We start from the raw sequence: 127,524 nt of genomic DNA on the forward strand, positions 1-127,524 counted from the left end.
TCGGCCAAGTGAACTTGCTTAACAATAAAAAGTTCTTATTCTTACTTATTCTCATCAATGCCTAAAATATCCTCATCGCGCTCTGAAGAGTCCCCTTGCACCATTTAAAGCTGCAACATGAGCAAACCTTTAGCATTGGGTTTTAAAGAAGGATCATCCTCCACAAGAGGAATGGCTGATGTGAAGAAGGGCAGAGACCTCCCCAGCTCATTACACAAGGACGAGCAACGTGCAGCACCGATACAAGAGCCACGCTACAACAGCAGCAACCGAGGCAACCAACTTGTCCTCTCTCTCCCTTTCCATCCCACACCAGGCTCCCCAGGCACATGCACACTCCTCCTCGCAGGGCCACATGCTGTCAGTAGGTGGACAGGACAGTCACCTCCTGCAGGTCCTCTGCCAAGGCAGCACCAAAAACTCAGCTCAGCTGTGCCAAAAACCTGGGATCTCCGTGCTTAACACGCGCAAGCATTGCTCCGAAACAGCCAGAACAAAGCTGAACTCAGAGACTGCAAACTGCAACAGGAGAGATGAATGCTGGAATTAGTGTTCGCATGCAGGCTCAATACATGGTGTACCCACTAGATGGGGCAAAAAGCTACTTTCTGTTTAAAAAAAGGTCTCCAGGCCTTCCTTTCACTGCTGGGCTTCACCAGCCCCTCTAAGCAGGGAGGACAGCCAGAAGGTGTCTGGATGCTGAGCTGCTTTTGTCACCTGCAGGTCCCTGGGAGAGGGGACCTCTAATGAGGCTGACGTGCAGGGGCTCCTCAGCACCTCCACAACACTGCAGAGGAAGGAGGGACACCATCCCTTGAAGAAATGTGTGCCCAGGACCCAAACTGCCCAGCCTGCTGCAGGTGCCATGGACTCCCTGCAAAGCCCAGCCCCACAGCAGCTGGATGCAGCTAGAGGGAACAAGGGGACCTTAACTCTGCCCCTGCCAAACCCTTTCCTTCTGCACAAGTGTTAGCGAACCAGGCTTTGGTGAGGCCAAAAACACAGGATCCCAACCCAAAATCCATTAAAAATTAGTAAGAATTATGGGAAAGCTGCTACTGATCTCCAATAGGGCAACCAGGAAAAAAACTCAAGGTCCCTTGCACACTAGGAGGGTCATTTCCAAAAGCTTTCCTGGAAAACACCCAGAGGATGAAGCTCAGGTATAATGCAGGTACCAGCTTTGCAAGCTGAAATACCAGTTACAGCTACGCTATTTCCAAGCCACCCAGGCCAGCAGCTTGAGCAGCAACCAAAAACCAGGACTTTACAGGCAAGCACTTCCCAAATCTCTCTTCCTAGCAATTCCTGCAACAAACAGAGGGGACGCTGGACTCCAGTCTGTATGTAACAAAATGACACCAGTATTTGCTGTAATCACACACCACAAATGAGCTTGCCGATCACCAAGTCTCCCCTCCAACAGAAATGCCATCACCCCACACCCAGAATTGCCATCTGATGAATGGAATTTCCCCTCCTTGGAAAGCTTCTGTTCTTTCTGCTTTAATAAGACCAGGTTACAAGAAATAAAACTTGACAAAGTTCTAAGGAGGGGGCGAGAACAAAACAAAGCAAAACAAACCTGGGTTTGAGTTACTACATTCTTCCACCCCAAAGCCAGGAAGATCTGATTCACCAAAACAGCTGCTGTGTCCCTGTAGCTGCTTTTATACGGTAGCCCAGGTGTCTGCTGGGAGCCTGATGGCTCATCACTTGTTAACAGCAAACACTTGTGCAGAGCCTGGCACAGAAGTTAACTTCTGGCTTCCTTCAGCTTGCTTTGTGCTTTCGCCCTGTCCTGCAGGGACTCAGGATTTCCAAGAGATTTCTTGAAAATGACCCATTTGCACAAAAAAGTCTGATTCAGCCCCAAAATGGAAAGAGGTGACTTGCTGTAATCCTGTAATTGCTACTGAAATGCAGCTGCTCCTGGTCAGAAGTGTGCTAACCTTCTTATGGGGATAAGTTTAAGGCAGAAAATAAGACATCTTCAGCCCAGACTCAGTGGGACAGCAAGCAGGCCGAATGCTAACCCCTAAACTGAATCAGAGCACATAGGAATGAATGAAGCCAGTTAATTCAGTATGTCTTGCTGTGGATCAGACTAGCTCGGCTTTATTATTTCTATGCTGAAAGCTCTCGTGTACCTCCGAGGATGGCCATTCATCACTAACCAGCCCCAATCCTTTCTCCACTACCGCTGCCAAAGCCCCGCGCAGCGCTCCGAGAGGCAGCGTTTGGCTCAGGATCCCATTCCAGCTAAGGACACTACTGCGGCCCATTTAAAGATCTCACGTCATGTCTGAAAACCTCATCTTCCATCACACGCTTGGCCTGCGGATACTGCACCTTGATTCATTTTTTCCCCTCCTTGTTTTGTAATAAATAATTGCCAGGTTTTCAAAGAGAGGGATAAATGGAAACAAGGCATTTGAGGTCTGCATTAAAATCAAGTGCTCTCATCTCTCTTTACCTGACCTGCTGCAAACTTCCTCGGCCCTGCTCCAAATCAATAGCACGGTGCACAGTAAATAGCATCAAGCAGTCCTACTTGGTATGGAAAAAACAGAAAGAAAGTCCATACTCACATGCCCGAGGGGACCTTTTGCTAAACAGGTAACGGCATCTCACCATGGAGACATAAATTCCAGCAGAGCAACTCTCAGCCTCCTGAAGACATGACTGGAAAATATTTCTGTACGATATTCGGTGGTAGAAGTCCCTTTCAGCACAGCTAAGTCAGGGAAGCTGATCATAACTCATATGTCTGCCTTCCTTATGGTGTCAAACGCAGAGCTGAGGGAGGAAGACGGGCATCTGCCTGTATACGTTATGAGGATGCCTCATCTTGTGCCCCATCTGCTGCACCACTATGTGTTTCGGTTTGTTGGGTTTCTCTGATTTGTCAAAAAAGCACTCAAATATTGTGCAGAACGCAGTGAAATCATTCAGAAATAAAGGAGAATTTCCATACATGCCATACCAAATCCCCCTTTTGAAATACCTCTATGGGTATATTGGTGGGTCTGAGGCTTTAACCTCTGGCAAAGAGCTTAGGAACAGCTAGACCAGGAAAAAAGAGAGCTAGTCCCACTGTAACTGAGTAGCTCTGACCTTCTTATTCATCCCAGTGAGAAACAGTTTGCTGGACTGGCTGTAGTTTTGGGGCTTTCACTACTACGTTATTTTTCTTTAAAGCAAAAATGAGAAAAATGTGCTGGAATGCAGCTGCAGACAGAAAACCTCATCACTTCCATCTCTTGCCTGGAAAATATTGAGGTGTGCGATCACACTTCAGACTTAATAGTTCTGGGACCGGACCCTGATTTGCCCAATATTGTTTGCAGGCTGGTTTAAACTCCATGGAGCGTGAAAGGACAGGCGGGACCTTGCCCTCCTGGGAGGAATCTGTCCTTACGTGGACCTCTCTTTCATAAGAAAGACCAAATGTCACTGTCTCAGGGCAACTCCTCTTCTTGGGGCCTCAGCCATATGGTATGCAGGCTGGCCAGAATTATCTCACGCTATATTCGGTGTCTGAAAATAGGGCTCCTGCCTCAAGAAAATAAAAAAAATCAAAAATTGAATGGGGAATTATTCAAGTATTCCAGCAACTCTGAGGAAGAAGAAAATCAAGGAAAGGCAAACAAAAGCTGTACACCATTCTTAAAGTTCAGCAGACCGAGGTTTTGGGGGACAGTCTGGAGGGATGTGAGGCTCTCCCCGAGCCTTTTGAGCACGCAGCTCTGCGAGCAGAGAGCAAATACAGTATTAGCAGCTAACACAAGAGGGAAGTGCAGCACCAAAATCCAGCCCATTGCAGGGAAAGAGCACCAGGCTTTCTTCAGCCTTGGCTCAAAGGTTTGTGATCACACCCTGGTGTAAAAGAGATGGGTCTTTTCATGGTAGCGCCTTTTCCTCCCTCCCCTTGCAAAGATGCCTGGACCCAAGAAAAACCTCATTTACTTTACATGGCTTCAAGGAGGCCATCTTAGTGAGCAGTGCTGCAGGCTCAGGCTGCGTGCAAGACGTGTTGGTAGCCGGAGTCTCCAACTACTTAAGCAAATACTTTCATTTAAGCCCACAGTTAAATTCAACTGGGACATGTGTTGTTTTTTTTTTTAAGTTATATTTTTGATTATCCGTGTATTTCCTTGTCTATATTCAACCATTTAAGCTACCACTTCCTGACAGAAAGCCTCCTTCTCTACTTCTCCAGTTCTGCAGGAGCCCAGCAATCCCCAGAAGCCCCCTCCTGAGCAGATGGAAGCCTCTTGTGCTTCCTTACCAGGTTTTCCCTGCCAACCGCCTCCCTCGGCCACGACCTGAAGGGGCCATTGCTCCTGAGTTTGCTGGGCCTGAAAGCTCCTGCGCAGCTGCATCGATGGCTCTCACACACGATATTCACCAGCCTCTGAGCTCCTTCCTGCCCTGGGCTCCTCTCCTGGCCACCGAGCCCTACAGCAATCACACCTCCAGCTTCTCCTCTTTCTGGTTTCTGAGCTGGCCAACGCTTCCTTGCGGCTCTACTATTAGGCAGCTGCTTGGAGCTCACTTGGGATTACTCTGGGGTCGCTCACAGCCCAGCCTAACAGCCAGGATCCCTGCAGGGCCAGGGACCGTTTACACACACCGAGTGGAAGAGGGATCCAGTTCAGGAGTAGGAAGCTCAAAGCATTCATCTCGACTTCGTGTTCTTTAAAATGAAATGTATACAGTGTGGAAATGTTCCCCGGAGTCAAACAGAATGAGAAACAGATGGGAAATTATTTGCAAACAGGAACTCTTTTCTTTCCTTGTTTGCCTGCTTTGTTTTGTTTACCCCTCAAAATCCTAACCAGAAACACCAGGAGGATGATACGGCTGCAAGCTACTTCTACTAGCAGGGCTGGATAAACAAAACTACAAAGCACTGACAAAGCAACGCATTGATTTTTATGTGATGTGTTGAGTACGGCATCGAGTCTTACCTTGGGCCCCCGTCCAGCAGAGGCTGATGCACGGACTTGATTTCACTGCTGGGAGTGCAGAGGGGCTACACTGAGCAGGAAAGACAAAAAAATAAATGTGTGCACTCCCAGAACTGTGGCCTTACCCAGTAAATCTTAGTTACTCTTTTTGCAGATGACAAGAGCAAGGTTTATGCTAAGTGTCATTAATAGAGATGAGAGTTTTGGCCGAAAGGACGGAGCGTATTTAATTTGCTGCATTGCTCAGTCAGATAAAGACAGTAGCAGCTGAAATCAAAGCATCATGTAAATTTATGCTCTAAGTAGGAATGTAACATTTTAGTAAGTGATTGCAAGGAGCTACACATGGAGCCGCACACGGTGGAATTTAATTTACAGAGCCTCTATCTTTTAGCCATTCGCATAATGAAGATTTAAATATGAAATAAATTGCAAACACTTGCAGCTGAAGCAGGAGGTTGGATTATGTTCGCTCATATTGAAATTACGTCTTTAAGGAGGATCATGCCACAGAAATACATCTACGGTGGATGTACACGTACATGTAAAATAATCCTCTTCTCTAACACAAAGGTGTGCATTATTAACGTGCTGTCTTCCAGACAAAATTCTTATCAAAAACATTAAAAATTGGTCTCTTGTGTTCCTAGGTATGTTTGATGACTACATTACAAAGATTTCTTCAATTTTTGCTTATTCCTCCCATTCCTGCTTTATTGCTCTTTTATTATTTCTGTTTCAACGAACCTCACGAAACCTGCTTAACTGTTTTCACTTTTGCTGGTAAGCACTTTCCCTCTGTTCTCCACTGAAAGGCTGCTGCAGCATCCAAAAAGATGAAAGCTAAGAGCCACAAATAACTGAAGGAAAATGAGAAAAGGAAGCAAAGCAATCCTTGGAATCACTCGGCTGCTTTTAGGTTGTTACTGTCCCTGCGACAAACCAAATCACCAAACTTTCTATCTTTTCAAGTAATTCCACAGAAGACTTAGGAAGATTTCAAGCGACGATAAGCCCCCCTTCCTCTCCTTATCGATATTAAATCAAAGAAATATGTTTTTCCTTGAAATAATCTGACAAGAGCCCCTTTAGTGACACAGGAATGCAGCTAGACAAATCACAACAAAAGTGCTAATTGCAACAGAAGGACGAGTCAAAAAGAAAGGCCTTTGCAGGAACGCTGCAGACTTTGTGCAACCTCCAGCACATCAGCATATTTTACTGTGTGTGGGAGTTGGGGAAATCCCAGCAGCTTTCTATTGTGTCTCGTTATTTCTTGGCTTATACCCAAGCAAATAAATAATCATAGTAATAAACTAGATTCATACAAGTGTAGCAGAAACAGACATGAAATCCAACAGATAAGATAGCCAATGCTCAAGATGTTTCTTGCACATGGGCCAGACGCTCAGAGCCCATTAATCTTTCGTTTGCTCAACTGTTCCCCACTAACAGAGAGCGGGATTACACAGAGCAAACCACAACGGGAACCAGCTAACCATGCTGCTCCAGCCCAGTCTCGGAGGATTTGATAACAGTATGCTAATTTCCTGGTGGCTTTAGTTCCCTTTGAAAATCCCACCTATGTCGGTGAAGAGCTTCTGCAAAGCGCCGTTCACAGCACGCGGTACATCACTTCCCCAGTTAGTTGCACTGCTGCCACGAGTATGTCTGCAAGGAGAAATGAAAAGGAAGCCTTGCTGCTTGCAATTATTTGCTGTACCTATGAAGAACCCGGTGCTGCAGAGGTTAGGGGAGCGTGAACTCCATCCTTGCAAAGCCTCAGCCACTCCCTGCTCCTGCATGGGTGGTTTGTTCAGTTTTTAATGACCCACGAAAGTCCATTCTGCTTACACTGCCAAAGGAAGCTGATGTGGTCCCTGCAGGCAAATTCTGCTGTCCTGTACTCGGAGTGTCCTCACTCCATGGGGCCACCAAACCAGAAGAACGGGGCTCCAGAGGAGAAGACCTGGCACAATAAATCATTTCCTACGCACCTCCAGCAAGAAAGCCAGGGGTCGTCCTCACACAGAATCCCCCGTTGCCTTCTAACCAGAAGTAGCTCAAAGCATTTTCAAATACGTGTTGTTTTATCTTCCTTTTACACTGAGAACAGGGCTTGAGAGTAAGGCAGGCCGCACTAGGTGTCATCCCTGCCCTCTGCTCTCCGAGTGAAATATTGCAAGGACACTTCGCCTCTTGGCTCGTGCCTCACGATCCAGCTCGACTCCACAACTCCATGCACAAATGAAAGGCTTATGATGAAATACAAGCGGGTTTTATTTGTAACGAGGAAAATACACTCCAGGCTTGAAGAAAATCTAAGCCAGAGAAGCAAATTCTCCGGTCCCTCCGGCCAGCTGGGGTCCCGCAGGACTCAGCCCCAGCTGCTCCCTGCCGAAGCCAGCGGGGCTCGGAGCGAGGGGCTGCAGCCCCTGGGCGATAACCACGGGGTTTGGGTTCAGGGGTTGATCCCACAGCCCAAACCTCACGGCGGAGGGCTGAGGTTAGGTAGATGCGGTGAAGGGTGAGCGTTTGTCCTCCTGGACAAAACACAGAATCCTGTTCTCCCACAAACCAGCTGCTCTTTCTGTTTTTCAATACTCTGGAGGGACTCGAATGTTGCGGCGATGAGAGGAGAGGAGGCTCACTAAGTACCTAGGCAGATGGATGCTGAGCGAAGGAAGGAAACCATCCCTGCGGGACAGAGCCACGGCTAAATGCTCATTCCAGCCCAATGACCGGAGCCCAAACAGGTAAAAGAGCTGGACAGAGGAGTTTTAGGCTTTAAGATTAAGCTGCTCTCAGGAATGCTGTTCTTCCACTTTCCTGATGCTCTGCAGTTGTTCCAAACGTGCTGGGATGGGTGCTGAGCACAAAGCCCGAGAAGTCACAAAACTGCCAGGGAGCACTTAGGAACTGCAGAGGAGATGGGCTGAAGGTTGCTGAAGTCGCCTTGGTCTTCGCTCTGTAAAAAACCTGACTAACAATTCCGACACAATTTTCATGCAGTTTCAAATCAAGTGTACAGCAGCTGTTCATTTTTCTGCGATAAATCACCGTTTCTTGACATTTGGAAACTCAGGAGGCCCCAAAAAAAAGAGGGGAAAAAGTGCTTAGGGTAGATTCTTTTTATTTTTAATTATTTAACGCTTTCAGATGCTCGGCCCCAGAGGTGTGTCGACACCACAAATGGTGCAAGGACGGCCTGGCCAAAGCGAGATCCAGGGGAGGCTGCCGGCTGTCGCCCTCCTCCCCCAGCTGCAGATGGGCCCGAAGCTGCCATGCGGGGGACCTGGGTATGTAAAGTGACTTAGGCATGCAAATAATGGCAAGATCAGGCTAGAAGTCTAGGAAACGGCGATCTTGCAATTATTTGCAGCTCTCGCTCGGTGTTTGCCTTACTTCTTTTCTCTTTCTCTTCTCCAGGGCAGGGTGGGAGAAGGGGCAGGCTTGTCCCTGCTGCTTCTCCAGGGACGCTGGCCCCAAAAGAGCCCTACATCCTGGCCCCAGGGCACCAGTTCCATTCCTCCGGTAAGAATCCGGCTGCCCTGTCTTCAGCAAGGACTTTCTGAAAGCGTCTGACCCCTTTTTTTAAGGGAGGGAAGTTGTAAAGGAGGAAAGCAAAGCCTCGGCTCCGTTTCCTGCTGTTGTGCTGTTTATTTCAGAGTATTTCCATTGTCAGAGAGCAAACCCTTCGCATGCCAATGCGAGGAGGTAGCATCAGGCTGGAAAGGCGGCTAAATTTGGCTCAAATTCCTTCGGAGCCTGACCTCTTCCCATTGAAGTGTACGGCACGGCTCCCGCTCGCTGTCCAGCGGGGCAGTTTTGCACCCCCCCTCCGATCACTTCTGCATTGTCTTTTTTCCACCCTTGAAGGAAGTGATACAAATAATGCCCTAAGAATGCCTTCTCCTGTAGGTAAAGGGATAATATTTGAGTTTCACTGAGGAAATGAATAAAAGAAGAGCAGAGAGAGCCCCCAGCAGCCTGTCGCTGCAGGGACTTGCACACACGCCCGGCTCGGGGCACCCGGAAGCTGTTGCCTTGAAGCTGGGAAAATGATTAACAGCACCCAGTTAAGCGCCCGGACTAATCGCTAGGTTCAGGCCAGCAGAGGGAAGGCCACGTGAAAAAATGAGAAAGGTCTCATGTGAAAACCTGACAGTATTTTAAAATAAACCGCACATCGCAGTTTTCTTATATACACGCTATTTTCATGCCTTGCAATTTTTTCACTGAAATTCTTCTTTGGGGTGACTGAAACACAATTTTCCAGGTGTTCCTCTTTTTCAATCTGCTTTCCACTTTTCTTTTCTTTCCTTTTTTTTTTTTTTTTTATTTCATCACTAAGACAGCTTTCATTTTCAGCTTTCAATCAAAAAAAAAAAAAAAAGTGGGAGGCAGCATTATCTCCCCGAACGCATTCTAATGCAAAAAAGCTCAGCCAGATCCAACGCAGAGGCACTCACTAAAGTCACAAAGATGAGAGGTGGTTCTCAGCAGGCCCCAAAAGGACATTTCCAGCACGTACGCAGCAACTTTAAGTGGTGGACTAACTACAGATGCACTCAGCTAGCCTAGGTGTGCAACCATCCTATTTCTTTTCCTTGTCGTGTGTTGTAGCATTGCTGATGCTTCCAGTGGGGTTACTTGTGGCAATTCGTCTTCAGGCCCAACCAACAGAATTTCAATACTATAACTTGTAGAAAGTGATTTTTTTTAATTGATTATACGAATCTGTAGCAGCTAAAGGAAAGGGATTTGCATCTGGGCAAAGTCCCTGGAAGCTACTTCCATAACAAATTACATTTTTATTGTTATTTCCTGACTGAGTAATACAGGCAGAGCAAGAAAACATGCACAAGTGGAGCACATGGAGTTAAGTAAAACACAACCATCCTCAAAACACAACCATCCTCACAGATTTCTGTCGGCTGCAAATTCCTGTGTATTGATCTGTATTGATCGGATCCTCCCGGGAATTGCCTGGAGGCCTGGGGGGAGGCAGGAGGGTTGGGCCGGTGGCTCTCTGGGCTTCTCCTCTTCCCCTTTCACAGATCCAGAACCAGAAGTACCTCCCTCGGTGGTGCACCTCCATGGCTGGGGCTGGGCCCGTCCGTGCCTAACGCTTCTGGTGGTGTTTTAGCGTGAATATTGGTTGTTACAAATAATCCTTAACTCCCTGCCTTCAGTAAAATGCAAAGGATTGGGTGCCTGATCCTGATTTCACGGCTGCAAAACGTCTAGCACGGCTGAAATCCATGACTGCACGCTCCTTGCTTTCACCCACTGACTTTAACGAAGCTCTTGGCGATTAATAGCGGGGGCAAAGGAAAGAACGAGTGTCTCAGCAACATCAGGGGAATTCACAGCGACCTCTGCCCTCATTGCACCTCTGGGGAAGGCAGCAGAAAGAAGTGCCGGGCACGGATCCGCAGCAGCACGGGAGGGGAACAAGCCTGGAGCTGCGAGGGAACGTTCCTGCCTCCGACACAACAAAATGGGAGCGGGCTGTTTGTTTTCCCTGATGCTAATAATCGCGGTGCTAGGCTTGTCATCGCCAGCATTGCTTCCTTCCCCAACATAAACTACTGTGTTTCAAAAAGGGGCCTCTTGATTGTTTTTATTTACGTGCAGGGATGGGATTTCAAGCTGTTCTCTACTGCCCTGCGAGCTGGGCCCGCTCTGGGGAGATGAGTGGGGAGATCTGCTTGTCTGTCCAAAGGAGGGGATGGCAGGGGGCTGCGTACTGCGGAGGAGGCAGGAGGGGATGGCAGGAGACAGACAAAGGAGAGGCGAGTGAAGGAGGATGTCTCTTGCCTGGAGAGCACGCGTGTAAACCCCTGGGTTTACACCCAAGCACGTCAACCCGAGATCTGAACTGAAATGCAACCAGGGAGGCAGCAGCAGCGTCTGTCCCACCCAGCCCGGAGGAACACGCAGCTTTTGTGTGGGAGGGCAGCGGGGAGAGGAGCAGAGCTGTGTCCCGGCGGGCTTTAACCGGGGAAGGGCAGTCCCTGCCCTGCAACTGGAAAGCTTTCAGGCCATATATTCCGCGTGGTGGCCTGGAGAGGGCCGGGGAGGATGCAGAAAGGCAGGACGGAGGTGGAAAATCTGGAGCGCAACTCTTTCGCCTCTAAGTAGGTGTAGTTTAACCACCAGCGCTCCCATTTCAAAGCCGTGTCGAGCTGCACACTGAGCCCCTGGAGCCCCAGTGCTGTGCAGGGCACCCGACCTCCCCTCCGCTGCCTGCTCTGCGCGGTTAGGGCAATCCTGTGCGAGCTTAAAAAAAATGAAAATAAAAATAAACCACCAAAACAAACAAAAATAACGCCTTGTGCGCGTCCTCCTTGCTCTTTCAACACCAGTCTGCCTCTCCCCTCCCCGCTCCAGCAGCGGCCTCGCCGGCCGCGCACCCTGCCCCTCTCCCAGCGCATCCCCGGAGCGCGGAGGGGGAGCGGGGGCTGCGCCGCGCCCCCCTTAAAGCCCCCTTTTGGGGCTCTCCTCCAGCAGCCGGCTCCAGCCCGGGGCCGGGGCCGCGCCCGCCCGCCCCGGAGGCGGCTTTAAGAGCGGGGGCGGCGGCGGCGTGGGGGGGGGGGGGTGTTCTCGGGGCCTCCTGCGGAGCCTCCGAGCGGCCGCGGGGGCTTGCGCGGCTTTTGCGCGGGGCGCGCACGGGCGGCGGCGGAGGCGGCGGCGGGGCTCGGGGGCGCGGAGAGGAGCGGTGGGGAGCGGAAAGGAGCGGAGGGGAAAGGAGAGGAGCGGAGGGGAGCGGAGGAGGGCTCAGCCCCTCGGCCCTGCCCCGGCCGCGGCCCCCGGCGGGGCGCTGCGGGTGTGCATGGCCCTGCGCGGGTGGCGATGGCTGCGTGATGGCCCAGCGCGGGCAGCCCGCCCCGCACGCCATGGCTGCCAAAGAGGAGCTGTACAGCAAAGTCATCCCCCGGCGGAACCGGCAGCACCGCGCGGGGACCATCAAACATGGCTCGTCGCTGGAGATCCTGCTCTCCATGGGCTTCCCCAAAGCCCGGGCGTAAGTGGCCGCTCGGTCTCTTTCCTCCCCCCCCCCCCCCGCCCCCCGCCTCCCGTTTCGGTTTGGGGTCGTTAAGGATGCGCGGCCGCGGACGGGGATGCGCGGCTGGAAGGGGGCCGGGGGCAGCCGGGGATGCGCTCCCGGAGCCGCCCCGGGGACGCGGAGCACGGGGAGGTGGCGGGGTCCCGGGGGGCGGCAGGTGCCCCCTCCCCCCCCCACCCCCGGCGAAGCCCGGGGTCGCCAAAAAGGCGATTTTCCGGGCACCCCCCCCCTCGCTAAGCTGCAATCAAAGCCCGTCGTCCCTGCGCTCGGTGCTATCGCCGGGGCGAAACTCGGTCACCCGGGAGATCCTCCTGAATCCCCGCACAAGTTGATCTTCCCGAAAGAAAGGGGAACAGAAGGGAATTTCAGGAGCGCAAAGCATTAGGTTTGGTCTTGTCCAGCTGAGAAATGCCCCGGTGTGATCGCCCTGCGTGTGCTTATGCTGGAAATTAATTAGGCAGCAACCTACGGGTAACTTCCTAATGGTTCAGTTTGGAGCATGGGGACTCCTGAAGTGGGACCGTGGGCTTTAGGATGCAAATGCAGCCGGCCGGGATTTGGAGGTTTCCTGGTCTAAGTTTCCCTTTTGTTGTTGATGCCAGTCAGAACTCGGTGGCTTTTCAGCCTCGCTGCCGTGTTTTTCCACAACTACAGGGATACACACATGCAGTTCTTAGGGAGAAATGTCAGACTGCCACTGGCACATCCAGAAAATCCCCTGTGTGTTTCCCCTTGTCCTACTTACGCTCCTTAAGTCTGTCGGTGATCTGTAGTTACGTACAGAAATCAACATTTAGCTTTTATACACGATGCCTGCAAAAGAAGACGGTAAGAGCCTGGTGACTTCATGCTCTGCGCTTGTTTGGAGAAACGGGTGTGCACCTTTCAGAGTAGCTAGAGGGGAAGAGCAGCCTGGTGCTATGAATGAAACTCGCCGTCACCCGTACAACAGTGCCATCGAGGCTGACCGTCAGCCCCGGGCTCGCCTCACCGTTGGCTGAGGAACAATGTCTGTGGTTCATATTCTTGTCTGAGAAAACTAACGTGTGACAAAAAATGAAACCAAAGCCTCAGTGTACAAGATAGGGAAGGTTAAAGGCAGAAAGCCAGACAGAGAGGGGCAAAATATCCCAAGTGCAAAGAATGCTTGTTGCAAACGTATCCCGCCAGCTGGGTAAAGCTGTCTCGGTGCTGAGTTCAGGATGCTGCGATGTGACCCCCTTCGACAAGTCCTCTGCTGGCCCGGCCTGAAGTAGCTCTCAGCGCCCTATTCCAGCCTGCTAGAAATCCTACAAACAATTTATCAATAAAATTCAGATAAGTAGCAAAACAGCAAAAGCCCAGACAAGGATGTTCCACCACGGGAACGCCGTGGAACAGTGTGCGGGCTCAGAAGCAGGAGCTTCGGGACTGCACGGCACTGGGATGTTCCCTGCTGGTCTCTGCTGCCCAGAAGCTGTTCAACTCGCGGCACACTGCGAGTGAAGCAGCTCACTGAGCTGCCAAGGAGGCAAAGCACCCTGTCTCCCAAGAGATAAGTGCAACGCAGCCTCAGCAGAAAGCCCCTTCGAGTCCGCACCCCAAGCTCTCCCAGCCCCGTTTCCACCCCGCATTGCCAAGGGGAGGCCGGGAGCCGGGCGAAGCCGGGAGCGCAGATCTGCGCCTGTAGGTCCTGCGTATAAATAGAAGGCAGGCTGATGCTTGGAGTGGTGGCCATCTGCTGGGATGGCTTACGCAAACAAAGCCCCGAGTTGTCAGACGAGTCTGTCAGGGATGTCACTAAATGCCATCGCTGCTGGCACCACCGGGGACTCGGGCAGGGGACGGAGGGGCTGCTGAAGTTGGGGGGGGCTGCTGAATTTGGGGCGGGCTGCTGATGTTGGGGGGCTACTGAATTTGAGGGGTGTACTGAAGTTGGGGGGCTGCTGAAGCTGGGGGGATTGCTGATGTTGGGGGGCTGCTGAAGCTGGATAAGAGATGCAGGAGCTCGCAGGAGCGCTGCTTACAAACAGTGCCCATGGGAGTATCCCGTGGGACTCTGGGGGACACTATTGGGACAGCACGGGGACACTCACGGGTACCCACATCACCTAACTTCCAGCTTCTGATCCAGCTCAGGCAACTCCACTCCTAGCAGCAGACAGGTCAGCGTTTGTTGCAGCAGAACAGTTAGCATGAGATAATTCTTCTCCGTGCTTTTAGCAGCAGCAAGAGCTCAGAAGGCCGGCCTGGCTCCGAGCTGGCGCTGCTGACAGGAGCTGAGGATTCTTGTGTTCATTTCATTTTCTCAGTTCTGTGTTTCTTCAGGCAAGTGACTTCTACCCTGTGCATGCTAAAATAATCAGAGGTGAAAGACTCAATGTGATTTCCAAGTATTACTGGCTGGTTAATACAGACTAGCTCGGCTAAGGGTGGAAAATGGTACGAGCCAGGTGGAAAGCAAGAGAGGATGTCACATATGTTTAGGCTTTGGGTATCGGGTGCTAAACTGCTGTGGATCTCTTGCTGAAATTAGGATGTTATTAAATAAGCCTTTATTTGTCCACCCTGCAGAGTTCAGCCGGGCTCTGATGCGGGGCTGTGCGAGCTACCTGTGGATGCTTTTCTCTGCGGATGGCAACTGCTCAAACCACTGCGCTGTGTGTCAGTGTTTTGGACTATTACTGCAGAGAGCTATTTGTTGGGGCTCTTAGTGTCAGCACAGGCTCATTATTTTTTTATTTTGTAATTAGCCCATTATATTACGTACCGTCTAGTCACAAAGGAGGAGACAGTCCCGATCCCAAATAGTTTCTGATTTAAGCCAGGAAGGAAGGCAAAGGTGATGTTATGATTGCCGTTTTGCAATTCGGGTGCTGAGACAAGCATTTTACCAAGGTCACACAAAACTCTAACCAGATCCCCACTGTCTCAAGACCCTAAACACAACAACGATCTAGGAATCTCTAGGAAGAGATTCACACAACCGTTATTTCCCAGTTGACCCAAAATGCTGTCCCCATCTTACTATGGATTTACTGTCAGTGGTTGCACCCACAGATCTAGTCGGACTGCCAGCATGTCTCATTTTTGTGTGATAATTCCTTTACACGTGTTGATAGCCTTACTGAGAGCAAGTGCAAGGGAAGCACGCTATGGTTTACAGGCCATTGAAACCACAGGGGAACATTTAAAACTATTATGCCTGTACACATACTTATATATTATGCATAGATTTTTTTTTATTTCTGTATAATGCTGAATATGAGAAAATTTAGTGATGGACTGCCATTTTTTTTGATGGAGAAAGGCCTTTGACCAAACTTACAGTATTGGAAGTAAGAGAGGGGTAAGCAGCTGAAATCCTCTGGCCTGCATGGTGCAGAAGTCAGGGTGGCTCCAGAAGCTGTGAGTTCAGGGATACACAAACTAAAAGTTTCATGTTGGAATTGAAGCTTGTCCAAAACATCCTCAAAAACAGAAAGTTGCAAATTTAATACAAGTAGAAATCCCACTTTCTGTGTTTTAATGCTGGGTGTGCATATGTGCATGAATATATAAATACACAAAACTTTAAATGTTGCTCGTGTTTCTTCATTCAACTCTGAATTTGAGCCACAGCCCCCATGGTGATGTTTCAGCAGAGATCCAGCCCTAGAAATATGAAGATAAGTGTCTGGCTCATGACGTTACTCAAAATAGGTAAATCACCATCCCCAAGCAGAACACTTAAATTACAGGCATCGTGTTTTTGCTTGCCATGCTCTGTGTGATAAGCTAAGAGATAAGCGCTGTTTGTGCCCCTTTGTGGCAAAGCTTTCCCAAACTGAACCGCTGTTCCTTCCCGTCATCTCGGCCTGAAAAAATGGAGCCGTCTTCTGCAGCCAGGCCCGTGGTGCTGGCTCGGTGTGCAGTGCTGGTGCTAGACGTAATTGCAAACACTGCTCCCCCCCTAAAACAGGGACAGGCAGGAATATCGTGCAGTTAGCCATGAATCAGCTTTACCGCTTCCCCTGTGCGGCACGTTTCTTTCTTCCTCCCTCCCACAAGAGATCACCTGGGTTTAACTCAGCACCATGGGCGTGAAGAGGAGTCAGTGCACAAAGCTGGACCGCTTTTTTCCCTGGCCACGACCAGAGCCAAGCCGGTTTGATTTTGTTTCTCAGTAACTACGAGAATTTAGTAGTATGATAGTTTCATTAATTTCAAAGAAAAGAAGTTCGGATCCAGTTTACAAACAGAAAAATCTTCTCTTGTGTTTTGAAAACGTTTTCTAGGCTGCTAAAACATGTTTTGCCTAGTAACAGACTTAGCAACATAGCAGTATTTCAGCACAGAGAGGCTGTGAAATCTCTCCTTCCTCTAGGGTTTGAGCTGTATTTGGGAAAATACAGCACACACAGAAAAAGTGCTGCAGATAATCTTTGGATTTTGAAGTGGTTTCTGTTCCTTCACGACCTTGCCTTCAGGGTATTAGCTTTCTGCACATACTCTTGGCCGAAATTCACCGCACTACAAAGGACCAGCCCAAAACGTAGGCATCACGTAAGTCCCACTTAAGCCCAAGCTTGAGAAGCATTTTCATGATTCACAGTGACTTGTGTTGGCCTGGGGTACGGAGGGAAACTCCGTTTCAGTTGAAGAAGTTGATGGACACAAATGTTTCTAGGAGCAACTGCTCTGAAGGCTGTGTTGAACACGTGTTTCCAAGTTTGATAACTGCACTGGAGGAAATCTTCAGCTACTGAATAGCAAACCTGGGTGCTGTTGCCCCAAGGGCTTAGGCAGAAGCTTCCCCTAAGGCTCTTTGTGCTCATCATTCAGGACAGTGGGTCTGGGGCTTGGACGGAGCCTCTAGACCATGCAGTAGAAAACCAAATAAAAAAAAAATCTGTTTCCAGCGCTGCCTGTCAGCCACCAGACCAACGGGCACGTTTCAGCAGCAGCTTCATAGGAAGCACTTGCGGCCCGTTTCCACCCCATAGAGTGGAGGAGGAAGAGCAAGCACCCTTTGGCAGATGACTCGGACGATCCCTGCCTTCCCTGCTGCCACCCTGCCTTCCCAGGCACTTGTTTAATCTTTGCGAGATGCCGGGAGGCACGCGGCCCTGCCCACGCTGGGCTTTAACGGAAGAGACTGCACGGTGACTTGAGCAACAGTTTGAGCAATTAGCTGGCCTCGTTCGTCTCTCGCAATTGCTGGGTTCAGCACTGAGGCCTCTCACCGATTCCGTACATCTGTGCTGGAGGGGGTCCAACAGGTCTGCACTGCACCGTGGAGCAGGGATGTGAATTGAGTTAGCAGCTGCCAGGAAGGTGCACTCGAGAAGGGCTTCAGCAGCCGTCCATTCGGGACCGCGTCCCACGGCTGCTCTGCACATGGATTTGTTTTCCATTGGCTTTATTGCACGTTTCTGCTGCAGGACTGAGAGCTCATTACTGCAGCGCTCAGCCGTTGGCCGTTGTGTTCGGTGGGGGGAGATCTCTATCAGGTTGTTCCTTTCTTTAAAGATCTGAAGTGATAAAACAGAGAGGACTCCTCACTTCCACTGTTTGAATGGAGCTGAGGCACGGAGCAGCCAACATATATATATATATATGTATATGTCAAACCTGCACTTGGGCTGGCACTTGCCCCTCGGTCTGTAGAGTTTCAATCTGTTAGCTTAACCACAAGGCTTAGATATCTGGTCTAAGAATAACATCTATTTCCATTACATTGTATAAAGCTCTCAAATGGAGAGAGACCTTCCCTTACCAGGGGCTGAAGAAGTCATTTCTCTGATCAGATCATGGTCTAAAATTATACCTACGGCAGCAGTGCCCCAAACTGCCCCAGTGATCTGCGATTCGGTACATATAACTGCCGTTAATCGTGTCTGAGAGTCGGCAAAGTGGAACAACTAAGGACTGATAGCAACAAAGAAAATGTTCCTGCCACAAGCATCGAGGGGGCTGTGTAAGAACAGAGCATCCCTTAATGCCCGCAGTGGAGCCTGGGTCAGCGTCACTGCGATACTCGGAGCTAGCTGCCCAGAAAGCAAGCTTGCACGTGTTCAGGAGAAAAACCGAGAACTTTACAGTGCCTTCACCCACTGTGCTTCATTGGGATTTCATATTTAAATGTCTAAGTAGCAACACTATATGCAGTGAGTTCCTGGTTCAGTGGCAAGTCAGGCAGAGGACAGCCATCCCATTGGAGCTGTGTGATTTAGGGCTATCCAGCTTCAGCACATGCTGCAAGAGTTGTTAGAAACTTTCCTGGTCCCCAAGTACATGGTTCATTTGGGTATTAGAATGACATGGTGACAGCAAAACATTTGCATGTTCTTCTGGCTCAGTGATGATTTTCTTGTCTCGGAGCAAAGGGCCTAGGCTTGGTCCTTCCCCCTGCCCGAGGAAGGAGGGCGGCTGCAGAAAGGGCAGCCCAGATCCCCCGCATCACCGGCAGCTCACTTAGTCACCTCCAGTTCACAGAATCAAAACCCCATCGTGTCAACAGCTCGATCCTTCGTTTGCAATTGCCCTCCAAGCTACGTGTCGGTTATCGAGCGATGCAGCGATAGCAGGGTTACCTTTTCCTTTTCTGTCCCTTTCCCTGTCTCACCGCACAGACCCAATGCTACTGTCAGGAGGAGATTCTTGAGACAAAGGCTCACCAGAGCAACTCACGAGTTCAGGTACCCAGCATGGACTATTTGAATGGAGCCTTGTTTGCATAAAATACTGATTATTCACCCCCCTTGGAGGCTTGGTGACGGTGGCAGCACGTTGGCCTGTTTCTGCAGTGCTTCCTTATAAAGCCATCTGGAAGTTTACCCTTGGATTACTTCTGCCACTTTGCTGTGCGAGAGCCCATGCTCAAAGGGTGCTGACAGCCCCTGGGACCTACTGAATAAATACACGGACAGAAGCCGGGGGGAATTCCACGTTTTGAAAGATCTTGAGCAGAAGTTTCAAAAAAAAAAAAAATGGTGCTTTTAAATGTCAAGCTGCTAGCCCTGCTGGCTCCTGATGAGCCTTGGTTTTCAAGTCACCTTTGAGAGTGAATCTTGGGCTCCCAACTTTTGCACACACTTGAAAATATTGCCCTAGGTTTTAAGCGGTGCTCATAGAGGATGCACAGCATGTGCTGTGCAATTGCAGAAAGAATAGAGACATCCGTGTGTGTGTCTGTACTGCACCCGTCTAATTATCCTCAACAAGCAGAGTCATCAAAAGAGCTGTAGTGTAGCAGCTGACAGCGTTTTGGATTCCATCACCAGGACTCACTGCAGGCTTTGTGCATTACAATGGGGTGCACCAGGGCGCTTGTGTCTTACTCACCCACTGGATAAACAGACCCAAAAGAATAGGCCCTGGCTCTGCTGTGCATTGCTCTGTCCCCACCGTCTCCTATTCTGCTCGGGCGTGCACAAAGGCTGAAGCTAGAGAGGGCAAAGTGGAGGGGAAAAACCAACAGCGAGAGATAATGGGATGGGCAGAGGGAAGTGCTGGAGCCACCGCAACAAAAGAGCTGACAAGCTACACAAATGTATTTTAGCCATTTTGTACCTCTTGTCTTGGTTCCCAAGACACGCGTGCTGCCCTATCAAATGCTCTCTTCCGATATTTCAACTGAAGCTTTGACAAGTCCCGGCTGCAAAAGGCACCCTTTAAGGCACAACTCCTGATCTGCAGGCACGATACCCCGACCTCGCACACCCAGACAGCAGGAGCCATGGCTCCTCTGTTCCCCGGGAAGCTCCAGCCTTCCCCTTTTTCCAACAATTCCCAAATGAATCAAGATGAGGAGGGACAGCAGAGCTGCATGTGTAGACATGACAATATCTGGCAGGTGTCAGGACCTGAGCGGTTTCTGTCACCCACCACGCAGCGGTGTAAAATTTAAACAGAAAGCAAGCAATAATAAACTGGGAGCTGCTGTGAGTGGCAGGAGACGTGTCTGAGGTGTTTGCTTTCCCCAGACAACCAGATTCAACTCCTCGGGACTGAAGTTTGCTGACTGCCAGCACGAATACCTTGCAGGCCAGTCTCTGTCAATGGGAGATTAGCATGAAAACGCTCCAAAAGGTTGTGCGCTGAGCAAGCAGCGGCCTGGATAAACGTTGGGATATCTGTCTGCTGTGCTAGAACTGCACTGGCATACCCAAAGATATGTCACGCCGATGAACACCCTGGCCTTTCATACTCTGGCACTGGAAGAGGTTTTAACCGTATTTTACTCACACCCGTCACCCCAGGGCGATTATCAAACGCAAGGTAAACGCCACTTCTTGCACTTTCGTGCACTGTTAGCCCAGCACTGCGCCTCCTGATAGTGCCCAATTAATCATCCGCGGTTGGTGACTGTGAAATAATTGCTGGTGTAGAGGTGAGTGTGTTTCGGAGAGATTTTTCATCTTGGGCTCGTAAAAATGGCTGTTTTCTTTCTCTTCTCCCAAACGGAACACAGGGAGCTCTTACACCACTGAAACCTCATTAACAGCCTGATTCAGCAAAGCGCTCGAGCATGGGCTTCTCCTGAACGGCTGACATCAAGATGTGTGATACTTTTCTACTGAGTATGAAGGGGATGCATTAAATGGCATTGGAAATACCAAGAATGTATAGCATGGTATAGGTTTTTCTTTCTTTGTTTGTTTCTAAGCTGTTCCTCTTTTTATTGAGAGTGGCTGAATCAAAACACAAATTTTAAACGCAACATTTTTGTTGACGTGAAACACCAGTATCGTTTTTTCCTTCTATGGCACCAGTGAATAGAAGCCTGACTTCTATGCACCACAATCCTACTGAGCTTGGGGCCGTACACACAGAAAAGGAAAACACGGTCCCTGCTCCGAGAGCTGGCAACCTCACCAGCAGCAGTGAGCACGGGGAGAGGCCACGTGAGGAAGCAGACAGCATCGTCTCCCGCCGCCAGGCTCTGGTCTCAGCATCGCCTCCAAAATCTCTTACTCCCAGTCATTACCCAGAGGTACGGTGAGTTAGATTGATGGGTGAAATCCGCAGCACTGTTATGAACTGCTACTCCGAAGCCAGCATCCTTCCCATTTTACAGACAGCAAGATGTAAAATGAGACAGCACATCAATCGCCTGATGCCAGGGAAGGCACCTTAATTAACATTTGCCATCTACTCAAGACAAAGGGTGCTCCACAATCACAGACTGTAAATGGTGTCGATGATGTCCTGCTCCCTTGTTCTACTATTATATTGAATTTATTCTTCGCAATCAATATTTCTTTTGGAGACCGGCTGCCAGCTCTTAGCAAGTGTCAAATCACAATATATTACCCCCGGATACGCTGCAGGCAGTTCTCCCAGGCGCAGTTCAAAGAAATCTCAAGCTAAACAAGAATTGGATCTGGTTCGTATTTACACTAGTCAACGGCCAACGGAAGCGAGCCTTGGAATAAATGTAAATTACAGCTGCACCTTATGAGACACATTTATATTCTCTTCACAGCCTCTTCACCCCCTCCCACAGAGTGTCTGTGTCATAAATGCACTCACGTCCTAAAGGGCAAAGCCTTCCGGTAGCGTAAATCAGCCCGGCACCATCAGCTTTGCTGGAGCGATGCTAATACACACCAGCTGAGGATCTCGCCCAGAAACTACCCGACTTTCATTTCTGCAAGAGCTCCCTTTAGAGAAATAGTTTCTTTACACCACTCAGGTAACGCAAAGAGCCTGGGTGTAAATAGGGATCAGTGCCAAAGCCTCTGGGAGAAAAATATAAACCTCGGTTGTTGTTTTTTAATATTTGCTGCTCACAGCACATTTATTTGTTGGGGCTACGGAGGGAATATGAGTCAGGGTGAGTGGCAGAGCCCCGAGTCCTGAGTGCTGCCTGCAGTGGGCAAGTGGCTCGAGCTGTGCTGGCACAGGGCAGCCGATGCTGTTTCCTTCCAGAGTTATGGTGATTTCAGGTTCACTGCTCCATGAGCATCTACCACCTACATAAAGTCTAAAAAGTAAAGTCCTTCCTTCTCAGTGTTAGCCTAGATGTGTGCAAGAAGCCTCCTGTGGGGGACCGGCTGCACGACTGGGGCCTCGTACACCAACCTGAGAGCAGCAGCAGGGGGGATTTTAAGTCTGACTTTGATTCGATAACAATAGTGCAATTTTAGAAAAGAAAAATCACACAGTATTTCTGTTCTTCTCCCAAACGTACAATGTTCTGCTTGCCAACGGGAAGGTCAGCATTTATAACAATTCTCCATTTCATCATCCGGCTTCCCAAACAGGTTCATCAGATGCCACCTGTGGGAGAGGAATTAACTTCCTAGGAAGCCCCTGACTTTGAGGTCGCTGTATCTATCTGACTTCCACCTCTTCCTGCCCCAAAACTGCCGATGCTTGTCTGGATCAAAGTGGAAAACGGTGTGTCAGAGGCGCGTGGCCTGAGTGGGATCTTCTCTGATTCCCCCATCTGACAGCCGTCGCTCACACAACTTTTAACCCCTCTGAAAGCGCATCACAAGGAGAGAAACTCCTGCCAGCACATCATTGCCTCTGATTTTAGCCCAGGCTTTGTGTTAGTGACTCGAGCACCTGGGAAATGTGTCTCGGCAGGCTTCTTGTGTGAGTCAGCCGAACCGCGGGCACCGGGCAGCCTGCTGCGATCCTTTCATCTTCTCCTAGGAAACTCCTGCGACCAGCTGCTGATTTCCTCGCCTGTGCTTGGTGTTCAGATAGGCCCATCTGCTGCACGGTGAACTTGAAAAGGGCACAGCCAAGGCTGCCCAGCTAAAATGTGCGGAGGGGCAGGAAAAAAAGGAATAGTTTTTTGTTAGGATGACACAGAAACGCATTGCAAGAGCCCGAGGCACAGGCTGGTCCATCCGTTTCAGTCCGTCCTGAGTGGGGTTATGCAGGTATGGGGAGGGACGAGGGGAGAATATCTCACTGCGTGCAACTCAAGTCATGCACCTAACGCCCTTTCTTACTTCTGTGAGAGTGGAGGCAGTGGAGAGGAGGCATGCACCAAGGTCTGTTCACCATCCTTCCTCTAAAGGTCAGAGGAAAACCTCATCAGGCCTCAGGAAGCAGATGACTGAGTTCCTTGCCCAGCTTCAGGGCAGGTGCCTTCAGGTGCCATTGCTGGAGGAATATAGCAACTCCCTGTCTCACAGGATTTGGGGGATAGAAACATAAAAGATTAGGAATATAAAGGTGAGAGCTGCAACAGTGATAGGGCACGGGGGTTGTGTATGGACCATACAAAGGGCATGATTCCCCACGACTCACCAAAACCCCAAAATAACCAACACATTACTTAGCAGCGCATGGGAGAAAGTTGTACTTAGCTCTCTAAAAACCAAGTCCTTTTCAGAGGTCCAAAATGGATTACCTGAAGTCAGCAATCACATGGGAAAGTCTTGGCTAACTGATGCTCAGGGTCTCTGCAAATTAAACACCCCGGCAGACATGAAAGCATTACCAGGTATTTGCCTGAGGACACAAAGGGAGTCATTTGCGCTGCTGGGTTTAGATCTCGGTAATTTGGATTTGCCATCAGGACATAAATAACACACAAATGTACTCTTATGTGGCAATTAGATACTGTTCCAGGCATCTAGCTCAACTCTCCACCTGCAAAATATTATTTCAATTTTGCTGCAGCATATCCACCAGTCCTACAGGACCTTTGATGTGACTTTCATTTGAGTAATAGACATGACATTTTGTGATTTCCTAGGTTGAGTGGAAGTAATGGTGAGGAAGGAATCCTTTTACCATGCCGCTTTATCTTTCTCTTACTTGTAACACATTAGTTTCGAGTGTCAGGAACATGCAGTCAGTTTATTTGTGGAGTATCTTTCTAATCACAAAAGCATTTGAAGCAGTTGAACAATTTAGTTGACATTATGCAAATGGGATTGAGTGTTGTGATTAGATAATTGTCCCTTTGCTTCGAGGTATGCGTCAAAGCAGACACAAGTTTTCGCTTGGAACGAAGACTCCTGAAAGCTACATCTTTTTCACTCGTTTTTTATTAGCGGTGCTCTGGGTGAAAATAATCAGCAAATCCCAGCAGCATCCCTTCAACACCCTGCCAGGTCTGGGCAGATTTGTTTCCACGGCTGGAGGGGAGTTTAAGGTTTGCCTGGTGTACCAACACCCCTGAGCTTCTCAGAGTTCAAGTGGAGCTTCGCAGCAGCACACGGCAGAGGGAATTGCAGCCTCTGAAGGAGCACGGTTCCACAGGCTCCCCCTCCGGGCCCCACGTTCAAGGAGCAAACTGGCACGAATTTAGGTGCCAAGCTGGCAGAGGATGGAAACGTGTTGCCTAAGTTCAAACGCACGAATAGTTCCGTTGGCTTTAATGGATATCACTCAGGTGCCTAAATGCACGGCTAGCTTGCGGGCTTTGAAACTACTTTGTTTTGTTTTTAAATACCGCGGCGCAGGGTGGAGCTTTGCTGCTCGTCCTTTGCTGCTGCTGTTACCGTGAGCTCACTGCCACCCCACGTTAGAGCGGCTCCGTTTGGCTATCTGGATTAGTGTCTCTCTAATTTCATTTCCTCTTGGTTTTTGATCAAGAAGGTTTCTTCTCTTCTGTGTGTGCATCCTGTTTGTTCTGAAACGTGCAATTCCATTATTTGGCTCTAATTATTGCTGTACCCCTTTTCCATGCCACTGCTCATGTCCCTAATCCAGCACTTGTAAGGGAACAGGGTCTCAAGTAACCCATGGGATGCCGTAATTTTGATTTGCTTCTGTTCCTAGGGAATGGGTTTATGTTTTAGCTGGCTCTGGAGGTCCATGAGCATGCCCTGGAGGCAGTTTTGGGACATGAGCACAGCAAATAGGAAAGGTGCCGGTGGCACTTAGGGGCTTGCAGGTCTTGCTGAAGCCAACGAGAGGTGGACAAATCTGAAAACCCTACAAGGTGGTGCCCAGCTTATAAAAGCTGCCGCCGGTACTTCAGCTTTTTTTTTAATCCAGAGTGACATTATGTCCACGTGTAGTTGGCCGTACTGCCGCGCTGGGTAGGAGTGAGGGCACAGCTCCAAGTCCCCATTACGCTTGAAATGTAAAGCCACCATCTGAACTCGGGCTGAGCAGCCTGTCCGACCACAGCCCTGGCACTCAGGGGCAGGTCAAAAATAGCTTGGAGTCAGGTCCTGAGCACAGCCCTGCTCCAGTCCCCATCTGAAAGCCGGGACCAAACTGGGATGGGCTCAACCTTCGCTTTCCGTTCGTCCTCAGCAATTCTCTCGGCACTGTCTCAGCACCTGCCGTGTGCTGCCCTGCATCTGCCAGCCTGCCAGCTTCTGCTCTACGTCTGAAATTGCTCCGCTCGTACCTGCGGTGTCCCACGGTATTCATGTGGCACAGAAATAGGAAGAAAAAGAGGCTTTCTATTCTACCTTATTCAGGTTAACCTTTCTTTTTCAATACTAGTGCTTAAGATCTTCTAACCACACCGAGACAAGGGGATCTAACGTTTAAAGATGTAGATTGCATTGTAGGAAATGAGAGGCAATAATCAAAGGAAGTTCTTCATTCTCATTATCAGCTCTCACCGTCTCCTTTCTCACAGTGGAGTACTTCTGTGTACCCAGCACAGCCCCTCTCGATTCAATTCATTAGACTGAAGCCTGCCTGCTCTCATCATTGCAGCCCCTGCACTGCCACCATCACCTCTCCCAAGGCAGCGTGGATTTTGCCTTGACTTTTAAACAAGTCATTTTCCAAGCGAGCCAAAGCCACGGCTCCTGTCCCTCAGAAATCAATCGCTGTAAAAGCTTTCCTTTGTCCTGCCGCAGTCAGAGCATACTGACTCAAAGAGGAATCATTCCCATGGATTCAGGAGGCTTTGAATGGGAATGTAAGCATTGACTTCCCTTCCTTGCCTGTGTGCCGGTGATATCCAAGCCATCTATAAACCAGCTTCAGCCAGGGAACGTGCTCAGCCTGGCCAGCGAGACTGGTGTAGCTGCACCAGGTCAGGGCACCAGGCTGAGACAAGAAGGTGTAAATGTTCACAATTAGTGATCATGAATCTTCCGTGTTGATGGCTGAATGGGCTCTATTAGGACATGTGGAGAAGGACACTTAGGTTTCCGTTCAGGAAAGCCCTAAGCAGGTGTTTACATCCCATTGCTCCCAGTGAATGGGGTGGACGGAGGTACAGACGTGTTCTGCTCTCTCCATGGCTGTGCAGGCTGAGCACTGTGCCTGTCAGAGAAGTATTTCCCCCACTTTGCGTGTGTTCAAAATGGCTGCATAAAGCAAATGAGAGTAGAAATGCAACCCTCCGGGTTTCAGAAAGCAGCGTGCTTTACAGATTCTGGTTGAACTTTTCAGAAAGCACCAAAGGAACAAGCGGGTTTGACTCGGGGAAGGTTTCTGAGTCACTCTGAGCATCCACCTCTGTGCCATTTTCCCCCCACCGTGCTTTCAGTACCAGCTGACATTTCTGCAGAAGTTAGTTTCTGCGAGCAGACGTGGGGAGAGCAGTGCCCATCCTGACCTCCTGTCCAGCTGCAGCACATACATGTCCTTGCTTCCCCGCTGCAAAGGTCGCTCAGCGTTAGTGCAAGTGTGCAGCAAGCCTTTCCTCCCCAGCCCGCTAATGCTTTCCAGGCATGCTCCACCAGCAGCTTGTCCCGGGGCTATTTGTGTGTGTGTTTTCCTTCTCAGCGTCTCCGCTTTGCAGAACCTCGTATTCCCATGACGTGCTAGCTCACAGCAGGGTAGCACTGAACGCGTCCCCACAAAGCAGAATCCATCCTCCCTTGCATCCCTTCCTGCTCCCAAAGCGTGTGGGACCGAGCGAGCCGCCCTGCGCACACGTGCTCCGGGCAGGAAGCAGAGGGCAGAAATCTGGAGCTGTAAATCTGCCACCAGCAGCCATTTCTGGCTCTGGCTCCACTTACAGAAACAGGCTCTGGCGACAGGTGATTTCGCTGTACCACCTTAGGTGAAAGGAAATGTTGGAATATGGGATTTTTTGCGTCCTCCTCTCCTCTCCTATGTATGACGCGTTCGAAGGTGAGAAAAAATAATTTCCCTCCCCCAAACCCTGCAAGTTTTAAAACTGCTATCACTTTTTATAAGTCACAGAATCATAGAATGGTTTGGGTTGGAAGTCATATTCTTTGGGTTTCTCGCCAAGGCCAAGGCAACCCCTTCTTTTGCCCCTGTTTCTATAACTTTTACAAGCCATACCAGGAGCACGCAGTAGGAAATAACGGAGGCCCCGTCCTCCAGCCAAACACCGGTACTGGTACTGCTCGACCTCCCCTTCTGCCATGGGGACTTTGTCGTGACACAGCGCCGTGGCACTCTGTTCCCTGTGCCAGGGGTATTTCTGAAGCTGGGAAGAGAAGGAAAGGGCTTCTTCCATTCCTGCAACTATCTCATTCACCCAAAGCATGTCAAGCCAACTGCATAACTATTCAAGTGCAATTAATCTACAATGCTGAAGATCCCCCAGATTACTTAGGACTGGTAGCTGTAAAAATACACAGCAAGAAATACTCCTATGTACACATTCCTCTGCTATATATGTATGGACAGGCATATGCACACATTTATACGCACATACACAAGCACGCACTCCTACAATGTATACAATGAACTATACAGGATACGTACAGTTGACATGAGGCAGCAATTTGTGGCCAGTGTGTGGTTCTCTCTTTTTCTCTTTTTTCTTTATAACGCAAACCAAAGCATCAGAAGCAGCAGCAGAAGCCAGGAGAGCTCGCTGGTTCGGAAGAGAACCCGGGGCCTGACTTGGCGAACACCACTCAAATGGGGGCGGGTTCACTACCCACCCCAAGCAGGCAGCGAGCTACTGCAGAGGTCCTGCGGTGCCAACAGGCGAGTCAGGCCACAAGCAAGGGCTGGGATGACCCACACAGACCTGTCCTACAGCATGCTTCTGGCTAGGTATGTCTTCCTGACCACAAGCATGGGGACGTGATGCCCGATTAGTAAATCCTGCGTTTATGCAACGTCTTACATTACCGCCTCGCCAATGCATTGCAGATTGTGGCGGGGGTAACAGCGGGGTACTGCCAAGCGGTGTGTGGGGCTGCTTAAAGAGGACACCCAGCAAACCCCCGCAGACCCCCATGGAGAAGAACAGTGCTTTGGGGAAAGCGCTGCCTATGCATTGTCTTGCGAGGCCTGTTTCTGTGGTTTCATCTACAAGATGCACACCACTGCATGGCTGAACATATACAGGATGTGAGCCAGTGGGTTCAGGAAATGAATGGGCTCAATGCTGATCACTTTGCGCAGTGATAAATGAGCGGCCCCAGTCCCCCGCTGCCCTACCGCCGTTATCGCGCGGAGCTCAGCGATCGGTCCTGGCCTGCCACGATACGAGAGGTGCCAGAAGTCATTCCTCCATGCCGTAAGGAATAACGGTCCGCCCTTCCTTTAATGTGCGCACATAAATAAAAGTATAAGGCTCGCACAGCCCATTAGATGAAAGGTTCATCTAGCTTAATGTGCCACTAAGGCGTTCTTCCTCTTCTTCTCCTAGCCTATGCCAATCAGTCACCTGGAGATTTAATAAGCCAAACTTTGCATTTGGCCCCAAATGCTTCAAGGCCGCCACTAAGCCAGTCCTAATTTATATTTCATTTTCTTAAAGCATTTATACTTTAGCCTCCACAACACTGAGTGACTTCCAGCACTAAGTAATGCATTATCCTGAAAGTACTTGAGTTTGTTCGATTTTTTTAAGCACAGAAGACCTTGACTCTCCTAAGCTCAGGTCTGGGTTCCCTGAATAACCACCTAAATCTACTCCAGAGGGTGCCCAAGGTTCCTAAGGTTCAGTTTTAGGCAGCTCAGTTGAGCACATCTAGTTTTGCACATCTGCTCTCCCCGAAAGATACCCAAGCCCTTCATTCATCAGCCACTAGGGCTGGTAGCATTGATAGATTGGGGAAAAAAGCGTAGACAAAGCAAACCCTTAGCTCTTTTAAATGTGTTTGGCAAAACTTCAGCTCTTAGTCTTAGTGTAGGTTTTGACAGCACAGAAGGACTGGGCACTGGGTCAGATACATTTCAATCCTGGCCTTCAGTGGGTGTTAATAATTCCATAGCTCTTGTGCTTGCCGTAACTCCATCAAGTGCTGCACTAAGGCCACCAGCGTGTTATGGAGAGGTTTCAAAGACAGCACTGTGAAGCCACATTAAAATCAATGGGAGCACACTTGTAGCCTGTAATCAAATCATAGCTAATACGGCATAGACGACTCTGATCTTATTGATTTTTGAAGGAAATGGAGAGAACCTGAGGATGGAAGTTATTGCAAGAGTTCAGACAAATAGAGGTTGGGGGCTATTACTGAGCTGCATTCTCTCTTACTGGGAAGCCAAAAAGCATCCAGTAGAAGTGGGAAATCCCCCTCCTCCCTTCTAGATTAAAAAAAAAAAAAAAAAGCATAAAGTTTCAGCATTACAATCTTGTTTCTGGCCTGCTGCTTGGGGTTCCCCTACTCCCCAGCCTGCAGTGATGGCTATTTAATACTTTAATGGTAGATTATTCAGAGCTCAGCACAGGTTGGAAACCCAGAAATTTGCCAGGAAGAATAGGAGCAAGCCGTTATCAGGCAAATTACTCGTGTGTTTTTTCTCTGAGCAGCTCTGGGATGAACAGAATTATAAACCAGTTTACAAAATCATGTAAGAGTGTGAAACAAGCAAATCTTGGTGCCTAATTCCTTTGATTTGCAGTTGAGCTTATTGAATACGAGTTAATTGAACTTGGAGAGAAACCACAAAGGAATAGGTGGAAGCAAAATCTGCCCCTTTTTCTTTGTGCAGTTTATCCAGCAGAAAGTACCCCCCTGCGAGCTTACATTCGCACAACTGGAAGGACCTCAGAATTTGTCCTGCAGTCAACATAACCTACATTTTGAACAAGAGCCAAATTGTGAAATCACTGGGATCACTGCCATTAATTTCCTTAGACCTGAATACAGAGGTCATGGCCTCTACGTCTTAGAAGTGACCAAGTCTAATAAACAGCTGGGCCATCTTTCGGTAGCAGAAGAAGGTGCCATTGTATCTGCTCCATGGGTGGGAAAGCTCCTTATTTCTATTTGGTGGCTCTTTTGTCCATTCGTTCGTCCCAGGTGCAATATAGCAGGGCTTGCTGCAAAAGCTGTGGCTCTCCCCCGAGCAGCTGCAGACCCTCGGCCGGGTGCCCAGGTGAGCGTGGCAATGGCCCTAAAATCACGCTGTGACCTCCAGTGACTTCATATCAGCTGCACTTTTCTTCAGAACCTCGCTTTAACTGCCAGAGGGCTTTCCTTGGGTATTGTTTGCAAGGAAAAGGAGATCCTGGGCAAAACATTCAGGAAGGACCAAAAGGGTCAGGGACAGTCGCAGGGCTGCCGGGGTAAGGACTCTTCCCAGAGGAGTTTGGGCGGAAGCTCTTTGACCATGAAGACCAAAATCTGCGTGCACTGTATGAATGAACCTTTATTCTGCAACCAAATGGACACCAGATGCTGGGATTAAAACGGAAACTTTTCCCTGTGGTCCTGGGAAGGCAGAAGAAGATCTGAACGTGGGCCACTTCAAAGCTCAGCAGTGTTTGAAAGCTCCTTCGCTGTGATCTCTGGCAGTTCTCCTCCTCGCCGGTGCAGCGGTTGTAGTTGACGGGAGGTTCAGCTGCTGATGGCATGGGAAAAGCTTCGCACAAACAGGTCACTTTTCGGTTTTGGAGCTAAGCCGAAAGTCACGTGAATGACCAAGTATCAGAGAGTTTTATAACCACCACCTCCCCCTGCCGCAATCACACATCCTGCACGCCTTGGATTTTTGTGCTGAGAGGGGACAAACCTCTATATTTGCCCTATAAAGTCCCTCCACCTATAGCTTAGACACCGAGTCTTCTATGGAGCAACCTCGGAGCACGTTGTATGGCTGCACGGCGGGGTGTGGGGGCCACCTATGTGTGCCGAGGGGGATGTCCTGGGTACCAGCTGCTCCCCGGGCACAGGATTTGACGTCCCCGAGCCCCCAGCTGATACCTGACCCTAGGAGTGCTGCAAGCTCCTCTTCAAGCTCTGCTTTCATTCCCCGCAGCAACTGGAGCCCTGACTGATTTACCTGCCTGGGGCTTGGCGGGCAGCTGCCCACTCCAACACACAGCCAAGGGCTGCACAAGGTTGTGTGGGGGGGAGACGGGGAAATAACCAAAACGATAGTGCTACCGCAGCAATTGCGCAGCTTTGGGAAAGAGGAACTTCGTAAAACGAGGGCTGAGACCTGTGCAATATGTCTGACCCTCTCCCTCTTCGATGGTAGGAGGTCCCAAGGACCACGTTTCCTCCACTCTCTGTCTTCTCTGATTAAACCGTGCACATCTCAGGGCAGGGATTGCATCTTGTCCTTTGACCAAACAGCTCCAGGCCCGGGGATGTTGGAGCATCTCCGTGTATTGTAGCATGCCTGAGGAGCCTGGCTGTGAAAGCTCTGGGGGATGGCACCCTGAGTTCAGCTCTTAAGCTAACAGTATATGAAAAGGGAGAACGTATAGTAAACAACCCTGTGCTACTGCCATTTATTCAACAGGGTTTTTGAGATGTAGGTGGTTTGATTTTTTTTTTTTTTCCTACTCAAACCCTAGTTTCTCGTCTTTTGGGTAGTGCCATGTTATAGTGAGAATCGATGGTTTGTTCTCGTGGAAATAGATGGAGCACTCGAAGAAACAACACCCTATTAGTTATGAGCAGATTTAACACCCCTGCAAAGCTACCATCTGCCACCAAGGAAGGGAAATTAAAGCAAGATGCCTGAGATTCAGACGGCTGCCAGGGCTTGACAACCTCCTTTGCTTTCTCTTTCCCACTGAACAGAGATTCGTTCTAGGTAAGCGTTAGCAGAACAGAAAACCAAAAAGAAGTGTAGGTATCGGGCCATTAAAAGAGCATTTCTACAACTTCTTGAACAAGAGTAACTCTTGGGCTTGTTTGGGGCTTTGTGTTTATCATTGGTAATTGGCAGCCCCGGGGCTATAACTGGCTTTTCAGTACCATGTATTTAGACGGGGGGAAACTGTGCTTTACTGATCAGGATTTTCCTTCTGCTAACAAAATGGTCGCACCGCACGCTGCCTGCTCTCCGCGGAGCCTTTCAGGGTTCAGACGAGCGCAGAGCCAGCGGCGCAGCTCACCTCGCCCCATCGGCAGCCAGGAAGTGGTTCTCGCAGTATTTCCTAGACAACTGCAAGGCAGCACGCGGCAAGGCAAGGCTCGCTGAAGGTCACACAGGGTCCACACCGAAGGCTTGGTGGGGAGTTATGTTCTGCTGGGGACACCCACAATATATCCAAATATTATCCCAGCCTGCAGACGAGAGCAGCACCTATTCTATAGTGGTCTAATCTAAGCACGGGGGTAGAAAAAGGGAGCATGAAGCAGACAGTATTACACTAGCCAGATGGATTCACTGCTGGCAGAAGACAGAAGGGACGCTTGGGTCTCTGTAACGTCAGGAAAAGGGATTGGTGCAAGCAGGGACAGTGTCTGGATAGAGAAGGAAGGAGTTTTATAGGACTGGAGGAACCTCGCATGAATTTATAAACAGCTGTACATTTAGATTGCGATTCTTTCCTGTATTTCCTCAGAGGGTTGCCAGGATCCAGCCATAGCCGGAGGTGGAAGGCCACACGTGTGGCACTGCACGGGGATGTCCCCTGTGCTGTGACAGCTCTGCGGGGCCTCGCTGCACTGGGACGCAGCATCCTACCGTGTGGGCACCGAGCTCTTGCAGAGGCTGGGGGAATCGGTGCCAGAAGTACAAGCACCAGCCCTTTAGTCTTCTCCCCTTTCTGGGGGTGTGCTGTTCCCAGCAAGCCAAATGGACGAAAATGACCAGCCAAACTTGTTGGGTTTGGTTTTTTTGGGATCCTTTTCTCTAATCTAAAGCAGTCAAAGAGGTGTGGGGAAAAAGCCAGCAAGCCCGAACTTGGTCTCATCAGCTCAGCACAGTGAGAGGCCTTTGCAAGGGGAAAAAGACTGGGAACCCGTAAAGTCATTCAGGATTATGCTCACCATGATAAGACACAAATTAATCCCCATAAACATACTGCTTTGCTAACATGCTTAACATGTGAAATTCAGAACTTCCTGGAAGGAGCTGGACCAAGCTGATCACTATCCAGGTGTGGTTCTTTACGAAAAATGATCGACAGTTCCAGAGACACGAACTATTTACCACTGTTATTAAAATTCATAACATGACTCAGTCGGATGTTTTCATCCCTAATGAGCTCAGATAATGTTTTCATCTCTAATGAGCTTAGATAATTCCAACATGAAATGTTACTGCAGATGCTTCTTTTTTTTTTATTTCCTTCATAAATGATGTCCCGACCGTTCTACCACTGACATTCCTGCTTACATTTTTGCCCTCCACGTCCCCGAACATATTATTATCTACAAAAAGACAATTCTTGCATCAAAAAGTTTTAAAGACAAAATGCAGAAATTTCAGGCAACAATAGGAGCAGAAGAAAGACGAGAAAGATTTTTTTCTTCTAATGTTCAGTGAGCGGGACAGGAGAATTAGCTTGTTCCTTGTTCTTTCCCTGGATCTGTCTTGTTCTAAGTTTAGCTACTAAACCTGTTCGTGCCGTGGTTTTCTCTCTGCTAACAGTGACTACCTGAGACTACACTGTTGAATTTAATTGGCTGCAAGCTGTAAAGCACTCTGAAATTCTTAGAGAACAGGGGGCACGGGGTAATATTTACCTTTAAATTACGGAAAATTCGACTACGTTCCTAAGTGAGACACTGTCTCTTTAAGTCATTAAATATGTAACTGGAATACAGACACAAATAAATTATTTAAAGTTATTTCTAGTTGTGTGTGGGAGGTGGGTGGGAGTTGAAGTTGCTACTTGGTGGTTAGAGCAGCCTTTAGCCTTTACATTTCTCCCCGCATTTGCACAAGCATTTTTTATTTTTTTTAACTCCCCTGGCTGATACAGACTAACGAGCTGGCTTTGAGCAAACTTTTTGGGGGGTTGTGAGATTTTTGCCTAATTTGAAAGTTTTCTCTGGCCCATCGATGCACCTTGAAGATGTCAGTTTGCAGCCACACACCTCATGCTTCGCATGGCTTTGCAGACTCCTGGCTTCTGTACTTTTTATTTAAGGATTAAAATACATCGTTTCCATGGGGTCCTAATGGCTTTTTGCATAAAACTTCATCTGCCTATAGCCAAAACTCAAAAACAGCTCCTAACCCTGAATTACAACCCTGTAAATGTCCGTTAATGAACCCAAAATTCAATTCCAATTTCCCTCCCCATCTGTCACCCATCCAGACACAGCGGTACCCAGCTACAAACCTTCCTGCTGCAGGAGGCAGAGCAAATTACCTAAACCTCGATAACCAAGTTTGCCCTTTTGCCACTGTTCTCTACCTTCTATTTCCTCAGATAAAAGCTGTTGGTTAGACAAAACTCTTAGCAGGCAATTTTGCCATTTCAACAGCAACAGAAAAAGTTTAGCCCCGGATTTCGTATGAATATGGTTTCATTTCAGAGAGGGTCAAGCAAACAGCAGTGCTAGAAAATGAAAAGCAACAATTCCCTGAAAAAAACTGATCAGAAAGGTTCATACAGGATCAAAAAATGCAATTGCAGTTGGCGTAGATCTGCTTTGAGAAGAAACTACAGCCTCACGCACTGCGGACAGTTACACACCCTGACATTTTGAGAGCTGAATATATCATTCCTGTAATCGGCTCTAAATTTGTGCTTGCTTCTGAGTTGCCTCCCTCAAGCTTAGTGTGAGCCCAGCATACATTTTCTGTCTCTCCCCGCAGGTATAATCTGTTAGTCCCCCATACAGCACGACCACAATCAGATTTTGTTGACTGGACGTAAAAAAATGCTCACCATTTTAAAAACCATTTCTCAAGTCAATAGAAATCTATTGCAGTTTTCAAAATGCCAGTCTTTCCAAGGACATCCAGCTTACACTCAGCAGATCTAAATGAAGCTGCTTGATCAATCCTCACAGACCTTTATGTACCACTGAAAAAGGGAAGAAAATTCTGCTTCCTTCCAACTAGTTTTTACGATATTTGCATTAATAATGCATATTCTGGTAGAACCGAAAAGCCCCTTTCTGCTACCGAGGTCACAAGTTAGGAAGCACTGCTCATAAATATATTGATGCCCCCACAAAAAGCTCCACCTAAGCAATGGAGAGGTAACACCGTGTGAGTACAGACAAAATGCAAGGAAAGATGGGGACTGTAGCACAGGGAGAAGTGCCCAGCTCAGCACCCCATACAGAGGTGGGCTTTGCAAGGCAAATTGGAGCGCAGGACCCCACCTCATCTACCCACAGAGCTTCCTAGGACAGGATTAGTCCTGGTAACGTGCCATATTTAATCTCACACATTGAGGTCCCTTTAAAATCCCATCTCAGGTGCTCCAGCATGCACAGGAAGAAAAAGTCATGGAAGACTTTGTTCTGCTGAAGGACGTAGAGCAGAGAGCTAGGAAATTCAGCATGGATGAACAGAAGGAATAAAACCTTGGTTGGCTGAGTGACGAATATGATCTCATGCCCTTGCCAGAGCATCATGACTAGCAAAAGTGGCCGTATGTAGGACTCCAGGAGCCCGGTGCTGTTACAGGATAGTGGCCAGGCTCCCTTGATGTGGCTGCCAAGCTCTGTGCTCTGTCTCTGAGGACCCTGGCTCCCATCCCTGCTTTCAATCCCTGCAAAAACGTCCTCCCCTGAGCAGCCAGAAGGGAATGCAATTAAGGTTGCCTCGTGCGGTTCATAAAGGCTAATGCATGAAAATGAGCAAAGACAAATTACAGCAGAATATTAGGAAGAACATTTCTAATTGGAAGGTTGGCTGGCCTCGTTCCTTGAGCCTTTGAGTATGGAGCTGAAGAAAGCAAAGGAGAGTATATTGCTGGGAACAGTTCTGTGCTGTCTGGGAGATGGGCAGGGTGAGTAATATGGAAACTCCTTTTCGACAAGATAATGCACTTCTTCAGTCTTTCTCAGGAAATCCAGGCACAGCTTCTGGCACTTTATTCAGGAACCTGTGTCCCTGAGAACTGAAAACCTTTTTTTTTTTGGTAGTTTTTGCAAAGCCATTTTCCCTCTCCTCACTGGCATGTCTCCGTAGCACAGTTTAGGATGCTAGCAGAGGCTTTATTGATTCAGGAGAAAGAAATATCTCCTGTCCTGAAACTCTCAGTCACTGCTGGAACTGGGCTCCGATCCTTGTTAATGTATTTGGCTCTTCTTTTTGGTTTGTTTTCAGTTTGGCTGTGACTTCATCTTGAATTACAAAAATACCACATGCACACACTGAAAAAAAAAACAAAACCACCACTACTGTTCTCAATGTTTCCTGCCATGAAGAGCCAGATACTCTGCCTGCTCTGGCCTTCTTTCCAACCAGACCTTGTGGGCTTGTGTAGTGCCTGTAGTTTAGCTCCATGAGGGAACGTGGGAAGCCATCACCTTGAGGCTGCCTCCAGTCTTGTCACTGCTTAGGATCACCCTGACTTCTTGTTCGAGGAGGGCACAAGGTGACTCTGATCTTGGGTAGGCCCCAGACAGGTCACTTTTCCCCCCTCTGCCTGTTTTCCAATCCATTAAATGGGGATATCCCATTAATAACCCAGCCACTCTAAGAAAAACCAGCAGGCTTTTTTGTGACAGTGTAACTGGGAATTAGCATATTTGCCACAAATGAATCAGCGATTAAAACTGTTTCAGGGTTCATTCATTCCTAAACGGAGAATGTGAGGTGAACATGCATTTGCATGCACACTTTTATTCTGTACCTCATCTCTGCCAAGACAGCTGGGGGGGCAGGGGACAGAAGGACAAATAGCAGTGTTATGCTGGAGTGTGAGTACCTCTCACACGCTCACGTACCGGGAAAAAAAATCATAAGCTGGCGGTTAAATAAGCCTTTGTGTAATTTTCATCTCTGATTTTCCACTATGAGTCACCACGATTTACATGTTATCTAACACCCAGAGCCCCGAGCTGATGTTCCTTTCTGTTCTGGGTTGTGCTGGGGGGGAGAGAGCAGCTCCTGGGGCTTACAGACCCTGCCTGCAAGAGGTGCTCCCATGCAGAAGGAGTTAATGGCTCGCCACAATAACTGTCATCAGACAATTGGGTTATAAAGAGCAGCAGTTACCAAAATACATTTTAGCCTGCAGCATGCGGGAACAATGCAGCTATTGTATTGTAACCACAGAACTTGGCACATGATAAGCTTGAAAGGGAATCATGTTTTGTTTATTACGGAAGTGATGGAATCCACTGAAAGGTTATTGTTTGACTCCTTCTGAAGCAAATCCCATCCCCTTTGTGAAGGGTGTTTGCAATCTCGGGGTCAGAGGCAGAAGGAGGTTTTCAGTGCTGTTACCTTTGGTCCACCAGAGGTAGCCTGGAGGATACCATAATTAACCTGCATTCGGATGACCCTTCAGAAACCCCCTACCAGACCATAATTTCCATAAAGGCAAGGAAAGAGCTGAAATCTTAAGGAAGTTATTCAGAAGAGCAGCTCAGAATTTTCTATGTTAATCAGAAAGCCCACTCCCTAAAAATAAATCCTGATTGGAAAGCAGAATATTTTCAGCAGTTTTCAACGACAACATGTTTTGTTTGCAAACATGTAGTTCGCAGACCAAAAAAAAAAAGAAAAAAAAAAAAAAAAAAGGAAGAGTTGATTTTCAGGCTACATAAATGTTCAGTCCGTATGGAAATGGACAAGGTGTGAGGCTGTCACTGATGTGGCTTTTACCCAGAATTTTGTGTTCTGGTCTTAAACGTCACCCATCACTTATCTGCAGCTCCCCAGTGCATTACACCGTCAATGCCAGCTCTAATTTTGTACATCCCTTCAGCCACGAGCGATGTATGGGGCTGCCTGGGTCCCCAGCTGAGGGGCTGGCGCAGGAGGCAAAAGGTTTGCAGCAATCTCAAGGAGGAGCTTTTTGTGCACCAGGTAACTGAAGGGTGACAGGCACTGGGCAGGGTGGTGTAAAGGGGAAAAAGTGGTTCAGAGTCACCTGGCACAGTAATTCAGATGCTCTTTTTGGCTCAAGAAAGGTGCAAGGGTACGGGCAGAAGAAAACAACTGCTGTGTGCCTGCTTTTATACTGGTTTTAGGTACTCACTGCTCACCACGGAATGGGAAAAATAACAGTCTGCATCGGCCTTTTATCTAATTTAACCATTCCCAAGTATCACACAGATCAGGTGCCAAATTCATCAATAAAACACAAAAAAAATCTGCAGTGGATTAGAATGCTCACCGTGAAGGTTTTCCCAGCAAGTACAGACTTTCACCTTTTCTGTATGAATAATGTCTGAATTCACTCAAGCCACCTTGGTTTGGGAGAAGAGAGCAGGAACATGCTGGAGGTTTTAATACAGAGAGCAGACCTTTGAATGGTGGTGGATTATCCAAAAATGCTTTTGCCAGGCTCCCTGTTAATGGATGTACAGGACGGAGGGATGCAGATAATTAGCCACATCCCCACCATAAATTACTATACACTTCTCGTTCCTGTGGGGAACGGCCACAGAGCTTGTGGGATGGAAGAACTGGAGTTTCTGACCCTTCTGCACTCCATCTCACAACTACTCCAACAGAGCACTGCAGAATTTAGGGCTTAAGACTAATGACAGAAGATCACGAGATTGGCTTAAAGGCAGCCAGATTTAAAAAACATAACATTAACTTGAAAATAACTTTTTTTCTTCATGGTCTCTAAGGTTTTAGGATACACTTTGGTTATTTTCTTAAGCTTTTCTCCCCAGCCAGGAAGCTGATTGATGCTGTTTATTCTAATGAAACTCATTGATTCTGAAATAATCACTTGATATTAGGAGCTGTGCCATTAAAAAAAAATGAAATAAAATTACAGGAGTGAGGAACTCCAGTATTAGGAATATGAAAGGGCTTTTAAATTTTTTCAAAGGTTATTATGCCCTCAACACTTCGCTGATTTTTTAAAGTGCATAATTTCATTTGAGTCACTTCCCCTATAAATTACACGCTTAAAAACCTGCTGATGTTGCCTCCAATATCAAGAAAAACATCTCACTTTAGACTTTTTTTTCCACCCCCTACCGTATCTCTGTTTTATCTCAATAGATAATTTCAGGCAAAGAGGGTGTTTTTCCCTTAGGAGCAGCACAGATGAACTCAGTTACAATTAGGTACCACATACAATTCAGAGCTGCCTTAAGTCTTCGGTCCTTCTAGTTGTTTTTCAACATACGGCTTATTTTTCTGTGTTTGTAATTAACTTTGGAACTGGAATTACTCATTTTAAGCCAGGTTTAGCAGGGAGCAGTGTCATCTCATCCTGCGAGAGTCAGACCAATTTGTGCAGAGGTCCCAAAGGCATTGGGAAGCCTCTGGGAATTTCTTCTGTGGGCCTCAGCGGGTTTGGGAAGAAATCTGTGGGACCCTAAAGAATAGCAGAGGCAGCCAGAGACCTCACTACCTCCACTTGGGGCACGGGGTGAAACCGGCCCCCATCACCCTGCAGAAGTGAGACAAACCCAGCAGTCGATCCAGCCACCCAAGCCCCCTCACAACTTTAATAGCCATATTTCTCCCCAGATTTTGCTTGGCATTCCTCCTCCGCAATGACGAAGCTTCTCCATTAGAGAACAAACCACTTCTACCTCCTCCCCACCCACCGTCCATCGGGGTACCACAAAGCTCCCTGATCTCAGGACGTGGATGATGTGCAGCGGGAATTCACGAGATCTCACCCGAATTGCTGAATTACCAAACAACAGAGGTTCTGTACTCATGCAAACACCCCCGAGACAAAAATAGGGAAAACTCAAAGAGAAGTATAAATGTGTTTATAGCCAGAATAGTCTCCACAAAGAATACTTTGTGCAGTTTTACTATTGTTGTTTGTTTTTTTTTTTTCCCAGAAGCGTCAGCAGTCCCTTAGGCGTATAATTTATAAGACGCTAAAATCTAAATTATGCATCAAAAATAGGGAGAGATGCAACTGGAGGGTAATAATGCATTTCAAAAATAACTTCAGTTGCGTCGTTCAGAGCAGCAGCCTATAGCCAGGAAGGAGTGCCCAGTCAGCAAAGGCAGCAGAGGATTAATAATTGCTCTTCCCTACATAAAATAACTGGTAGAGATTTGGGGGTTTAAATTTGGCAGCAGCCGGCCTATATCCTGGAATCCCGGATCTATTTGGAGGACTTATCTGAGGGGGCGATCCAGAAATACCCTAAACAAAACAGAAAACTGAGCCTTGCTCTCGGGGCAGCTGGCTTTGCAGTGCTGACGCTCCCATCGCACATGCCCGGATATCCGAGAGGACACTGCAGATCTGAACTGTCTGAAATTATTTTTCAGACTGAAAAGAAAGAAACCTTCTGTTACAGACACGCTGCTCCAATACAGCCCAGGGCAGACGTTTGTGGAAATACAAATCCTGAAGCCATTGCTTTGAATTCTCAAGGCACTGCGCTAGCACCAGCCCTCTTAGTTCTCCTTAAGCTGTTCTGCACACGTTAGGGCAGGTCTCTATCTTCCTGCTAACCTTCACTGAAATGTAGGGATGGGTGATCTTTTACTAATAATTTCTCCCAGGCTGCTTAGAAGGGGATTTAGGCGAGGATAAAGAAACTGTGAGTCACACATAAAAGACGCTTCCACGGTTTAAGTTAGAAGAACTTCCCCCTCAGCTCTTTTGCTAGCGTAGGTACCATACTATGACTAGCTTGTCTCTCACAGCTGATTTTTTTCTTTCTCTGTGTACTAGCTGGAAAGTGTTGTACTGTTATTTTTGTGACGGTGCTGCTGAAAGATCCCCAGATACCGTCACATCGACATCACGCAGTACAGGGGTTTGTAGGGCCGTGGGGAACCTACAGGCTGGGTGTACAGGAGAAAGGACAGAGCTCTCCGACCAGAGGCACAGGAAAATAGAGGAGAGGAGCATCGTCATGTAACCTCAGATGTCAGTTGGTGGCCCGTGTCTGGACCAGCAGTCTCAATTTTTTTTCCAGGTAATGGGGAGAAACAGGTACTTGTGGAGCATTACTCACCTGACCTATTTGAAGTGCCTGCCCTCACCGAAGGTAAACACCCCCTACATGTGCCTCTGCTGAGCGCAAAGGCAAGGCTAGACGCAGGTGCCTACACTGTGAATTACGACGTTTAAGAGGAAGGGTGCCACCTTACAAGATTCATTCACTTCACTGAAACCACCCACAGAGTGAGCAATTGGTGCCAAGGCTGTGGGTTTGCTGGAGCAAAGCCCCTCAAACTTTACTTGAAGCTAAAGCTCATCCTCATGCATCTATCTCACGAGCCTTTTAACCATCCACATTTCCTGCCACAAAGAAACAGATTCAAGTGGAAATCTATAGGAGAGAGGGAGAAATCTAGGCATAAACCAACTGAGAACCACCCAGAACCGCATGATACACATTCTCCTTCCGTGTTGTTTCCCTGTTTCCCACCAGCTGCCAGCACTCGAAACGTAAGGCAGGTCCTGCTCCAGCCCAGCTCCCGGGGTTGCTGCCAGGGGAACAGAGGAGCAATTCCTCTCCAGCTCCCTTCTCGCTGCACTGGAAGAGTGCAAGTGTGAAACACTTACGTGGGAAGTGACAAAGCCATGTTCACAGGTGGCCATCTTATGCTCTCTTGCTAGACTGGACAAAAATATTCTTTGGAAGTGTTAAAACCAGAACAATAGCAGTAGGGAAGGCAATAGGCCTGAGCTCGTGCACCACCCCTTGTTCCTTTCCCCACAAAGCTGCAGGGCAGATGACTCTGGACATGCAATTCCTTGCCTCGTGGGCTTTAGTTTCGTGTGAGGGCTGTGTTGTGAATGCAGGCCGTGGCTTTCTCACAAACATTTATCTTCGCTGGTATCAGGGCTCCAGTTGGGTGTCAGGGTCAGAGTGAGCCGGTAACAGATTTTTCCCTTCCTCTTTTCAGGGAGTTTATCGTTCTCCTGGGACGAAGTTTACTGCTCCCAGGGAAGGCAGTTACGTTGCAATACTCCTAGAGTGTGGGATGGTAAAAGGGAAGCGATACGACAATAATCACTGATTAAAAAGGAAGAATGAAAAGAATAAGAGCAAGTGGCAGGACTGCTAAATGCTGATCAATGCTTTAAGACAGCCTTTGATTTTTTTTAATTAATTATACATTCCCTCATACTTTGTACTGCTGTTGATTTAATTGGACTCCTTATTTTTAGACAACTACAGCAAGAAGATAGGGTACGGCTTTGAGAAGCTCAGCTCCAGCCTAATTCAGCCTCATTCAATTCCACTGGGAGCAAAATCAGGCTACTGCTGAGCTCTTCTGAAAGCCTGGTGCTCTTGCTGCAGTTTAGCACACCGAATGTTTATCTGCCTTACAGGATGGAATAATTTCCATGCACAGGAATCCAGGCAGAGCTGGGCTCAGCACCCACAGATATCCCCAAACCTTCACATAGGAAAGAGTAAGTGTTGAGCAGTAGGAAAAGGTATTGAGGTCTGTCTCCTCCCAGCAGAATTTGCCCCGATACTCGCTTCAGCCTCACTGCACGGAGTTTATTTGCACTCTGTACAGAAGCACGTCTGCCAACGTGCTTTGCTGAGATAAAGCACCAAGAGTTAACCTACAGAAGGGGCAAAGAGGGGGGCACTGAGAAATGTCTGTTTTCAGCTGCAGCATGAAATCATCCATTGCCGCAGGTGAAAGGGACGCAAGGGACTGGAGAACACTCCTGCAAGCACGCAATAATTCAGATTTCATCGAGCCTCCTTATCTGTGCTTCCCCAGGTGCTTTGTGAAATTGTGGAGAGAGGCGGAGGTTAGCAGGAGCGGGCCTGTTCAGAGAATGGGGAAGGACTGAGGCCAGGGGGTTGTTACCTCCTGTGCCTGTACGCACACGAACCAGCAGCTGCCAGCACTGGGAGCACGGGATCTTGCAGACCTGTGGCTGGGAGGCCATTATGCTGAAATATTTGGTGATTTTCTCTAAGCCTCAGTTCCCGTAGTCATGGGATCCCCCCGACACGTATGTCTTGTCAAAATACACGTTCTGCTCTTTCAGCTTCCCCCAGGATAATCATTTCCACAAAGCTTTCCCAGTATATCTGCAATTGCAGCCATATAAAAGTGCTTATGTTGGTACAGTTTATCCACTTTCAGATCTGAACTCCTGTACAGTCCTTGGGTTCTGCCTACTCTGATGAATCTTCAGCGGAAAAATGCGTAGAGCATGCCTTAGCTGCCTTTGAACCTGCTCTGTCTGTGAACAACCAGCTCCAGGAATGCCAAAACTCACAGAGCTGCATTTTGTGCACCTCTGTCTGATGGCTGACGCTTTTCTTAGGACCGCAGCATTTCTTCAGGCTTGCTTCTGCAAGGATCCTCTGATGTCTGGTAACAAGTAAGCTCACCTTAGTCTCATCGAGCTAATGCATTCCTGAGGTTTCTTATGGCTGTCTGTTCTGTATCTATTCTGTATTTTCTCTTTTTGCCTTAACCTCAGGCTCTCCAGGCCTGGCTCCTGGCTGGTGATGGCAAGCCTGCGGCTGGCTTGGGCTGCACACGTTAGGGCAGCGGCTCCCTGACTGTGTCTGCATTCAGAAGGCAATGCTGGGTGGGGATGAAAGCTGGGCTGCAGGTTTCTGTTCTGTGAAGTGCACTGGGATGAGTTTGCCTCTTGGAAGAATGGGATTCAGGACTCCAGAAGGGCTCTCCCACCTCTTACGGCGCACTTACACACACCATTGACCATACACGGCTGGGTGTCAGCCTCTGAAATTTACAGCAAGTCATTATTCTTAGCTAGGATCTAGTATTCTCCTTTCCTGCCTACTTTTTACAAAGCAGCTCTTCAATATTTATCAAGAAGGAAGCTTCCGTAATCGCAGAAGCCTGCATAGCAAAGTAGTCTTTAAAAACCAAGGGGACTTTACAACCAGTCCTTTTCCACCCTTAGCACCTGCCACTCATTTAATTTATAGCTCTTCTTCATTCCATCTCCCAAGAGCCCACTCTGATAGGGTGGAGAGAGGGGGGCTTGCAAGCGAGGCTGTCGTTTTGCAGTGCCAGCGCTGCAGGATGCTCCTCCCAGGCACTGCCTGTGATGCAGCACATTTGGTAGCGCTGCTGTTAGGGACAGCTGCTGGATAGCAGGAGCAGAAGCGGAGCAGTGCCGTGCAGCACGGCACAGATTGCCTCGTCAGCCTGATGGAAGGAAAGACCGAAATCCTACTGCCATTCCTGCTGCATTTATGAAAAAAAAAAAGCACTTCTGAGTATGCTTTCAAGATATCAGACAGGCATGCAAACTAGAGAAGTTGGGGATCAGTTGTAGAAGATTTGCATCGTGAATAATTTTAGAAATACACCCCCACATCGGTTCGTGTACTCCAGTGCGGGGGAGAGCTACGCTATGGAAATGAGATGATGCCAGGGTGTGTGTGTGTCTGCCTGTTTTACAATACCTGCCTGAAAAGATCAATCTGGATAACAAGGTCTTCAAGGCAAGCATCCAAGACTTGGCCTCCTACACAGCCCTGGCACTCGGATGAGGTGTGCCTCCACTTGGGAGATGCTTCTGGTAAAGTGCTAAGGCGAGGTGCGAGCCGTCCTTGGTGACTGGCAAAGGAAAAATGATGAGAAAAAACACTTCATTCTCAGACAACCCATCTCATCTGAAAATCTCAATGGTCAAAACTCTTTACTAAAGGGAAGCGCTGAATCTCCCAGCATTTAGGTACTTGAGCAATCCCAAAACATCAGCAGTCATATTGCCAGAGAATATGGACAGGGGAGGCAGAGGCCAGGCTGGGTTGTGTCTCTGATCCTCACGTGCACAGGTATACAGCACAAGCTTTGCTCAGAAACAGCAGTGAGGATTTTGCCTTATTTTTTCCCAGTCCATTGCTCCCAGTACCTTAGGTGTCAGAATTAAAATGATCATGGAATTAAGATGACAGTGTTGGGACTCGCTTCACCGTGATTCTCGATGTGCACCAACAGGAGCTGAGCACCCTCAAGGTCAGCACTGCGAGGCTGGCAGGCATCCAGCAGTGCTTGGCCCCCGCGAATTCCCACTCTGAGCCTCAGGTGGCTCAGAAGGGACTGAAATGATGGGGGTAGGACGTGCTCAGCTGGTGCTTTACGATCTGTTGCTGTGCCCTGCTGAGGTCTCTGAGCCCCGTTGTGCCAGGCACTGGAGAGTGCTGCAGCTGCAGAGAGCATTTTCAATGTCAAACAGCCACCTCGAAGCACAGAAAGGCGCAGTTACTCTGCAAACATGAGAGCTGAGCGCTAGAGTAACCAGTGCACCACGATACCTGCTGGATTTGGGAGCCCTTAATTGAAGGCTATGAACTGGGTCAAGGAGAGCCCCACGGTGCGAAGACAGAGCGGGGCCGTGCGGATGACGTGCTGTGCTGCGGGCTGCGGCAGACTTTTGGTCAGGTCTGGTTTTTTGCTTTTTTGGGGGTGGTGGTGGTGTTCAGTACGGTACTGCTCCAGCAAATACACAACCAGTTGTTACCTGCTAGCATCAAATCCCCAGGGCTTCAGGGAACTGAAAAAAGTTACTTTTATCTTGGCAAACGCTAAAATCCTTAGAAATTCTGCTGGAAGAAAGAGCGGACCCAGAGCCTTGGTTTGCAATGACCTTCCAGCACATGTTTTGCAGGAGTGCAGCTGGCATATGCTCGTGCCTCCCTGAAGTGTCTAAGTACATGCTCGAAGTTAAATATACGCATAATCACTCTTTGGTGGAGGGATGATTACTAAATGCAGGTACCAAGGTCTTCGTATTTTTCTTTTGCAATTCACTTATTTATTCTGTGAGAATATGATCAGGTACAGGAATAAAGACTGTACGGGGAGGACCGACAGGCTGTATAAAATCAGAAAAGTATGCAGGGAAATATTCTGAGTGTGTGATAAAGTTTTCTCATTACGTTCTCAGCTCCTTCTTTATCTCAATGTTTCTAAGTTTATCACAATTCTCCATTTCCTGTTCCCTTTTAGACATCAAACCTATATATTTTAATGTGGCTTTTTTTTACCCTTCCATAGCTAATAGTTAAACCTTTCAGACACTCCTCTGTACAAATTCCAGATAATTTATCTGGACACGACGGGGACATTTTTAATACATAATCTGCTATAATAGTCCTGCCGGGAGTTTATAACTTCTCATTGTAACTAATTTTATAACGGCAAAATAATTATACTGGTCATTTTTATAGCTTCTGCCACCTGAAGTTGGTAAAGTGGGATAAGGCAGACGTTAACATAGCAATACCTCATTCCGATTCAGATACCCCACCTTACTTTGGTGTGCGGGACTCTCAGAAGCATCCACATTTGCCTAAATTTGCTCCTCTGACAACAAGTTGAATAGGCAAACCAAAACCTCCATCACGGCGCTAGGTACAGTTTCACTTGACTGCAGTTTTCCTACTCTCCCGATCTGCAAGACTACTTCAGAGAGTTCACTAAATCCAGCAGAGACTCGCTCTGGTTGAGGACTACATGTTTTGAGACCAACTACAGTTACCCAATTTGAAATTCAGACCAGAGCTTGCTAACTTTTTTTTTCTAATGGAAACTTTGACATTAGCCTTAGTTACTGCTTTAACCGCACACTTCAAAATCTCTGAGGCCAGAGACTGAGACCTCTGTGTGATGTCTCACCCAAGGATGGAGCCTCGAGCACCATGGTGCTCCCAGCACCATCTGGGGGCTGTTTCAGCCCTGAGTCAGTGGCAAGTGTGCCTCATTCTCTGCTCCATTACCCCTCTTTTCCCCCACGTCCCACAGCACTTCAGGCTTCTTGCCCGGGTTTCCCACCCCAACAGTGGCCTAACTTGGACCTACCTAGGGGGCAAGAAACAGCACGCAAGGAAGACCTATTTGAAACGTTGTGAAACAGTTGTGTTATTGAAAACAACAGAGGAATTTAAAAAAATTCCTGAACAGAGCCGTCTAGAGCAGGAGGCTATTTTGAGCGTCTCTTTTTGCCTTTAACCCAACTATCTCAGCACCCCACCCTTCTTCCTTCCACCTTCCTTAATTTCTTAGACTTCCTTCTCGTTGCTTTGCGTGAGGCTATTTTAGGTGTGGGATTCTGGTTAGCTTCTCGCTGGGCATCTACTTCTCGTTTTCTGTCCCTGGGGTTTGCCTTCTCAGCAAAGCTGCGGGTCCATTAGTGCACACAACAGGTAGGATCCCCCCGGTAGACAGACATTGCCCACGAAGAAGAGAAGATAACTGCTTGAGGAGATAGGAAGGTGTCAGAGTGAACATACCTAGGCTCTTCCAAACGCAAAGACTGCACAGGTAAGCTCGCTGAGTCCAGCTGTCAGACATGGGTGCCTTCACTCTTCCATCTCGGGCAGACAGATGTGCAGACTGACCTCGAAATGTCATTGCTTTGATATTAACCGCTGCCTTTCCTTTCAGTAGAAAATTATCCCACCTCACACAGTGATCATCGTTAGGGGTTTATTACATACAGTCCCGTGAAGCCTTACCGTGGAGCCCACAGAGAGATTTAAGTGTGATATATTCTCTTCGGCCTACCAAGGTGGAAAAGGACTGAAACAGTGAATGGATGTGGCTATGCAGGCCCCAACCTGATGCTCCACTGTCTTTGAACAAAAACTGGGGTGCTTGTTGCTTGCACATACGTGGCTGGTACGCTACCAGTCTCTGTTTTGTCAAGGTAGCACGTTCAGGAGAGCGTTCAGGCTCCCCCTCTGAGGATGTGCATGACACACAGACCTGGACTCCGATCTAGAAAGAAATTTGCACCTCAAGCTTCATCCCAAGATCCAAACCGAGTAGCTGAGAGCTTTCTTATCAGTCTTTAGCCATGCCATGCTGGTGTTGGCCTGTGTTATCCCCACCCATCTGCTCTCTGTTGGGCTGGGAAGACTTCCCCTTAGCTCTGGGCTTTGCTCTGGCCCTGCAGAGGACGAGTCAGCTCTCCGCTGGCTGACACCACAAGGCTCCCACCTACTCCTGGGAGCAGCACGTCAAAACCTCCTCGCATCGTACTGAGTATTAGTCCCAGAAAGTGAAGGCTCGGTGGCCTGCAGGGCTGGAGTTCCTGGTACAGCCCAGTGTCACCGACTTCACAGAACAGCAGCTTGCTGGCAAATTGTGCAACTGCACCGCCCCCAAACTTCCTGTTTTGAAACCCCAAGAAGCTGGAAAATGTTAACACCGGCACTTTAAAGTGCTAGTTGTGGCATTTTTTTTTTCTTCTTCCTAAAGATCGATGTGATACTAAAAAAAAAAAAAAAAAAAAAATTACATACAGAGGAGTCGAGCGGGGCTGCATTAAGGAACTGGGGGCAGAAGAGCAAGCACATGTCTCTGCAGGGAGCTCTGGGCAGAGCAGAGCATCCCCAACAAAACCATGCCCTCTTCCACGACCTGCTGCATGATATTAGGCAGCACATTCCCCCTCCACATCCCACCTCCGTGCGTTAGGGTGTACGGGGTGCTCTCCATCACCATGCCCAGCTTTTTGGCAGCAGGTCCCGGTGCTTCTAGCTGAAAACCAGCTGTACCGCTCCGGAGCGGGAGGCGAGGTGACAGATGGAGAGGCAGGTGCTCACGAAGCGTGATGAGCACCATGTGCCATCACCAGCCACCTGGCCCGTCCTCCCCTCCTGCAGATCCATGCTCTGCCCCAAAACCCACCCGGGATGGGGAAAAGAGGCCCCAGCAATAAGAGGAGCGGGATGTAGAAAACAGACACTGCAAATCTCTGTTACACTCCGGCTCGTTGCTGTTTAGGAAGAGCAGTTAGAAAGAAGAAAGCATCGTGTTTGTCTTGAACACTGCGAGGGAACTTATTTATTTCCAATCAGCATGACAACTGCTTCCTTTTCTGGCTATCACTGAAACTCCAGATGGTACATTTGAGCATACTTAAACCTCTAACTTGGCTCCGTACAAAGACGTCGTCTTCCTGGTTAGCTAAAAGTGTATTAATAGTATTGGGATAAAAGTTCCTGCTCCCCTGTGCTGCGCAGAGTACTTGGATAATGACATTTTGCTCATTCTGCAGCATCCTGGCTAGTATTTCAACGAGGTGTTTGAAGGGGACGAGCCTCTGCTGAATGTGACTCAGTTGTAAACACCTATTTCAATGTAGATTCATTTAGATTTGAATTTCATTTAGATTTTCATTTCATTTAGATTTGAATTTAGATTCAAATAGAAATTCTAGAAAGATTTTGAATTCGACTCGATATATTTGATTATTTTTGATTCTGTATTTGATTCTTTTGTTCAGCCTCACAATTCTGCAACCCTTTAACAGCAGCAGTCGTTGCCTGTCTTCATTATCCCTACACCTTTTCCCAGTGCTTGCTCTGCACCAAAAAGCTGCACCTTTCCGAATCTCCCAGCTGAGGTGGGAGAAAACTTAGGGCAAGTTTTTGCACCTGGAGCTGCCGTGGGGAATAGCAGGAGGTGACGGTGTGTGACCGACGTGAACCAGCCCCGTCCCTCCAAGGTCACGCAGGGACCTGGTGGGGTGGCTGGTGACTGCACGGCCGAGCCTGTGCCTCACATAAAAGCTGTGCTATTATTGTTTTAAAGAAAATAATATCCTGTTTCCTTTTTAAACTGTGTATCTCTTGAAAAATGTTAAATGGCTGCTACATTCCTGTCTTTATCCCAGACACTTTTTACAAGTCTGTACTTCCCTCTCCTTGTGCTTTAACAAGCTGCCTAAGCAGAGGATTAAAGGAATGACTTAGTGCACATGTGCTAAAAAATCCACCTTCAAAATCTTACACAGCTTAAAAAAACAAACAGACACAGACAGCCAGGCCCCCGCTCTCTGCACTTAACAATAATTGTCATCATCGTGTGGTCAGACTGCAGCTTGCCAGCTGGCCTCTCCTCTGAAAAAAGAACATTTTAAGTGATGGAAACTAGAAATACATAGCAGCGCTTTTCCCAAACTGATTTCTGGTGGGGTTTCCCATTTCTCTCTCTTTCCTACTACCAGAGCTCGGCACTCAATAGCTGGGGGTAAGCAGGCACGGCTCAGGAAGGAGGAGGAAGGGAAGCACTGAGCCCTGTCATGCTGTCAGGCACCTTCTGTAAATATTTACGTGACCTACAGGATATAGCACAGTTTGAAATCTTGCAGTCCCCATAGCCACTGTGCAGTCGTGCAGTTCCCTGTGCTCCTCTCAAAGTTCCCATCTTCCAGACGAGACCTGGGGATTTACGTCGCTGGGATCTGCTTGTAGCGTGCGCTGACCTGAACTGGGGATGCTGCACCGGACCGCAGGTGCCTCTGCGGATCCCAGCGTACATCAAGGGGCTCGCGTCTTGTGGAGGATGTAGCTGCAGTTAGAGTCACGCAGTTCAACGCGACGAGGACTTTATGTCCTCCGTCACGCGTGGAAAGCAACAGAAGGATAAGCTAAGGTAGTGCTTGGAGGATTGAGCTAAAGCTCGGTGAAGGGAAGAAAAAATATTCCTCCTGCCATGCGCTGATGCTAGACTGATTTCTTCCTTGCAAACTCCTGGGTGTTGTTTTTTTTTCCTTACAAACTGCAGAAAAGGAACCTACCCGCCCCCCCAACCAGGAACTTGATCCCTAGTGATATCTTCCTGTCCTGACCCTATTTATAGAAGTAAGGTCACCCGAATGAGAACAGAAACGGTATCATATGATTTTTGGTGACCAACTGAATTGTGAATATTGACGATTCGGAGGAACACATTTAAATAACCCACAGCAAAAAGCATTTGAGCAGAACACCTCACCATGGCCGTTTGTGCTTGTGGAACAACAAAGCAGTTCTTGAGATGAGCAGTCAGTTATGTGGAACGTGGGTATTCCTACATCAAATAATCGACTAATCAGATGGACAGAAATTTTTGCTAGCAAAATCGTTCTTCAATGGGCAATTGTTCATTGAAAGCCCAAAATAGACACATTTCCACTATTGTGCTGTGAGTGGTAGAAACAGTTGATGAAAAAACTGCAAAAATTAAGGAATCTATAAATGTCGCTGAAGGGGCAATTTGGAAACGCAGACCAAAAAGCTGCAAATGTATGTGCAAAGAACTTGTAACTGCTTCCCTTTGCGTACTGCTGCAGAGCAGGATGTGAATTCAGGGCCTCGTGCACCGGGGCTGAGTTTGACCTGTGAGCTAAGGGGGAGCCGACTGCTGGGCTCCCAACCTGGACCTGCCCGGGGAGCCCTGCCCCAGGCAGCAGCTGCAGCCCCATCCACAAAGCTCGGTTGTCCTCTCGTCACTCCCTGCAGGCAGCCAGCATTGTATTTTCTATTCCTTTACCATAAACCAACACAGACTGAAAAAAAAAAGTCGGGGTTGCAATAGCTACATATACCTATCTGAATACTCGTTTACATAAATGCATATTTTATGCACACGCGCCCAAACGAGCCAAAATAAAACTGCTTGTTTTATAATCCTAACAAAACTGTTGTGTGTGACGTTTCTCTATCAGACTCCTTTTGCATAAATTACGATCCATAATTCCTCCCTTATCATGTCAGGCAGCTTCAAACTGAACCTCCCGATGAGGAGAGCCAAGTCCTTCCATCATGTTTAATGCAGTTTCCAACAAATCTTTATTTACACAGCTAAATATTTCATGGGCCAAAGATTCAGGGCTACTTGAAATGATGAATTCATCCCTCCGAGGGGTTTCGTTGAGAGATAAGAAGTTTGTCTGGGCTTGAGGCACGCAATGAAAGGGAAGATTTAGTCATTCCCTTTCTTTTACAGGCTGCCTCCTTCCTTCCATTGCTCATTCACAAATCCCTGGGTGCCTCCGTAGGCAGACAACCCGTAGGTGGATCTGAGGTAGAGGCTGCTGCTGGCGTTTGCTGCTGCCTCCATGGGCAGCGCCGTGCAGCAGAGCAAGCTCCTTCTTACACACACAGAGGTCGGCTGCGCCCGCGGCAGGCTTTCGATCTCTGCTTATCGCAGCAAAAGGAGAGACAACGGAAAGAGGGAAAATTCAGCCCCGAGCAGCAGCCAGAAGGGCGACCTCTTCATGAATTAGGCATCGCTTCTGGAGAACAAGCAGGCTCTCCGGACCCGAGGGTTCAGACCTGCTGCGTGACTCAGCCTGTGCTTATGTGGAGGTGCGAGGAGGCGAGGAGGCTGCCTGCGGCGGTGGCAGCAGCACCGGGTGCCCCAGGGGCCACCTCCGAGGGCTGGAAGGGCTCAGCCCCGGCCGCGCAGCCTGGCGAAACGTGGTTACAGCCACGCTCACAGCCCCAGCACATCATCCGATCGCTGCCCTGGCATCACCACCCCGAAGCCTGCACACCTTTTTAGGGATAGAATATAACGTGGGTGCAGAAAGAGATGCGTCAAACAGATCACTCCTGCCCCTTGCTCTGGCAGCTACGTGCACCTTCCTCTTTTAAATTGGACTGGAATAAGAAAGCTGAGCGATTACAGAGGCAGGATTTCTACGTGGTGCTGCTGAGACTGAAGGCTCTCTTTATGGTTAATGCATCATTCCCCATTACAGCCATTTCCTCTGAAGTAAATGGGATCTTGCCATTATGCTTTATGTTTATTGATGTGTATTTCCTAGCTGAATTGACGTTCCCCTGTTGCTTTTTTTTTTCTACCTTGAAATTGCAGGAAGCCAAAAATCCTTCAAGAGTAATGAGTTAAATTCTGTACCATGCAGAGCTGTGTGCTCCCCCAGTAAGTGGGCTGGGGTTAAAATGGGCACCAGTTACACATTAATGTGTGTTTCGGGGCAGCAACACCAGTTCTGCTGCCATGTCTCAGGCTAAGGGGTCAAGTGTTTAGCAGGGACGCGTCCTAGCAATATTCAACGCCGTGCAACCAGTGGTTCAGTGGAGGAAGACTTTCCCTTTGACTTGAATGAAGAGAGTCACAGGGAGGCCTTTGAGGCTGAACAAATCAAAAAACTCTTTGTGGTGGCTAAAATACCTGCGGTGTTTTTGGAAGGCACTGCTATTAGGATCTTCTTTCTCCTTCTCCAAAGCCTCCGTGCGCCCACCTGCCGTCGGACGTAGCATCGCCCTCGCCTTCTGTTCCAAATTGCTCTCGCGTGCTGCTGGGCATCGTTAAATGAGTGCCCCGTGCTTCATCTCGAAGGCAGCCGCAATTAAGAGCGGGAGGCTCAGGGGCCTCGTAACGCTGCACAAAGCCTTTCCCCTCCGATCTGCATCCAGCTGCAACATTTGCGTGACCAGAAATGGTTTCTGTGCGATGGCGGTTGGGTGGACTCCGAAAAATAGGTTGTTTTCTGCCTTTTGTCTTTTCTGGTGCATCTGTGTCACAAAACCACTTCTTTCCACTAGCTACAGTACTACAGCCAACACTTGCTACCCAGCGCGAGGAAATCTGAGCACCTAAGCCGTAGCTAGTCACCTAATTAAGTGACCTGATTTCCTCCGGAGCTGAATATTGCCTCCCAGCTCCCACTGCACTCAGCAGTCGTGAAAACCAGGCCACTTCTTGAAGTGACCAACGTAGCCGTGACTGGTCTCGGGTGCTCAGCTTTGTAAAAGTTGATTTTGACAGCGGGGCACCCAGAGGAAGGCTCCTCTCCCAGCCCTGCCTGGTGGCTGCAGAGATCGGTATTGGGGAGGGATTCAGGGCATGCCCTGTTCCGTGCCTAACCAGGAGCTATCAGGCATCAACTTCATTCCCAGCGTTAAATTAAAAAAGAAATAAAATTCTCTCAGTTTCAGGTCCCGTGATAAAAATATACCTCGCCCTTTGTTTGCTTCATGCAGCATTTCCTCCTTGCGCTGAAAACTAAATTGGAAAGGGAGTTTTATTGTCCCTGTGGAGGAGAGAGGCACCTTTTGAAATCACTCGTGAACAATGTGGGGGGGGCCCAGCCTAATGTTTTCTGACACCCTTTGGGGTCCTGGGAGTACAAAGGCAGCGGAGAAGGAGCTGCAGGCGACTCCAGCAGAGCCCCATTGTGCAATTTGTTCCAAGGAAACATCAAGTCATGAAGCCAACAAGTCAACAAGGGTGGGCGGCAGAACCGTCTGTCCCGCTAGGTTGTGCTTGACTCCTTCGGAGCTCTGCTCCGGGATCTGGGGAGAGCAAACGACAAGGGAGAGCCAGCTTGTCTGCCCTCGCCTTGCAGCTGGAGAAACTGCTCCTGTCAAGGCCAGAGCTTCACTGGGGGGGCATTTTTAAGTCACTGCCTCGGATGCAACGCAGACACACCGACAGCCACACCTCAGTGGCGAGATCTACACTTGGGGGAGTCGAACTTTAGTGGTGTTTAAGACGTAGGCAAGAGGGGAGGTGAGCTGAGCAAAGGCAGCACAGCAGAAATGGATGATGAAACCACAGCAGGGAAAATCCACGGCCGGTCAGCTGGGGCAGCTGGACATCGCTGCGTTCAAGGAGCAGCCTCCCCGAAGCCTTCCCAGGCTGTGCAAAGGGAGAGCCTTTTGCAGAACCACTTCCCAGAGCAAAGCAGCGGCTGTTTTGCAAAATGCATCCGAGCCAGTCTGGGCAAAGGTCAGCAAGACAGAACAGAGCGAGCTGTGGTGTTGACCGTGCAAGACGCATCCTTCCAGAAGGCAGGTGCCTGGACTAACACCCCGCTGATCTCAGATGAATGCTGGCAGATAAGGGCAGCAAAGCGCTTCAGGAGGAAGTATTTTCATAATCACCCATTTGCAACACAGCTCTTTTTTGCAGCATTATCTTTCTGCCTTCCTCTTACTCTCAAAATGAACAAAAATATGTATATTCAAGGGGTGGGGAAGCCAATGGCAGAGCCGAAACACAGCTGAGTCAACAACACGCGTCTCTGACCAAGCGGGTAACGTTTCGTCCTCCCGCCTGGTTATCAGAGTGCTTTCAGAAGTCATCGCTGCACCCAGAAAGGGCAGCGGAAGCTCAGCACATGTCCTGCAGGGCACTGCGGGCAGAAGCAAGAAATGCCGGAGGGTCGCTGCTGCCCTAATCCTACAGCCAAGGCCCTGGGCCCTGCAGTCATGACCCTTTGCCCTCCCTCGCACCCATTTTTTATGGCCAACCCCCAGCACCTCCACGCAGCCGATAGTACAGGGTATGCAGCACACCGAGCCTGTCCCTTGGGCCAGACACATTGCCTATGGCTTAAAGATGTCAGCAAACTTTTTGAATTATTATTAGGCTGTAACACACCATATTTAGTGAGATTAGGTTACGGCTTGAGGCTGGCCCCTGGAAACTCAAAACTTTTCCTGTCCTCGGTCAGATTTTGTGTCGTTAACAGCTCGGAGACACAACATGCAACCCACAGAGCAAAATGGAGGCAGCTGCTTCAGCCAAATTAACAACAGGAGAATAAAACTGGCTGTTGCCTTTGTCAGCCCCAGGACTGTGTGTCTGCTCTTGCTCCTCAAGCAGAGCAGCAGCCACAGGGTTCTGCCCTCGGCAGGAGCTGCAGCGGTGCCTGGACGCCTTCCCTGCTGTCTAACATTGGGGAAGATGCCCCTGTCGGTGCAGCGTGTGGGTTTGTAGGATGTGGATCCCTCTCTGGCACTGCTGGTTTGGGGGTTTCCTTCCCTGGCTTCGGGGCAGAGCTGCCTGGAGACCCCGTTGTTGCCTTCTGCAAAGGCTGCGTGCTCTTCAGGCCTTCCTCCACCCACACCACTTTGCACAAGCACGTGCCGAGGGGTTACCTGTTGTGAATTAGATTAAACCAACATCCCCTTCAGGGTGACCTCCTTCCTACCGCATCTGTAGCACTTGTCTGAGAGCAATAGCGCCCTTCGTTCCTTAAGTAGAAAGCTCTGAAATCACCTACTGATGGGGAGTTTGCCTCCCGACACCCAGCCAAGGGCCCGATTCTGCCTCAAGGCCCTAAAATTTCTATCCTTTTCTGCCTCCTTCATTCATATTTTTTGCTAAACATTTATGCCTCCTGGATTCTGGGTGAACTCTTTGTTTTGGTAGTCTCTGGCGTTACAAAGCTGAGCTGATCCACAGCTGCATTTCGGTGCTGATGCAGAGCATTTGGAAAACTCTACTGGGATAAAAAGGCAGCATTGCACTGGTTTGTTCTGCAACTGAACAACTTGCTTAACAGAAGACTTTGGTGCTAATAGCTGGGGGAAAAGGGATATTTAGGCATCCTGGAGGGAAAAGAAAGAAAACAAAAGTGCACATTCATGCAATAAGGACTGAAGAGTGCTGGCAAATTTTGGCAGGTTATTCTAACCTGAAAAATCTCGGGTTTGTGCCCCCTGGTGGCAGCTGAATTTCTCTTGTCCTCAGTGCCACTGCAGTGCCTGCGCCTCAGAGCCAACCCTTTTCATTTCCCTGCCAAGCAAATGCCCAGCGCAGAGGCCATTAAACGCCATTAGCCAGAGGTCTGCTAGAAGGCACTTCACTGTCCAGAAAAGCACCAGGGAAAATCCAGAGGTCCAGATAAATAATTGCAGGACTAGACTGGCAACACGCGATGCGCTTGGTTTGGATGCTTGGTGTATGGCTGTAATTATTTTAATCATCCTAGGCTTCACCCCAAAATTTGACTCAGTTTTTCTGTAAGTATTCATAATATGTAACCCTACTTGGAGGGAATTAAGGCAGAACTTAGCTCCTAGCTAATGTGAGATTAAAGATGTCTATCAATAGATGAGGCTGTATCCATATAAGCCAGCATCACTGAAACAGTCTTTTTTTTTTTTTTGCTTTCTTTTCAGACAAAAAGCACTGGCATCAACAGGTGGAAGAAGCGTTCAAGCAGCATGCGACTGGTTGGTATGAAGTAATAAATGTTCAAAAGAGAAAAAGAAATCAGTGAACTGAAAGGCTAAGATTTTAGCCAGCAGAATGTAAAATGTTTTGGCAGAAGTTTTAACAGGGGCATTGTCTGGAAGCAGTAGCAAAATTAGAGACCTATTATTTAAGTGCTGCAAATAAGCAATCAAGAAGCAAGCCTTGTCTGAGGGAGTTTGTGATCGCACGTAATAGCAACAGAAAGGTGAGAGAAAGGAACTGCTGCTCTCCACCCTGCTGCCTAAACACAAAACTGAGAGCCACCTTCTCGAAGATGTTGAGCAATTTCCAGTGCTTTCCCTGCCGTGTTTTGTACAGCGAATGTCAGAGAGGCAGAAGCAGTGACGGAGGGTAGATCCTGAGAGCCTCGGTCTGAAACTAAAAACCCATTTTCTGTGTTACTTAGGAGCGGTAATGGGCTGCAAAAGAGACAGTGCAGCTCTCTGCCTACCCCTAAGAGCTGATTTTTTCCATAAAGGAAGAAGGAAAGGGAGTGAGGACAGGGCAAGCTGATTTTGCTGGGGGGGGGGGCGGCGGGAAGCCTTTGTATGTCAGTCTAACACTTCTTTCTCCCCCTCAGGCTGTTCTCCCATGTGGGTGACCCATTCCTCGATGACACCCTGCCCCGGGAGTACGTCCTCTACCTGCGCCCCACTGGCCCCCTGGCTCAGAAGCTCTCTGAGTTCTGGCAGCAGTCAAAGCAGATCTGTGGGAAGAACAAAGCTCACAACATTTTCCCACATATCACCCTTTGCCAGTTCTTTATGGTAAACCAGAGCTCCTCTTTTTGCTGCCTTTATGCATGGAGTGATGAGCGGCCCTCGCCAGGCTCGGGCTGGAGGTGCTGCACGCTTGGTTCGGTCGCTGCAGACAGGTTTTTGTGCTCAGAGTTCAGGGGTGTTAGGACCAGAACCGCCTGATGCCTGGGCTTGTCGGGGAGGTAACTGGTTTGTAAGCAAGTTGTTTCTGCGGAGGAGCAGCAGACCAAATTCTCATAACCTCCAGTGATTGTTAACATGAGAATAGGCAGCGCGGGGGGTGAGGTTAGGAAGGTTACTTTGGGACAGCTGATTCTTCTTCAGGGGCAAGGGGGGGGACAGATGATGTCTGACCCCTATTTCTGTGGCCCTGGGCTTTTTCTGTCCTTCCTGCTGACCCACCCAAGCCCTTCCCTTCTCTGAGTGCACTGCAGAGCTAAGCACAGGCGTAAGGCTCAGTTCTGAGCAGTGCTTGTCCTCTTTCCTTCGGCAGTGTGAGGACAGCAAGGTCGACGCTCTCACTGAAGCTCTGCAGGCCACTGTGATGCGGTGGAAATGCAAGTTCCCTGCCCCTCTGCCTCTGGAGCTCTACACGTCCTCGAACTTCATCGGGCTTTTTGTCAAGGAAGAAAGTGCTGAGGTGCTCAAGAAGTTTGCTGCAGACTTCGCTGCAGAGGCAGCCTCCAAAGCAGGTGAGTGACTGCAGGCAGCCACCGAGTGTTCGCAGCTTGGTCAGGGCTTGGGCTCGCTCTTGCAAACCCTTGCAAAGAGGAGCTGAAGGAGCAGCCCACGCATAGGTTCCTCACCAAGAATTAACCCCAGCACAAGTGGCTCTCCTAACAGACTGCTCCTGAGGAAGAGGAGAGGAGAAGATGAATATTTTTTTTCCTAAAAGAACTCTTCCCAAGCCAGGCTGATGTATCAGCCCTGATACAGGGCTCCTTTTACTACAAGACGTTACATTTCTCTCTGCCACATCAGAAAAATAATTACAATCAGCTGCATTTTACTGCACTGAGGTATTTTGCTCATGCCAAGAATTACATTTATTATTAAAATATATATATATATATATATATATTAAATGACCACTCACCCAGCAAGCAGCGGTCTTTGTCCAGCTGTGTAATTTAACTCGAGATACCGAGGACTGTGATGCTGCATCACATGAAAGCCCACACTCCTCATAGTGGCCGTTTCAAAGGTCATCTGTCTCGCTACCTTATCGATGCTGTGATGGTTCACCATGACTGGGCAAAGGGAGAATACCCAATTAATGTAAGTACACACGGGGAGCTAAATGTCAGGGCTGCCCACAGAAAAGCAGCGATACCTGCAAGCTACAGAAAGGGTGGCCTGAGGGCTAAGAGCCTGAGAGGAGCACCCTGCTGGGTGCCTTGTTTGTCAGAGCTTTTTCAGTTTAAAGATCACCTCGCACTTAGTCTCAAGTGTTATCTCCTGAAGGGGAAGTTGACATTTGGCGGTTCCTTAACCTTTCAGCTAGACACAGCCTGCAAGGCTGAGCGTTTCCTGCTCCTCTCACTACCTCGAGCCGCTGTCACAAAACTTTCCTCTGCCTTTAGGTCTTCGCTGCATTTCTGAGATGCACACCCAGGGCTCGGCGGGAAGACCTGAGGTGCCCTTTCCAAACCTCGTGGCCCGGCCACAACACTTGGTCCTTCCTTCTCGCAGGCTTATCCTGGAGCTTAAGTGCATCAAGATACAGCAACGGCCGAGCCCCTGCAGTGTCTCCATCTAGACAGGCAGCCTGCGACGCCTTGCAGAGCAGCTCCAGGTGGCTGCCCTGGTTCAGAGGAAGAGGTACAGAGGTGTCATAGGTTCATCGCACCTCTGAAATGCACTGCTTCCACCTGATGGTGACCTACAACTTTTCTTCCCCTTAGAAGAGGGAGGAAATAGCTGTTAGCATTACAAATGCACGTTTTGGACAGCAGCAACAAGCACAAAGATGTTAGCCAGGTCCCAGAACTGCTGCAGCCACGTGAGAGCAGTACAAGTGTTCCCTGCAGAGTGTACGTTACCATCCAAAACAACGCAGCCAGAACGGGCACTGCGTACCCCAAAAATGCTGACCCAGAAGAGAAGGAGGCACCAGCAGCTTCCAGCAGACTTCTAGCCCTGCAGCTGCTCCAGTTCGGACCAAACTGGTCAGTTCTTTCTGAGGGGAAGCTCTTTGCTGCATTGCAGTCCACAGCTTGGTCAAGTTATCACATTAAAGTCTCTGGGGCTTCTTCAGAGATCCACAGCATATTTTTCTCGTGCTGATCGAAACAAGATGGATGAGCTCGCAAAGCTACCCCTGGCTGGCATTTGGAGCCAAGTCTCTGAATAGCTGCAATTTTGACTGAATCATCAGTCAAATTTAATTGCAATTTTTGGTTGAATAAGCAAGAGTAAACTACATGCAAACAATGCATCCTATGATTTCCACATCCACTGGGAGAGTCCCAGTGTTTCACTTATTTTCACCTTTCTGCTTCCTTGACTCTCTTCCTAATATAGGTTATTTTTCTACGGGATCATTTTGTAATCAGCTGGTAATTATCTTACCAACTTCTGCTTTCATGATTTTGGAACACCTTACCCTCAGTGGGTGAACTGGTAACCCAGTTAATGTCCGGGAAAAAGATCTCATCAACTTGCATGAATCTGTAAACTCTATGGATTTCTGATATATAATGTAAGAGAGAGAACAGAGGAGGGGAAGCAAAAATTATGCTTTGTTACTTGCTTATTTTGGAGAACGCCTCAGCTGCCAATGAAAGAAAGGCTACCCCTTACCTGGAAAAGTCTCTTTTTTAGCAGAAGACCCAAAATTACAGTAATTGCTATCACACCATCCAGACACCCCTTTTTTTCTGAATGCAAATGAGCGTTGGCAGTTTGGCGTGGATGCCTTGTCTACCACCCCGGTGTGACTAAGGACTGAATCAGGCCACAAATCCAGTCACTTGATCCAAGGTACTGCCTATATAGGGCACCCATATCTGACTTCCCCAAAGCCTTTCCACAAACTGACCTACAATTTTTCCACTTAAGCTACCTTGAGAAGTTCTGCTCCTGTTCAGAGGTGACAGACACCCTTACACCTTAGAAAAGCTGCTCATCTTGGCAGCCCCTTGTTGATAACCATCGTCTTCTTGTTGCAGATGTTCACGTGGAGCCCCACAAGAAGCAGCTCCACGTGACGCTGGCCTACCACTTCCAAACCAGCCACCTGCCCACGCTGGAGAAGCTGGCGCAGAACATCGACGTCAAGCTGGGCTGCGACTGGGTCGCTGCGATATTCTCCCGAGACATACGCTTCGTTAACCACGAGGTACGGTTCTTAGAGTTTGTTTCGGTCCAAAAAGAAAAAAAAAAAAAAAGAGGATCTAGCAGAACTGCAGGCTGTTCTAGCTGCATTTGTGGCTCAACAGTGCTCACAGGCTGTGAGCTGAATGAGGAGCTGTGCTGAGCACAGATACGCAGCACAGACTACACAGACATTAAAGAATTTCCATCGGTCCACAAGAACATAGATCTCCCACATCCCACCAGTCAGCTGGACCAACAGAGCATCTCGCCTTTTTTGCTTTACTCATGCCATCTAGACTTGCTTTCCCCCCCCGCCCCAAATCATTTCTTGCAGGAACGATTTCCTGCTGGATTAATTCGTTCTAACAACGACCCTCCTGTTAGCTCGATGTAAATTGCCCCGATCTCTCCAGAGCCAGGCCAGTGTATCTTAACCTGAACCCTAGCCATCAATCACAGCATTTGGTTTCATCGTTCAAGAAACCTTTACCTTCATGGCCTAAATACTTCAAGTACTCACGGATTCTACAGCTGCAGTGCCTAAGTCTCTTACCACAGTTTTCTCAGTATTGTTTTCCAACACAATATATGGAAAGAAAAAAAAAAGTTCTGTAAATTGGGACCTTGGGCACAGAGAAACCACGTGTGAGATTTGTCCCACCTCCCTGTAAATACCCCCAAGTAGACATCTAAGCCTGAGCCAGTCACCCGAGGCTCCCTTCGCAGTCAGTGCGGACAAACAGGCACCTCCACAAGAGCGTCATCTGTCCCATCTAAGATGTCTATCTGGGGATGAGATGAATCAACTCCTGGAGGAGGAAACCTCCAGAAGCTGCCTGCTCAGGCTCTGGTGGCTACCTACACTCCTAAGGCTGGGGTGATTAATCCCACCAACATGCACAGTCCAGAATTAGACAAAGGAAACCTGTGGCAAAGTGGGAAACAATGATTTTAGCCCAGCACACGATACACCGTGGAGGAAACAAACTGCCAAAGCTTCTGGAGAGCTGAAGTCTCTCGTGCACAGCTCTCTGACCCAGCCCAAGCCATATATCCACGCGTGACTGCCTCCTTTCCTGTCCAAGTGTCGTCTTGTCCTGTGGAAGCTGCAAGTGGTCAGCACCGCCACCGATCACGCAGGGAGCTGCTGATGAGAACCAGCTCACAGCTTCGCATATCGAACTCCAGGCAGGCGCGTGTGAGAGTTTGGGCCCTGCGGTATCAGGTGACGGTGACTAGTTTCCATCTTCCTTTCAAGATACCAAAAATATCTAGAAGGATTGGTGAGCAAACGGTCTGACACCACCAGCAGATCAGAGCTGCTCACCAGATCACGGTTTGTCTTTGCATGACACCGTTGCAGAAGTTAGACAGGCCCAGGGACAGTAACGTGTTTGTTCTCCTTTTAACCGAGACACTGCTGCAGCCATTTCCAGGGAAAGTCACTGACAGACATTTAATACGTGTGCATTCCTCACGCCCTAGCGAGGAGAGGATTACAGAATTACATTCGCTGAGCTTTGCCCCACCTTTTAACTTTTTCACGTTAGGAAATACAAAGAAAAGCAGGCGGCCACGTCTCAGTACTTCTCACACCTGTGAACACGCAGTTCAGGAGCAGCATGTCACACATTCAGACCTGCTGTCCCCCTGACTGGCTCTGCCTCGACTTCAAAAGCAGCAGCAATGACAGCTGCTCTTTTAGCATAAGTAGGTACAGCGACAGTGGCCACTGACCACGAGAACCGTGTGAATTCCAGCTCACACTAAGAGTTCAGTTCCATTTTTAACAGACCACTTTAAGCACACGGTCATGTTTCTGCTCCCTCTGAAAAGCCATCCCCTCCTTTCCCTTCTGGTTATCAAAGACATGGCTGGAATCAGAGGGAGGAAGGAGTCAATACCAAGAAAAGCTTTCCAACACCAAAGAGTGGGAAGCAGTAGGAATTCCCTCAAGGTAAAGCTTCCCTGGACAAAGCACGAAGTGATGCATTGTAAGGAGAGCTGTTTACACCGAGCACATGTTAAAGGTTTGGTACGGGAGCACTCCTGCCCCACTCTGCTGAAGATTCCCTGCCATTAACAACCCTTTCATTCATTTGTGCTTCTGTTTCTCCCCCAGACTCTGCAAGTGATCTATCCCTACACACCCCAGAATGATGATGAACTCGAGCTGGTCCCAGGGGATTTTATTTTCATGTCCCCAGTGGAACAAACCAGTACAAGTGAGGGCTGGATTTACGGCATTTCCCTTGCAACTGGCTGCTCTGGGCTGCTGCCTGAAAATTACATCACGAAGGCGGATGAATGTGGGACCTGGGTGTTTCATGGGTAGGTAAAGCCGCTCCGTTCAGTTTCTGTCACTGTAAAAAGGGGGCTCAGCAGACGGGATCTCACCTGGGTAAGTGAAAAGTCTCCCAGGGCTGCTGAGAAGGTCACTTGGGGGAAACACTGGGCACACAAAGCCCCATCTCGTAAGCAAAGGAAGAGCAGATGCCAGCCGAATGCATGGGACTGGCGGATGATGTGATTTATTTAGCTAAGACATTACAGCAACTGTTACTCACAGGATCGCTGCTGCTGGTTACCAGAGCTGGAGCAGATGGCCACTGCAGAGCCACCGCTGCGTGGGCACCTCGGTGGTGGCAGTAGGATCAGGAAGGTTTAAATCCGAGCATTAATCTGGGAGGTGAGATGTGCTGTGTGTAATTCCAGGAGAAAAGGACTTGGGGTCAGCGAGGTTTCTGAGGATACTTAGCAAGACTTTCGGAAGTGGTTAGTCGCCTGCCTGACACTGGCTTCAGTGAGAACCTCGTTTTGAACAAGGTTATGCCTTCTTACTTCTTGCTTTTGGTGCGAATTAGTTAAAGAGCAGTAAAAACCTGGTACTTGAGCTGTGGGTCTGGGCACTCCTGCAAGCCCCACAGGGCTGTCTGCATCCCAAAGCACCTAAAGCCATCTGGAGAACAGGGAGTATTTTGTATGCAGGAGCACAAGATGACAAGGGGAGCGGAGAGGCACGTTCCTGCCTGCTGGCCCCCTGGCAAACAGTGCACAGGTGCGCGGGTTTGGCTCTGGTCACACCAGCAAGTTACAAAGGGAGAGGAAGGAGACACAGAACCAAATGCAAACGGTTCGTATTTCGAATTTCAGCAGGCAAACATGACCTGTGGGAGGGTCTGTGTGCAGAAAGGGAAAGCATGATAACCCATGTCAGCACAACAAGACCCGACCTTATTCAGCACTTAGCAGAAGCTGATCCAGCAACTCTTCAAACCGAGCAAAATGCAGGAAACAAAAGAGCAAAGATGACGTGCAGTCTTTTTATTTTGTCTGTGACTCGTCAGGCTTCACACGTGTCCTGGTGAAGGGCAGATGGCAAGCAGACACGGGACAATTGCAGCTTTCAGGCTGGCCTCCAGATGTGGCTGCCACAACCACTGCCCTTCTACAAACCAGTCCTGGCTTAACCCCGAGCCCTACCCAACCCAGAAGACTGCCAGGCAGGGACAAGCATAGCGAGAGATCACTCGTTCGCCCCTCTTGGCACAACCATCTTTCTGTCTGCCCTTTGAGAAGTGGCCGCCACTAGTAAAGGGCTTTCATTCGGATGGCAGCCAAACAGAACAGACCTACCTGCCCTGTATCCATCACCAAACTTCAACTCATCTTCCATTCCACGCAAAGAAAAGACCTCCAATAACCAGGGCTTAAATAAATTAAAATCAAGACGCATGGACAAAGTCAATCAGCCAGTTTGTTTGAAGGCAGGACTTAATCCAGACCCTCCCCATCTGCAATCCAGCAAAATTGTCCTTTCTTCTCCTAAAATTTGCCAGCCAAAATAGCCTCAGGTCCACAAATACTGCAGCACCATGCTCTAGTGGATTTTACTTTTCTTCTAACAGTACCTGGAAGGGTTTTGAGGCCTAGAGACTTAGCATGGGAAAGAATTATTATTGCAGCAGCGACTGAAAGGAAAGCCAAATGTTTTGTACCTCCAGGACCGCTTTGTCTCCAGGCAAGCAAAGAAAGGAAATGCCCCTTCCCTGATTACCACTAAGGACTATAAATCAGGAACAGGAGCTTGCAATATGGAGCATTTATCAAAAACGTTATTACATACCCGGAAACAGTCTCATTTTACACAACAGCTTCCCGTGGGGAATATTAGGTTACAGAATGTCATTTGGTCAAAACAATAGAGCAAGCCAAGGACAACCTAAGCCCCACTGACGTCTAGGCCAAGGTATTCACAGCAGGATCCTCTTGGTAGGAGAAGAACGGGGCATGGGCACCTTCATTTCATAGACGTGAAGGAAAGCATGGCAGTACTCACCAGGACTGCAGGGGAACTGCTGCGGTGGAGGAGATGGGATCCAGTTCACAGCCTTGGGACCGAGGATGCTGTGGCTGGTTTGTGCCGCCCCTGCGTACACAGCCACGTCCTGTTTCATCCCTGCAGAGGAAGAAAGAAAGAAAGAAAGAAAGAAGAGCCATTGAGCTTTCCCTCCTAGTCACAGGAGACTGCATTCTTCAAGTGAAAATCACGCATTATTGAGATCATCACTGAAACACAGCTCACTCCGGGCTGCAGCACCCTACTTATACCACGCAGGAGAAATGACAGGCAAAGTGCTATTCTGGGATGTTTGATCAAATCGTTCATATAGCAAAATAAGGTTGCCAGCACCTTACCGGCTTTTGAACATTTCTCCTGAAAAAGGTTTCCCTGTTGCACTACTCAGACGATGCAGAAGCTGAATCCTGGCCTCTGCAGGACATGGTTTTATGGCTAATATCCCAGTGGTGCCTCAGGAGCTCTGCCCGGCACAGACCTTGCACTTCACAGAACAAAATGACATCCCTGCCCTGCAGTAAGGTCTGTACCTCGGCTGCAGACCAACAGGCTGCCATCACTAAGAGACAAGCCTGGCGAGCCATTTAACGGGGCAGAAAGGGCTCTGCTTTCAGCAGCAGAGTCACTGCCCATGAAACCAGGTTGTGTCCAGACTCCAGGGCTGAATTCTTTCCCTGTCTTCTGAAATCGGAGTGGAATCACTTCTGATCTGCAGACCCCAAGGGTTTTCCATACACCTAAAGAACTCCTCTCTGCTGGCTGTGGCACTTCCTGGTGTGCTTTCTTCTCGTGCCAGAGATTGGAGCTGCTAGGGACAATGAGGGGAAACATTCGGTCTCTGATCAGTGCTATTGGTTGGAAAATAATGGAAGACAAATTGCTTTAGTGTCCCACACAATACAACCCAGATCCTAAGTCTGGGTAACCCCTTCCTGCCATCCCTGCAGGAAGGGCGACGTTAAGGCATCCAGCAGTGCTTTCAGGTCCAGCTTTAGCTATGAGGTTATGCAAAAAGATCAGCTGGTTTCTTTTTCCCTTTTTTTTTTTCCCATGATAAGAAAGCTTCAGAAAGCAAAAAGCATGAACCAAAGACGCTCATTTGGAAAGCTGGACTTGTTTGCTCTAAATCTTAGGATCTGAGAGTCAGTGACACATCATGGCTGCTCTGCTGCTAGTTCTGAGTCCTGCAAGAGAAAAATAGCCTTTCTGAAGCCAGCACTAGACCCTCCTTTGGGGTGAAGCTGGCTAGATTTGTACCAGTGACACTAGATCTGTTCTGACTGAGCCTAGGAGGGGACCTTGCCATAGGTATGTTAGAAACAAAATGGTTTTTCCCTTGTGTGATATCAAGCTGGAAATATTCTCCCGGTAGCAGCAGAAGCTACTGGTGGGTTGAAGCTACTGGAAATGAATCTGAATTACAGATCCAGTCTGTATAGTATATATATATATTTATATATATATATATATACACCTTCAAACCTCCCCAGCAAACCGTTGAATATTTTCTAAGCTGCTTTCCATGCCTGTGAATTAGTGGGCTACCAAGTCAAAAGAAATTCTCCACCCTCGGCACACGGAGCCCAGAGGAAGTGGGAAGCCCAGTGAAGGTACACACATTGACTTGCCCCACAGAAGCCACAAAAACCAAGCACACAATACCATGGGTCTCTTGCATATGCATTCAAAGGCATACGGCTGAAGGAAAGATGCTATCTTTGTATCTGCGGACCCAGCGCTACCCAAAAGCTAAAACTTGCGATGATTCCCTGCGCTGTTTTTCCATTACCAGCAAAGCCAGAAATAGTCACCTCCTCCACCCCCAAGTGGCTAGAAGCACTATAGATATTACACAGCAGGCTATTTCAGCTCCCCGAGAGAGGCCAAAGCTGTTCCTTGCCCCTTTAAAAAGCCTGAGAAATCAGGGTTGGCACAAGGAGCAGGGGGAGGAAAAAGAGCCCCAATTTTTCAAGCTGTATTTGTGCCTCAGGAGGTTTTTCCCCACTTTGTCTCCTTCCCGTTCTGCAACAACGGCAGGTTCGCTTTCCCTGGGGACCCCTCTCCCCCAGGCAGCAACGAGTGGCAAGGCAGAGGGGTCTTCTCTGACCTCCGAGGACTGCGGACTGGCACCGCTGTGCCACCACAGAGCCCCTCTCTCCATCCTCTGCTCCAGCCCCTCCGCTCTTCAAAGGGCCTTTCCTGGCTGGGAGGACGCTGCCTCCAGGACACGGCGTGTTGCTGAGAGCCGGGAAGGCCAGGCGCCTCCCTTGCCCCATGCAGAAGACAGAAGATGTTGTTGTCGTCTGTTTGCCAAGCGGGGGAACCACGAGCCTTTGGGAAAAGCTCCCGAACAATGACCTAGCCTGAGAAGATGACTAAGCTGAAAGAGCTTCAGCGGTTCCTGTTTTCCAGCAGCATCAAGGAGATACCACTGAAGTCAGGCCGGTGGCTCTCCTCCGGGCACAGCAAGATCGTGTGCCTTTGCCTCATCACCATTTGCAGTGAATCCTAGCATCTATAAATAGATAGCCCAGCGTCCATGGCCTTTTGGTAAGGGCTTAGAGAGAAAGTAAGTCTCAGAAATTGTGCAGCAGCTCCTCAGGGTAAAGGGAAGACAGGTAGCCAAACAGATCCTTAATATTCGCTAAGCCAGTGTCCTTGAAAGACCGTCACGTGGAGAAAGGAGAAAAGGGCTGAGACAGAAGGGGGCTGGAAGCAGCAATGCGGAAATAAAGACAAAGAGCTCAGGATCCGCTTTGTACACTAACAACGACGGGAAGAAATTCAGATCCTTCTCACGCAGAGGTATTCGAGTTTCCAGGTCAGGGAGGATGCATCTCCGCGCAGCTGGTCGCACCCGCGCTCCAGGCTGACCACTTCACACAGGGATAAAGGTCTGGTTGTGCTCCCTGCGCAGGGCTGAGCTGCCCTGGGCTTGGCACACGCTCATGCACTCGCACAGCTTCTGGATCGGGGTTGGCCTTATCCTGCCAGCTGGAAGCGTGGTCCGAGTGCGGCTCTGCCCGCAATCTATCAGATGGAGAGGCTCCAAGGAGGAGGGTTAGACGTGATTTCTCACCCCAGCACCTGCTAGTATTTCCCTCAGCTTATCCACAAAGATCTCTTGCCTGCATTTAACTCCTCTTCAAGACCTACCGCCCCTGTTACACCTCGGAGCTGTACCCTGCGTAACCCGCAGGGACTTGCTGCCCTGACCCCGTTGTTCTGCCTGCAGCTGGGCAGCGAGCTCCTGGAGAGGAACCCTTCCTTGGAGCAAGCTCAGCTCTTGTTGGGAACTCGCCATGAATAAAACAAACACATTTATAAGAATCTCCAACCTCAGAGGTTCAGGTCTGGAAGAGTACAGGGGGCTGGAGAGGTTGTCTGCTGCCAGGGGGCTGTGCCCACAGAGGCTGCGGCGGGGCTTCTGCTCCTCGCTGTTGGATGGGGACCAGCAGCGCTGTCCCAGCAGGGCTGGCACCCGCCTCCTGCTCCCCCGTGCAGCATCACCACCTGACTGAATAGCCTCATGGACCTCAGTCTCATCCTTGCACCCAAATTCCACCAGATAAGGGACCGACAAAAATGCAGACGACCTATTTTTGTTCCTTTGGTAGAGGCATGGGTGTTATTTTAACAGCTAGGAGAAACCCCTCAGAGTTTTTACCCTAAATAGGTGCTAGTCAGGAATCAACTTGTGACATTTTTAAGGCACTGAAAAGTGCTAGCAAATGCAACAATTTCTGTCAAAGCCAATGACCATATACATTAACTGACAATGGTTTTTTTAATGACTAAGCAAATGTAGCCCATACGATGTATGTGAATCAGCAGAGGGTCACTGCAGCCTCTGTATTGCCTGTCAGTTTACTCCCCAGGGTCTTGGGCAAAGTCCTTGAATGTCTGGGCATGAGAGCTTTGCTCAGAGAGCATCACGAGATAAGCATCTTGAAGGGGAACGGGATCTATAATGTCCCTCCGGCTCCATTTAACAGGAAGCACTGGGGAGAACAAATTCCCACTGTAGATGGGAAATGGAATAGACAGCACTAAAAAATGCAGAACCCACCACCCAGACTGAACGTGCCACATCCCTACAAGGCAACACGAGCTATTTTGTGTGCTGGAACCCTGAAAAGTGCCCAGCACGACAGGCAGGGCTGTGCTCCAGCCTTCCGCGGTATCTGCTAGGCAGTGAAGCACGGGCATTTTCCTTCCTGCTCCCAGCCAAAACAGGAGATGCCGTTCAGCTGGTAGCCAGTGATTCCACATGCTGATTCTCTCTACCCCACAGCCCGTATCTTGCAAGTACAGAAAGGGATGTTCCAGTTTTATTTAACATTGGAAATGGCCCCCAAAAAGCAATCCACTAGCTCGGCAAATTATTGTGTGTATTTCACATTCGTATCACAGCAAGCCCACAGCCAGTGGCCAGACCAAACCCTGCTGTACCAAGCACTCCACAAATATAAAAAGCAAGGGCGAGTGAAAACTCTCTGTAGTTTCCAAACTTTGGTCCACAAGAGCACAGTAAGTAACGGGCAGCAGGTCCCCGGGTGATGTTAGCGAGATGGGAGGAAGGCCTCGGCACTTTCCAGGAGAGCAGTAGAGGACTGAGCCTCATGGACCAACGCATGGGGACTGTTCTGAGAAACTGTTTCTAAGGAAATTGAGACCGTGTTTGTCTCTTCACGTGTGTACATCACATAGCAAGGTGCTCTCTAGGCAGAACTAAAATAATAATGTAATAATACGAACAAAAATAATTATCACCTGTTCCTGCAGACTACAGAAATGGCCTTGCTCCAGTCTGAGGGCACAAAGCATTCCCACAGCCAACATCTTTCTGGTTTTGGCAGGTCCTACTCGATTCTGAATACTACATCTTCCCCGTCCCTTCAAGCTTTCAGCGACGGAGCTCTGGAGAGAAGGCAGCAGGAAGACCAGGGGCCTGGGGACACGGGGCCACTCACTATCATCTGCCAGAACGTGCAGGTAGGGACCCACACGCGCACACAAATCACACACGCTTTTCATGGCAAGCCTCCAGCAACTGTTTTTTTCCCCAACAACTTATCCTCTTGTCTGCTTTCGCTGCCTGCCTTGGAAGTTTCAGCTCACAATTCTCTACAAGCGTTTGAACGGCGCAGTAAACCACGAGCACAGAAGACATCGCCGTCCCTAAAGCTGCTCTTCGCAGGGAGCGGCAGGGCCCCATCCTCTGCTTGTTTTAGCAGTTTTATAACAGCCTAAATACCAACTTCAGAAGAGTTTCCTGTACCCGCATCTGCACTAGGCTAGAGCAAGAGCTGTCTGGCCCTGAGTGCTGTTAGTGAACCAAACCTCAGAAAAATACTTGCACTTTCATGCAGGTCAAACATCCTGTCATTTTTCTTCCAGCCGCTGAGAATAAGCAGTCAGCCAGGGCCTCAGAAGCGCTGCCTTTTCGTCTGCAGACACGGGGAGAGAATGGATGTCGTTTTTGGGAAGTACTGGTTGTCACAGTGCTTTGATGCCAAAGGTGAGTCAGCTCCTGTGGATCTCTCAGGCTGCAGGTTTAGAGAAAGGAAAGAGAGCGGCAAGTGCCCAGGGCAAAGCCTGGATGGGAGCTGTGGTTTCCTGACCCCAAGTGGTGCTTCGAGTGTTAGAGCACTGCGCTGGTAGGGCTGCGCCAGAAGCAGAAAGAAAAGCCTGGGAGTACATTCTGTGTTTGCTGATATTTGGGAAAGTGTTGCAAGAAAGGATTCTATTAAAATAGTCCCACCAAAGGGCACTGTCATGTGGAAATGAAGTCATGATGTTGATAGTCAGTGTCCAGTGCTAACCCCAGTGCAACCAGGAAAAGCTTCCTTTGGACGACTGGTTCTCAGTCCTAAATGAGAACAACACCACTATGGGTAGGGTTCAGAAAGCCTTTCAGGGCATAAATTGGAGATTGCAAGCCAATAATGAGACTATAAACAAGTCCTGAAGGCTGAATCTGGCATAAGCCCCAACATACATACATGCTTGAGTTACAGACTACAACTACAGACTATACGACGATAATTTCAGGCTCTGTTGGTTTTAGATCTGACTGGAAATCTATCAACAAAGTCTTTTTCTATTTGAGAAACACCAATTTCTTGTAGCCAAAATTCTTGGAAAAGGGGATGATTTTACAACTACCTTCTATCCAAATTACATCTGAAGAGCTCTGATGTTTGTGCCTCCTGTAAAAGCATAAAATTAGGGGTTTCATTTGGTGTGGGATGGAAATTAATTTGCTTCTGGTGATTAAAGACCTGTCCTAAAGCTAAGTTTAAAGCGTAAGTAACATTCCCTGCTGATTTTGACCTGATACATCTGCTTAACTTAATTTCATCAGCTTCTTGATAGCTCTGCACGGGAAAAACTGCTCGACAGCCCGTGGCTGTAAATACGCAGATGTTGTGGTGACAGAGGGTGGAAAGAGGCGTGATGCTCTCTGCCTCTCTCTGATCTAATAATTCCAGCAACTGCTTCTGACCTCTCCCTCGCAGGAAGGTATATGCGTAGTAACCTGAATATGCCTCACAGCTTACCTCAAAGAAGCGGCGGTTTCAGGGATTATGAAAAAGACGCGCCAATCACCGTGCTGGGCTGTATGCAGGCAAGGCTTGTAGGTAAGTTGTCCCCAGCAGACAGGAGTTTGCCCAGGACACTTTGCTCTCTTCCTCCCACACACCCAGCCAAAGAAAGAGAAAGTGCAAGGCGGAAAAAATGAATCAGGAGCCCCGAACTAACGGGATTTAGGTGTTTCAAGAACATCTGCAAAGTCCCTTCAACTTCCCTGGCAAGTCCCCTCTTTCAAAGAAAACCTTGTCTCATTCAGCTGCTGCAGCTGAAGAAAAGACAAAGCACAAGATCTAGGCCGTGCTATAAAATCACGGCCATGAGCACTACGATCGGAGAGCATTCGTCACTGCCCTGTACGTGGGCTGCGCTGGAAATGCTGCTACCAATGCCGCTGAGAAATGCAGCACTGAACGTGAGGGTCACCCCATGCAGAATATCCACTTTCCTTGATTATGACAGTCTGAATTTTGATCTGCAGTTCACTAAGCCAATGGACTTTTAGCAGCCTCTCTGGCTTCATGCTGGCAAAAACACAGTCCAAAATATTTCCAGTGTGCCCCCAACTCCCCCATCCTTGTCCCCGACTCCTGAGCCTGTTGGTTGGTGTATAGAGAGAAAATCATTCAGTAGTGAAGGAGCAGATATTGAGCACTGGGATTAAAGAAGCCCCTCAAAGGACGTGAGCTTCAGAGAGCAGCACTTAGCATTTTCCCAAATTCAAATCCTTCGCGTTGGTCACATTCAAACTGGGGCAGCTAAAATTACACTCGCTTTTTAAACAAAAATAAATCACCGTACGGCGCCGCAGGACGATCGCTCTCCGGGCCGTGCGGCATCAGGGTTGGCACCACGCACGGAACAGAAGGCGAATCTGGGAGCCATCACAGCACACTTCGCTGGTGTCATTACATGGGGCCGAGCACGCGGCCGCGTACGTGACCCAGGCGCCACCAAGCTGCCCGCGCTGCTGCGGCGTGCCAGCCGTCTGCAGGCACCCGCTCCCGCTGCAGCACCACGGACTTGACCTTGACGGCTGCTGGAAGCGTAATTCCTCCTCCGACCAAAGCAAATGAGCAGCATCCCCGTGCCGGGAGGCTGCTGCACGCGCCGCTCTTTCTAAATCGCCCCACTTCTCTCAAGAGATTTCGAGCTCATTCTGACATGGTTAGAGCCATCGTTAAACCCGTGAAGTCGAGGTTAATAACCCCTTCTCGCTCCCACCTTTGTGCCCTGCCTCTTCAAATAGAACAAAAACATAACTCTTCCTGCAAGTCCGTGCAATGCTCAGCAGAGTCCCGTTCACATCTGGCTCCCTTAGGCTTTGCAAGAATATTAATAACCCGAATAGTGGAGTTGATTCTTATCTCATTTTCAGTGATCTTCCACCTGTGTAATGAAATGGTAATTTATACCAGCAAAGAATCGAGCCAATTGGATTAAGTTGGGTTTGAATTAAAGTTGAATCATTCTGATTTATGACTTATAGATGAAATTAAATGAAATTCAAGCTCTCTACTATTTTTCTCAGCGCGCTGTTTGCTTTTTGGCTAAATGTAAGAGGACAAAGTGAGCAAAAGCTGCTGCGCTTTCTTTGCATACCGGTTAAGTACGCAGATGCACGTGGAGCAACATGCAGAAAAACGTGTCCCAGTTCCACAGCTGTGCACACCGCAGCAATAAAATACGATGGGTACACTCATTTCCTAAAACACGAGCGGTGCAGCTGGGAAGCTTCTTTAGCTCCTTGCGGGGTGGCAGATACCTGCACCCTGCTGTTACGGTGCCATTTGTCTGTTTTTATTCACGGGTGTTAAAAACTTGCTTGCAGGTGAAGCCTTGCTGGAAACTAATACCATTGTAGACTACATCTACAGCTCCCCGTCCCTAAGGTGTGTACAGACAGCACACAACATCTTGAAAGGTAAGAACCCATCAAGCAGGAAAGGCTGCATTCTTCTCACTTTCTGGGAAAAAAACACTGCCAACCAGATAAAAGGCAGCCTGGCACGGGGAACGCAAGCAAATGGTAATTCAGGGGGAGGATTATTTCCATGGGAGTGCACTTCATGTTAGAACAACGCCACCTGCAAGGAGCCCTTTTCTTATTGCATGGTGTGACAAGCGTGTAGGGAAGTGGTGTGCTGGAAGTGGTTTGCTGGCCCCGTCGCCAGCTGTGGGTCCGGGTTGGGATTTGCCTGCCCTGCAGAAACCAGAGGTGTGCAGGGGACACGTCCAGCTCCGTGCTCCTGCGGCTGCTCGATGCTGCGTGCTACCTGGTGTGAGAGTAATGCTCTGCACAAACTGGGAATGGTGATGGGACATCAGATCTCCTGGCATTGGAAACAGTCAGAAAAAAGCTCCAGAACGCGGTCACACCTAGGTTACTGCATGGAGTTACCGCCCAGAGGTTTGCATGCCTCTGTGCATCGTATGCCAAGTGCATGTATCAACTGCTTCCTCTTCTCATAGCTACTGCTTAGGAAGAAAAAAATAATTTATAATCAAACTTAAGTATTAAAGCTGCAAAGTCTCACCTCCCCCAGGTGGTTTCACTGATATCTGGTCTCTTTTCTCCCTTTTCCAGGTATGCAACAAGAGAACAACCTGAAAATTCGAATAGAGCCGGGCTTGTTTGAATGGACCAAGTGGGTCTCTGGGAACACACTACCTGCTTGGATACCCCCCATGGACTTAGCTGCAGCTACTCTAAGCGTTGATACAACCTACAGGTAGCAGAAAGGGGGGTGAGGGGGTCGTGGATTGCTTTGGGGATTTGTGTATCCATTTTATCCATTGCGGATACATGGATACATAGCCATTTATCCATTGTGGGTACACGGATATTTGGGATTTGGTTTTAAAGAGTAACACTCTGCTGAATTTGTAAATTTAAGCAGTGACTGGAAGAGCTGCTGAAGCTCCCAAAATTGGCTTAAAGCAGGCTGGAGGCTGCTCTATTGAGCATGACCTGAGAATGGCTTATTATAAACCAAATTCCCCAGGGCACTGGCAAGGTGCAGCTTATTGCTGATGATGGAGGCCCTTGTTCCAGCCCTCCTTCCTTCCTGTGCACCTTTCACATGCCCAGGAAATCCTCCCAGTTTGTTCGTTTGGGGCTTTTTCGCTCTTTTCCTAACACATAGGAGTTTTACGAACCCGTGTAAGGCTGTGCAGCCTTACTTGATCTGGAGTCTGGAGGAAACAACAGAATTAGTTTTGCTGACTCAGTTCACTGACCATCGTGTTTATGGACTGAAATCACATCATGGGTTCGGTAATGCCTGCCCTGCCCTTCCCCAGGGGAAAAAGCTTGTCTGTCTGTCTGCCCTGTTTAGCGTGGTGAGGGATCTTAGCTGTACATTTTGCAACGTCCTGGGGAGCATGTTTACATCTGCCAGGAATGCAGGGTCTCCTGAATCATCAAAATTCAGAGATTTGCTATCAAGGAGGCGAACATAAAAGATTCATCACTTCTCAGCGATTATTTCTATTTTCTGGTTAAAAAACATTTGAATGGTGAATGGATAAATACCACCGATCTCTCCTCGTGTCTTCCTCGGGGAAATATACAGATTATTTGCTCAGCTCCAGCGGCCCGGTGCTCGGCAGCTCTGCCGGTCAGCCCTGCGGCTGCCGGATCAGTGCTGGTGCCTGGTGGGGTGCCACATCCTCAGCTCGCTCTGCCACGCTGCCCTCAGCCCAGCACACCCATTTTACATTTTTTACCGTAAACCGCACCGAAAAAGGCTAAATAAAACCCAGCAGAAATTGTCATGTGGTAAAGGACAGACAGGATGGTCTATTCGGGCTTCCTACTCTCAAATTTATGATTCACTTCTGCAAGCCAGGCTTGAAGAGCTCCCAAAAAGAAGGAAACTCCCCAAAGGTCACACGCTTCCAATCCTCCACCACCAAAACATCTGTATCGCTACGACTTCTCGCAGAGACCAGCCCTTTCTATTTTGGCACGAGCCTGATCGCAGGCTGAGCAGTCTTGGATGAAAACAAAACCTTTATAGCGCACGCAGAGCGCACACACACGGGACTTCCACCGAAATGGGCTTGGTGACAAACATTTTGTGTCTCGGCTTTTGTGGTTTGTGATATCACCAGAAACGCTGGTGTTTCCCGTAGGCTCAGCACACCCGGCTGCTTAAGAACACTTAAGTGAAGCAAGCAGCTGAAACGTTAAAAAAAAACTGATTTTTTTCATACCTAATTATACCATAAAGCCTCTTGAGTTACATCCTTCTGGTCTGCAGCTGAAATTCCAGCACAAGGGTATCTAAATAGAGGTCCTCACGCTGTGTTTGTCCCTGAAAGGCTCTCACGTGGCTCAGGCTCAGCAGAGCAGCTGGACCAGGAGCGCGGCTGCTCCAGAAAGCACGTGCCTGCCGGGAGGGCTGCAAGGAATATTCTCAGCCTGCTTGTGTGTGGTCGGCTGGTTTGATGGGGGATTAGGAGACATCCTCCTTGGTGCTCTCACCTCCTGTCACACGGGTGATTCCTGTGCACGTCAGGTCACTGAATGGAGGGAAAAGCTGGGTCTTTTCCTTGCACCACAGCAGGAAAACACAGCTTTCTGCTTCCTATCCTGTGCCCTGCGCACATCAACCTGCTTCAGCTGGAACGATTGGCCAGGGCCCCGTCGGGCAATTCACTTAAACGCCCTGGCCCAGGAGGAGGCCAGCTAATTCCAGGCATTTCCCAGCAATGCAGTTTTACAGACGGCCAAAGCAGCAGCCTGCCCCTGCCCTTCAGCACTGAAGCACACGAGCATTGAGGACAGCCAGCATCTGCCTTCTGCAGGCACTGCAGCTCTCCTGAAGCAGCCACGGGTGTTGCTGCCCACCCTCCGACCAGGCTGCAAGCCCTGGCAGAGCAGTGCATTTTGTTCTCCTGCCCTTCACGCACTTTATTTGGGTGGATGAGCCCTGAAGTCTATTGATCAAGGGACGTGTAAATGTAAAGTGGTGTTGCCATCGCTGCATGGCATTGCAAAAGTAACACGTTTGTAATCAGCATGTTACAGGCTGCCTCCTCTGAGCTGTCCACATGAGAGGAAGCATTTTCTTAATTTCCCCGCTAATCAAAAATATCTTAATGGAAGACAGGTAAACATCTCAGTCTGGAAGTTTAAAAATCCCCATGGTGGTCCTGACACTGAGCTCTGGGGATCTGGGAAGTTAGAAGAGTTAAAGACACACATACGCTCAGAGAAATCATCACTTGCACTTACAACTTTACCTCTTCTCCTAATTTACCATTCCTGTTTTTCTGCTCACAGACCTCATATTCCCGTCAGCAAGTTGGTGGTTTCTGAATCTTATGATACGTACATAAGTAGAAGCTACCAAGTAACAAAAGAAATCATCAGTGAATGTAAAGGCAAAGGTAAGTGCTACAGAGGGGATGAGAACAAAGACAGGCTCCCTGGGATGTGAACACTGATACTCCTCTTCGGGGAGGTGAAACCCCACAACCAAATCTCCCATCCCCTCTCCCAGAGGGGTTGGAAACGCCAGGTTAAACTGTGGGTGTCAGAGCTGAGTTTAGATAGGCTCAGCCTACAGGAAAGCTCCTTCAGCTTCAGTAGCAGAAGTATTTTACAGACCCCCAGACAATGCAAACAGTCTTTTTCCAGGGAATAAATAAGCTATTTGCACCCTGCTGTCTGTTACCAGGATCAGATGGGGCATCTTCCACCCCCGATCTGTGCTACCCTTCTGTAGTATATAACCCACAAAGACTGCAGAACGTTTCTCCAAATGCAACACTGAAATAAAAAAATCTCTAGCTTCTATTTTGCATTCACAGCACGGGAACAGGATGTTCCAAAATTCTGGGGATCTCATTAATTTCATTCCGCTGATCCGTTTCCAAATTCTAAACCTTTTATTTTAATAGTTTGCACACAAGCCTTGATAGCACCGTGCGATGTTGGGTGTAAAGGATCTTGGAAATGGAACTCTAAAGCAATTGGGATGAAAAAGCAGCAACTGAGACTAAAGTGCTTGTTTTAATCAGAATTAATTTTTAAATAGAAGAAAAGCATTTTTTCACAAGACAGGTGGAATCTCACTGGAATTCCTGTTTTCCTCAGAAAGCCATTTTAAAAATAAGTAGCACAGAACTAATCAATCCTGAAAATTGAGAAATGCTCTAAATAAGTCATTAAATCACGCCTTTTCCCATATTCACGTAATTTAATGAGCTTTTATATAATAAACTGAACCTGTTTTGAACATTTTAAAAGGTCAGCTGGATCTTGGGCACCCATCCCTAAAGCTGGCTTCATCTCCCACCTCAGCCTGCATTTCTCACTGTATTTCAGGAAATAACATCCTGATAGTGGCACACGCGTCCTCCCTGGAGGCTTGTACCTGCCAGCTCCAAGGGCTCTCGCCGCAGAACTCCAAGGACTTTGTACAGATGGTCCGAAAGGTAATTACCAGCAAGGGGTAAAGCTCACTGGCTTTAAAAAGAGAGAAGAAATTTGCAATCTGCTTAACCAGGCAGAGGACACTTTGTTCCTCTCGACTGATCGTTCAGCCCGTTACTGGGTTTCACGCACTTCAGAAGTCACGAGAGGAAAGCGGATTAGTTAAAGAGGCTTATCTTAACGTGTCGCTTCTGTAACAGATAGCAGGGGATCCGATGCTCACCTACAGCTGCCACGCAGTGCCACTGCTGTAAGCCTCCAGGCTGTACAGAAACACCCCGAGTGCCATCCAGTTCTAAAACCACCCCAACCAGGGCACTTCTCCTTACTACAGCCCTTCCCTTTCTCGTTCCACTCTAAACAGCTGTTAACGGGCAAGAAAAAGGCCTGAAAACGATAATGGGGTCTTCTGCCCTCATTCCTTTACTCCAGCCCTGCATAAGGAGATGGCTTTGGCCCCTGCCAGCCTTGCAGACACTCTCTGGGATATTCACAGCTGATCTGAGCACCCCTGAGCCACAGTATCATCCATATTTCCCCTTCATAGCTGCGCTGGCCTTTGGGGTTTGAGTCCACGCCAGCCAACATAACACCTTTGGGTTGAACTGATCATATTTAAGCTACCTTACAAAACCATTACCCGTCTTCCCCAGTGTTTTACACGTACAATGCTGCATGAAATCTGGCTGTCACACCAGAATCCTACAGTCATCTCCTACAAACGGGCTTTGGGAAGAGGGAGAGAGAGACAAGAGTCTCTCTTTAGGAGCACAAGAGCTCCTTGTGCAGCTCAATCCCTGCTTATTGCCTTTATTTCCTTATCTCTCCGCACAGATTCCCTACTTGGGGTTTTGTTCATGTGAAGAACTCGGAGATACAGGTGTTTGGCAGCTTACAGACCCCCCCATCCTCCCCCTCACACATGGACCAACTGGAGGCTTTAACTGGAGAGAAACCTTACTACAGGAATAGGCAAAGCCACGCGAGCAAGGAGAACCCACGGCCTTTCTAAGCGTCGGAGAATGTCTCTTCGTTCTTGTGTTTATTGACAGTGGAGAAGTAGTCCTACTATGTTACGTGGATCACACAAACAGCTCTTCTAGCATATCTCTTACACGGCCAGAGTCACGCAAAAATTCTCATATACAACTAGGCAAATACAAAAGGGACCGATTGGGAGGAAAAATATTAAAATATAGATCGAAACTCTTGCACTGCAGGGAATCTCTGTTTAGTGAGTTGCTCGGGTAAATTTTCCCACCTTGAATGGAGCTCTGTTAACACCAGTAACATTTACTGCCTTCTGCACCCTGTTAGTAACAGCTAGCACTGTGTGAAAGGCGAGCATTCAGGATGTGTTTGGGTTTTTTTCATTGCTATTTTTTGCAAAGCATTAGCAGGCTTGCTCAGGACCACGTGTTGACACCCTCCTCGCTCACAACCCCCAAGTTCTCAGCACCGTTCACAAAGCCTACCACCACCAGCTGGAAACGAGAGGTCAGCATCGCCTCTGCAGGCAGCATCAGATTGTTCCTCTCCTCTCTGTCTGCCCTGGGTCAGGTGTTTGCATACTGTGGATGCAAAGACTGACACTGATCTGCAGCAGAAGAAAAATCTGAATTTCACATCACTTACAGATGAAGCTTGCACATCAAAAGACAGCGCCATCGTGAACAAAGACTGGGAGCTGTTGCTCTTAAGTGGAGATGAAATAAGCCAATTCCAATCAAACCTGGAGGATTTAGAAAGGCTGTTTTGTTTTTTATTCCCCTTTTATTTAAATTATTGAAATCCACTCTTGTGTGCAGACCCAGCCTAAAGCGTCTGTGTCATTTATACCCCCTGAAAAAGGGGTTTTGCCTTTTTTACTGAGTTCTTGTGCTGGTCATTTACACGGTGGTGGTTTTCTGTTCCTCGTGAGATTTTCTGTCAGCCCTGATAAGGTTCTGCAGCAGGCAGCTTTCTTAAGTGGGTAACGCTGAAGTCAAAAAGGCGGCACTGAAATTCGGCCTAGGCTGCATGCTTGCCTTCCTTTCGTTTACTCCTAAGTGCCATCTGTCGTAAAAACAAAGCAGAGCTGAAAAAACAGTACACTGAAATTTAGGAGCAGCGTGCTTTGTCCTATCGAGATGCTATTTATCCAGTGGGGAAGGGTTAGTTTTTGGGGATAAGGGCTTCCCTCTGGACCTAAAATCTGTGAAATCACAGGACGTGCTGTGGCAGGCAGAGCAGTAGGCCCCTTAATGCAACAGCCTGCTCCTGCAAGACGCCAATACCGGCTGCGTCAGAGGAGAACACAAAATACCCCACAGAGGGGAGTTTATAGGACGAACTGGCTTCAGAGCAGGTTTCTCTTAGACAGTATTACCTTAAGTCTTCTGCCCTGAATCAAAAATTTCCTGCAGACATTTGTATGGCCAAGTTTGAGAAGGTACTCAAAAATGTGTATAAATGAGATAAAAGAGGATTTGGGCATACTCCTTTCTTGGTTTGGAGCATAATTCTGAATATCCCCAAAAATAACAGCAAAGGCAGTCCAGAAAAGATTCTGGCATCCTAGAGTTCCCCTCTTCTGTCCACGTTTCCTTCCGCAGCAAGCATTAGTATCTTTATTTAAAATGTTTGTATGGCACAGAGGTTTATAGCAGCCAGCTTTGACAATGGCCTATTATTCACAGAAAGATCAAAGTCTGATTTTGGGTGAGTTTCTTTTACCCCATCGAGCCTTTGGCAGGACTGGCCTTACCTTCAGTTGGTTAAGATGGGGCTGCACATTCAGTAGGCAGAACAAGTAAGGAGCCATAAACTGCAACCCCTCGTTCCTAAATAAGGTCAAACCCCCTGCAGCTGTGCTGTAAGAGACCTTAACGGGTTGTAGCTCAGCTCTGTCGCTGCTTTAACGAGTTGATCTTGAGCTTGCCAGGGCAAGTATAGCAAATGCTGTACAGATTTTGAGTCGGCAGAGAGCTCATCCTGTGCAATACGGTCACAATCCGTACCAGTAGTCCGTTACTTACACATTTATGACTATGTAATGCTCAGTAGGCCACTCATAAGCGCATTATGATTCCAGGGATGTATTCTAAAAAGTCAGGGAGATAACTTACGAGATGACAGAAAGAAACTGCTCCGCTGCAGTTACGCTGCTGTCACTTTAGTTCTTAAACTATAATTTAAGCTATTCTTGGCTGTGTTCAGACATTGTGAAGAGCGTTTCTGGCTTGTTTTCCTCCATGCTTACTCACTGCAAATTTGCAAAAAGTTTATTTAAAACTAAATAGGTGACAATCACACAAAAACTAATTTGGTTACCAATACACGTGTGATTCTCTGGATGGTGTTTTGTTTCATGCTACGGGTCAGCAAGCTGTGAGTTGGGATGCCAAATATCACCTATACAAAACAGTGCAGGCTACTTAGGTCCTACTACAGTTAAGCCACATTACAAAGAATTTATTTTGACAGAAGCATGAAACAGAGAGGGAACAAAACCTGAATGCACAATTTGAATATTGTACTAGCTGATCTTTGCGTATAATGAGTAATACAGAAAAAAAAAAGTGTTCTGTTTTAGAAGGTAGAATATGTTAAAATACTCTCTTCTTAAAAATATATATTTTTGGATGCTTGGGAAAGTATTTTGACAATTGTAGTCTTATGTGTCATTAGATTTTTCAGGTGTCAAAAGTCTCAGAAAGAAATTTTTATTTTCTTCCAGCATTTGGATTTCTCGTAGGTGTTTTGTGTTAAGTGTTCTCATGTTGCTAAGGCTTACTGGGGGGAAAAAGTAACAAAGATGTTCCTTTTCAATTTTTAATTAAGATGTTAAGAATACAAAACAGTTGCTGCTTCACTTCCACTCCACTGCTGTTCATTAATGTATATTTAACGTCGCTTCAGCGTTTTGTCCCAGAAAAATGTTAGACTTGATCTGCCTGAAATGGGTGCAAGTGTTCTTGCCATCACTGTGGGCTGCACTGGATCCTAAGAATTCAATTAGGGTGTAGAAGGGAAACAGCAGTTCCTAGATTTTCCCTCTTTTCCCAATTCAGGAATAAAGCTGAAAACCTGCCAAGAATAAACTGTTCTTCCAATAGTTCCATAGACTGTAACTTAAAGGTTGGGCTAGAAAAATAAATGAATAAAGCTCTAGCACATCAATTGCTGATGGGAGGATGGCACTCAGCAGCCAGAGGGGCAGAACTGGCATATTTTAAACAAGCTCAGATTTGACCAAGTCTTTGCAAAGGGCCTGTACCCCTGGCCTCGATATCTCCCTGTGCTGAAGTGGCTGGGAGGAGACCGCAGCATGCCCCAACCCTGCTGACTTGAGCTCTGCTCGTGGATACTTTCTAGCTTAATACAGATCCCAGGTCTAAAGTTCCATGAATTCACCCTATATTTTGTGCAGTGGTAGCTACAGCCAAATGCTTAAATAGTCTGAGCACAGGGCCAGGTTCCCAGCAAGTGTAAATTGAGCCCGTATACTCAAATCAGAGCTTTGCCTCTTTACATAAACTGAGGATGCAGGTCACCATTTGAGGGGAAAAAAATATTTCCCTTTTCACTCAGTCTGAACAGTGTTGGAAAGAACAGTCAGCTGATGTTAAAAGCCTCCTTTTCTCCTCTGTTGTTAGCTTCTAGTATCAACGTTACTATGAAAGTGATAACTTACATCACCAGATAAGCAGTTGTTTAAATAATTCTGCAGGAATTGTTCTTCATGAAAGCAACAAGAGATAATTCTGCAAAACAAAGAGGCTACGAGAGATGCTAGAATGCAACTGCCCAGCATATTATTTTGTAACCACAGCCCTGAGTCCCGGGGGTAACAATATCTTAAGGACTTTGGCATTGTAATCGCTCCCTGTGTACTCACTGCAGCTCTTGGGGAGAAGAGGCCAGAGGATGGGGAAGGGGCTGCCTGGGACACTGCGACACGCTCAGCCTTCCCACTTAGCTGCTGCACTGGGACCAAGGGGTTGGAGACTTCTCCCTCTGGGTCCTCAAGAACACCTGACCCAGAGGCCAGGGACACAAACAGGAAGATTGCTCCTGATTTCCCCAGGCTTGGGATGAAGCCCCACAAAGCCTGGTCCTACCACAGGCTGCCCCCCCCACCTGCCTTTGACTTCACGAGGAATACAGGGGAGTCCTACATCAGTTTGGGGTTGAGCCCTCCCAGTCCTGATTTGAGCAATGCATGAGAGTGGGATGAGAGTCTGATTATGTTCGTGCTCATTTCAAAAAGAGTGATGCTAAATAGTTGAGTTAGGCCATAATTAGATAAATCTCATTAAAACCCAGAGCTGGAAATTTGTTTGCAATGCTTCACAACTTAAAGTACGTTGAAATTCCATAAGAAAACTATTGTTTAGAAAGGAGAATTTAATAGTTAAACCACAGAAGTGCTTAAATATAGGGGAAATTATTTGAACTTCAAAATAGGTGAGAAGAGATGGTGGGAGCAAACATGCTTAAAACGGTGAATGAATGAAAAAAATTAAGCATGATTGGTTGCATCACTCTAAATTGCTATTTAGTTCTCACCACTTCCCCAAATACTCATTCCCTGGGGAATATTCATGAACCATCCACAAAACATAACAAAATACACAGCCAGTTCCTTTCTATTTCTTCCTATTGAAATGTATTTTCTGAAGTTTCTCTTTGTGGTCAGTTCTTAAAACTTGATGTTATCAGTGCATACTTTTTTTTCCATTTTAAACCTATTGTATCATTCTGTTTATTATGTTTTTTAGTGTGAGCAGATTGTATTTATTTGAGAAAAATGTTTGCTGTTTAAAAAAACAATAATTGTATTGCCAAAAATAGCTGTAATTACCTGTGACATCTGTATTTTTTTTTTTTATTTTGAGGGGTTGGTTGTTTTTAATCTCAACTTCAAGTGCTAACAACTGTTAAAACAACCATTGCATTTTAATTTGCTTATTACATTAAATGGATTTCTCTGAAGTCAGACAAAAATGCCTCGTAGGAGATTTAATAAAGATGTCATGCTCCCACGCCTGGCCCTTCCTATTTAAGTTTTCCTCTCACGTGTGTTGGACTTCGCTGGGGTGAAGCATCAAGGAGAAGGGAACTCGAGTCATTTTCCTCCCTTCACTAAAGATGAAGTTCATTTATTTGACAGCAGATGGCACAAAACCCCCTCAAGTCTTGGTTTCCTCCTGCAGCACAGGGACAGGGTTCTTCCTTTGGGCTGGAGGCAGATGGCTTCAGCGTCATCTCTCCTGCTTCATGGCTTTTCCCCAAAAGTTATTTTATTGCCAGGTTCAGATACGTGGCACTAGAAACACAGCTTTTAAACAAAATAATTAGCTGCCTTTACAATACACATCCTCTTCCTTGACCTGGATGTTTTAATCCAGTAATTTTTAAATCAGCTAGGGAGACTCTTTCCTTTCAAACCAACTAATTACAGTAAATTTTATGGCCTACAGCTGTTTTCTGGTAAAACTGATTATATCATGATTAACATAAAAGCCATATATTTTATCAAGCATACACTAATGGAGTAACACTTCCACGCACCTGAAAATTTAATGGAAACAGGTTCTAATGAATTAAAAATGGAATGCTTAGTGTGTTTATAATTCACCATTTTGTCCAGTTCACACAAACCTGTGTCCTGCAAATATATACTGTTTTAAACCATATTTCCTACCTTATTAAAGTCAACTCACTTTGAGGGAATTAGGCTTTTGCACTAAATGCTGGGCAGTTGCAGAAAACTGCCAGAGGAAGATGCGCTGAAGCCGTTTTGGAAATTAGCACACACAACATCGCGAAAAGAGGCTCTGCCAACAGCAGGCTTGGCGAGTCTTGTGATGATACCGGACATCGTATGGCCAGGAAAGAGCTTTGCTATGCCCCAGGTTGCTTGAGGAGGAACCAGGCCTGCGAGGGAATTTGGGAAACCCAGGTTCTGCCACTGGTCCCCTGGGACCCCCTTGATGTAGTCAGCCCTGCCCCGTGCTCAGCGAGGAACAGCGTAACCTGCAAGTCACCTCCCGAGGCTCTTCGCTCCCCAGAGAGCCACAAACCACGCACAGCAAATCACCTTTCCCATCTTCCTTGTTCCCTGCAAGCAGAGCAGTGCAAACATCCCGCGAACACAGGAGTAGAAGGTACGGAGTGACTCAAGACTGTTTTTCCAGCGATTCAATCTGCACCGCTGGATTTTCAAGCGACCTTGCAATTCCTGCACTACAGCAGCGCCCACCAAAGATGCTCTGCCTTCCTGGGTGCCTCCCCACCGGCAGGAGTTAAATCCTGCATGGTGCCCCTGGGGGATCACCCCAGGCACGTGTTTCTTTTAATCTTTACCTCTGTTCCCCTCTCCCCTGCACAGAAGCTGAACGAGATGGAGGTGGAGGGGTGCAAGGTGAAGTGCCCCCACTCCTGCCGCCCACTAGCTTCATTTCAGGGATCCGTGAGGTCAACCATTTCTCAGCTTTCGCCAACACGTAGGAAACGTGTGAGAAGAGGGGGGAAGAAGAGTGGAACAACAGAAAAAAGGAAAGGAGGCAGAGACCCCGGCAGTGATGAAGTCATGGTAAATCTGCTCCCCCCGTGCTGAAAAGAGACCTGCTGCTCGGCTGCCCCGGCAGGGAGAGGAAGTCTGCACAGGCAGCCCGCACCGCCACAACATGAATTTCACCACGGCGCTCCACATCGCAGCTCTGCTCCTGATGCAAGGTAAGCAATCTGGTCTTCTTACCTGATCCTGCCTTTACAACAGTCCAGCTTAGAGAACTCGGTTTCCAGAGCTGCAGCACACCACGCAAGGCAGCTCTGCTGTTGTTTTCTCACTGACGATGCTGTGTTGTCACCCAGCTCCCAAAGCCAGCTGGCGTAGCAGACAGGGTGCTGAATTCCAGCCGAATCCTAAACCCTGTAGCAATGAGACCAATTCGCTTACCAGCAGCTGGCAGCACACTGAGATGGCAAAGCCTTGAAAACTTGAAAGCCTCCCTTAAATACGTGCAGCTTACTTTCCATGGCTTGGATATCTGTATATGCCCTTGTTCACATATTTTTTTGTAAAAAGAGGCTAATCTAACAAGCCAGGATAATTTAAAAAGCACTCACAAAGTACTCTGAAAATGAAAAGCACTTTAAATGCTCGGTCTCCTCACTCCCGCTAGAGGATGCATCTTATACCTGCTTTGCTAATCTCCTCTTTCATACACTAGAGAGTGTGAGGTTCACATTTGACCATGTCAAATGTGGAAAGGCTTAGGTAAGGAAAGAGGCAAAACAGCTTTCGACAGCTCAAGATCCTCAGAAGCATCATTCCTGCCCTTTGCAGGAGATGTGCATGCACGAGCCTGGTGCTGGCCAAAGTCAAAGTCTCTCTCCCTTCTTAAATGCAAAAGCAGAAGCCAAAGCAGTGCCACTGTGGACACTTTGGCAATAATCTCACACCCCGAGGTATCATTAAGAGAGGCCACATCAAATCTAAGAGTCCAGACAGCAACAATGCATTTTTTAATACAGTATGCTTAGGATATTTTATTATCACTGTTCATATTTAACAGACCTAAGGCCTTAACAGGTTGTTAATTATATCCTAGCTGAAACGGTGCTTGCAGTGCCCTTTGAACTTGCTGCAAAGCAGCAGCTCCCACTCTTTGTGGGTGCCCAGCCCCAATTCCCCACTACTGCCAGACAGACCGCTGCGCCATGACCACGCTAGCTGCTCTCAGCCATCCTTCACGGGACCTCAAGAATCAACTCAGACTGCCGCATATCTGTGGCCACAGGTCAAAAATAACTGATTAAACAGGATGTCTCTAGGCTCCAGTTTTAAAGATAATTCTGAAATGACCGAGCGAGCGCACATCAGTGCAACAACTTCTCCATGCGTTTTCTGGTGGCTAACATAACGGCAGAGGTTTGAACCATTCTGCTCGGTTGTATCTTGCAATTTGTAACAAGAAACTGTTAGCCTGTCCTGCTAAGAAGGTGGATGTATCATTGTACTTGACGGCAGACCAATTTTTCCAGGTACCCAGGGCACCTGGGATCCACACATTATGAGAACCACTGCCCCTTGGAGCAGGGACCCCCTCGTGCTTGCACTGAGGTGGGTGCAGAGGCTCGAAGACCACAGCCACGTCAAGCTGCCCCCCATAAGGGAGAGAAATTTCTCCTGTGACTCACGGTCTGCACGAAGCCGTGGTCTCGCATGGAAATTACATGTTTGCTCCATTCTGGGGGCTGCTCTTTTCTGATTAAAAAAAATAGCAAGAAACACCCCCCACCACCACCACCTTTTCTTGTTCTGCCCTGCCTCTCTCATCTCAAGAGGTGCGACTTACAGACCCCGCGCTGCTGCGAGCAGCAGGAAGCAGCCCCCACGCAGACACTGAAAAACCACAGGCAAGGCCCTCTCTGCTGCTTTACCAGCATGCTCCTGTGACACAGGTCTTCACAAGTGGAACCTACACAAGGAAACCCCCCGTTTTGCTACCACTCCTCTGCAAGCTCCCTCAACTCGCACGAACCCTGAGAAACCAGCAGAGAAGCAGAGGTAGAATCAAAAAAAATATATACACAAGTCAGAGGCACTTGAGTAAGAGATAGGGAGAAAGCCTTGAAAAGGAGAAATCTATTCCTAGACCATAATTTTTCTGCCGTTTTCAGTTTGATTTCCTTCCCCCCAAATCCAACTGCTCTGCGAAGGTGGCTACGCTGTCCCATGTACTCAAGTCAAAGGTGAATAACAGCAATAAATACCCATGGGCAACCACTTCTTTTAGAGGAAGACAAGTCCTTCCTCTGATTTTAGTAGCAAAAATCAGGTCCGGCAAGAATGCCCTAAAATAGCTTCTTTTCTGTTATATTTTAAAAATGTTTTTAAGAAAAGGAAAAGCTTTCCTGAAGCCCAGAAAGATTTATTTCCCCAGACTGCAGCGCTCGCATACGCAGCAGGAACTTGTAGCGGGCAGCTACCTGAAAAATAAAATCAAAACACACAAAACAGGAATGAAAAATAAAACCCTCTTACTGCCTATTTACTTAACTCTGACCAGGGTACTGCTCTTAGTAATTTCTCCAGGGCATGCTTTTTCTGGAGAAGGCAATTCATTCCAGGTCATCAAATATTTTCACAAAGTGTATTACATATCTCAGAATGTCTGGAGAGAAAAACGCACTTTACTGCCCGTCTGCAAAATCACCTGGGAGGAGTAAGTGAAATTTCATTTCAGTAACCTGTGCCAGGCCAGGTCTGTGTATCCTGCCTGCAAAAGAAGTTTCAAAGCCAGTTCAAAGCAGCTGCAGCGTTGCACTCGAATAAAAAAAGCCCCATTTTCAGAGATGCCAATCATTCACAGCTACCATTCCATCGCACACCCTTGCAAATCAGGTTCAATGGCTCCAGAAAGGAATATGGAATAGAATTTAATTTTTACAGGGAGAACATGTGCATTAATTGGGTGTGCTATCAATTCTTCATTGACTCACGTGGAATAACATTGAATAACTGCATCTGGCTGCACTGGCAGTAGAGGTCACAAATTGTTGGCACAAGTCTTACCTAGTCATTAGGTAGGTCACCACAGTCACTATGAATTAATTAAATCAGTACAATTATACTGGCAATTTTCCCCCATCTAGAAAAACCTTTACATCCCTGAGAAAAGGAAAGTTGACACATTGCTCAGTGCAAAGCGTTGTCACTTTACTTCGCATCGCATTTTAATGGTTGTTTTTTTCCGTCTCTTGTCTGGCAGGGGATTTTGCAGAAGCTGGCAGTGAAACTGTAACTCTGCAGGAAGGAGAGGACCTAAATCTCAGCTGCACCCTCAGCGGTGACGACAGTTCTGTCAGGCAGTGGCTAAACCCTCGTGGGTTTGCCATTTTTCTTGACGCCCAGCGGGGTAAGTGTGAAAACCGAACACAGCACTTTCCGTGTGGAGCGGAGGGTCAGTTAGGAGTGGGCTTTCCAGCTCCCACCCAGGGCCAGTTTGACTCACCTGCTACCCAACCGCTTGAGATGGTTTCACGTTCAGCCCCTTTCTGGCAGGAAGTTCATGAAATGGAAACCCCCACAAGAGTGGTCTGGCACTACAGCTTTTAGCAATGAACTGCATTTACCACCAGCACAAATCCCACTCCTGCCTTACAGGAGAGACAGGAGGGGACCTGCCTGAAAGCTCTGGGTGCTCTTCCCCTCAGCGGGGCATTAGATGTAGTGCATCAAGGAGAAACGTTTACAACAGAGCTGAGGTTTTTACTACATACTGACAGAGCCAGAGTTACAATTACTGTGCTCCCTTCCACTCCCTATGCCTTCTAAATCTTTCTCTCATCCAAATTTGACAGCTCTGCAAGATGAGGCCTGCCTTAGTATTCCCCATTTGTACAGTACCTAGTCAGCATCCATGCTTGTTAAAGCCTTTGGGGATTTATCCAGATAACAGGAACCCAATTCCCATTGAAACTGTGCAGGAGCCAAGCGTCCTCTTTGGTTACTCTGGGAATCCCAGCCACGGGGTCCTGTTATCTGCATCACACCAGCCCCTGAGCATTTCCCACAAGTATTGTGAACATTTCTAAATAATAAACAAGGAATACTTACTTGTGGTATTTTCTATAATCTGCTTTGTGCTGATATCCAAGCTTCCAGGAATCACAGCAGGCTATGGCAGGGGTTCCTCACTCCTGTTGCGGCCCATTAGTCAGGTCTTGCACCCAAGAACCAAGCCCAAGGATGAATTCCCCTCGCCACCAATTATCTCCAATACCAGTTTTAAGTATCTCCTTCTGTCAATGGGCCTAGCCCTTTTGACACTTGAAGTTTTGTTGAGCTGACACAGCAATTTAGTAAGGTTAGGGAAGGAACATATCCACTAGTATCTATAGTGCAGGCTCTAAGCTGAGCGGACAAAAACAGTACCTGTCTTAAATTACCTGAGGATTCAACCCACAGCATCAGTATCCCATGGTTATCTCTCAGTAAGATGCATGATATCACCACCACAAGGATAAGAGTCTGCGAAGCATTTGGATCCTTGACAAGTCAGTGCTTTCCTTTTACAAAGGAAAACCGTCCTCTTTTAGACAGGAACCAAGCTTCACGCTGGGTATGGACATTTTCAGTTTTTATTTTGAATCATCACTGTGAACCTTTGTCACGTTGCTTCTCCAAAACCCACTTCGTGAAGCAGTTCCCTCCTCTCCCAATGTGTATAAGTCTTACATCATGGTATTTCCAAAATCCTTTAATATTTAATCATTACCATAAGTTATAGTACTGCTGTGATATTCCCCCAACTCTATACTTTCAAAAGACCTCAGCTAAAAAACAGACATTATTTGAGATCTTTTTCTCTCTAATGACTGATCCACAACCCCAGTTTCAGTTCAATTCGAGAGGCAGAACACTACTTTCTGTGCTGTGATTGTGGGAAGAGTCCACGTGACTTGCTGGCTTGTCTCCAAATTCCCACAGGAGGAATGAAGCCAACACCAGAAAGTCAAGAGAAGGAGGACTATACAGCACAGTACATCTAGGTGACAGTCTCATTAAAATTAGCTAATTAGACAAGGATAGGAGAGAAGAAAAAGCCTATTAATAAGCAGTAAAGAAAGAGGTGTGGGCTGACCGTAGCGTTCATGTATACGTTATAATACACACCCACAGAGGGAAGTGATTTTTTTCAAGGCCAAATAAAGGGTTGGGGAATGGGGAAGGGAAAGCGGTCACCGATTCGTGCACCTTTGCTCTAGGTTCTATATTCATGGGTCATACTGCTGTTCTGACCACAGATCAGGTCCTTGTACCCCAATGTTTGCTTGTATTTGTCTAAATATTTAAGGAACCCAAATTGCTGTAATACCTGGGAACACAGGACGAAGACCCTCTTGTTTTGCAGTGGCTAGGAAGCAGCTCTAAGTTGACGGAGAGGAGTTAGTGAAAAAGAAACAAAAAAGGAACAAAACGAGAGGGTTTGACCATTCAGTTCTGTGATTTGAGCAAAATCACTTGCACCTCTGTGTTACCCCTTCTTGAACTACAAAAACCTCAGAAACGCTGTTTCTTACTATGGATACAAATCGAACCATCTCGTGTTGTTATCCAGACACTGAATAATGTGGTAACTCCTTCTGATGGAGGGGAAACTGAGGCAAATAGGGGAAATTACTTGCATAAAATCAAAGAGAAGCAGAGGTCGAAGCCAAGGTCTGCTCTCTACTTACATGCCAATTAGAAGAAATTTTTTCATTTGCCAAACTGAAATTCTTTACAGAGTTTAAAAAAAAAGTGTTTTCCCTGTTGGCAGCACACACCCCATTCATCAGTTTACTGCTGCCTCTGTGCTAGTGCAGCACCAGCTAGAAACGCTTTGTGCTACAACTGCTCACTTATGTCAAGGGTTGACGAATAAAAAAAAGAACTTCAGTAAACAAAACCGATCTCGCTCACTACTGCTTTGATTATCTGTCTTCCTCTTATGTACCAACACGCATAGCATGCTGGGTTTTATTTTCTTTACAGTTTTAAGAGATCAGAGGTACAAACTTATCCATTATTCAAAGGATGAATTATCCATCCGACTGTCTAATGTAACAGTGCACGACGAAGGCGTATACAAATGCTTCTACTACGGCACCCCGTTCAAAATCAAGACGACGACTGTTGAGGTGCTGGGTAAGTTCCCATCCTTGTTTTGTGCCGGAGGAGCAGAACAACAAAGCCAGCTCCTTAGCTCCAGGGCTGCATTTCTGCATACAACTGTACGGTGTTCAGCACAATATAATCCCAGTGTTAGCTCAGCCCTACCCAACAATGCTACGTAGCGTTATTAGTGCATGCAGCCATTCGTAAAACTGACCAGAAAGAGTTACTACAACTGATTCCAAACCTTCTTGCTGCAGCTGCTCCTTCTAAACCTGTACTGGAAGCATCCCAAGACACAGAAAGAGGCATTACGCTGTCTTGCTCTACTCGAGGATGTAAACCCCGGCCTCAGATTACCTGGCTGTTGGATAACGGGATACAGCTTCCAGGTAAGTGTTAAAGGAACGGGGATTGGTTAATAACAATTTCTTCTTATCAGTCTTGAACACATCTAAAAATGGTACCCTGGCAGTACAGGTTTGGAGAAAAGCCAGCACTAAATGCTGGTGCTCGTGCAGGGGAGATGGCTCATCTCGTCTGCTCACGTTCAGTGCAAGAACAACAGCACCTGGCACCAAAGCAAAATGAAACCAAAACTCTGGAGGCACAATTTGCATGCCCAAGCATGCAGTCAGTTAGCAAAGCCATTACAATTTCCATTTTGTATTTGGTACAGGTTTTCCTTAGCTGTGCCGAGCAGCTCACGTGCACGCACGCTGCCTTTCTCATTAATCTGCTCAGAGCCAGGCAGTTCACTAGCACACCAAGAACAGCGCTCAGGAAACACGGCCCACACAGCCCTGCAGTGATGACAGACCTGCACACAGCTAGGTAGACACAAACGAGGGGGAACGAAGCCTCTAGGTAACTCAATTTAACTTGTGTACAATATAAATAGCTGCTTCGAAGGCCACGTGCTAATAATAACTGCCTTATTAGCTGCAACTGTAGCAGGCTGCAGAGGAAATGTCCCTGACAACGTGAGGAAAATACCCATAGATGCAAATGTATTTTCTTTTACATATTAACAAACTTGTTTGCATTTTTTCCATCATCAAGCAACACGTTCAAAGCTTAGCCTGTAATATTTTTCCCCCAAGATGGCTTTTTTTAACTAAGAGCTCAAGAAAACGGCAGAAAAGCAGGTTGGCCTGAATAAAGCTAGAAATCAAGACTGGAGGAAAGAAAGGGGGGAGGGGGAATCCAAGCTGTCAGATATACATGCGTTAATGCAGCTGTATGACACCCCATGCTTAAAGAAATTGCGCTCAGGAGAAGCGGCATGGCCGGTAAGTGAGCCACGTGAAAACCAGGGCAGCACTACCTGCGATTGCAGGGGGGAAGGCTGCTCTGGAGCAGTACACGGATTTTTAAAAAGCAGATTTTCCAACTCCATGTGTGCTTCGGGAAGGGCTGGGCCTGACTTAGAGGAATAACATCTGTGAAGATGCACAGAGTTTGGGGAAGCAATGTGTCAGCTCCAAATTCGTATATATTCTCTTCCTGTTGTTCTAAAAGAGGGGTGTCCTTGAAAGGGTGAAACTTGAAAGGATCTCAGTTCTGGGCTGGTGAAGCGTATCGTTTGTAACAGCACAACACGCAGCTCAGACACTAGATGCCTTACACAACATCCAAAGCCAACCAAGCATTTCTCCACCTAGTTCAATAAAAACCTACGCTTACCTTTGTCTCCTCCTTGCGTCTTCAGATTCGTAGCACAAACACCCAGCAGGCATTAGAGCACATCGTAGCAAGGAGCTACCTGGTCTTCCAGCTGGTGTCCCACAGCTACCTGGGAACTTAATGAAGCAACAAAAGGCCTGCACTGGGTTTGCTTGATTGGTTTAATTTACGGTTGGTTAAATGAAGGGATATTTGCATGAAGAGGTGCTGATTCACCATCCAGCCTGTTTGCAGCAGATGCAAATTAATGTTTGAGAGGAAAAAAATAACTGTCCTAATTCAGCAACTCTCAAACTTTCTGCATGTGTCCTTCCTTTCTTGCAGGTGACTGCCTTTGACTAACACCCTTTTCTTCCCCTTCAATTCTCAGCTTCAATCACGTCCCGCAAATATTTATACTACTCAGAAAATAGCTAATACATTTTAATTACTGGCAGCACCTCAGTTCCACCAGGGCTCAGCAGGGGCAAACCAGCTGTAATTACTGAGCTGTTGCTGACAATTAAAGATTATTTCCTTTCTAGCAAAAACACTGTGAGATCCTTCTGAGTTCTCATGTGACCCCGCTAGGGATGGAAAAGAGTGCTAAGAAATACTGGTCTATGATACAATAAATTATCTGTAAAGGCTAATTTGGAAACAAGGAATTTCTTTCATTTAAGAAACAAGGATGTTACCAAGGTAACAGGTCATGAGAAAGCATTAGTTTGTTTCCAGAGAACCTCTACAGTAGAAGCAGCCAGTTGAGATTATTGTGCCGCTGTGGGCATTTAAGGTAAACATCTGAAAAAACCTCCCTCCACCAGAGCTATTCGAACACATCTCTCTGTGTCACACAAAATACATCTTTATCGTTCCATACAGTATTAGTGAGTAGAAGTCGTGTTACCTAGAGGACTGGGAAGTGCATCAGACATGTCACACGACTCTCTCTAATTCGTTATGGCACGGCAATTAATCTTCGTGTCCCCCAGCTGTAAAACGGGAAGCCAAACCTGTACTGTAGGGATGATGGAGGACTCGTACAGGGTTTAATGGAGTTGTATCAATGCTTATTACAAACATAAATACTGCACGTCAATAAAAACTTAACAACTTCATATGCTTAGGGTAACAAATGCACAGCTATTGAGACACAAATTCAGTGCCCTCAGATTATCACTAAGCAGAATCAGAACTTTTTTAGCCATCGGTCATGCTGCAAACCTTGCCTCTGAGGGTTCTGGCCCCAGCTAAGCAATTTGTTCCGTTCAGTAAGGACCAGAAGTGCTGGTGGGTGTCGGGACATCCCATTGCAGTCCTCCAGGGTGTGTGAGCACTGCTGCAGAGGAACTTCCCCCCGTGAGTCACGAAATGGAGCAGAGTCTTAGGGTTAAGCACAGGAGGCGCAGCGAGGGCTGCACTTAAACAACTGCTGAGGAAGAAAATGTGACCTTGCTGTCTTTGGGCTCCCGTGTAAATCCATTTACACAATGAACCACTTGGGCACAGCAATCGTGCGCTGCCCTAGCAGAGCAAAGTAATGCAGATTGTGCCTGGAAGGTTTTTCATTAAATTGCTCTTGACTAGAAAGCACTTAAATGTGTTCTTCCAACGGGCGTACAGGTGACACTACGCACAAGTTAGAAGCCAATGGGGAGAAATGGACCACAACCAGCACGCTGACAGTCCTCGCCTACGGGCCCAATTCAACAGCCAGCTGCCTCGTTCACCACAAAGCATTAAGAGAAGAGAAGCTGGCTGTGCCTTTCCGCTTTGAGGACCTCCCTGGGACAGGTACTGCAGCGCTCTGAGCAGCAGCAATCGCATTTTAGCACGCAAGCGGTTATGCAGATACGCATGCAAAGCTGAACGCTGTGCTCTACCACCCCGTGTGTGAAATCTATTTTTACATGAGAGGGCTATCTGGGGCAAATGAGGAACTCCAAACTAAGATTTTATGGTTTTCTTGTTGACGATGTTTGCTTTTTTTTTTTTCTGCTTCCTACTTACCTTAAAATTCATTAAAATTAAGCCATAGCAGCTCAGACGAGCAGCAGGGCTAAGTTCCCCAGTGCTGCTGCTAGAATTCTGGTAGTGTTTGCCCCAGAGCTTTAAAGATAATGCAAAGTGTATGTTCTCAAAAAGCTCTGAGCTTCCCATGTCCTCTGTGTTTTAGATACAACCACATGGAAAACTAGCAGGGTGTAAACATTGCAAATTAACACTGAAGCTGCTTTTAATTCTCAGAGCAGTTTGCCTTCTGCCCAACTACTTGTCTTTAGGATGGGTCTAATTATTCTTACTTCACTCTTCATTAGATTGCTTGATTCTACAAATGCTTATAAAGTGCTCTGAAAGTTGTACTGTTGGGTTTTTTTCAGTGACAAACACATATCCTGCAACAACTGCACAAGAGGTGCTTACACACGTCTCTGAGCATGAGCAGTCTACAGGTATTAACTTGTCTTCCTCTAATTAATATACAGGTCAGATAAACATAGCATCTGTCACAGAAAATGCTGTGCAGTGTCTTTATGTAGAGCTTGGGCTGCAAAAGAACAGCACTGAGGAAGATTTTGCTCAGCATTCAGAACTGCTTTGTTTTTTTTCCCCCCAGTGACCGCAACAGAGTCAGATCCGGACGACAGTACAGACTTCTCTCCAAGCTACCCACAACATAATGGTATGAGTTTTACTTTCATTTTTTACTCATTTCACGGTGCTAAACATATTCAGACAGGGAAACTGAAGGTGGGAAGGGAGGACTGTAAATCTAACCACAGCTCAAGACAGGGGACCCAAACGGCCCAGGCATGAAGAACACCACAGCAGTTTTCATTTGGGATTGGGCTCAAGGGCAACGTCTGACGTGTGATGTTTATCTTGTGTTTGGGGATTTTCCTCCAGGCTCCGACCAGCCAACCATCCCTTCCGCAGTACCAGAGAATCCAGCAGTTCTCAGCTCAGCATCAACTACAACCCAGCAAAACCTCCAACCAGCTGTCACATCTACTTGTAAGTTTGGACTTTTCACATGAATTTATCAAACCAGGACAGAAATGCCACCAGGAATGTCATTATATACCGTCTTGCACACAACATAAAACACAGCATTTCTTGCCTGTGAGGAGAGCCTCTGTTTTACAGCCATAAAAGCAGACAAACTCTCTCATTAGATGCAGAAGAATTACATCAGTGTTGGCAGCAGCCAGACTGGCCAACCGCTCTCGTGATGTGTCAGAAACGCACGGCATGAGCTGAAGCTGGGATTTCTCTGGATGGCTGCACTAGGTGGCACTGTGCAACAAAGATTAACAGTGCATATAAATGGCTGCAAATTGAATTTATTGTACTAGAGAACTGTTTCCAGCAGAAGAATAAAAATCTCCACTGTGCAAACTGGTTGACCATAAACCCACCAAAGCGGGCACCTGCTTAGTGTTATAAGCCAAGCAGTGAAAAGTCAACTGACTGTTTTAGAAAGGCATGAACCCTTTGTTTATATTTGTTTAAAAGCGCTGTATCAGTGTTTGCAAACTTCACAGAATGGCTACATCCTGTTGATAATCAGCTCTATTAACATTGAGAGGGAGCATAAATCTTTCAGCACGACGAGCTTACATAACTGATAAGGAAGAAAATCTCTTATGAATGTAAAGTTTTGGCAGATACTGCATGCCTTATCCTTTTGGTTTTACAAATCACAGTAAATTATACAAAGATATATTATATTATCCATGTGTGTAAGGAAGTCAGAGCTCACCTCTCTGCTTCTGCAGGGCCCGAAGCAACATCAGCTGCAGCAGGAGAGGAAGAACTGTCCGGTACCCCGCGCCACCGTGTCCCAAACGGTACGTTACGGCATCAGACGTGGGGTGGTGATGTCCACAGGACGGTGATTCTCACACTGGGTGACTGCACCTCTGAGAGCTAGGAGGACAGCAAAAGATAATCTGAGATGAATACAAGAAAAAACCTGCTTTAAGAAAAAGGATAGCTGCATACTCTTGTGTTTGCAAGCAAACTAAGGGGCAGGGAAGGCCTAAAAAAATAACAAAGATTCAAGGCTCACGCTCCTTTTTATTAGTCTTTAAATTGGAGCTATTCAGTAAAGCACTCCAAAGATTTTATGTTCATAAAGCTTAAGTGGTCTTTATATTATAAAGAAATACAGTGTTAAGGAAGTGAGCACGGCGCTTTAAGTCAAGGGCTCCAGAAGTTTCTTTCTGTTGCATTACCAGATGCCCTGGCCTTCAAAGCTGCTGGAAAAATAAGATTTATCAAGAATCCCTTCACCCTTCAGAGAAACACTTTTCTGTTTCTTTCTCCAGGCACTGACACAGCATTCAATGGCACAGTCACAGAAGAGGAACTTCCCAGGACAGAAGCCTCACCCCCAAGTGAAAATGTAACTCAGATTTCCATCATCACCTTGGGTAAGAACTCATGAATACTCTTCAGTGACAACTTCCAAACATGCCACAAGCTTTCTAACATCAAGCTGACTCTCTCTGACCAGGTATCCACCTCCAAGCCCGGTGTCAGTACACTAGGGTAAAGCTGACTTGCAATCTTGAGGAAAGAGCACAGAAACACAACCATTTTTACCATCTAGAAAAAAGCTACATTTTGCCAAATCCTCTGACTTCAAACAGTTTTGCTTGTTTATACAACTAGAAAAAAATTAACCTAATATCTTAAAGCTCAGTCCAGTAAGGTGAAATCTGCACTCCCCCCATGTTCATCTGGCCTTGTCCATGATACGTCATTCTTGCTTTAATTACCACAAACTCCCAGGAAGCTATTTAACAACACAAACATACAGCTGCCTCTTTTACAGAGCAAGATCTGATATCCGAAGGCATCCAAAAGGAAAAGGATCTCCTGCTGCCAAGCTTGGTGGCTGTTCTGATTTTCATGTTGCTCATCATTGTCGTGCTTTTTATGAGGAAGCTGAAAAAAGCTCATGGAGTGTGGAAGAGAGGTGAGTGATGGCACAGTTCGAGTAACTGCTAACACTGTTAGTTTTTCGGGGGGGGCTGCTAGGAGCAGACAGGACACTGCTCCTCCAGCCCTCTGGTTAAACACCCTTCTACAGTGACTGCGGCTTGGTGCAAACAGCTGCTGAAGAGTCCCTGCAACTGATGGCCTGGGGCCAAGCTTCAGCTGACACAAGTTGTCACATAACTTAACCAAATTGTTTTCTTAAGCATCTCTCTTGTGAATGAGCAGGATGATTGCACTCTCATTTTCTAACTTCTCTTTGAAAGACTAGTTATAAAAGACTAGGATTGTTATGCTCAAGGCAGGGAGTGAGGAAAAGTCATGGAAAAAATCTCAATATTTAATTACATTTGTTTTCCGCACAGAAAATGATAATTCAGAGCAGACGCTGGAGAGTTATAAATCCAAATCTAATGAAGAAAGTCCAGGCCATGAGAGGAACGAACAAGGTAAAAAGCTTCAACCAACATAAATTAATTTCTGTCAGAGCATTGCTACTGACCACTGCAGAAGCAAATCACTGTCCACCTTTTTGTACAGAGATATTTACAAATTGTACATTCTAAACGTGAATATTGTAAAACCAAGCCTTTCAGCCGCTGAGGTCTACCACAGATATCATAGCTTCAGCTGTGATGCAGAACTGTACAAAATGAAAATCATGGCTTTTCATTTGATAGTTCAGACTGGATAATCACAAGTGTTTTATCTAGTTTCTAAATCCAATCTACTGAAATGCCATTAAAAACATTATGAGCGGTTTATACGTGGAATTCAACTATTGTTAAAAAGTCCTGAATATGCTGGGTCGTTCATTGTTTTATAACACGATGAAATAACATGTATTTCGGGCAGGTACTTCCCCCTTTATAAAATCAGTAATAAATGTGTATTTATCTTTCAGTTGTCAATCAGAAGTCCAACGTGCAATACGTAACAGAAGGATATGCAGAAAAAACACAGAAGAATCCAGGAGAGAAAAACATCACAATAGCTGAGAAACTGTTTACATGTGGAAAGGAAACAGATGTATAGCAACGTGGTCCTTCTGGCAAACATACAGAAACACCGCTGTTTTCTGATATTTATCTTAGAGCATTTACAAATCAGTACGATGTCAGGGAGCAGAAGTACAAGCGACTACCCTCAATCCCGGAGCCAGTTTGGACTCTTTTCCTCTACACAGTCGGACAGGTAGATGGGACTGGCACTCCTACCAACCTGTTAGCAATGAACACTGATTTAGCGGTAGCTCTCAGAGGATTTAACTGACCACTGCCAGAATTATGGGTCATCAATCCACCCTAATTGTTATTAGGGTCCTTGCAAGGGAGCACGCAGTTAGTCCCAAGGACCACAGGATGTGGAGATATTCCTGCAACATTTCTGCCACTCTGCAAGCACAGGACTGAAGAGGAAACCCTGGGAGATGCAAACCAACAGGGACTTCTATGAACTCATTCTGACAGCCAGACCTGGCCACCCAGCTATATCTAACCAAGCAGGAAAGCATCCTGATGTCTAAGGTGTTAAACAAAACAGTTGTCCCCTTTGGAAGTCTTAAAACGAGGGGTTGGCAAAGGTGAAGAGGAAGGACAGTGGGACACCCCAAACCCAGGGAGGAAGGCACTTGCCTGTGAGGGGGCAAGCTGTGAGAATCACGACGACGTTTCATCTGCAGAGCCCTGCGATGCCACCACCAGGAATCTTTTCTTTTGCAGGAGCCACATACTGGGGTTCTGTACGATAAAATCAACTTTCAGAAATAAAGGAAATTTACATTCCTCTACAGAAGAAAGCTGTATTTATTTTTCTTGTAAGAGATGATTATTTCTCATCACAAGTGAGGAAAAACACTGAAAAGTGTTTCTGAATACTGGATTAAATAAATGCTCTTGAAACGACTGCTAGAGATAATTTCATTTTTATGTGGAAAGTGTCCCCATTTTTGACACAAGCGTAATACAGGTATCAACACAGCACTGCCAGTCCACAGCCTGTTGGAACAGTGGTTTAACCATCAAAATTGAATTACTTTCTATTTAGCCAAGCCACAAGGAAATGTAAAACATCCTAACTGTTTGTAAACTCAGCTTGTAGGGTTTGTATGGTGATGGCAGGCGTTCACGGACAAACAGACTCGGTAATCCTAAGTATTTCCTACAAAACCAAGGGCCCTGGCAGCTGCCCAGCCCCACGGTGCTCTCCAGCCCAGACCTGGCAGCCACCTGCGGATCCAGCAGGGGGTTAAGAAGCAGTTGTAAGCGTGCACAACCGCTTCACCTGTATTAAACGTATGGAAAATCGTGCTTGAAATCTATGCAATCCATACACAGGGGCCCCCTAAAAACATGTGTAACCTCTGCGTCAATTGTGGAAGCCTAAGCGCACCTTCGGCTGAGTATTTGCTTCTACCTGCCCTCGCTGGGCACTGTACCAGCCCTCTAAGATTTTCATGGCTGTCATGTGCCCTGAATTTGGGATCAAATCCTGCCACTTCGGTGCTGTGCTGGTGTCAGGGAGGGCCGAGCAGCACCGCCCGCCGCCCAGGACGGCGTTTTGAACGCTCCCGCCTCCAAGACCGGGTCGTGAAGTACCGGGAGAGCTCAAACCCTCCGAAAACCACCCGGCCTTCAGCCTGCAGGGCCGCCAGGGCCGGGCTGGGGGAGCGGCGGCAGCCCGGAGCTTTGCCCCGCTGCCGGGACCGGAGCCCCGGTAGGTGAGGGCCTCTCCCCTCACGTTACCGGTACAGCGCGTCCCCCCCTCTCCGGCCTGACACTTGGTATGTGCGGCGCCGCGTCCACCTGTGTAACCATGGCGACGGCGCGGCCCAACCTACTACGGCGGGGGGTGCCGGCAGGGGTGCCTGTTGTCGGGCCCGGGGCCGGTGCACGGAGGGGGCAGCCCGCAAGGCCTCGCCTCAGCCGGTGGCGGGGCCGCGGCCTGTTGTAGGCAAAGTTCTCACTCACCTGCGTGCTTTTCTTGGCTAAACGGTGGCTTTCGCCGTCACGGTGTCCTGTACGAATCCAGGGGTGCAAGGGACTTGTGAAAATGTAAACGCAGCCCGATGAAATCATCTAATTCCGGACGTCTTGCTGGCCTTTCACCGCGTTCCTTGTCAGGCACACGCTCCCTCTGGCAGCTTGCCCGGTGAGGTGAGGAGAAAGGGGATAAATCAAATCGCTTTTACCTCTGTGAAGGTGACAAAGTTTCATTGCTTTGTCTTAGCTTTGTCTTCTTTGTCATCAGCTGTTTTCTACATGGTTACCTCTGTTACCAGTAATACGCCAGTTGAAGGCAAATTCGTTTACTAAAACATTCATTTGCAGTATAGGGACCTTGATATTGCTTGAAGGCAAATCTGTGTCACAGATGAAAGTAACAAATTATTTTAACCATAGAAAAAGAAATTCTGAGCTTCAGCCAGTGATACTACCCATGAGACCACCTTTTAACAAATATAACCCTTATCATAGAGAAACAATCTCTGAGCTTATTGTCATGTTTTCCAAATACAGGGTCGGTGCATACCATCAGTGGAAAGCACAGAATGAATTCTTCAGGTACGAAGTATATTTCAGTTTCTTCTCCAAGCACTTACGACATGAGTAAAAAACCTTTTCCTCAAAGAGTACTCACGCACCCACAGTTTCATCCTGCACATTGGAAAAAGACCTCCGAAAGTGAAGGGGGCTTTGCCTCCGACTCCCAAGGGTCCGATTCCGAAAGCCTTGTTCAAGAGAGACAATATCAGCTGGAACTCCAGCAGCGAATTCGTGAAAATGAAGAGTTGGTAGGACTGTATGCTGATGAGTTGGAGAGTGACAGCTTAGAAGAAGAAGATAGCTTGGAGGAGATGAGTTTAAGAGAACAAGGAGTTAAGTATGACACAAATCAATATACAAATGGAACACAAGAGAAAGAGAGTAATGGAAGGTAAGGCATGATCTAACTCTTTACAGCCTTACATCCCTCAGAATATATATTACATCTTCAAGACCAACTTAGATTGCCAAAATGCTGTTATAAACACCTAAGGACTGAGTTACATGCAAAACTACTGTTTCATCTTGCTCACATTCATAATTATTATACCCATTTTTCCAGCGTAGCCTCAACTGTTTATCAGGTTGGCTAAAACACCAGTGCAGGAGGTTAAGATGGGACAGAAAGATCACTCACGAACCCCCCATGTACTGGCTCTGGACACTACATACAGTTGCAAATGCTACATGCCTATTTATTTGCCTCTATAACAGGCAGGAAAGAAGGTAGGATGTGGTAAACTGATTTGTGCAGCAGCTCTGAGATTGTGGACAAGAGGATTTTTGTAGCTGTGATCAGGGAGACACCAAGGACAAGCACTGACCCTTTTCATTTCTTGCAGAAAGACCTGTGCTGCGCAAACTAGGCCACTGCCTGTAAGGAAACCTACAGGCAAAAACTGATGGGTTGAAAAAACACAGTTTTGTCCTTAAAACTGCATAAATCTAAAATAAAAAATAAGCAGAGGTTACCATCATCTTTAAACATTCTTTAGAAAGCATTAACTTGGCACATAAATAAAATTTAATTCGCTGTCATACGCATAAAAGGTTTAACACTGTATAAATTGGGAATAATTCTCAAATTTAAAGGGATTAAATTAAACCTGAAGTAATAATAATGTGCAGTTTCAATTTAATTGTCTACTTAAAATAAAATGGCAAACAAATGAAGGCTAAATGATTAATAGCATGCTTTTATTCACCTCCTCAACAGGCAAAATGGCCAGTTATTGAACATTTTATTGTGAGTGCAAATGATGTTAATTGTACTAGAAACATGCTCTAATTTTTAGTAATTTTTTTGACTGAATACTATGCTGAATGCGAGGCTCTTCATTAAATGGAAATTTGATTTTATTTTGTTTGAACTTAGCCTAGTAAGTACTCAAACACAGTCCATTAACCGGAGCAAATATCACAGCATATGCATATGAAACCCCCTCTCTACATCCATTACTAACCTCGGAATTTGAAGAGGAAACGCTGCATCTGTTGTCTGCGCACAACACTTTTGTTGATGAGTACAGAGTCCATCTAACCTTTATATCAAGTTGGGGGGAGGAATAAAAGGTGCACTTTTTGTCTGCAGATGATTAGAGATGAAGGAGCTCTTCACACTCATTTTGTTCCCTCGCGGTGACCTGGCCTGCATAATACAATTGAGCTGCTGTGCACTTATTTCGGCACAATAGAACTCTCTAGCATTATACTCTGTTATTTGAATCATTACAATTATATCACATATTTCTGTACTCATTTCAAAATATGGTCACCTATTTCTGTTTACCTGCGGTGTATGACGACTACGAATAATAATGTTTTCACTGGTGTAAATCGTCTAATCTCTAGTATACAGGGTACCATGGCACCGATGCTGAACTGAAATGAAAAGCATTGCGAGAGAAACAGACTATTTTATGACTTAGGAGCCGCTTGAAATACAGGCATATACTTAACCAGTTTAGAAAGAATGAGTAAATGATTTATGGCAACGTTAATATAATTAACTATGCCACAGTTTAGAGAAATACAGCAAGATCAGTACATTTCTTTTGATTGGGGCTGAAGGGTCAGCTGTTTTCGATACCTGTAAACGTCCCTTTGAAAGGCTCGCTCTTTACCAGTGTCCAAGAAACCGGGGCTATACTGCAGGTCCAGTTAAGAAAAAACAGTGTTAAAAGCTTTCTTCCATACTCCTTATTCCTGCCACTGCCCACCCATCTCCTGGGAGCCAATTTGTGTGTATTTGGCTCAGGCAGTTGGTTTTCCTTCTGTTGGATCAGAATATAAATTGTAAACAGAATCAGTTGTGTCATTTTTAAGGCAGACCATCGTTGTTTGCATTGTGACAAATACAGTTCAGAGCAACTGTTTGGACACTGGTTAAAAAAAAAAAAAAAAAGAAGAATGCCAAGCCCACAAACCTTTCTGAATTATGTTTTTGTACCAGTCAACTCAGTTACGTCCTGTTTTTTTAATGAGAAGTGACTTTAAATCTTTCATATATAGTTTTTATTGAAACATCAAGTATCATGATGGAATGAGAGAGAATAAAAAGACAGCGCTGTAGGCTGTTCTTGCTTAGACAGATAGTTCAATTGAGATTTGAGAGCAGCATCTTACAGGTATATCACTCTTATTTTACACAACATTTTTACCGGGTTTTGTAGGTTACATCATTATAGCGGAAACAATAGAAGCAGTAACATACAGATAAAACATTTCATCTTTTAATTGGTGCTACGTGTACTTATAAGTATTCCACAGTATTCCTCTGTGATCTGAACATTAGGCCAATTTATCATTCACTGATGATGAAAATTAAAAACGAAAAGGAGGTCCTGCCTAAATTTTCTACTCAAAACATGTTTGATAAAAGTGTTCTGCTCCGGATCCAACAAATGGTCATACTGTATGCACTGAACTATTTCAATTGACCATGTTTGCAGAACTTTTGTAGGCTCAAATTGCACACTGAAAAATGTAGGAGATATACAGTTTATACATAAATAATTCTGTGTTTCTTTTTTTAAACAGGGAGCAGCAGTCTGTAGACAAATATTTCAGCCTAAGGTACAATCCTAACTGGAAGAACACAAAAGCGGTAGCAGAATTTCCTGAGACAGAAAAACCACATCACGTTGCTGGAGGAGGCAGTGTGGACTTTTCACAGGATTCATTTTACCTCCATTCCAGTGGCTCTCCAGAAGAAAAGAATCAACTGGAGGCAAAGTTGCAGGATTCGTTTTCTGAGTTTGGTTCAGAATTACTAAGCTTTCATGAACCAAATGCCTTCATCAGCAGTGAGCCTTTTAGGTTACATACCAGAGGGAAGGAATCTGCAGATGGCTGTTATTTCAGGCATAGTCCCAGTGCGCACAGCAGTGCTTTTTCTCTTCAGATTCAAGAAAATCAACCCCAAAGAGCAAAAAAAGACTTCGTGGAGAAAAATAAACGGACTTTGGGATTACGTACAGACAAGAAAAATTCGTATCTTCAGTTACACAGCAAAAAGCAAGGAGAAGTTCTTCAAGAGCAGGTAGGTGACTTTGACAAGGTTTCTAGTTGGTGTAGACTGAGGGCTGTATAAACTGGGGTCTAACGTTAAAATAGAACAGCTGCATGATATTACAGGTTTGTGTGGGACCATCATGCAACTGATAACGTAAGATTTCTGATGGGAATCTGGTTCACCTGTTCGTGCTCCGTATTATAATCACAATTATATATGTAACTGCAGTAGGAAACCTTGACGTTTGGCTTAAAAATTTACATTAGCGTTTTTCCACCCACGCTGATCCTAACAAAATGGTGCACGCAAAGTTACATTTGAGTTTGAGAAAACGCCCTGTGGTCACACTGCTTTCAGGGGCCAAGCTCAACACTGACCTTTAGGGTCACACATCTGGGAGTATCCGGGAAAGATGTGTTAAGTTTGGGTGGTCAGCCAGCCCTTTCCCCCTGCTTGCTTTCGCAGCCAGACCAAACCTTGTATTTGCACGCCGTCAGCAAATGCTGGGAATGTGCAGTACGGGGATTTGAAGTGCCTGGCCTAATGACTGGCTGCGAAATGTCAGACAACCTGTATGAAGGACTAAGTGGAAATGTAACGACAGTTCCTAATGAACCATTATACAAGAGTTTGTTGCTTTTCCTTGCTGCACATTATGCATAACGGCGAGGTGGATGTCACTGAATCGCTCCACAAGTTGTAACACAGATAATTCTTACCTTGCAAAACTACAGAGACTTTCTGTTTCGAGTGCCACATTTTCCAAGGCTAATGAACAGTTGACACAACACTAGAGGGCATCTGCTGACTACATTACAATGAGTGCAGTGGTGGGCAAGCTCTTTTCTATCAGAGCTATTAAAAGCACTTGTTTTTTTCGGTTATAATTTAGTTGATGGTAAAAATAATTAGTGTAGATGGCTACTAATTAAAGCTGTGTTGATGTGATTATGTTCACTCTTTGAGAATTCTCAAAGTGTTTCATATTTAAGTATCGGAGCCAGGGATCGGGAATTCATTGTGTAGACTGAAAGATATTTGAAAGATTATTGAAAGATATGTAAAAGAAAAACAAACAACAACAGTAACAAAACCACTGTTAAAATCAGGACTATATTCTAAGATTACCTTGCTGAGGCAGCCTGGGGGATAGCAGAGCTGTACCATAGCAGGAGCCAGGCAGCACGTGTGCAGAAAGGTGTGGTTCTTTCCTCAACAAGTTGATGAAGCAGCAGCAGCAGCAGCACCATTTTCGGTCAGCTAGCTCTGGATTTGCCAGGAATAGACGTAGGAAGAATTCCTTACCTCTCTTGGTCTTAATGAAGACATCCATCCCTCCATCTTGTTGACCAAAACTGACCCGTGAGCCGCGATCTTCCAACAATGTGTAAGAGAACCCACCGTCAGCTTCACAGAAACCAAGCGTTTGAACATGCTCTAGGACTGAGAGCTAAACAAACGTCCTGCATCCCTAAAAGCGTCTGCTGCTGTTACCCCCAGGCACGCTGAAGAATTCTTCCCGTGGCTATACCCAAGTCTTCCTAAAATTCATTACTATGTTGTCCCCTGTTGAAAAGCTCTTTCAGAATGTCATTCCTCTAATGATTAGAAACCCAGCTTCCAGTCTAGATTCATTCACTTCGGGTTTGCTCTTCTATCGACATTGTCTCATGGCTTAAAATGTTTTTTCCCCTCTGGAATTTTTTTCCTACTTTGCAAGGTATTTCCAGCCTGTATCTTGCTAGGCTCAACAAGCCCCACTCCTGCAGCCATTAGGCTTAAGCTGCACTTTCTATCCACCTGCCCGTTTTAGGGAACTTCCATTTTTTGTTGAGTACGGGTGATAAAAGAAACCCAGCACTGCCTGCGAAGCACCTTGAACAGCATCAGGACTTCTCTGTCTTCTGCTGTGAATACCTTGGCTGATGTGACTTGACAGAAGTATTGGCTTCAGCAGCTCCCATAACCCTCACCCTTCTTGTGGCCATCCAGCAAACCCCATAGTTTGCTGGTGCTGGTGCAAAGGAGCTGGGGGGTTACAGAGCAGAGGAAGAGGGGTGGTTAAGGCTGGCACTGCCCCAAAACTGGTGCATGTGGAGTCAGTGCCAGGGTGAACGTCTGACAGCATCAGGAGGGCTGAGAAGGGAAACCTGGAGAGAGATGAGGAAAAGTACAATCTATGCTGCAGGTGTGAACTAAGAGGGAGTTTTACAAAGGGTAACATCACTCATACCTACTTTACAGCAGCAACGCCGCTGGGTTATTCTCCATTTCACTTGAAGCGGAGAAGTGAGGTCCAAAGCCTTACTATCCGACAGATGGTTTCACAGGCCAGAAGACAAACTGCCGAGGATCTCACAGTGCTCCAGTGAAACACAGGGGTCCATCAGGGCTTCAGGGCAGGAAGCCCATTAAAAAAATCCAAAAAAAAGTCTTCAGACAATTTGCAGCACAGAGAATGAAATCCAAACATCTCGAGACTCAAGGTGCTCAATTCAACCGTCGAGTCTTCTCACTTAGGCCAGTCACCTCCTATGAAAAACTATCGAAAGTGCAAAAATAGCAAGTATGCGGGGATGCAAACAAGCCACACGTATTCTTCTGCAGCAATTAAACACATTCTGAATATTATATTTTTTTCCTAAACTTGATTATTAGGAGCTTTGCAGGATGTTAAAGCTGTTCTTATCAATACAGTCACTGTTAGGTGTCAGGTACTGACATAATGAAATGGTTGTGGACACTGAAATAAGTGCATTGCACACAAGTTTATTCAACTGACACAATATTAGGTAAAATATTTGCAGCCTCATCCTTGAAAGATTTACAGATGTTACCTCTGTGCATACAGACAGCAACCTACATGTACCAAAACATACCATAAACGCGTGTCGATCTGTATATTTACTAATTTATATAGCATTTTATAAAGCATCAACTTCTTGGCAGTGTTGCCTGATTCTTTAAGAACCCGATGATGAGTTTCTTTGAGAGAGAGAGAGAGAGAGAAAGAGAGAGAAGTAGCAGCCAAATCTAGCTCAGCTGTACTCAATATGAGTTGCTTTCCTACCTACAAGCCCCTTACTTCAAAGCAAGGAACATAATGTACAATTTTTTAATGGCTCTAGACCAAGGCACTCAGACTCTCTGTGCACTGCGCCTTACCTCAGTGTAAACACCTAATCAAGATTGCCTGCGCTTCAACAATAGCAGCCAAATGCAATTCGAGAACCACAAGCCTTTGAAGTCCTCACTGCAAAGGCCGGTTTTCTAGTCTGGGATAATGACATGCCATGATTGCTGTCTTTGTTGTATCTTTTCAGTAGAGAAGCAATTATGGGCCTCAATTTAACAGAATAGGCATTACACAGCTTATGATGCTCAAAATGCAATTTCATTTGATCATTTTCTCAATTTGATTGGTATTAATAGAATAGTTCACAAAAAATGCTGGCAGAGGTTGTGTCCTGTTCCTCTTTCAAAGAGATAATGTAGAAGTATGCTTTACCTGCCCAGTAAACTATCAGTGCAGTGAGTCAGTTGGTTCCACCAAAAACATCTTCCTGACTGCAGAGCTACATCTATCCACACCAGGAAGCCTACGAGGTAACTTTCGGTCTGTTACCTTTTCTAGCGACAGCTATAGAATCTGCATGGTCGTCTGGGGCAGTGAGGTCACCTGAAAACTCAGCAAGGGACCCTAGCTACCTTTTTCTAGTTCTCCCAATCTCCTACACCCCAAAATATGGGTCTCGGCTCCCCAGAAGGATTTAACACTTCCTCCACGCTGATTTCACCATGATGATTTTCCATTAGTACTACTGACCTTAGTCACAAATACCTCATCACTGCAACTTCTGCTTTAGCCAGCATCACTCTGCAGCCACTCCTACTACAAGCAAGCCCCTACAACTACAAAAGTTGTTTCTTTATTGTGGGACTGCACACTTCACTGAGATCACACCTCCTAGAGAACACAGCAGGATAATTTCAGACAGCACAAGTATAAATAAAAAGTAAGAAAGCATTCTGTTTTGTGAAACTTTACAGATTGAAAAAAAAGTTTGATGCCTTCAATAAAATTTTTCATTATTACCTTATCTACACAGATATCTCTTGGCTTTGAAATCTGCAGAGCCAGCAGCCACCCTTGAGTAATTGCTCAAATCTAATTTCCAGACATCGCGCTACTATGGCTGTGACCACACGAAGATGTTGTTCTTGTTTGTGGGCTTGCTGTTTTGCAAAAGCAGTTTGATAGTGTTGCCCTTTTGGCTGTTTTTTGTTTCTGTAGCTACTCCTTGTACTTTCCTACCAATATCGCTGTGTTTTGCCATCTTCTTCCACGTGACCGTGTTGTTCGAGACCTTGCTGTGGTGTGTTTATCCATCAGTATCTTGGTGCACTGGCTGATTTCCTGGGCAATGACGACTGTCTAGCTGATCTTTTACTAGGTACATTCACTGACTTTCATATAAATTGAGGAGCCCAGGCATTTGAAAGTTACAAGTAGATTTCTGTGCCGCATACTTTCTGCAATTTTCTTTTCCTCTCTTCTCCTTAAAAGTGGAAGGAATACTCCCTGCTACCACACTGCTGCTGTTGTTTGTTTTTTCCTTCCTTTTCGTTTGTTCTTTCAGCCATTCATTTTCTTGCCGTCTATTATATAATGCCTAAGTTGACCATTTTAGCTTTACTGGGAGTCAAATTATTTCTCATCCTTTCCCAGGACTTTTAAATCCTTTTATATGGCTGGGCTATCTTTATGTGTGGCCATAAACATTCTGTTTTTTTTAGGTTGCAGATGCTAAAACTGTTGATAAGGAGCCAGATCAGAGTGTCCTACCATTCCAGAATGTGAAAATGGGCCCTGAAGACAAATGGTACCTGAAGTCACAGCAGCTCAAGGTTCCTTTTCAATAGAACACAATAATTGAATTATATAAGTAAAAGCGTGCAAGTTTGAATATTTCAAGCTGATTATTTCTAGAGTGATTTTAAATGATTTTAATGATTTTAATTGACTTAAATGGTTTTAAATCAAAATAGATCTCCAAGCCCCAAGAAATTATGAGCTTAAAGAGTCACATCTGTTTAGGACATTATTTGTTTGATAATGTAAAAGAGCAAATTAGTACATTGTCATGTTTCCTCATTCATGAGGATTCTGAGATAGAATTTAACTGCCCTTGCATTACTTGTCCCCAAAAATCCCAGTGAACATCAAGGGGCTGCCATAAAACAGAAAATGTTACAAGTAGAAAATGTTGCAGTGACCTCCTCTTGCACAAAAGATTTGTTTTATGCTGGCCTTTCAAACCAATATAATGGGGTACTCTTTGGAACAATAAGAGAGACCTGTTTGTCATCACTGGTGAAAAAAAACAAGATCAGAATGAGAACTTCGAGCTAACTGGAATTATTACTAGCAAACCTAGTCACTGACTTTGTATTGAATGTATGTGAAGTAATTCAAGCAGATGGTTTAAATTCATTTAAGAGTGGAAGCTGCACTTTTACAAACAAGATGTTATGCTGCTGTTCCTTTTAAGAGATGTGCTCGAAATATGGAATTTCAGAGCTAGAGAGGTATTTCACTGAGCTGCTCGTTCCATTTAAATGGGAAAACATTGGCCTAGAGTCAGTTTGGCAGCAGTTGGTGCTTTCCACCGCTGGCACAGTATGCCAGAACACTAATCGCTACAGCAGAGGTCGAGCTAACAAATCATCATCTTGGCACCAGGAGTCAGGATTCCCCAGTGCTAAAGCTTTCGCCAAAACATGCTGCTCTATATGTGGATTTAATACCTACCATTAAGTAGTTATTCTGAGTGCATATGCTATGTAGTGGTTGCAAGTGTTGCTAACAAAAGAACCCTAGAGAGACAGGAGGATGAAATGGAGGATTTTAGTGCTGACAAAGATTAAATGGACTGAGAATGGATTTGTATATTACCTAGAAGGAAAGCCATGCCTTTCCTCAAAATGGGCAATACCTGATGCTGTAATGGGAAAGCAGTGAATAAACTCCAGATTTGGAGTATGTCTGTTTATCAGAACACAGTAGTCCTGGTGTGCTTAAATTTTTAAATTGTTTCTTTACCATTTGGATAATGTTTTTTCAGGACACAGGACAGGGAGGAGTGCTTGGTTTAGAAGTGAAATCATTTAAATCATTGACATACATTTTTTTCTGCTGTGGACCAGTCTAATAAAGTGTACATAGCTATCTCTTCATGACATTTAGTACAATTTACCATACCTAGGTCTCTTTAAGGGCCCTTCCATCAGAACATGTTTTGTTAATTCAAAAACGTCCCAAATCCAGAAACAAATGCCACAAAATAAGACTGTTGTCCGTACCATACTAGACTTCAGGAAACAGATGCTTTTCCTTTAACATGTCACTCTGTGAAGAGCTCACTTTTAAAATTAATTTCCATCCCAGTACTCATTCAAACATATAAAACATTGCTGTAACCCCTTTCAGGTTGGGACTGTGGGCATATGTAAACTTATCCATAAGCTCGCATATTGTTGATCTTAAGGAACATGCAAAATAGCAACAACTGAAATTCACCCCCCTTTTGATAACTTGTTTTAGGAGCACCAAAACAAGTGGTCCCAGAGAAATAAAATAAAATCCAACCAGAGTCTCAAAGGGGGAGCTTTCTCGCGGAGTGATAACCAACAGCCACCAGGAAGACTAGCAGAACCAAAGCCTCGGCATCACCAAACGTCAGAATTTCGGACAGCTCCCACACAGGCAGTGGAGCAAGACAACAGCAGCGCACCGCAGAAATGGCTGTGCCCAAGTCTTTCTGTTGGACCTGACACTAACACAGCAGCAAATTCCAAAAATAGCTTAATAAATTTCCCAAATCCGAGACATTTTGTTAATCAGGATTTTACCACATCTACCTATCCTATTCACCCAACACTACGTAAATTTAACCCAGCAGAGGTTATGTCACCAGCATATACCAGCAACGAGACCAAGAAACACCAGCATCAACTTCCAAATGGACTTCCACATGACCAGCAACGTCTATACAAGCATGATACTGCGCAGGTTTTTCTAAGAGATGGCAGTACCGGTGGTCAAGCATATCCAAATCGGAGGAATATTTCATCTACTTTTAATGCTAATTTTCAAGAACTGGTAAAGGATCGTGTATCACTTCAGGATTGCAAGAGGCACGATTATGCACAAAAAAGCTATCACAACTATGCTGTCAGTAGTTTAAGGTAAGGATATGTGTTGAAACAATATTATGGTAACACTATGATACCCTGATAAATTAGAAATGAACAAGAAAATGATTTTTTTTTTAGTCTAAACGATAGAATTCTTCTGCTACAAGCCTACCACTATAGATTACTACTAACTTAAGATTCATTCCTACTATTGATTTTTTTATATATCATTGGAAAAGGACCATTTTATACTCTATTCTCTCTTGCACAAAGAATTTTCTATGACTGAAAGTTTCCCTTAAAGACTAGAAGATGAAGTTTAACAAAAAAAAAACAGATAGCAAAGAGCACTGTGCCTAAGCTATACTGTATAGAGTTATATCAAAATTTGCCTTACAGGGTGAATATCCAGAGTTATTCTAGTGCCAATTCTGGTTTACCACAAGGGTTTTAAAAGTTGTCCACGTTTACCATCATGGATAGCCACATGCACAATCAGTAAGATTCAATCGTTATTCTAGGTGTCCCATGTTAGTGTAGGAGCTAAAAGTCTTTGTGCGCATGTGCTGGGAGTAAAGGCTGGACACTGTTGGCATGTTGAGCATGAAAATCTAGTATCAGCTCTGTAGAATTTCACCTGCCTTGATAAAAATGAAGGTTTTATTTCAAATAGACAAAGAATTAATTATTTCAACACTTAGCAGGCCTGATCCAAAGCCCTTTAAAGGCAGTTTTCATTGATGTAAGCTAGCTTTGCATCAAGCCAAAAATATCCCCATCTATATTTTTTCCATTCATATTAGACAGTTTCTGTTCACTTGGGTGCAAGCAAAGTCAGTCCCTGTGAAATGCCCATGTGTCCACCTTCGTGCTCCCATTATATTCCATGAGCAGTGATTCTTTGTACAGACTACTAGTAGAGCTATCTGCTGTATACAAATAAATATCTTTTTTTTTTTCCTTCTCTTTCTTTTTTGAGGCCTTCCCGGTCACCAGCAGCCCCTTCTACAGCCTCCCAGCTTACACCAACCATGGAGCAACATCACCAAGAAATGTCTCATCCTAAAGAAGCTCGCTTAGCTGATGACAGGCACTTGTTCTGCCCGCTTCCACCTATAATTCTACAGGCCAGAAGTGATTCAGAGGTGGATCCAAAGAGAGGTGAAGGAAATCAAGCAAAAATAAACCGAAGCAACTCTGAAGGTTATCTCATGCAAATGGAAAAGCAAAAACAGCCTAAAGTCTACAAGAAGGTAATCAAGTAGACATAGATTGGGCAATTTTACCTTTTTACTTCCTCCTCTGATTTTTTTTCTTGATAAACCAAAGATCTTCACTCAAAAAAAAAAAAAAAAAGGGAAGGAACAGGGACTGAGAACTATTTTGTTATTACAGAGAGCACACACTGACGCACAATGACTTGCCCAGAGCATTAAATATCACAAATGTGGAAATAGACACTGAAGATGAAGACATTTACTGGTAGTTTTGTTTGACCAAATTATTTTAATCTAGAGAGCGAGGCAGTTCACTGCCGCCTCTACGTCACTTTCATTCTTGATTAGCTTTAAGAACACACAGAGCAGTTTTTGTCCTTTAAGGTATCCAGTGATAAAAAGATTTGGAATAAAGCTGTTTGTATAAAACAGCAGGTAGCCAGGCTTCAGATGTGAGCAAACCATTATCTTGGGTCATGCTCATTTGCTATCCAACTCAAATCTCTTGGTTTCCAAGGGAATCAAACTGAACAAGACCAAACTTAGAGGATTTGTAAAGCTAACGGCATAAACATTATTACAGGTCTGCTGACAATCCCATTGTGGTCCTTGTTAAAACTTGGCTCTTTTTGTTTCTGATGTGTATTCAGATTTCATGCTGTAACCAGTTAACACAGATGCAGTGGAAGAGAATAGAGATATCCCTGTGTCTCCATGACAAATTAAATGTTTACAAAGTTAGCTCCATGTCTCAGGACAGACAAACTAATCTGGAGTAATTACTCATGTGCTTCATCTAGGAGGGCGTTTGTGTATTGCTGCCTGAATGCCCCTAAGAAGAATTAGCTGGATTATGATAGTAACTGAAGGGCAGATTTCCTTCCCTTTCTGTTTCCCTGAGTTCAAACCATGTTTCTGTCCTGTATTTTCAGTAGCTTTCTTACACTTTACATGTGAGGAATGCCACAGAGAACAGGACCGTTTATATCCCACAGAGGATATAAGATATAAATATATCAGAAAAGAGTAGGGATAACTGACACAGACATCAAATAGAAATTTCAGTGCATAGATTTAGTTTCTTCGCAGTTGAGTTTAACTTGAATATATGCACATTTTATTTGCATATAGAAATTTGTTGGTGATTCTGCACTGCTTTGTGATTAAAATTACTACAGAGCTGATTGTAATTAGTTCCCACTGCCAAGTTTTTAAAACTTTGTCCATTTTTTTTAAAATTATCCTAGTCTTCTTAACAGAGTTTTAAAATTCTGGAAGTATTGGGGGCATTTTTTGTAGAAAAGTCACAAAGGGTTCAAATGGTGTCATCTATCCCTCATCTTCTGTCTTCCCTATGCATTTGTAAAGCTTTATCTGTGCTGCAAGGCCTACATTTTTCATCTGTCTGTGTACAATTTTGCATTGCAGTTTTGAGAACGAAGAATTGTTACTATTACTAATAATATTTGCCTATTTTTTTTGCCACTGTTGTGGTTTAACCCAACAGTCAGCTAAGCACCACGCAGCCATTTGATCACCTCCAACCCCAGTGGGATGGGGGAGAAAATCGGGAGGGGAAAAAATGAAGGTTCATGGGTTGAGATAAAGACAGTTTCATAGGACAGAAAGGGAAGGGAAATAATAAGGAAGGGTTCCCCCACCCCGGCCAGCCACCCCACATAATCGTTCAGCATGACACCACATGGTATGGGACATCCCTTTGGCCAGTTGGGGTCAGCTGTCCCGGTTCTGTCCCCTCCCAGCTTCTTGTGCACCCCCAGCCTCCTCACTGGCAGGGCGGTGTGAGAAGCCAAAAAAAATCCTCAACTTAATGTAAGCACTGCTCTGCAACAACTGAAACATCGGTGTGTTATCAGTATTATTCTCATCCTAAATCCAAAAACACAGCACCGTACCAGCTACGAGGAGGAAAATTAACTCTATCCCAGCTGAAAACAGGGCAGACACCAAAATCAGTTACTTTTATGTTTCTCTTATAATAGTTTCTTTGGAATTTCATTCTGATAACTGTCAATTGGGTCACTATAACCTGTTTAAAGCTCTCAAAAAATGATTTTTGACTGAGAAAGTATTGCTTTGTAATGTGGATGACTGGCAATTACCCATCTGGATTCAAAGGAAATACAGTGTAATTTGATTTCTGCAATTAACTCAATCTTTTTGGTCACTTACAATCTTTGAAATGAGCCATGCCAGAGGTAAGACAGAGACTGTAAGTTGAATTGTGCTCTTAAGTTTGTTGTCCACTACAAGACTGGTTTTAGTTATGCTCTCCATGAAATCATATAAAGGGAAATCTCTCACGACGGTGTGTTTTTCAGCCGTATAGCTCAAAGGCCTACATGAATCTGGATGTGAAGCTTGGAGGCCTGGGACCTGACTATGAAGCCATCAAGGAAAAAGTAAGTGGTGCCCATCATACAGTCTGCTTTTCAGTTGTGCAACGTGAGCTTAGGCAGGAGAGAATGGCAAAGAAATCATCGCTAAGAAGCAGCTCATGTTTGTCTGTACTTTGTGTCCTTGACTCTAGGTCTAGCTTGAGATCCTAAGGGGAGATTCAAATAGAAGGAAAGACAACCGTATTGAGGATAATTTCAGCCCTCTGACTTTGTACTACTAAAAATAGGCATTAGTTCAAAGAGTTCGACAGGGATAGCTGCACATCATGAAATTATACATTCACATGAATGAGTTGTATTGTCATTCCCGCTGTAGGGACTAGTATTGCCTACCCTTCAGTGTGCAAGAAAAAGAAGATGTAAGTAGTGTAAACACAAAAAGAAAATAGCTGGGTAAACTTTCCTGACTGTTAAGTAAATGCCAGGTATTACCTTGTTGAAATGGAAACGGGTTGTTTGGAACAAGGATCTGAACGATTGGTATCATTTGACCTGTTCTCTGCTGGTAGCAGCTGTATATCTAAAGTGCTGTAGACTATCCTGCATGAGACCTTGTTAATCTGACAACAGTTGCTTTACATGGCATTCTTTAGAGAAAGATTGTAGGACAGCGGGAAGCAAAAATGATGTTGAGAAGCTCCTGTGATTTCTTCAGCCTTTCCATAAATGAGACAGATTAGAGAGCTCAAATTGAAATGGACAGTGGTGCATAGCCCAGGACACTGTGTGTCTTTAACAGCTCCGTATCACTTGTGGAGCCTGGCATGCCAACGTGGTATTACTGCACTGAAAAGAAGTCACTGACATTAATAACTGGAGCAAGGTAAAGCATACTGCTGAATTTGAGCATAATGAATTGCTGGAAACATAAAGAAGCAGAATATCAGATAAGCAAATGAAGCATGTCATTCAGGACCCTAAAAGTAAGCACAGAGATTTTGGAAGTCTCTCCAAAAGGCGACAAAAATTAGCACAGCCATTTTAGAACAGAACTGATGCATTTCTGTTGAGCTCTATTCTTGATATGGTCCAAGAAAAAGCTCTTAAAAATGAAGAATGACTCAAAAACTGCCTTTTATCAGGGTTTCCCATTGTGTTCTGCTTAGGAATGACCGACAGCGTAGCCAGCTTAAACAGCAACAGAGGTGTAAACGGAAGACTCCAGTGGAAAAAGTGTTTCATTGATGGATCCACTGAGATGTTTAGTTAACCATACTCTTTTTTTCTTTTGTCAGAAAGAGAAGTTAAAGCAACAAAAGGAATATGCAAAGCAAATAAAGGAACACAACATGAAAAACATTGCTTTGGTTCAGAGGTTACCTACAAAACCCCAGGTCATATCTTCAGTGTCAAGACAGAAGGTAAGACTAGAGTTCCTGTCAAATGTATGCAGGGAATGATTCTGGACTTTGCACAAAGAAAAAGAAAAGCAGGAAATTTAAGTCATAGTATGCTGAAATACTTTATCCACGTTGATTTTCCTTTAACTCTAAGGACTTCTACTCTAATGGGATCTCAGCAGGTGCTCTGTGCATCTGTTCTGTTGCTGTAGATGTATGCCAAGAGCTGCTGATTTCTTTGCCAGCAGCAGCCTTCACTCCAAGCATCCACCTTGCTCATCACGAGAATGTACCGATTGGAAGTGGAGCAGTGCTCCATCCAAGCTATGAGCACTCAGCTTGGCTTAACCAGCTAGTGATGTTTTCCTGGCGAAAGGGCAAGAATAAAGGAGAGCAGGACCCCTGCAGGAACACTACCCAGTGCAGCACATGCTTTATTTCACAGCGGTGTTAGAGGCCATGCCACTACAGAGTGCACCCTTCCGATGGACCACAGATAACCTCTTATTAGTCTATTACCCACCTGCCTGCCAGTCTCAATCACAAACTCTTTTCAATTCAGTTGCATAGCTACCGTAATCGGCCTTATTTTTCAAGCCCATACAACATTACTTTAGCCTTCACTGGCCTTCAAAAATAACCTAAATGAGCAACAGCTGACTACTTGACAATGGCATATATAAACAAACAAAGGGAGTGCCTTTTGCATCTTGGAGGAAGTAATAAAGCTCTGAAAATACCACGTTCTATCAGATCTGTTCTGCAGGAGCTCACTCACCTGGTGCTGAAAGCACACTAGGTATTTCTCCAAGGTGACGAATGAGAACTGCATGCCTCAGAGAAAAAAGTTTTTGAGTTTACTATCAGCTGAATCCTCAGTTACTTGCATTCATTTTCAAATGTCACATAAACCACAGAGATGAAACTGCATTCTTTAGATGTCAAAAGGGCTTTGGATTCCTTCAGAAGACTTCCTGGTCTGTCTCTTTCACCAACAACATGAGATAATGCAACTTCCACTTGAGACTTAACAGGTGTCTCCAAGCACGTGGCTGAAACACAGATACCAAAAGACACCTCAGGTAAAACCGGGGCTCTCACACTTTCAGAAGTTCCATAATACTGTTTCAAATTTCTCTGCAAGGTAGCTTTACAGGTCTTGTACATCTTTGACAGTCCTACAGGCATCTGCTTTGCGTTCTTCTTTCAGCATGGCCCTGATCTGCTTCAGTGATGCATGCCAGATCTAGAACAGCAACTTGAATTATTCAGTTTTGTCTTTTTGCTTTTGATAGTTAAGCGTATCATACAGTAGAAACTAAGGTCAGTTAAACAGAGCTGAAATACTTCTTATTTGCACAGTATAGTCTTTACCCACTTCTCACATGCTCACATGAAGGTTTACCTACATACTGTTATGGAAACACATATTTGGAAAAGCAAGTGATGAAAGAAAATGGTCTGCCAGGCTGGGAAGTGCGGTTCTTCAAGATGTGCTGTCCCCATCAATATTCCATTACTGCCCTCCTTTCCCTCTGCTTCATCTGCTGTGTATTTGTTCAGTATATACACAGGCAGAGTGTCTGCAGTAGAAAAATGGCTTGTTTCCCACTGCTGTTCATATTCTCAGTATCGTATGTGTAGATCCTGGACAGACTGGGTGTTCCTGATAAATAAATGTTTTATCATTTGAGGCCTTTCGATACATCAGTTCCTTAGATTTTGTCATCAAAACGCTCTGTTTCCATCTTTGTCACATTAACCTGTGTAACGCCTTGCAAGGTATGACTGGGGACGGGAGATTAATGAGATATTTTTTTTTAATGAAGTTTAGAGACTTACTAGACAGTGTTGCTTTTTTGTTTTTAAAGAAAAAATGCTATGCTTCTGTATGTAGGGTGGCCTCCAGAGGTAAGTGTCAGGAAGCAAATCTCCTTGAGGTGGGTTATTTTCCTGTCGGAGAGGTTTCTTGCTGTTGCCACTGAGGCGTCTAATACTGAACGCTGCCAGAAACAAGATCGGGAATTAGAAGAACTACTGACTTGACTCAACATAGAAACATCCAAATTTTCTTGAAGTGAAGGACAGGTTTCCTCTTAATCACAATTTCTGCAATCTTCATGTTTTTAGGCACTGGAATATGCTAAGAAGATTCCGAGACCAAAGACTTTCACAGCAAAACAATCAGATGAAGAGGTGAAAGAGGAAAGAGTTCTGCCACCAACTTTAAAAGGAGACAGTTTACCTCAAATTGCATCTTTGGAAACTTTACAAAGCAGACACGAGAAGGAGAAGCAAGTTGTAGCTGCTTTCAGAACCCTTCATATCTTATAAGTGTTTTGAAATGATTACAGATATCTTCAAAGCAAAAATATCTGAACTGTTTAATTACGAGCTATAACCACCACATATTGATTTACCATTCCATTCAAACATAAAGTGGCTTAAGTTTAATGAATTTTGAATTTTAGAATCATTCTACTGTATCTAATTTCTAAAAACATAAACACTTACATATGTAGCATTTTAAATGTGTTTTTGTTTGTTTGTTTGTTTTGGTTTTTTCCTTGAAATGAACTGATCTAGCAGTTGCATCTTTGAGACTAATCAGCTATTGGCTTGTCAGAGCTGGGTCTTTTTTTAGACATGTCAAACATACGAGCATATCTGTAAAACATTAAAAATAATCACCAGCTTCATTTGATGATACCAGCGATGTTTCTCTTTTTTAAAGTGCAGACGAGACTTTGGCAGACTATCCAGAAATAAAGTCAAATCCATTACTGGTAAGAAAGAGAACAAAATTGTGCAAACACATCAGTTGGTAGTGATACAATTCTGATTATTCAGCTGTTACTCTGTTATGTGTTAGTGAATCATTGTCACAGCAAGACCAAAATTTTGAAGCTTCATTTGGGACAGGAAAATATGAAGCAAGAACTGGCTGTTCATACAGACAATCTGGTATTAGCCAGAAGCAGTTGGAAAATATATTGAGTAACTAAGGATAATTGAGAGCTACATGTTTGAGAGGAAGCAGCTTTTAACAGATTAAATCTATAAAAATAACAACCAACAGATGGGTTTCTTATGATGGTTCTGTTTCTTCAAGTTAGTAAATTATGAATTAAGTCAACATATGAAATGTGATTAGAAAACACGGCAAGGGAATTTTGAAGAAAACACTACGATCTCTTAGAAAATAGGCTAGCTTAAAAAAAAAACAAACTTGTGAATATGTGTAATTGCTTTATCTGATTTATTAAGTCCTGTTTTGTATGTGAGGAGAGAGAATTAGTCTATGGGCTAAAGGTAAGGTGGGGAATAAAAGACAGAATACCTCTGACATGGCTTTGTCTTTTTCTAGATGCACTGAGATCTCTTCAAGGTAAAGATAGAAATGAGTAAGACTTAACAGATTTCCGGGTTAATGTTTCACCATATTACATCTCTCCATTACAGAAAAAGACACGTTCCTTTCTTTAAAACCGTCCTGACCCACCTAAGAGATAGGAAGCTCGTCATGCTGTGGTTGCTTCCCACCACACGTGCAGCGGTGCTTTGCTGAATTAGACTTTGTGACGTACGTAATCTTTGGGGGAAGCTTGGTAGAAGAATTGCCTTGAGTGTGGGGAATGTGGGTCGGGTTGCAGGGAAAATATTTTGGATTTCAAAGCACAGCAGTGGACATCTGCTCTGCAACTTCTGGAACAGGACTGTCCTCTGCCTCAGCCTCCTTCCTCCTCCCCTTTGGGATCTGGACACTTCAGCATTTGGCCCCTCTTTGTAGAACGTGCGTGCCTGCAGTATGATCCAGCAAGCTAGACTGGGTAAATGTTTCCATGCCACGCCAGTTGCTGCTTTTCTGGATTTATTTTTAAACTAAATGGTAACACTTTGAAGCATTTCTGATTAGGGAACCTCAACTTGTTGTTTCTGCTTAAAAGTGATAATCCCCCCTTAATACAAACCTCAAGTACCTATTTTAATGAAACCTTCAGATGAATATCAAAGAGCTATTTACTCGTATCTAATATTTTAATTAGATTATATTCTCAATTTAACCCATTAAACCCCCTTTGATGATCTCCATGTTTAGTGTTTAGCCCCAGATGCTGGAGGTAATGAATATTGGACCTTTGATTTAATGAGAACTTCTGCCTTTCCAGCCTGACTCCCTTTGTATCCCCCTTTTTTATTTTCTGAGCTATAGAATTCAGTTAATTGAAGAAGTCTCTTACCACCACACATTAAGGAACCTAAATTAGCATCCCTTTTCTGATTAGAAAATGCAAGCAGACATTTTCTCTTTGATCTGAGGATTGAGTTGAAGTAGGCAACAGCCCCCTGAAAATGAGCTGATGGCCTTATTATTTGGCTGCCATGCAGATGCGTCCATGTGGTGCAAAATGCTTAATGTCTTAATTGATCACCTTCCTCCCTATCATCTTCCTCCCTATCATCCTACTACCTTTTAGAGCTCCCATAAATTAGGGTAATCTTTGTGGGTGGGTGGTATGGTTTTTGTTTTTTAAATAAAACAATGAACTCTTAGGAAACATTTAAATACTAAACCCATGCTAAACTACAAGCCATGTATATTTATATGATGCTGTGTTGGGGAGGGGGGATTTTTTTAAAAAAAAAAGCTGATCATGATCATCTCACAAACCATTTGGAAAGGACCGTATTTTTTCCCCCAGGAAAGGACATTATTTGCAGCATATGTGCAAAGAAAATCTTTTGATCTACCTCAATACTAATGCAAATTCTTCCTGCACCTAACAGATATGGTGGCACAAAAAGGGACCATACAAGTAAATGATGAGCATCCATCTGCTTAAAAGCAAAGGCCAAAACTTAATGTCTTTCAAATTAGGAAGGCGAGGAATTTAAATAAGAAATAGGCCTTGAATTTTGCATTAAGTATTCAGGGAGAGATTTAGTTGGAGTAGAACCTGTCTGCCGTAGTCTCACGGCTGCAGCACAGCTATTCACAGAGCGCAGCGTTGCTCGCCGTGAGCACAGGCTGCCTGGACAGGGGCAGAAACATATTTGCATACATCATACAATGGAAACTCTCAGCATTTACTTGGCAGCCCCCCGCTACTTGCCACCATTCCTTAAAATTTTTGATTGGGGAAAGCCTAGAGGCAGAGGCAAATAATGTTTTCAAGGCAGGAAGGCATACAGGTGTGGCTCATCTGGTGCTGACAGGCAACAGTATTTGAAGCTTTCGTAACTCCTACACCAAATCAGAGCCACCTTGGTACTACCAAATGGCACATCACCAGCCAACCTGCTGGAAAAAACAAGGTCTCTGATCTGTCTGAGTGTTGGGTCTTGTCTCTGGGGCACATCATGCCAAGGTGGAGGTTGCAATAAAAGGTGATTCTCAATCCCCTCATTCCCCTTCTTCCCTGAACACTCTGCCCGAGCAAAGATTGCTCCCTTCGAGGCCCAGTTCCCTCCATGATCCCACCAGCAGCATTGCCGCAAAGGGGGAAAGAGAGGAGTGCAGCTCTTCTTACAACTCCTGTTATAACAGGAGCATGGACAACACTGCACCCTGCCTGGGGAGGGGAGGGAAGGGGCAGAGGTTCAGGAGCTCCAAGCATCAAGAGGGGGACACGAGACAAGTAGAGGTGATCCTCTGGTACCTTCAGCAGTCAAAAACCCGGGGATAGTTCTATTTAGGAGCAATAGCACCACAATAACATCACCACTGCATTTCTTTTGAAGACAACTGAAGTGAGCTTTCTACCACCTTCCCCTCAACAAGTGAAAACAGCTGCTCGTAGGCCACCGTCTGACCAAAAAAAAACGTTTTATCAATTTAAAGCATTAAATAAGCCATGTCCTGTCAATACAGCACTAAAGACAAACTGTTAAAGGTGAGGACTGTAAAACAAGGCAAGAGCAAGTCCAGCCCTGCAGTCACCGAGTACATCAAACAGGCATCAACAAGCTGTAATGGTTGAACGGGGCACAAACCAATCACTTGATCGCTAATCATCTGCGTTTTGAGATCAATGCTACAGTAAATTATAATAGCACAAAGAATGTGCCTTGTCTTTTCCACGTGGCCCAAACCTGCGAGATCTCCTGCACGAGACTAAGCAGGCATGTGAAGGAAGGACTGATTCTGGCGACTGCTTCCGCGGTGCGAGAAACGACCCTGGATGCACAAACCCACGGCGACAGGTAAATGCAGTGAATCTCCACTGGTGACAGCTGGCAAGGGTGAGTTAAAGCAGCCTGCCTTACACAACAGCCTGCTTTGAACAGAAGCAATGCTGAGCCAAAAACCTGGATAGAGCAGATGCTAAAGAAGCGTCCAGCAGCTCAGCAAGAGCTTTGCATAATCGTGAGCGCAGAGCGGGCAGCTGCAGGTAATGCCACAGTGCTGGCTTTCTGCGTGTCACTAGGAGCACTTAAGGGTTTGTTCCAGCAGTCGCAGCAAAGCCAACGTGGTGCACAGTGGTGGAGAAGAGTCTAGGAAAGCAAGGTGAGTGGGCTCAGCAATAGCTGAACCAAGAGCAGCACAGCATTTGGGCAGCTTGCCTTTGCTCCTGGCATTTCAGAAACCTGTGTCACAGAGCGACCTCATTAACACGAGTTAAAGCCAACTTCTTGAACGACTGTCTGTGCACTACCAGGTTGAAGAGGCACTGCAGTCTGCTGTGGGATCACCCTTTCTTCTCCTAACCATACCCTCTGCGTCCACCTGCCTTTATCACCAAGTGCACCCCATGGCAGTGCTAGCAACAGAGCTGCAAGTGTTCCATCTAAGCTTATTATGGTATAGAAACAAGATAAATCTAAGACAGAAATAAGCCACTTTTCAAGCTGAGCAAGACCATCCAAGTGGGAGTTTGCAGTTAATTGGGGTGAGGCTGTTTGTTACTGTGACTAGAGAGGAAGAACAAAGTCATCAGTCTGGGAGGCTGCGGCACTCACGTTCGCAGTGCCGTGCTCAGCATCCCACCCACAGCCACCCATCCTCTGCTCCTCCTCGTGGCCCACCTGCAGAAACCCCACTTCTGCCAGCCGATGGGAAGAAATCACTGCATCCATTAGCCAGCAGAGAAGCAACAAGAGAAAGATGTAAAAAGAATTTTACACAGCTCATGCAGTGCCTGGATCACTTGCTAGGCATGGCCATGGGTTTTTTACACCCACACCAGGTGACAATCCACACTATGTTGAGGGCTGATACCACACATTTGTTTCATAGCAAGACTGTGCAAATGATTTGCTATACAACTGCCCATACAGCTTACAAGGAAAGAGAAAAAAAAAAGGGGGGGAGGAACAGCTTTCCAGTCCCAAAAAAGTTAAAAACGTTAAGAACAGCAGAGGGGAAAATGCTCAAAATAAAAACAGAAAGCAAAAGTTCATGGGAAGATTCAATAGAGCAATCTACACTTTATTTAATGAAAACAGCCACAAACATTAACCACTTAAGTGTAAATTAAATTAACAGGAAACAATTTCATTTCAAAAAGCACACAGAAGAATCCTTAATCAAAATCAAGACTTCAGTGGATATCTTGAAAAATAGGAAATCCACCAAGATCAATTTTTTCCTGCAAGACTTTTCCACACAGCAATTCCCAAGCAAAGAAGTAATAGTTATAAAATAATAATAATAATAATAATAATAATAATAATAATAATAATAATAAACCAGCTCCAAACAATGTCTCTCCTACTCCTCAAGCTTCTTGGGGAGAGCCGCAAAGGCAGAGCAGGAAAAAGTCAGCAGCTCTCACTGCATAAGGCAAGACCAGGGAATAAAAGCTCGTTTCGCATATTCTAAGAGCAAATCTCAGGAATAAACAAACAAAATATTTCCCCATCCCTTCCTTTTTCCCGGGACCACCTCCACTCTCCGAACACACGACAACCTCTTCCCAAAAGCTTCACCAGACAGTTCAGAGGCTGCAGCCTCCTGTCGCGGGCGTTGCATCCCAGCCTGGAAGGAGCTGGCTCCTAAGGACGGGGCTGTTTCGGGTGGTGATTTCCTTCCTCTGCCTCAGTCTCGTTTAGCCCTTGTCTGCACCCAGATTTCTGGGCTAAGCAGCCTGTTCCCAAAACCTCCTCCCGTTATCCGCAAGGTGCACACCACTGCAGCGTCCAGGCTGGGACAGGGGCTTCTCTGGGGTCGGGCGGTTGTTGTGCATGTATTTGTTACGAGCAGTGAGCGGCTTTGGTTTTAAACACACTTGTAGTTTTAAATGTTAGCCTGGAGTGGGGAAGGCAGAGGGGCGTTTGGGGATTAATACATTTTCTTTTGATCAGCATCAACACATCGGGAAGCGAGTTCCTGTCGGCTGCAGGGGAGAGGCAGCAGAGACTCGAGCAGCGCCGGGGTCGTATCCTGACCCTTCCTCGTACGCCTGGCACATCCCGAGGGGGCACGGCCAGCAGCAGACAGGGGAGGGGGGCTGCGAGGCACCCGAGTGCCAGGAGGCTTTGGAAGGGCACAGCCCCCTGCAAGCAAAATCACCTTGGCTCTGCCACTGTGATGGAAACAAGCACCGGTTTGGGGGTTCAGCTCGGTGCAGTGGCATCACCCCCACTTGCACAGCAGCCCCTTGCCCCCTCGGACTGGGCTGGGAGGGCACAGCCCGGCAGCACCCGGGGTGACACCCAGCTTGCTCCACATCCCCTGGGTGCCTTGCAAAAGCGCGGTGTAAACGCACAAAGGACAAAGTCAGCGTTGCGTGTGCGCGCCCCAAAACCTCTGTCCTTGTGCTTAACCTCCTCCTGCCTTTTTACTTTGTGGACTTTCCACATCAGAGTATTTTATATGCTCTTAATATGGCTATTAATGTCTTCATTAATAACAGAGTGAACGTTTCACAAATAAAAGGAATTGCACACATACAGAATCAGGATTTGCAGTCTCCCCTTTCACTCAGGTGCAATTTTTTTAATGATTCTGTACTCCCCTCCTCCTAACATTCTTCCTCACTAACCTGAAGGCATTTCTCTTGTGTTTCTCCAAACGCTTTGCTGCCCAAGCCCATTACCAGAGGCAAATCCACCCGAATAACGGATGCGAGCCGCTGAGCTCCGTGTGGGTGGGAAGGCCAGCACCGCACAGCACCGCACAGCGCCGCAGCACCCAAAGGCGGCCAGGAGAGATCTGTCACATGAATGTCACCGCAGGGTCTCCTCTTTTAGCTCACTTCGAATAACTCCTAATTAAACACCCGCTCCAGGTGAGGTTGGCAACCAGCACAGAGCAAAACGAACAAAACACCTGGCACTCGGGGAGTTTTGGGTGTTGTTTTTTTTTAGCACTGTGCCGAATGGCGAGGTTTGCCAGTCCTCCCCCCTCACCTCCCTGCCTGCAGTCGGGGCAGGCGAGAGCCGGGATGCGGAGAGGTTTTATGGAGGTGCACCCTTTGGTTTTTTTTTGAATTAAAACGTCTGTCCTGGAGGTACTTCTAAATAAATGTAAAAGCTAGCTATCTTCTGCATAGATGTTTGGGTGTTGTTTTCCCTCCCCTCAACGTCTTATCGTTATTATTTTACATGTAAAAAACATAAAGGGAAACCCGCGGAAAGGAAGGAAACGTACACGTTTCAGTCGTCTATATTTTATATATTAAATAGGGACGCATTTTCCCTC

The 127,524-nt window shown here is 46.5% G+C and overlaps 3 protein-coding genes and 2 long non-coding RNA genes across 7 annotated transcripts; 4 read left to right on the plus strand and 1 right to left on the minus strand.

Moving 5' to 3' along the window:
• The first annotated feature begins 7,870 nt into the window (after positions 1-7,870).
• Positions 7,871-11,252, plus strand: LOC121058675. Its single transcript, XR_005814293.1, has 3 exons — positions 7,871-8,272; positions 8,403-8,507; positions 10,169-11,252. It is a non-coding gene; the product is annotated as an uncharacterized LOC121058675 (long non-coding RNA).
• A 442-nt stretch (positions 11,253-11,694) lies between these two features.
• On the plus strand, positions 11,695-83,726 carry UBASH3B (ubiquitin associated and SH3 domain containing B). The gene is made up of 14 exons (XM_040534528.1): positions 11,695-12,003; positions 56,775-56,828; positions 57,431-57,617; positions 58,102-58,300; positions 60,779-60,948; positions 63,049-63,257; positions 70,146-70,281; positions 70,687-70,807; positions 71,808-71,930; positions 73,712-73,804; positions 74,468-74,612; positions 77,171-77,277; positions 78,218-78,327; positions 79,160-83,726. Exons 1-14 carry the CDS (start codon positions 11,843-11,845, stop codon positions 79,295-79,297), a joined length of 1,953 nt encoding a protein of 650 aa, XP_040390462.1. The 5' UTR covers positions 11,695-11,842; the 3' UTR covers positions 79,298-83,726.
• On the minus strand, positions 58,369-97,736 carry LOC121058673. 2 transcript variants are annotated; one of them, XR_005814292.1, is made up of 4 exons: positions 97,408-97,736; positions 93,663-93,778; positions 65,266-65,385; positions 58,369-58,858 (listed from the first exon to the last, which is right to left on the minus strand). It is a non-coding gene; the product is annotated as an uncharacterized LOC121058673 (long non-coding RNA). The 2 variants fall into 2 exon arrangements; XR_005814291.1 differs by lacking the exon at positions 58,369-58,858 and having other exon boundaries at positions 63,278-65,385.
• On the plus strand, positions 85,639-101,229 carry CRTAM (cytotoxic and regulatory T cell molecule). 2 transcript variants are annotated; one of them, XM_040534529.1, is made up of 13 exons: positions 85,639-86,047; positions 89,089-89,235; positions 91,857-92,009; positions 92,237-92,368; positions 95,268-95,438; positions 96,026-96,097; positions 96,262-96,327; positions 96,552-96,659; positions 97,424-97,495; positions 97,976-98,080; positions 98,485-98,628; positions 99,014-99,097; positions 99,553-101,229. In XM_040534529.1, exons 1-13 carry the CDS (start codon positions 85,999-86,001, stop codon positions 99,681-99,683), a joined length of 1,434 nt encoding a protein of 477 aa, XP_040390463.1. In that variant the 5' UTR covers positions 85,639-85,998; the 3' UTR covers positions 99,684-101,229. The 2 variants fall into 2 exon arrangements, with proteins under 2 accessions (XP_040390463.1, XP_040390464.1); XM_040534530.1 differs by lacking the exon at positions 96,026-96,097 and having other exon boundaries at positions 85,912-86,047.
• Positions 101,230-101,500: 271 nt separating this feature from the next.
• On the plus strand, positions 101,501-121,212 carry JHY (junctional cadherin complex regulator). Its single transcript, XM_040534527.1, has 9 exons — positions 101,501-101,803; positions 102,167-102,584; positions 105,233-105,734; positions 110,505-110,615; positions 112,312-112,955; positions 113,884-114,157; positions 116,464-116,544; positions 117,777-117,902; positions 120,012-121,212. The coding sequence occupies exons 2-9, from the start codon at positions 102,199-102,201 to the stop codon at positions 120,213-120,215; spliced, it is 2,328 nt and encodes a 775-aa protein (XP_040390461.1). The 5' UTR covers positions 101,501-101,803; positions 102,167-102,198; the 3' UTR covers positions 120,216-121,212.
• Positions 121,213-127,524: the final 6,312 nt, after the last annotated feature.

The sequence above is a fragment of the Cygnus olor genome, chromosome 22 (assembly GCF_009769625.2).
Source record: "Cygnus olor isolate bCygOlo1 chromosome 22, bCygOlo1.pri.v2, whole genome shotgun sequence".
Taxonomy (NCBI): Eukaryota; Metazoa; Chordata; class Aves; order Anseriformes; family Anatidae; genus Cygnus; species Cygnus olor.

What these genes read in the sequence shown, in the direction of transcription:
- CRTAM (XM_040534529.1), top strand. Translation starts at nt 85,999, where the DNA reads ATGAATTTCACCACGGCGCTCCACATCGCAGCTCTGCTCCTGATGCAA. An exon ending in GACGACTGTTGAGGTGCTGG is followed by an intron (nt 92,010 to 92,236) that starts GTAAGTTCCCAT and finishes TTCTTGCTGCAG; the next exon opens with CTGCTCCTTCTAAACCTGTA. An exon ending in TGAGGACCTCCCTGGGACAG is followed by an intron (nt 95,439 to 96,025) that starts GTACTGCAGCGC and finishes GGTTTTTTTCAG; the next exon opens with TGACAAACACATATCCTGCA.
- UBASH3B (XM_040534528.1), top strand. Translation starts at nt 11,843, where the DNA reads ATGGCCCAGCGCGGGCAGCCCGCCCCGCACGCCATGGCTGCCAAAGAG. An exon ending in GTTCAAGCAGCATGCGACTG is followed by an intron (nt 56,829 to 57,430) that starts GTTGGTATGAAG and finishes TCTCCCCCTCAG; the next exon opens with GCTGTTCTCCCATGTGGGTG. An exon ending in AGCACACAACATCTTGAAAG is followed by an intron (nt 73,805 to 74,467) that starts GTAAGAACCCAT and finishes TCCCTTTTCCAG; the next exon opens with GTATGCAACAAGAGAACAAC.
- JHY (XM_040534527.1), top strand. Translation starts at nt 102,199, where the DNA reads ATGAATTCTTCAGGTACGAAGTATATTTCAGTTTCTTCTCCAAGCACT. An exon ending in AGCCTAAAGTCTACAAGAAG is followed by an intron (nt 114,158 to 116,463) that starts GTAATCAAGTAG and finishes TGTGTTTTTCAG; the next exon opens with CCGTATAGCTCAAAGGCCTA. An exon ending in CTTCAGTGTCAAGACAGAAG is followed by an intron (nt 117,903 to 120,011) that starts GTAAGACTAGAG and finishes TCATGTTTTTAG; the next exon opens with GCACTGGAATATGCTAAGAA.